The following is a 144,179-nucleotide window of genomic DNA, read 5'->3' as shown; positions in this document are numbered from 1 at the left end:
ATAGTCTAACCTCTGTAGTCTCCAGAATTTCACTCTTGCCCTGCACACTTCTCTTGTGGCAGAGAGGTGCCACAAATCTTAAATGCAAATCCAATCAGTCACTTTCTCCCTTAAGATCTTTCATTAGTTTCAATGGCTTCATTAGGATAAAAACTAAGCCTTGCCAAGGTCAACAGGACTCTGGGGGTCTGGCCCCTCCCACTCTCAGGGCTCATCTCAGGATGGAGAAGATCCTTTATCCTCTGAGGCTTACAGATGTTCATTCCTCGCTACCTGTCTGTGGTAATAAGATTCTAGCACTTGTTATGTGCCAGGCAGTGTGCTATGGAGAGAAATCTAGCAAAGAAAAAATTGTTTCCCCAGCAACTGCTCTCAAAGAGCTCACAGCTAGTGAAGCAACAGTCAAGTGAAGTGCCAGTAACAAAGCACTGTGTGTGGAAGAAGGATGCAGGAAGCATGGACTTGGGCATTGGGGAAGACCTCCTGGAGAAGGGGCACCTGATCTGACTCCTGGGGGTTTGCAGTGGCTCCACATCACTAGGATTGAGTGACCTTCTGGGATACATCAGGCAAGAGCTTGCCTCAGAGCCTGCTGTTCTTGCTGAATATAATGAAACCATACTTTTTACATGCTCCATGTTATCAAAAACTAGTCACCCTTCCCTTCTCAGCTGAAACGCTTTTTCAAGAGACCTGCCAGAACCCTCAAAATAAACCAAGTCACCCCATGTTCTCTCTCATGATGTTATCCTATTCTGCTACTGCTTTTATCATGATATATAAAGAATATGATTTTTGGGTGCCTGGGTGGCTCAGTTGGTTGAGCGTCTGACTCTTGATTTCATCTCAGGTCATGATCTTGGGTTCGTGGGTTTGAGCCCTGTGTCAGGTTCTGTGCTGGTGGTGTCTGTCTCTGTCTCCCTCTCTTTCTGCCCCTCCCCCACTCTCTCACTCTCTCTCTCTCTCTCTCTCTCTCTCAAAAATGAATAAATAAACCTTAAAAAAAAGAATGTGATTTTGAATGTCTCTCTCCCACTAGACTAACTTCACAGGGACAAGGGGCGCCTGGGTGGCTCAGTCGGTTAAGCATCCAACTTTAACTCAGGTCATGGTCTCACCATTCATGGGTTCAGGCCCCGCGTCGGGCTCTGTGCTGGCAGCTCAGAGCCTGGAGCCTGCTTTAGATTCTGTGTCTCCCTCTGTCTCTGCCCCTCCCCTGCTCACACTCAGTCTCTCTCTGTCTCTCAAAACTGAATAAACATTTAAAAAAAATTTTAATTTCACAAAGACAAGGACAATATTTGTTCCCCCTCTGTACCCATATCTTAGCACGGTGCCCAGTACATTGTAACTAGTAAATAAATATTTGTTGAATAAGTACTAAAACCCCTTGAAAAGACTTCTGTGACATCTAAATGTTTGCAAATGATTTATTTGGCTAAGAAACTATTATCTTCCTAAGAACAAATGACTAAACCTGTCTCCCTTTTTTCTTTGGATGCCAGGAAAGCCAAAGCCCCAGTGAGGCTCAAATATATCAATTCTGTGAGTACGTGAGGTTTGCATATTTGTATTTTCTCTTCCCTTAGTCTTAATTTGCTACTTTCAATTACACTTTGTCTTCTTCTGTGGTAAAGAATACTATGTGGTCCTACTATGGGATACCATTGCAAACCTCCATGGTAAAATTCAAGACATGAAGGCATGTTCAATTCTTTGAGGAAAGAAGCAAAGGTGTATATTTATCTCTTTGGTGTCTGAAGAAATTTCAGATTGGAGGCATGGAAAGGGACTGGAGCAGCTGCCATGGGAGTCAGAAGGCTTGGAGCACATGTTCATGCTATTAGCCTCAGCAATTCACTCCCCAAACCATAGACTCCCCACCTATAAATGAAAGAAACTCTTGTGTATAATGCACAACACTATTGAAACACTGTATGACAGCACTGTGTAGTCTGAAAAGCAAACACACGCATGCACACACACGCCAGAATATATGGCTGTGATCAAGGGGGGAAAGCTTTGATGAGATCACATTTGATTTCAGGACTGGCTCATGGACAAGTTTTTAAGTGAGTAAAGTTTTCCACTGTTGCGTTCCTTCTCTCCAGCATCTCTTCTCCTTTTGGGTCTTACTCATAAAGCTTCTCAGTGCTCTCTGGCTTAGAGAGCCCCACTGGGGCACATTTTCCTTCTACTTCCTATTGTTCTCCATCAAGAACTGTCAGTCCTGTGAAAGGTTTTTCTCATGTCTCCTGAGTCCTCTAGGTGATAAACTCATCTGGTAAACTAATTAAAGCTAAAGATGGCTGACGTTGTAGAAAGAAAGATAATTGAACAATTAATCTATAACATGAGTAGGGCCATGATGTGGGAGGCCAAAAGAGGCTTCCCAAAGGAAGATTTATGCTGAGTGCAAAAGGGCAGTCGAGTTATCGAAGTAGAGGAGGAGAAGGAGAAAAGGTCTGTGAGAAAGAGGAAACAGCATAGTCTGAAAAATGAAGATGGGTGTTAACTTTGGCTTATATTTCTACCTGCTAGTTCTGAACGACACTGAAGTCTGTATCTCTGATAACCTGAGATATTGCAGGATGAGGATAAGCAGGGAAATTCCTGAGGCAAGGAGCTCTCTGGCTATGCAGGGAACCTCATCTAGGAAGCATGACAAGGTGGGGGCAATGGTCCCAAGACCCGTGGCTATAGGGGGCAGGAGGAACTCACTATGACATGGAGCTCTAGGGAAAGCTCAGGACTTGTTCAGTGACGCTTTCCTGGGGGATCCAGCATTTGTCATCCCTCTACCAGAAGACTGACTGGGAAATAGCACCCCTAAAGATCACCAGCTGGATCAAGGCAATCTGGCCAGCAAAGCAGACGTTCATTTCTCCCTACAAGTCTGCGGTAATAAGATTCTAGCATTTGCTATGTGCCAAGCAGTGTGCTATGGAGAGACTCTAGCAAAGAAGAAACTGTTTCCCCAGCAACTGCTCTCAAAGAGCTCACAGCTAGTGAAGCAACAGTCAAGTGAAGTGCCAGTAACAAAGCAGTGTGTGGAAGAAGGATGCAGGAAGCATGGACTTGGGCATTGGAGAAGACCTCCTGGAGAAGGGGCACCTGATCTGACTCCTGGAGGTTTACAGTGGCTCTACATCCCCAAGGATTGGGTGACCACAAACAGCAGCTCTCCTGACTCTCCCAGAATCTCCAACAAGCTCCTCAACTGCTCTTGGAAGATATTTTGACCACATGATAAAGAAATCACTGTTATGGGCAGAATGTGTTCCCCTCAAAGGGGAACTTTGAAGGATTCATAGGTTGAAATCCTAACCTCCAATGTGATGATATCAGGAGGTGGGGATTTTGAGGGTGATTATGTCTTGAGTGTGGAGCTCTCGTGAATGAGATTAGTGCCCTTATAAAAAGAGACCCCAGATGGTTCTCTTGCCCCTTCCACCATATCAAGACACAGAGAGAAGACAGCCATCTATGAACCAGGAAATCGGCCCTCACAGATACAGAATCTGTGGCTCTCTGATATTGGACTTCCCAGGCTCCATAGCTACAAGAAATAAAAGTTTATTGTTTAAGTCATGCAGTCTATGGTCTTTTGGTCACAGCTGCCTGAACTAACTAACTGTCTATGATCCTGGGAACACCTAGGGTCGAGAGGCTTATGCAGTGCTCAACACTTGCATCAATCTTCCTGTCTCACATCCTCAAATAAAGAACAAATTATGGCCAAGAATCAAGCCATCTCCTTTTCTTTCCCTAACAACACTTGGTACATACATGCTCTATAAATATTTGTTGATCTGAAATGAATTCATTCCATTTTGGTTAATTGTTATCCTCAGCGTTTGCCAAGGAAAGTGTCATCTGCCCAGTATCTTGTAGTAGGAAGATAATCGATAAACATTGACACCAAAGAGGCGCCAGTTTAAATTCCAGCTCTGATGCTTACCCTCATGTGATTTTGAGTGAGTTACTTGACCTAAGTCGTATTTTTCTCATATTTAACATTAGGATAATATCTCCTTTGCAGTGCTGTTGGATTGAGGATTGAATGTGATAATGTACTCAGACAATACTGAGCATGGTAGGTTCTCAATATAAGTATTTCTAATAACAGCAAAAGTGGGTTGATCCTTAGTATGTACCAGGTAGTTGGCAAAAGAAATTTACATACATGATCTCATTTAATTTTCACATTGGCTCTAGAAGACTGGACCCGTTCTCACACCTATTTAATAGGAGGGAAAACTGAGTCTCAGGAACGCCAAATAATGTGCTCAGTGTCACACACTGGTCTGTGTGGCACCCACCACACTCTACGCCTGATTCTTTTCCATGTCAGAGCCTGAGCACTAACCATGACCTTCAGCTGCCTCACATATGGTGTCCATCTCTTCCCTCAGTGGGGAACATCAAGATCACACAAAGTTATATGACTTATGCAAGGTCACACCACAGATTACTGGCTGCTGTGCCATGTTGAGAAATGCATTCTGGTAAAAGGACCTTCTCACCATGGTTAGGCAATAGGATCCAACATCTCCACTCCTTTTTATAGCTGGAAATGATGTGTAATTGTGGAACCCATGGAAAGGCTCAACAATGCCCAGCACCACTAATTTTTGTTGCCAGTGGCTTAGCTTTTTCATTAAGACCCACGAAGGAGGGAGAGCAATGAAATGCCAGCACCCAGCACATAAAGCCCATCCCAGGAAGGTTCAGAGGTGACAGAAAACACATTTGGGCTCTGCAATTGGCTTGAGAATAAAGTGATGAGTGGTCTGGTTCTTGTTTCACCACATTCTGTCAAAGGACCTAATTTACAGGCCATGCCCATGAGGGTATCTGGACTCTGTCAACTGCCCCCAGGATCTATGCCTGTCTAGACCAGCTGTCAGAGTTAAAGAATCTCAAGATTAAAGTTCAGCTTAGCTGTCTAGATTGATGGGATGAAGATTGATAATACAACAGTATCATCACTAAAATTTACTGAGGCTTCCCCATGTGACAGTGCCGTGGTAAAGGACTTGGCATTCATTCTCTGTTAGTAGACACAACAGTCTCAGAAAATGAATGATCAATTTCATATATGAAAACAATAAGCCTTAATAATTTGCCCAATAATCCTAACAGTAATATGAAATTTTTCTTTCGCCACTGGTTCCAACTCTGTATCTTCTCAGCAGATAATATCCATTTATTGTGTTTTAAAATCACCCTTCGTTATTTTTATAGTCTTACCCTGGCAGGGTAGGTGTTGGGTGAAAGACACAGGCAGCCACATGTTTCATTCTTTACCATAGACTGTGTCAGGCACTTATTACACATCTTCCAAATTATTCTTCACAAAACAACATGTTATCATTTCCTTTATGGTTAAGGACAGTGACACTGAATGAGGGTAGATGATTTGCCCAAAGGACATATTGTGTAAGTATGAGCACCATAGCCCCTCTGACTCTAGCTCATGCTTTTTACACTACCCAGGAGAGCAACCTAACAAGAAGACAAGAAAAGTCAAATAATATGCTAGATGAAGGGCCTGGATGATTCACCAGTTACATGATATATCCTAGAAAAATGTGGCATTCTGTTTCCACGGAGATGTCTCCGTATCAGAAAAAGAATAACAATAGGACACAAAGAAATGGTTTAAAAGGTGTAGATATTTCTGAGTCTCTAAATTGTCTTAGATGGGAGGGAAGGCTGGGCTTGTTTGAACTGAACCTTTGATTCATTGGTTGTTTCATTCCATCATTCATAGTTATTGCACACTTGCCTAAAGATGCGAGAATCTCCAGAATGCAGTGCCTGGCCCCAAGTAGGAACTCATGCACCACCTGAGGAAAGAAAAGAGTGAGAAAAGAAGGAAAAGATGTGAGACTCTGTCCCTGTCCTCAGGAGCCCAAAGTTTAGTGTCAGTCTGGAAAGGAAACAGGCAATGCATAGTAACCAATACAATTATTAGACGCCAGTTGTGATGAAGGCTATGAAGGAAGAAGGAAAAGACGAATGTCATGCAAGGCTCCCCAGAGAAGTGATATGACTTTCAAGCAGAGATCTAGAAGACACATTTGAGTAGAACCTAAGTCAGAACTTGTAGGAACAAAGCTGTTCTAGACAGAAGTATGCCAAGGCCCAAGGTGCTGGGACCTCGTCAAGGGTTCATGCATCTCAGAGAGATGGCAATAGAGATTGTGGGTTCGTGTGTGGGGAAGCCCAGGGCAGCATTGTTGGGGCTGGAAGAAATGGGTCAGGAGATGAGCTGAAGAGACTGACAGAGTCCAGCTTTTAATGAATGTGGAAAGAGAATATGAAAACATGGGCTTTTTGGAAAAGCAGAAAGCCATGAAGATTTTCAGCAGAAGTGAAATGCCCTTACACTTGTCTGTTACACATAGAGTGGATTGGAATCGTTGAGACTGGGGTCAGAAAGATAAGGTAAAAAACACCTGCCATAATCCAAGTTAGGACTGTTGGCAACCTAAGTTAAGGCAATTTCTGTTTCAGAAGGTTCATGGTCCAAAATGGATAACTGGAGATGTTTCAGAATATTCTGAAAACATAAGCAGAAACTCTAATGCCAGAATTAGTGGTGAATCTTCCATAATTATATACCTTTGTGGACAAACCTCTAATTTTATCAAATATAATAACTACAATAACAAAAATTCCGCATACTTGCATAAATATTATAAATGACAATGTGTTCCCACTTAACCTTACACCCAGATAAGTCAGCTATTCAGTAGGTATTCAACAAATAAAGTATTTCACTGGATCCCCCAAATGGTTCTTTGAGGCAAGCCACAGAGCTATGATAAGCATATACATTTTGCAGATAGGAAAAGTGAGACTCAGAGAAGCCCATGAGTGCCTGAGGGTTCAAGGAAATTCCAGACCCAGGAGCAAAACTAAAATTCCACGTGGTCTTAGTCAGTTATTCTAGCCACCTCCACTCTGGAGCCCAAGGGCATAATTCTTGGGACAAATAGAAAGGAATCTGACTTTGTGAGCATCCTAATGACAGTTAATCTTAAAACTTATTTTTAAGACACAGTTTTAAAGGAGGATTTGAGTTCAAGGTACTCAAATACAGCTGGGAAGCAGGAGGAAAGCAAGAGAGCTTGAAACATCTAAGGAGACAAAAAGTGAAGACGATCTCTCCCCCAGGGCTCCAAATATTCAGGTCAAACTGAGTCTTAACCTGGCTTTTTGAGTGCTAAATCCGTATTTGTGCACATTTATTCCTACTGACAACAAGTAAAGGTCTGGTCATTGTCCCTGTCCTTGGCTCACTCTCCCTGGCTTCTGCAGCCCCACACATGTCATGAGTCCATCCTTACCGCTGGCACCTGCTGAGCTAGTGCTGGCTGCCAACAAGAATTTCTCAGGGGTCCGGGCCCTGGGCTTCCCTGTCCTGGAAGAGCATTAGGAAAGACACAGCCTGTCCCAACAGCATTAGGAAAGACACAGATGGTAAAATTCACTTTTCTGCCTCCAAAAAAGCCACATCCTGCCAGGATCTTCTTGACTCTGGATATAGGGCTCTTCCCTCAGTCTCCCTTTCTGGGCCAGGTGGAGATGAAGTCAGCCTTTTGGCTCCTCCCCTCCAGCTCGTCTCTGGCCATTCAGCTCAGACCACAGCTCTCCCACACAAAGTGAGGCTGATGACTAACCATTAGGAAAAGAAGTTTGGGGAGGTAGACCAGAAGGAACAGAAAGCACAGTTAGATACTGCCCTAGACCCCTATGGTAGACAGTATTATTGTTCATCCACCCTGTGCCTCTTGCTTGGAAGATTATTCACTCTCACCCTGTTAATTTTGTGAGAGTCGTGTGACTTGCTTCTGGCCAAGGAAGCATGAACAGAGGTGACCTGTGTCACTTCCAGGAGGAAGCATGTAAGAGTCCACATATGGTTACTGTGTTCTCTGTTTACTCAGTTAACACTCTAGATAGAGACTGCTCCCTCAGCTTGGGTCCCAGGCTGAGGTTAAAACGGAGCAAAGCTGCAGCTAAGCCAAAGGCCACATAGCATGATAGAGAAATAAACTCTGTGGTTGCAGAGTGGAACTTAGGGGTCATTTGTTCCCTAAGCATAATCTAAACTATCCTGAGTTTCTCTGACTTCCTTTCTGCTCTCCTCCAACCCACTAAAGTGAGGCATGTACTTCCCCTCCAGGTTCTCTGAAACAACTCATGCCATGTATATCTATATCCTAACATGTACCATAGCAATTGGGTTGTTATGTTGAGTAGCTATCCACCAGCCCCCAGGTTCTATGTTGTTTGATATATATCTACACAGTTCCTAGCATATGGGCCTCACTTACTAAATGCGTATTGAAATGAACTGAATTTATTTATTCCTGAAATTCATGTTTTGTGTTATCCCTTCTTTGAGTATAACACTATGCTCTATACTTGTATGAATGGTACCTTTATAAAGCTCCGAGGAAAGTAGGGATAATATTGCCCGACTAATTATTGGTTGACTAACTAATTGACTAATTGTTGGTTGATGAACTTACCACACATTCCTGGTGGCATTCTCCCTTTCTCATCTCCCCTAAGGAAGCTGGAAAAGCAACCAAGAGTGGTCATGGAATTTGGTTCTAGACAATTAAACATAAGTGGGTATTTGCTAGGTATTGTAGGAGAACTCTTGCTTTCTGCTAAAAGGTTTGTGTAAATAATGTCACCCATCTCCTTTCTTCTTGATTTGAAGCTGCCTGAGATGCTTGGAACTGTTACCACCAACATGAGATTGTTACACGGTGGGGAAGAAGACACTGGCTCTGACATTGTTAGGGTGAGATGTCCTGATAGGTGAAAAAAGTAAACAGAGTTGTTCTTCCCATTGTTAGTGTTTTTGTCACTGTCAACTAACCACATCCTAACTGGTAAAGGGCATATGTTGTTTATTTTTGAAACATAAACCTTTGCCACTTGCCTTCCTTGTCTAATGCTTACTGATCCTTCAAGACTCAGCTCAGTCACCATATCCCTCCTGAAGACTAGGTTGAAAATCAAAGCATAAACCCTAGATTCATTCTGCCTGGATCAGTAAAACAAGCCCATTTCTTTTTTTCTCTTTTCTTTAATTTGAGAGAAAGAGAGAGAGAGAGAGCAGGAGAGAGGGGCAGAGGGAGAGGATCTTAAGCATGTCCCACACTCAGTGTGGAGCCCCACATGGGGCTCAATTCCACAATCATGAGATCATGACCTGAGCCAAAATCAAGAGTCAGACACTTAACCAACTGAGCCACCCAGGCACCCCAAAACAAGCCCATTTCTAAGTGAATCCTTTTGCCACATTATGAAGAGCTACTTGTATTATCCTTACCACTTCTTAGTGACGAATTGTGCTCAGATCTTTTTTTTTTAGTTTATTTATTTATTTATTTTGAGAGAGACACACACAGAGAGAGAGAGAGAGAGAGAGAGAGAGAGAGAGAGAGAGAGTGCAGGCAGGTTAGAGAGAGAGGGAGAGAGAAAGAATCCCAAGCAGACTCCACACTGTCAGCACATATTCCAGTGCCAGGCTCAATCCCACGAACTGTGAGATCATGACCTGAGCTGAAACCAACAGACGGATGCTCAACCAACTGAGCCACCCAGGTTCCCCAGGTTCTGCTCAGATCTTTGATATCTGTTAGGTTTGCCCAATGAAACCATTCTCTCTGGATTGCACATTTTAAGCTTTCCCCCAACAGAACTTTAGTGTCTTTTCTGTAAACTGCAAGGGGTTTGGCTGTAACCTGGGGCCAACCTGGGAAATGCAAAAGGCCATCAGTAAGATCTTCTGCCTCTATCACATACTTCAGGTTGCTGGTTATGTTCAGACCCCAGAAGTGTCTGTGAGGATGGATCTTACCGAATTCCTGATATTTCCCCAAGAATCCTCTCTCCTCAGTTCTTTTTCTTGGCATGGGACTGGAACTAAATGTGCCCCCTTGTTTGGCTTCTGCAAAGGCTGTCAATTATACTGCCCTCTACCCAGCAGACCCTCCCCCCACTGCATCATCCCAGTAAACCAACACACATCTCATTGTGTCAAATGGTCTGGGACGGGACCTAGGCTCAAACCTTACCACAGTAGATATAGAACAAAGAAAGGAATGGCACATCGAGGAGAGGGTAGGAGTGTAAAGACATCTTCCAGATCCTTGTGCACAGAGATGATGGTATAACCCAGGGCTAATGGGCAATCTATGGACTGAGATAACCAGGGCTTAAATGTTGACTCCACCACGTAATAGCTGTGACTTTGGGGGAGTTAACCTCACTGTGCCTCAGTTTCTTATTTAAAAAGTGGGAATTACAGGGGGAGCCTGGGTGGCTTAATTGGTTAAGTATCTGACTTCGGCTTAGGTCATGATCTCATGGTTCATGAGTTTGAGCCCCTTGTCGGGCTCTGTGCTGACAGCTCAGAGCCTAGAGCCTGCTTCAGGTTCTATGTCTCCCTCTCTCTCTGGCTCTCTCTCTCTCTCTCTCTTCCCCCCACCAAAATAAATAAACATTAAAAAAAAGAATTATAAAAAGTGGGAGTTTAACAGTACCTACCTCATAGGTTGCAGTAAGAGGATCAGTTAAATCAGCACATTCAAAATGCTTAGAACATTATCTGATGCATAGTAATTGCTCAGTAAATTCTAGTTGACATTATTAAACTATAAAAATAGAGGTAAATTGGTTGGCCTCCAGCATCAAGGCTCGGACAGGTGCTGTCAGTGTCAACCTTCTGAATATGAAAAATGTATGCAAATAGACAACCAATAAAAGGAATCAAGGAAGAAGAAAGCATAATGTCAATAAAAATTAGATCAATCAAAAGACAATTTTGAAAGCCAGATTGTTAACTCATAGGAAATGATTCTGGCAGTGGATCAAGTAACTCGATTTGGATAAATAATTAGGCTGGAAACAAAAATGACTAAAAGGAAAGGGGGTGAGCTCAGTGTCGTAGTTGAGAGCACTTCCTCATTTCACAACGTGCTTTCCCTGGGATGAGCTCAGTTTGGGATTAAGAATTCGATTCCCTCCTCAGAGATGCTGAACAGCTGCAATGCATTTTCAATTCTTGTTAAGGAAGTTGGATGCAGGAAGCTGGGGCAGGAATATAAGGATGTGACACTGATAGAGGCCATATTCACCGGGGGCCATGAAAATGAGGTAGATACAGAGGCATCCATGATTTCCAGACATAATTGTAAATTAGGAAACCTTCAATGTGGTAAGATGAACTCCTCCAAATATGCATTTCCTCTGTTCCAACTTGGAAATGATTAAGGTGCATCATAGTTCTGTTGGCTAGATGCATGGGTCTCAGCCCAGGTCTGGGAGCCTTGTACCTCCAGCTAATCTGCTAAGTAGCCTTGAGTAAATGCCTTCCCCTTTCTGGGCTTTCAGTTACCCCAACTGTAAAATGGGTGAGTTGGATCATCCAAATCATCTTCCAACTTTACATGGACGTGGTATGTGGCCATAAAAAAAAGCAATAAATAACTGACTATTGTTGCAGTTCTAAGGACCCTAATACACAACACCCTATGCCTCTGTCCAAATTCGGCACCAACTGTATAATTGAAAATAGAGTCCTATTTAAAAATCAGAATCCAAATGTCAGCTTTATTAGGTAAAAGTTTGGTTGGAGAACATGGTGTGAAATCATGGGCTTTCTCACACTGCACCTGTAATTAGCATACGGGAACACCCAGTCATAGGCAACTCTGCTTAACCACATATCCTTCCCCAAGACTGTTTTCTTTAAAACCACATGGCAGAAAGCGCACCAGAACATAGCTCTTCTGCAGACAGGCAGAGCCAAAGAGAGAAAGGAGAAATCAGCTAACCTGAGGTCTTCACATTTAAGTGGGCATCACAATCATCTGATGGGCAGTGAGCTTGTTAACAGATGGCTGGCCCCACCCCCGGAGTTTCTGATTTAGGAGTAGTGGGGGGGAGTGCTGAGAATTTGTATTTGTAACATGTTTCCTAATGATATTGATGCTGCTTGTCCTGGGACCACATTGAGAACACTGAGCTAAGTATGCCCAGTAACTTCTCCCAAACTCATCAGTATGATTCTCCCTCACTGGGAGTCAGAGGGTAGGAGAGTCTCCAGGAGCTCTAGTAGCTATTTCTACACATGCAGTGAGAGATGAGTGCTCCCCAATACTAACTATTGAGTTTTTAGTGAGATTTATTCATGTAGTACTTATTGATCTACTGAAAAAAATTTTAAAAAACTATGCTATTATAATTGTGCTTTATAATAGTAACTATAAGAATTGACAATTCATTACAATACTGGTATAATTCCTAAGAATAATTATAATAACTTAAAAATAAAGTTAGATAATATAAAGTAAAAATAAAGTTAAATAATTTTCAGTGGGTTAGCTTCCAATGGAATATAATAATAAGCAGATGGACCAGGAAGAGAATTTCTACAATTCTTATTTTTGAAATTACAGCAGTGTTGAATTAGATATTGCCCTGGACCTTACACTTGTGTTATTGATTTAAGATTGCAATCTTTATTAAAGAAATATCAAGGGGTTGTTACTTTCTGGTATGGTGTGTGCAGGCAAAAGTCATTGTACTTAAAATTACAAAATCAAGATTTAGAATACCACGTTAGCTGTTTTCTTAATTGGGTGACCTTGGGTATGTCACATCCCCTTTCTGACCCTCTTCCTAGTCTGTAAAAATCACAGATGATAAGATCTGTAGACAACTGAAAGGTCTGCGCACTCTAAACTCTGTTCAGCCTTGAGTACTTTCTATTTTTATGTGCCTTCAGATGTGTAACTTCATTTGGTGCTTGTTGATTAAGAGCACTTAAAATCAAGCAACTCATCTCATTCAGTAAAGCAGGAAAAATACAGATGCTTAGAGACGTAGCATGCTAATAAAATGCTAGCTGTCAAGTTACCCTTCTTTTCAGTCTAAATTGATTTGATTAAAGAAGATAAGATTTCCTCTCACCCCTAGGTCTAGGGAAGAGCTCTTCATGCTAAATAGGCAGCTGGAAGGAGTTTAAACATTCCCCCAGCTTTGGAATTACTCTCAAAGTTGAAAAAGCTAAATTAAATCAAAATGTGTCATCATCAAACATTCAAGAGGAATAATTTTCATCATGCAATTACTTGGAGAGCATGGTTTCTCTGCCTTCTTAAAGAATGTCTACTATGAGGATTTGGAAACAGGTAAAGAGGAACCAGAAGATGAGTCTACTTTTATCTAATGAGGCTGACATTGGGTTTCTCTTGTTTAACTATGACTCTAATTTCAATACTGCCCTTGGTTCTGAATTTGGGGAGAGGGATGGAGTGTTGTTTACTGGGCCTTGTAAAACCACAGTGGTCATTTATTTGTTTTATGGCCATGTATCATGCCCATCTAAAGCTGGAAGGAAATTTGGAGTAGTTTAATTCACTCACTTTACAGGTGGGGTATCTGAAGCTGAGGAGGGGAAGGCATTGACTCACAGGTCAGTTAGCAAATTAGCTGAAGGGAGGAGCATCCTGTCCTGGAATTAAAAAAAAAAAAGGGAGGTGCATGATGGTCACTTTTAAATCTCTTAATCAGATGAGAGTGGTTTGGCTGAGGCTTAGCATTCCATGCCCACAGATAGGAGCTGGCTATTAAGTCTGGGCAGAGCATAGAGGTATAGAAGTTGTTAGAGTCAAAGCCCAGGCATGTATGACTGCGTGGTGGCAAACAGGGATGGAACTAAAGAAAGAAGAGTTGCCAAAGAGAAAATCCATGGGAAGATGAAAATTTAAGAGAAAGAGGAGAAATGGACAGTGTGATTCAAGTAGAAGAATGATGCAAATAGATGCCAAAAGGAGATATAAGCTTCAGGAAGGACCAATTAACATGATCCATTCAATGAAGAGGTCTAGGAAGATGAGAATCAGAAAGATGGGCACTAGGCTTAGTAACATGAAGACAGGATTGACCTCAGTGGGAGCAGACTCAGGGAAGCGAGGGTGGAGGGAGAAGACTGGTTAAAATGAATTGACAAGTGATTGTAGGATGAGAAGTGATAGTGGGTACAGACTCCGCAGGAATAAGTTTAACAGAGCCTGGCACAGAGTATGTGATCAGAAACATGGGAACAGAGAAGAAAGAGGATATAGGAAAAACAGGAAAAATAAAGAGGACTATATATCCCAGGATGGGAAGAAAATGCCATGCGGGGCACAGCAGAAGGACAAGGAGGCTAAGGTTTCTATGTAACTCTTTTAGGTAAATTGATAGTTATGTATTATTCAAAGACGTATCCATGAGTTAAATTACAAGCCTGAAGAGAACAAAGAGAAGGTCTCTTATCCCTCTGGACAGATTCTTTGCATCTTTGGCACATTTTCTATTCAGTCTAAATATTTATGGACACAGCTTTACTTGGACTTGTACCATCTCCTTTAAGGGATGTTAGCAACATGACAAAGAGCCAGAGAGGGAGAGAGAGAGGGAGAGAGGGAGAGAAGGAGAGAGAGAGAGAGAGAGAGAGAGAGAGAGAGAGAGAGAGAGAGAGAAGAATGTTAAATGTAGGATACATAGTGGATGGGGTGGGGTGGGTGTGGGGGCCAGGGGTTCTGAGCTCTACATTTTCCAGAGACATGTTTTGACGGAATCTGACCTATGGCAGGAACATGAAGTTATCGTCATAGGATGGGTAATCAGAATGATTCATTTGCTGTTGGCTTTACCTTTCTCTGTGTTGATGTCATGGCATTGCCAGTGATGCCTACCAAGAAGGAAAAGGTTGAAAAGCCCTTCTCCATTTGACTGCCTAATCACTTACCTGTGATATACACATCCTGTGATCTGGTCCCTTTTTGCATCTCTATCCCCATCTTCTCTAACAGTAACCTTCACTAGGTCCTCTGTCCCCACAGTGGCTTTTGCCATGACTCAAATACACCAAACTGGTTCTGACACAAGACATCTGTCCTGTTTTTTCCCTCTGCCTGGGAAGAAGTAATCAAGGATAACTAAGGTACATCTTCATTAGTTCTCTGACCAAAAGACATCTCTTGAAGGAGGCTTCCCTGGCTCCTTTTTTTTTTTTTTTTTAAATAAATCCCAACCCCATATCATTGTCTAGATCTTTGCCTTGGTATTTTTTTTCATGACTGCTACTTTGAATATTTTCTTTATTTATATGTCCCATCTCTCCCATTACATAGAAAAATATTTTGGCTTTCTTAGTGCTGTATCCCCTAGTATCTTAAAGAGTACCTGACACAGAAGAGGTACCAAAAAATATTTGGTGTATGGGTGAAATAGTTAAATTGATTTAATTCATTGATCCTCCAAGAACACTCCTCTGTTTTCCCAGGCAGGGGAAGGTGCCCCTCATCTCTGCTTCTGTAACCCCTTGATGTATATTCCATGTGATTATATAATGAATTAAAATAAATGTTCTCATGTCTGGCTCTCCCACTTGTTAGTAAGTTCCTAAAGCTGACAGCTGATTTTTTCTTTCCCTCCCCAATGTTACACAGCGTTTTGTTCACTGGACTAAAGGAGAAAGGTTTTATACACTACATGCTGATAACTACCAGCCAGAAAAGAAAAGTGGGACAGAAGATGGATTCTTCAGATTTAGCAATGACTTCTCTAGAAGAAGGGGAGATTGTGCTCTCATGAATTAAATTAAAAAAAAAAATCAACCAGCAAAATACATTAAGTATCCATTCAGATTGATGTTCCTGGTCAAAAGGGAACATTTTTTAGCTGAGGGACAGCCAACCTCTATTCTGGCTGTGGACTTTATGTGAGAATGAACAAGGATGATAACCTTCCTTTCAGGCCCATTCCCATCTTTATAGTGAAAAGATTAGACCATGGGGTGTCTAAAGGTGCTTTTTAACCTTGATGTTCCAGAATTCTACATACCTTGGACAGTGAATATTGCAATTGAGTAAGAAAAATATGTAGAATGCATAACCCTGCCCTCAAGAAAGGCAAACTTGGAAAATTTGGAGTCAAATACACTTGAGTTTGAACTCTGGCTCTGAAACTTACAAACCTTGTGAATTTAGGCAATATTAAAATCAGTCTAACCCTCCGTAAAATTAAAACAGTAATTCCTAGCCTACACTCAGTAGACTGTAGGCTTGCTTTGCACTTCTTCATATATCCCACAACTAGTCTTTTAAGTGGAGCTGACTGAAGAACCAGAAGGGTTGTTTTGTTTTTTTGTTTTTAAAAAACACCTTCCTAGCATGTTGGGTAACTCAAATGCTGCTGCAGCTTCAGCTGACCCCCTGCGTTAGAGTAGACAGCCTCCGTCACACAACTCAAGTTTTCCAAGTCCCCTTTGGGGCCTCTGAGCAGACTCCATTTGTGTACCCAGGAAGTTTCCTGAGCCATTTCTTTTGCTAGAATTCCATGGTAAACATTCTTACAGATGATTTACCATCTGTCACAACACTCTGCAGCTCCCTTTCCAAAAGTAATTCCTACAGAATGAGGTCAATCACTTACTAATGATAACTTCCTTTTTTTTTTTTCCCCCCCCTTTTTGGTCTTTCTTTTAGGATGCTGAGCAACTCCTTTGGCTACATCGATGGGTCTCTTTCAACAGCTGTGGGAGCAAAATGTTCTGGTACTGTATGACAGGAGCCTGGAGGAACTGAGGAGATGAAGCACAGGCTCTGGGTCCACTGGGAGAAATGCCAAGTGAGTAGATCCAGTAACTGTGAAGTAGAGTTAATGAGAAGTTCTTAGATATGCTGCTAGAGGATTTGGAAATGGGTAACATGTGAAGATATTTGTCTTTCCATAGACGTACTTCATTCATCAATGGTCCCATAATGTCAGGAATGATGTTACTTCTTATTATGCTTCATAAATGTTGGAGACCCTTTGAAGAATTGAGTTAAGCACACTGTGCATGGAACTCCTTACTTGGCACACTTCTAGCAGCTCCCTCTCCCAGGCATGTAGGAGGGCAGGCCAAGGGCCTTCGCGTAAACATCTCCCACTGCTCTCTTCAAGAGAAGCATGAGCGTCTCAGGGAACATCAGAATGTGTGCACAGGCATATGCTCATCCTCATGTGCTCTTGGTGCTGAGTTATGAATAAATTTAATAAATCACTTTATCTTTCATCTCATATAGTTAATGCTTATGTATGATGGGTGCAGAGGTAAGGGTTTAATAGATTGAAATGAAGATTCTTGGCCAACCTAATTTAGGAAACTTCTGTTTCTATCTCTAGCAGATAATAATTTCCCTATGACTTCTGATCAAAATGATGTTTCACAAACAGCAACAGAAGAACTCAGTTTCATTCAGTCAGTCTTCCAGTCAGTCATTCAACAGACTTTTGCAGAGCCCCAAGAGAAACATAGGCTCTGATGCTGTATTACCTGAATTTCAACCCCAGCCTCTTGAGTAAGTTACTTAATGTCTCTGAGCCTCAGTTTTGTAAATTACAAAGTGGAGATAATAACAGAACCTATCTCCTTGTCCAGAATATTGAATCAATGATGTAAAGTAGTGCTTGACATTGAATAAGATCTCAACAGGTATTAGCTATTACTTCTGAGAGTAGCAGTGGTATCCTAAGAATAGTAGTTGTAAAAACACAAAGGCAGCAGAGAACATGATGTATCGGGGGCATTAGCTTTCTCATATGGTTGGAGGAAAGTGGGTCTGCGTGAGTTTGAATGGGTTTGGATGGGTAGAAGGCAAGAGGAGATTCATAGATAAATTTCAAACGTCCCTTAAGTCTGGAGGAAAGAATACTGGAGAGGAGTAAGAGGACTAGAATTCAAGCCCAAACTCTGACAGTTACACTTCATGTGATCATGTGTAGGTCACCTCACTTTTCTTGACCTTAGTGTTCTCACATATATAATGTGGGCTGTGCACTAAATGGGGAATGAGATGAGAACAGTGGTGCCAGGAAGGAAGAGCTGTCAAAGATGGACTCACAAGGTAGGGGTGGCCAGTAGGGAATGCTCTGCAGTACTCGATTGGCTGCTATTTTAGACCATCAGCTCCCAAGAAAGGGACTCTATCTGATTTACTATTATGTCCTTCATACTCAGCACCATGTCTAACATGGAGTAAATACTTAATGAAAAATTGTCAAATGATTGCTTGAATGGACAAACAATTAATAAAGAACACAATGTTTTGGAGAAAGTCCCTTTTATTTTTATTTTTTTAGGGTTTTTATTATTTCAGACGACCATTTCATCTCCAGATACTTCAAGTGCCTCTTTGGGGCTGGCTTTGTCCAAAACAAAATCTGTAGGGCTTTTTTCTAAGGAGTTTTCCAAAGATTCTCAGTTTCATGGAGCCAGACTGGGGACATATGTTTGGCATTTTATAGATGGAAGGGGGGAAAGGCAAATTCCGGAGTAGCACCAAGCTGAGCCCAAGTGATAAGAGAAATGGCTAGAGAAGGAACATTAAAAGAAACTTTTTGAAAATACTCATGAGTGCATAAATCATCCCATAGCAATGCTGTCCTGATTAGAAACCCAAAATAGAAAAAAAAATCATTTTCTTCTGTGCTAATATTTCATTATAACTGCCAGCTCAAAACCCCTGGGAGCCTGGAGTTTGTGGATCTTTGAGTTGGGAGCTGGAAGGACTGATCTCAGAGCATTACCTTACAGAGAGTTCTCAGGAAAAAAAAAAACCCCACAGCACTGAGTGTGGGCTTCCGGAACCCTTGTGGAGACCTCTCATTCCAGCACAGGGTTTCAAGGAGGAGACGGGGCTCCCCCAGGGGGCTGGCCAACAAAAGAAACAGTTAAAGCATAAAGTCATACCAGGCATGATGCCAATCCCCAAGTAGCCCTGGGGATCACTGGCTGAGGACCAGACTGTTAGGGGTCTGCCAATTGGTCATTTATGCAGCACCCTCTGTGCCTATGACTGTACTTGGTCAACTGAGACCATAGTCCCTGCCCAATACTCAGTGGCACGGTGAGTAGAAAGAGGAGAGGCTCTGTAGATATAAAGCTGTAGATTCAAGTGTTGGTCCTACTGTTAAATATTGCTTACCCAACCTAAATCTCCAAATTCTTGTTGAAAGAAAGAAAGAAAGAAAGAAAGAAAGAAAGAAAGAAAGAAAGAAAGAAAAGGAAAGATGGAGGGAGGGAGGAAGGAAGGAAGGAGAAAGGAAAGGAAGGGGAAGGAAAGGGAAAGAGAAAGAAAAAGAAAGGAAAAGAAAAGAGAGAAATGCTGTTGTAAGAACTAAATGAAATCACATATTTAAAGCATGACTCCTTGCACACAACATAACTTTGTAGAATATTAGTGCCCTTCATTACAGTCTCTCACTGTTAACATAAGGATCTTTTAGAGTGCCCCTGTTACTCAGTGCAGAGGTCCCAAATTTGTGCAAATTCACATAAATTGGCCCTACTGTTGTCCCCAAATGAATATAAATTTAATAAGCACTTAAGGTGTTGGGGATTGCTCACTGTGGTGAGGGTAATGAGGGCTATCTGTTCTTCTTGAGCACATCATGTTCACCTGGCAATGTCTCCAATGACCGTATCCCTTATTGCTTGCAAAAGCCTATAATATTTTTCAGTTTAAACTTTCAAAAGTCAGAATCCCAGTGGCCTAGAAGATAGGTTTTGGGTCAGCCAGGACTAAATGAAAACGTCAGTTCTACCAATTACCAGTTGTGTGGTTCTGGAAGTGTTATTTAATCTCAGAGTCAAATTCCTTAGCCATAAATGAAAATATTTATACCTCATGACATTTAAATATTAAATGGAATTGCATGCACAAAATTATGCAACAAAGGAGGTACTCATTTGCTTTATTCATTCATTCACTCACTCATTCATTCAACAAAGATGTATCAAGCATTTTCAATGGGCCACATGGTACTCTGGGGACTGACGACACAATTGTGAACTAAATGATGCCTTGCCCTCCTGAGGCTTACTCTAGTAAGGGAGGCAATCAATAAAAAGATAAACAAATGATTTCTCTCAGCTGGAGCGCACTGTGGAAAGAAAGCAGAAGGGTAATAGGATGAACAGTGATAAGATGGTGATGCTAGAAATAAACACTAGATCCTTTCCCCTGTTGCTCACATAGTTCTTTTTCCTTTTGAATCCCAAAGTCTCCCATCCTCTGACCACGGGCCTCCAGGAAAGATAAACAAGAGGTTATAGTCTGTTGAATGGAGTCATCTGACATCCTTTAAATAAAGTTGTAGACACCAACAGAAGAGTCCGTGGTCAACAGGATGGACAGTTTGGGTGTTGCTTTGGAGACCCGTGGAGACTTGTAGCTATTCTGTCTCCGGGCTTGTCATGGTTGACACTACAGAGGCAATTCTTGGGGAATGACACTTCCCCCAAAGGATTCAGTCCTCAATAATGCCATTTTTGTTGCAGCAGAACATCAGTGACCTTGTTCTGAGCCGGGTCCAAGCTGAAGGGAAAGAAGGGAACGGCCAGCTGTGAAAAGATCAATTTGTTTCCAATCCACTCTTTCTTACCGTCAGAGCGGCTGGCTCCCCACATTGGCTGGGTCTGTCAGGGACAGATGCCAAGTAGGGCACAGACTTAAGAAACACCCCCTGTTCCCACTGAAGCAGGAGCATTCAGCCTTTTGAGCAGAGTCTGTGGCATTAGCCGTCACCCATCTGTATTGCTTTGGGGAGACACGGGTGGGGGCAGCCAAGAGGGAGGCTTCAAGTCTAATTCAAAACTGTAACTATTCAAATCCTGTTCTTACCTTTGAAAATACCTAGTGTTGGTTGGATGTGAGGGAGCCAGCACTCCCATATACCATAGTTTGGAGTGTAAATTGATATCACCTCTTGAGAAGAGTAATAGGAGAAACCCATGTGACAAGATCTGTGAGACTTGAAAGCTTTGTTGCAGCCAGTCCACTTCTAGGAATTTATCCTTCAAATAAATTCTCAGAAATGCACCAAGATGAAATCACAGGGATGTTTACTGCAGCATTGTTTACACTGTCAAAAGTCTGGACTCAACCGAATGTGATGTTATAGCTAAAAAGAATGAGGCACATGGAGATTTATGTGGAAAGAGGTCCAAAAGGAGTTGTAAGGCAATACGCAATTCAGTATGTATGGTAAAATCCATTTGTTATATATGAAGTTAATCCCTCCATCAGTGTATAATCCTGTTGTACCTCTGCTTATACTTCTGTCTACTCCCACCCCAGTCCTACAATTTGATAATATTCATGTGGTGAAAGGACTCATCTAGGGCACTGTGAGTGTGCGAGATGCTGGGAATGAGTGGAAACCTTCGGTAGATGTAACAGTAATAGGCCTCGCAAGCCTCTGTTAACTCCACTCCACCTCTGGGCCAGGGTGACGTAGGACCAGTTGCCAGGTGAGTAGAGTGTTGCTTTTATGGTTTTGATTTTTCCTGAGCTCCTTCTGGATGGGCAACTAAGACCACCCAGCATTTTCAGCATCCTCATAATGGCTGACCTATTTCCTTCTCTCAGCAAATAGCCATAGAGAACGAATGTGAAAGGAACCTAAAAGCTCCCTAAAAGAAAGAACAGTGCATATTTGCACAATAAGATTTTCTCCCTTCCAGCTTGAAAATGTCCACTTTCCAGTTGCAAATATGATTAAATTCACAACAAGCACCAAACGATGAAGAAAAAATAATTCTTCCCATCCTGCCACTAATTAGCTGTGGAATTTTGATCGAGTTTCCTGCCCTCACGGGGCTTCAGCTCTCCCTGTGGTCCCTGTGCTATGCCAGGCACGGCTTATACAGAGCACCTGTTCAACTTCTCTCCCGCTTCCACTGACAGGCGTGACCAATCAGTCATAGCATTCTCTCCTATAGATGATTCCTCTGAATCCTTCTTGATGTAGAACTCCAAGCAGGCACTAAGGATTAATCCAAGCCGGTATAGAAGATAACACTTCATGGGATGCCTGGGTGGCTCAGTAGGTTAAAAGTCTGACTCTTGATATCAGCTCAGCTCATGATCTCACAGTTCATCAGGCTCTGCGCTGACAGCGTGGAGCCTGCTTGGGATTCTCTCTCCCTCTCTCTCTACCCCTCCCCTGCCCTCTCTCTCTTTCAAAAATAAAAATAAATAAATAGACATTAAAAAGAAGATAATGCTTCATTGCCTTCTCCAGACTAGATGATCTCTAAACTTTATTCCAGATTTAGCATTCTGTTTCCATAATTCAAGGATTCATTTGAATCCAAGCTCATTCATGAAGCCAGCCCAGATTGCAGAAACACAAGTTAGTTTTTCCCACTTCTGAATTATAGAATAGGATCCATATAAGTCAATATGAACTTGACTTATGGCTGCTTTGCACTATTATCTTATTACTACCTGTACAATCATGCTGCCTCTCTGGGAAGTCTTAATTTAATTACAGAAATGATATAATTCACATCACAATGTTCAAACTCCAGTACACTGCACCCACAGAGGTACTCAAGGATTTTCTAAGGGCTCCAGTTGGCAGATAGATTTAAGGGAATTTTTAGGTTCTCAACTTTGATTTGTACTCTTTCTCAAGAATCTGAAGATAAGGAGTCTCTTTTCATAAATGTCATTCACTCACTTTACAAAAGGAAGCCATACCTCTCACTCATCTTGAGTTGCCTTAGGGTATAAAAATCTCTAGGAGACCAAACAAAAGTACAATTCAAAGTTCTGTTGAATGACTGATGATCTAGTAGCAAATTATTTTTCAAGTCATATGACTTCCAATGCTTTGTTCACAAAACTAAAGGGGGACCTAATTAAAATGTCAGTTGAAAAATTATTAAAAATGCTTTTTGATGATTATTCCTATGGGATTTTTGGCATACAACCTGGTAGAAGGTTATAACACTGCTATAACAAAAGTTCTTCTTTTCTCATCTATTCATTTCTGTGAATGGGTTTCTCAGTGCTTACAACCAAAAAAAAAAAAAAAAAAAAGACAAGAAAACTTGGAATGATATTCATATAATACCATCTCAGGTTAGCAATAATGAATATTCCTTAACAGATATATGATCTAATTGAAGAAAATTCATCTTATTCAGAAAGCATCTCCAATAAAACTTTGTTTCCTGTCATAAATATTTATCAAAATCTTATTTTTTAAAATTTTTTAATTAATTATATTATTGAGAGAAAGAGTGAGAGAGAGAGATGAACAGAGGAGGGGCTGAGAGAGGGAGAGAGATAATCTTAAGCAGGCACCCACCCCACTGCCAGACACAGCCTGATGTGGGGCTCGAACTCACAAACCATGAGACATGACCTGAGTCAAAATCAGGAGTCAGATGCTTAATCAACTGAGCCACTCAGGTGCTCCTATCAAAATTTCATTAAGTGTATAGTGGAGTTGTCAACTTAGTACTTCTAATAATTGTTACAATAATTCACTCCAGAAGAAATTGTCTTGTGCTAGAAACTTACACTTACCGAACATTAAAGAAATTTTAATATCAATTTATGTACATGTTTTGTTTTAGAGGAATAGGATAACATGATCAAGGGAAGACTTTTAAATATAAGATATACCACATTATGATAAACTGTGGAGGAAATTGAATGGAAATACACATTTAAGGAGAAAAGGAAACTATGTAAGTTTTCAGCTATGAAGAAAGATCTTATTCATATATTTCTTAATGGATAAATGATATCAAATCACAACAGAACTTTGGTTTTATCAAATCTATTTAGAAGAGTTTTATTTTTAAATTATATGTATTTAACATACTTGAAATTCTGTCCTTTGCAACTATTTAAACGTACCATAAAAGCATTTGTCAACTTGAAAGGTACATGGTTTTCCAAGATTATTTTAGAGGGTAAAAAGCAAATTATTGAAAACTACTGTATTTTACCACAGTAAATTCTCTTCAACAATTATATTAAGGCAGATCAAATGGTAGGTGTTCAAAAGGACACTATTTACTGATAAACTGATCTGTATAAAAGAGGTAAAGATGACACATTTTCTAAGTATAAATGTTTCCTGCCAAGTTAGGCTGAGATTGGAGTAAATCTGGGCCTCTTTGTCGACCCCAGTCTAGTGTTCCTACCCGTGAACCTATGCTACCCTTTGTAACTGGGTGCCCTATCTTGCCTTAGGAAATGGAAAGATTTTTAAACCCTGGTTTTTTGCTGAGAGGTTAAAAAAAAAATCTCTTTGATTACAGAATATAACGCTGGTGCCTTGGAATCAATGCCTTATCTGGAGAACACAAGCAAAACAATAAATATTTTAAAATCATTTTGTAGGATGCCCTTTCCTTCTTTGGTCAATTCCAGATGTTCTCCTTTCTGGGAAGATTGTTGAACTGGGGTGAAGGCAAGTTAAGGAGATGATAGGAGGGGAAAAAATGCATGTTGTCTATCTACTGTTGCTTCAGTTTTAAGCAGGTTTATTCATCCATTGAATCATTCAGTAAGCCTTACCTAGACACTCACTCTGCACCAACTTCTGGGTTAGGATCTGGAACTTCCAAGGCTAAGAAGATTCAGAAACTCTGAAGAACTCAGAGTTTACTAAAGGAAAGATAAACTCATGGAAAATAAGTAAGATACTCTGTAGTAAGCATTATATTAGAAGAACCATGAAGACTCTAGGGATCAGAGAAGGGTGGATAGAGTGATCCTACAAAAGGTGATGATATTTGATCAAGTTTCAAGTAGGTGAAAAGTTAAGGGCAGTTCCAGCAGGAGGTACAGCACATACTTTGACATGAAAAGAAAGCTTAGCCCAGCACTGGATCTCTCAATTCCATTTTCTCCCTCAAAAAAAAAAAAAAAAAAAAAAAAAAGAGAGAAGGGCTCTGAATCCATGGCCTTTAGTGCATCCAGTAAATGTTTTACCCTAATAGGAGGAGGGAATGTACCAAGAAGATAGCTACTCGTTTGTTTTATCAGTGTTTATCAGGTACTTCCACCCTTACAGATGGTTCTACACACTTTTTTTGTTTTACAGTAAATTTGTCAAGTGGGAACTATGATTCTCACCTTATAATGTATACACTGAGTCACAGGTGGGCTAAGTAACTTGCCCAAGGTGACACCACAGTAAGAATTTGACTGTTTGCAAACCCAGGCAGCCTGGGTTACATGCACTATGTTACTATTCTGGACTGTGAGAAGAAAGCATATCAAACCAGTGAGGAGAGCCCCTCTAGAGATGATTTTGGCCTACCTTTGGCTCCTTTGCAAGTGAGAGGTTTCTACAAATATGTGCTCACAGGCCATGTCTAGAGATGAATGGAACATGGGCAGTATGTCCTGCTGAGGCCAAGGTGACAAAGGAGTCTTATCATTGCTATTGCCTCTCTTCCTGAGCTGAAACTTCCAGGTTCAAATGGTCGTCATCCTCTTCTTCTCCTAGTCTCACTTCGGTAAGCAGCATCAGCATCCACTGGGCACCCCCCTTCAGGATGCTGCTTCTCTCTATTTAATTACCCACATCTGCTCAGTCACCAAACTCTGGCAAGCTTGTCTTTAATGTCACTAAAACCTGCCACTTTACTCCATCCCCACAGCTCCAACCCTGGCCCAAACCACCATCATCTCTTGCTTAAATGACTATGACAGCCCCTCAGTGGTCTCCCTGACTCCCATTTTCCTTCTTCCTAACTTCACTTCAAACTTCAACCAGGATGATATTTCTAAGGTATGAATCTATCCTTGTCACTGCCTTATTGATGTCCCAGAATGGCCTTCCATCACCTAGCTGGTGGAGAGATCGAAATCCTTCACATGGCTTTCAAGGCCTGCGTGAGAACCTGCCAACCTTGCTCTTCTCACAAGCCCACCCCCTGTGCTCCCTCTGCCACCCCACCAGCATTTCTAGAATGCAGGATGCCGTTTCTCAGCTGCACATTCTGAACGGGCAGATCCCTCTGTCTCTCTCCAACTCCCTTCCTTCTTCCCTCTCCTCTGTAACTCTAAATCATGTCTGAGACTCTGTTCCGGTGTAAACCTCTCTTGCAAGCTTCCCCCACCTCCACCCATGTAGATCTTCTGCTCACTCTGTCACGGCACTCATCACATTGGATTACAATTGTCACTTTACTTGTCTCCTCCCTGGGCTCTAAGCCTTTTCAGGGCAAGCCCTGTGGTTCATCTGAATTCCTCACTGCCCAGAGCAATGCTAAATATAGAGCAAGTGATAAATATATATGTATTAAATAAATATCCTCATATCATCTTCACCTTGTAATGGACACTATATGTTCTCAGATACTGTGTTTGCAAACCGAGTGATCAAAGAAGTTAAATGAGCTTGAACTTTGTCATTAACTCATTAGGGCCACCCCCAGCCTTCCTCTCCTGGGGATAGTAAAGATGCTTCATCATCTCCGTGAGACCATGTTCCCTTAGCAGGAGAACCAACTCATCCAGTTAATTGAAAACAGAGGCTAACAAATGCTTTCTCTACAATTTTAAAAGTCTGAGCAGACCTTCTGACTGTGGATGAGAACATAATGGATTTTTCACACCTGCTTTTCCAAAAACAGAAAAGCTCTGCAAAAGAAGAGCTCTTGTAACATTTCCTTTTTGGGGGGAAATTTTCCAATTCTGTGGGACCCAGATTACTGAGTGGAAACCACCTCCTCACTTTTGCCTCCTTTCCAACACACACACACACACACACACACACACACACACATACAGAGAGAAGCAAGTTTTTAAAGACTTCCTTTAATCAGGGATTGACCAAAGGAAAGGTTGTGTTTCATAAGCTCTTTCAAGGGAAAGGCACATTGGGGCTTGCCAAAGGTCAAGAAAGAAGTTCTGAAAAAGGGTAGGACACAGGGTGGCCCACGTGCCCTAGCTCTTTCCATGCGGTGACACGTAACTGTTTGGGAGGAGTTTTGAAAATCTGATCCTAAAATATATCAACATCAGTGAGAATTCTTTGTATCATAATGAAGCACAGAACAATACACATCTTATGGTAAGTGCCTGTGGCAGAAGCCCAGGATGTAGTGCTCGGACTCCCTGGTTATGCTACTGTTGAGCTTTGCTAGTATTTGTTTTCTAATATAACACAAACCTTGGATGGATATTGCATTACTTGGGAAGGGAAAAGAAGAATCCCAAGGATATTTGTTCCTACCACTTTCAGGAACTATCATGCCATAGTGGTGGAGCATGCAGAGTGAGATGAGACCTACGTTTGTTTTTATTTTTATTTTTATTTATTTATTTTTTGAGAGAGAGAGAGAAAGAATGTGAGCGGGGAGAGGGGCAAAAGGAGAGAGAGAGAGGGAGAGAGAGAGAGAGAGAGAGGGAGGAAGAGAATGAATGAATGAATCTTAAGCAGACTCCATGCTGAGCATGGAGCCTGATGCAGGGCTTGATCCCACAACAGTGAGATCATGACCTGAGCTGTAATCAAGAGTCAGACGCTCAACTGACTGAGTCACCCAGGCGCTCCTATTTTTAAACACTCCAGGGCTTAACATCTAGGAACCCCATGCACTCACTCTTAATATGGAACTGGTAGCATCTACCCACAGTCAATTTGAGAAGATTCCATAAAAAAAATGTGTAAAACAATTATCCCAGTGCCTGGCACACGCAGGCTCATAATAAATGTTACCTTATTCTGTAATCTCATGAGACAAACACATATGGAAACAATTATTTAAGATCCTGTTAAAGTGAGTAACCAAGGAACAGATACAAGTAAAATATAGAGACACGTTCTGAGCAGAATATCGAGGAATGACTTACAGAGCAGGTGGCATTTGAGCTGAGTGTTGGAAGATGAAATGGCATTTTAGATAAGATGAGAAAGCTGTCTTCCCAGAAGTCTGTGTAACTGAAGCACCTCATTTGAGTGAGCAAAGAAGACATTTCCTGGCTCAGCTAGTTACTATTGTGTCATTTGTTAACATTATCAAATCTTTTCCATGTGTTTCTGCTTCCTATCCAGCAATAGATTACAAACGAGAAACTGAAACTCTAGTTCCCAGCGCATCCTCATAATTTGTCTCTTTCATGAATACCGATGGCCACAGGGTGTTAAGACACTGTAGAGTGATGATATAGTGACTCAGTCTTCTTCTCTGGAGACCAGAAACAGTTATCAGTCCTCTGGGGATGAAGGAAGGGAACACATCATTTTATTAGAGAGTCCTTAGGAAAACCAAGAGTGGTACCCAAGGGGGCAGAGAATCAGTGCCCTCTCTGGCACACGTAATTCCTGTAAGAGGCTAGAATGTGTAGCAGAGGTTGTATGTGGACTACAGCTGCAAGGACACGTGACTAGAGGAAGTCCCTAGCCTAGTGACATGCATTTGGGTGTGTTGGTGGTGCCTAAGTCACTACGGACAAGCAGCAAGTTCTCACCAGGACAAGCCATGGGCAGTTCCATTGTGTTCCATGAAACTCCGTATTCCCAAGTGGACATTTTCACTTCCAGAAGGTCAGAAAAGCTTCCTCCTCAGGTGCCCACAGTACTCATCATGATCTAGTGCAGCCATATCTATCCCTTATGGGCCCTGTATTCATCCCTCCTGAACTACTTGCTGTTCCTGAATGTTCTTCCATGCCTCCTTGCCTTTGCACATGTTATGTCTTCTACCAGAACATTATTTCCAAACTGCTTTGCTCTGAAGATGTTTTAAGACTTGGCGTAGAGATAAACCAGCTAATCCTCTGTCCAGCCTAGGTTAGATGATTCTCATCTAGGTTGTTCCTACCTCTGCCACAGGACTCATTCTGCTGGATTGTAACAACCCCATTCCTCATCTTTTACACACTTGAGTATCAGCTCCTCAAGAGCAGGGACTGGATATTTAGGTCCCCACTGCCTAGCATTGTACATAGTATGCTCAAACGAATGTTTGTGGAATGAGTCAATGAATTAATTACAAAGTGTACATTCCCATGGAACAAAGATAAGAGGGCCCCGCTAATCCTTCTTCCGAAAGAGTTCTATTTTCATCCTATAAATTGGTCCAAACCCCAGGGGAGGATTGCTCACTACCTCGTCCCTATTGCCACCCAGGAGGGAGGTCCATACATAGAAAGAATTAGTAATCAACCGAAGGGTGAGATCTGAGGGGTGTGGCCAGATCTGTTACCTACCAAAATTTCTTCTATATCCTGGACCATCTCTTCGAAATTCAAGAACAAGTTCATTGATCCCCACTGTGGCAGGGACTGTCTAGCTCTTCATAAAATTTGTTTCCCTCACTTTGTCACTTAGCGGCTTTTGTCACTTAGTAGCTCTGTGCCCTTGGGTCACCCAGCTTCACTCATCCTATAACAGCTCTCAAGTGGAGATGGTAATCTACACATCACTGTTTCAGAGTTAACATGAAATAATAGTTGTTAAACACATAACCTAGTATATGGAATATTATAATCACTTAATATTAGCACCCATTTTACTCTTTCCTGTGAAATACAAACTCCTTCAAGATTTCTATAATTTATGTGTTTCTTTTTTAAAAATTACAGACAACTTAGCACCTGGTGTGATAAGCACAAGAAATACACACAGAGAAACACCCAGTCCCTGCCTTCAAAAGAGGATTCCAGCATCCTTTGCCTCTTTTCTATTTCTCACCTTTCTCCCTTTTGATAGATAGACCTGCAGACAGACCCCTCTCCTTGCTCATCTTGGGATGCCTTTGGCTTTGGAAGGTCAAAGGCCGGCCCAGAGAGCACCAGGCAACTGTGGGTCTCTCAGAGCCAAAGCTGCTGTGGATGTAATCCGATCTGACCACAGAGAATGTGACTAAGCGAAACCCCATCTGCTCTGCTGTGAGGCTTCCCATGTTCCCAGGAGGGACCAGAGCAGGATATGAGGCGGTGGTGACTGCGAGGTGAGGGGTCTGTGCGGAAATGGTGAGATCCCCCACGTGTACTGTGTCTCACCGCAGGCCTGTGTGGGTCTCCCCCCCAGCATGACATCATCCTGGAGCTCACTCAGGACTCCGGTCTCTTGCACACTGTTCCCTTCATGGAGGCAGGGATTTGGGATGAGTGTGAGTTTGTGTGTGTGTGTGTGTGTGTGTGTGCACGCGCTTGCGAGCTAGAGGGTATAAACCAGGGTTCCTCAGTCTCAGCATTCCTGATATATTTGTACTGCCTACATCTTTGGAAGTTGGGGGGACATCTCATGCATAGCAGGATGGTCAACAGCACCCCTGGCCTCTATCCACTAGCTTCCAGTAGCGCTCCCACCCAAGTTGTGACAGTCAAAAATATCTTCAGTCAGGGGCGCCTGGGTGGCTCAGTCGGTTTGGCGTCTGACTCCACCTCAGGTCATGATCTCATGGTTTGTGGGTTCGAGCCCTGTGTCAGGCTCTGTGCTGACAGCTCGGACCCTGGAGCCTGCTTCTGATTCTGTGTCTCCCTCTCTCTCTCTGCCCCTCCCCTGTTCACGCTCTGTCTCTGTCTCTCAAAAATAACTAATTGTATAAAAAAAATATCTGCAGTCATTTCCAAATGCCCCCTGGGGAGGAAAATCCCTTCCTACCCAGTTCAGAACCACTGGCACAAACCAAAGAGTGAAACAAATCAGACCCCTTTTTATTAAAGGCAGGGGAAAGAATTCAGGAGGTAACTAAACTACAGTAAGTGCCCAGCTCCTTATCTAGTTTTAGAAATGAAACAAAAGCTGCTAAGGAAGCTTTATTCGATAGTTCAGATGACATTTATTCAATAAAGAGAAAAATCTAGAAGCAATAATAACTACCGACTAACTAGCACTTTCTATGTCCTAAGCATGGTACTAAGTGCTTTATCTCACTGGCTTTTAACGACAGCCCCGAATGTCACTGTTCTTATCCCCATTTCATGAATGAAAACACTGAGGCCCAGGGAGGTGACCAGTCTTGCCCAGGAGAATGAAGCTCAAAAGTCTTAGAGCTGGGATTTGAACCCAGGTCTGCATGACTTAAAGTCCCAACTCAGAGCCATTGGGTAATTTTAGTGCATTATTTTGAAGTCTGTATGCAACATCATAAAAATTTCAAACTCTGTGATTTAAACCAGTGAGTATTTTATGAGAACTTCAACATTCAGCATCAGCCTAGACAGAAGTGGGTGGATTTGAGTGGAAGAATCAGACTTCCTATGCTCTTACTTAAACAAGACTAAACAACCCACATTTATGTATCAGCACGAGATAGCACATAATTCACCCCTAAGTCAGTGGTACCTGTTAAAGGCACATAAAGCAAATAGTATGCTGAAGAGAAAGAGTACATTTCAATGACTGTCTTTCTAATATTCTGTCCCTGGATGCGGTGGCCCGTGTACCACGAGGCTCCTCAGTGGTGATGTGGAGCTGAAAGTTTGTACTTGGCCTTGGACAGTGCTGGGATCTAATTCCAGCTCTGACAGTTACCAGCTGTGTGGATTTGGGCAAAGCACTTTACAATGGGGAGCCTGAGCTAACTCCTCAGCAAAGTAGAGATTAAAATACTCAGCTCTCGTGCCAGTTAGATGGGCACGTTTTAAATGCCCATCTAACTGGCACGAGAGCTGAGTATTTTAATCTCTACTTTTTTTGAATTTTTTTTGAATTTTTTTTTGAATTTCAGAGTTCGTTTGCCTTGGTAATTCTTCAAGGGCAGGATAGTGGTGATAAGCAGGGACTCTGGGGGCCACATGAACTGGATGGAGTCCTGGTCCTGCCATTTGTCAGCACAGCCTTAGACAAGTTATCTCACCTCTCTGAGTTCCTGAGCGGTTTCCTTAACTGTACAGTGGAAATAATGATAGTAACACCTCTCTGATAGGTTATGAGGATTAAGTGAGTTACCATCTGTAATGCACTCAAGTCCATAGTACAAAATAAATATTATAGAAATATGTTTTATTTTTTAAAATATTTTTAATGTTTATTTTTGAGAGAGTGTGAGCAGGGGAGAGGCAGATAGAGAGGGAGACACAGAATCCGAAGCAGGCTCCAGGCTCCCAGCTGTCAGCACAGAGCCCGATGCAGGTCTCAAACTCAGGGACCAGGAGATCGTGACCTGAGCCAAAGTCAGACGCCCAACCGAGTGAGCCACCCAGGTGCCCCTATAAATACGTTTTAAATGAGTAAAGTGAAAACTCACATCCCCTTTGTGTAAATTGCAAAGAAAGCCCGTGTCATTAATGAAGAAAAGTAGTTTATGTTATTTTTTTCTATAAATAGCAAGGCATTTTTAAATATCTTAGTATTTTCTGGAGAAATTAGTCTTGTGTACAGAATAATTAGATTATTTTTTAAAAATAGAAGTTTTAAAAAATACCCCTCTGGACTGAACTAAGTCCAGGAAATGAGAACTCATGTAGAGCACCTCACAGCACTGGGTTCTTGTTGTATCACACTCCATCACTGTTTTGTTTGTAATTATATATTTTTTGTGTATTTATGTGTTGAATGGCCATCTTCCCCACGAATCAGAAAGTTCAATGAGAGTGGGAACTGTGCCTTTTATTCTCTGCCTGCCTAGCACCTGACTTAGTGTGTGGCACATAACAGATACTCATTTAAAATATGCCAACTACATAGAGAACGTTAATGCACTCTTTCTCCCTGCATTTTCTTGTAAGGTAATGAATCTCCTGATACTGGGAGCATTCAAGCAATGGAAAAACTTAGGTTCTCTATACCTCTGCATCCCTATCATAGCCTCTCACGGTGACTTTCACAGCAACACTTTTTTTTTAATTTTTTTTTAACGTTTATTTATTTTTGAGACAGAGAGAGACAGAGCATGAACGGGGGAGGGGCAGAGAGAGAGGGAGACACAGAATCGGAAGCAGGCTCCAGGCTCTGAGCCATCAGCCCAGAGCCCGACGCGGGGCTCGAACTCACAGACCGCAAGATCGTGACCTGAGCTGAAGTCGGATGCTTAACTGACTGAGCCACCCAGGTGCCCCACACAGCAACACATATTACATTGTTCTGCAATTACCTGTTTCTGTGTCTGTCTTTTCCCACAGGGCTATAAACACCTGCAGTACTGGATGGGTCACCTTTTAATCCTTGTGACAAGGTCCCATTACCTGTACCCAAGGTGTGATACATGTCTGAGTCCAATAGATAAAATTTGTAAAAAGCAACATCCAACAGTCAGGAACAAAAGATAGCAGCCCTTATTTTTATTGCTACAGAAAATCGTAGGCAATCAATAATTCTGTATTCAATTGGCTGCTTTTATCAGGAAAAAATGTGAGCCAGATTTTTCACATCCAAGCTTGTGCTTCAAAGATAATTAGATTCAACCATTCATAAAACAAATATCTATAGAGTGCTTACTATGTGCCAGCCACTGTTCAAGGTGCTGGTTAAATCTTGTTGGGTCATTCGAGACCTAGAGAATGATTTTGCCATTGGGCATTTTTCTCAGCTACCCAAAGGAAACCAGATGTTCCTACTGCATTGTTAGGGTTAGAGAGAGCAAAAGGACTTAGAAGTCTTGGAGACAAACTCTCCATTCTCCAACCTCCACACCTTTGGAGAAGGGAACACTTGATACACAAAGGAAACAGTTAATTAAGCCACAGATACTTCATAGCCAGAGGGTTTAGCCTCCAAAGCAGGTGCCTGGTCATTGGGAAGTCTGGCAGACTTACAGGTCTCATCCCTCCAACCATGATACAACTCCCTGAAAAGCAACTTCCTTTGTTACTTCTCTTTGATTGTTCTCAATGGGAAAGAAGAAGGAAGTTGGTATTTTCTTTCTTTTTTTTTTAAACATTTATTTATTATTGAGAGACAGAGAGAGACAGAGCATGAGCATGGGAGGGGCAGAGAGAGGAGGAGACAGAATCCAAAGCAGGATCCAGGCTCTGAGCTGTCAGCACAGAGCCCGACGTGGGCTTGAACTCACAAACCACGAGATCATGACCTGAGCCGAAGTCGGATGCTTAACCGACTGAGCCACCCAGGCGCCTCAGAAGTTGGCATTTTCTATGGCTGGGCATAAGCTGGTAGCTTTATGTCTATAGTCCTGTAGTAGATACAATACTCTGCAATATTGGACCATAGGAAACATCTCATTTCCTTATTTCTCCTCATTTCTCTCAACTCTATCTTTCTGCTCTATGTCCTCACTCAAGTAACTGGTAAAATTAAAAATAATAATAATAATAAAATAAAAGTCACAAAGTATCTGGTACAATTTAATCTCAACTCTGGTGGGGAGTTGTTCCTGGTTTCTTCAGCAGTCCAAGGGTCTTACAAGTCCCAGAACATCTGGGAACCACTGCATGCCTCATGCGACTCTGGCCATGGCAGATTTTGTTCAAGCCTGCATTCCTAGAAGCGAGTGGCTCTGCTTGTTGCATATGCAGCTATGCATATGCATATGGGATCTCAGCAAGACCTAAGTTCACTAGTTGAACTAATATGTAAGTGCCATCTTTGTAGGTCAAATGTAGTCGAATACCAGCAGTTTCCCATAAATCATCTGTTAGATTCTGCAAACAAGATTGCAACTTGCTGAAGAGCCAAAGTACTTCCGCTTCCCTTAAAAGCATCCATTCACTACTGATTTGTGCTCATTAAACCAGGCTCCCAGAAGATCTCTCATTGGCAACACCATACTAGCTTAGACGAGCTACTGGCAAAATATACTTCAAAGTAATCACCCCTCCACTGGTCTTCTACAGTGCAGCTGTCCACTGATTCATTCTGGCTCCCACCCTCTCCTGCCCATGGGGATTATCAAGGCTTCACTATAACTTCCTTATAAAGTATGCTCAAGGAGGAAGTCTTCTATCATCTCTCTCAAACAGTGATGAGTCATGTATCTATACTTACTGTAGAGCACTCCCTGTGTACCATCCTTCTGCAAGTCAGGTCCAATCCTGGCCTGGGCAGGTGTTCCAAAGAATTTACAAAGCCTTTGAACTTCCCCTACAGAGGCCATTCTCTGAGACAGTGCCTGAAAGATTGGCTTGGCATCTCATTGTGGGACTCCTTCAGTCCCCAGATACGATAGCTCCATCTGATGAGGTCACTGAGTGAAATGGACACCTGAGGGAAGCAAAAGAGAGAGGACTTGCAGATTGTTCATGGGAGCAAGGGGGAAGAGCGGTGCCTGGCGAGTGTCCCCTTACCCTTCTCAGTCACCTTCTTCTATCTTTTCTTTCTAAGTCTACTTAGAAACTCTGCGTGAAGGATTTTCTAAGATATAAACTCTTCCAGTTTCTGTGAGTCTTACAGAAATCTAGACAAGTCGCTTCCTCCATGTGAAACATTGCTCCAGGAATAAGCAGAGTTGGATTTTAGCCTCAGCTGACCACAATTCACAATGTGTGGGCAAAGTAGGCCACTGCTCTGAGCCTCCTTTTCTTATCTCTCCCTTCAGCACAATGATCTCTTAGCTCTTTGGACTTGACAAAGTATGCTGTGGATGGGTTTTCAGAGTTATAGATGAGCAGCTACCCAGATAAGCCTGACACTTATTAGGGTCAGGCTGACTCTGGAATGATAAGGATGTAATGTTTAATTCCAGTTTTACCCCTGTCTCTGGGCTAAATCACTCAACACTGCAAAACTCCCGCATCAAGAGGCCACTTCAAAACTGTCAGCCTCATGGGGGAGGTTGAGCTCCCTCCAATTTCCATTTCTTTCCCTGTCTTCCAGACAGTGCCTAAAAAGTCATATTAAAAGAGGTGCAGTAAGAAGATATTTAGAAAATCCAGTGGGATAGAATTAGCATTTTTAAGGTTCTGCTGTGCACAGGCAGAGACATTACCCCATTGAGCCCTTGTATTAGTTACCTGTGGCTGCTGTAACAAATCAGCACCAACATAGTGGCTTAAAAGAACAAAAATTTATTCTCCTACAGTTTTGGAGAGCAGAGTCTTTATTGGGCTAAAATCAAGTCGTCCACAGGGCTGGTTCTTTGTGGAGGCTCCAAGGGAGAATCTTGTTCCTTGCTTCTTCCAACTTCTAGTAGCAGCCAGTATTCCTTGGCATGTGACCACATCACTTCAATCTCTGCTCCCTAATCACACTGCCCTCTCCTCTCCTGCTGTCAAATCTCCTTCTGCATCCCTCTTATAAGGTCACTTGTGATTGTATCCAAGATAATCTCCTTATGGCACAAACCTTAATTTAACCACATCTGTGAAGTCCCTTTTGCCATATAAGGTAACATTTATAGGTTCTGGGGAATTAGGTCATGGCTATCTTGGGGGGCCATTAATCAGCCTACCATAGTCCTCCTGTCAACTCTATGAAGTGTGTATTCTCACCCCCATTTTACAGTGACACAGATGGGGTTGACAGCAGAGAAGGAATTTGAAATGCTTCACACACGAATAAATGACAGAACTGGGATTAAACCCACATCTGTCCAGTTTCAAATTATGGGTTTCTTCTGTTATACCCCTGTGCCTCCTAAAACTGATAAAATAATACCCCATATATATGGTTTCCAAAGTGGAAACCAAGGATCCCAGTATTTCACTTGGGGAGACCTTCTGTCAAACCATGTATTGGTTATATGACTTTAAACAAGCCTCTTGACCTCTCCTAACCTCAGTTCCCCAATCTGTAATATGGGGGTAACCTAGATGTGAGAACAGAAGTAACATTAATGCTTTGTAATGTTATTAGCAAATATAAATGGGTATATTTCCCACCACCCCTGCTGTCAGAAAGCTGAGGCATAGGGAAGGAATAGAGGTAAGACTGCCCAGTCAGGACAAAGGCCAGCTCGTGGGTGCTCCCCAAGGAGAAGAGTGATTCCACACTTCTGTGATACTAGCCCACCAACCTCTAGGTCCTGCTAAGGGAACTTCCAGCTTTGAGGCAAGTGATACCATCCACCTGACTCCAAATAGGGGAGAATTGTACAGCACCACTGAGGAAACAGAATAATATGCAAAGACTCAGAAAGCAATGACAGAACAGGGGCCTTAATGCCCACTACAGAAGGGATAGGTAAATGTAGTTCCACTTTTCAAAAGAAGCTAACACTATTTCTCTCAGATAAACAATCTCTAAAACCAATATCAAATATCCCTTCAGGAAAATACCCAGTGAGCTTGTGTGTGTGTGTGTGTGTTGCATGAGCATAACAGGATGGAGGGGAAATCTATGTAGGCTGTTCGAGTAAATAGAGTAACCAGAGCACTCACTTTGGTCAACCTGGAAATCTCAAGGTGTATCTCAATCTCTGTATGTTCTTTCTGTTAAAGAACTGTTTATTTCTGTTTATTTTTGTTAAATACTGTTTATTTCAGTACCTTTCTAGAACATGGCTCTGAGGTGATGATAAAGAGAGAAACTAAAGGCCCAGAGTAGAATAAGTGACTTGTGTATAATAGCCAATGACCACCATTTGGAGATTATTTAGAGTGTAGCAAGATAAACATTTGACTAAGTGTATTTCCTTAAATCCTGAGAACAATTCTGAGAAGTATCAGTGACTATTGTACCTATTTTACAAATGAAAGATCTATAACACACAAGTTAAGTAATATGCCCAAGGTCCTACTTCTTTTCATAGCTAGTTAGTGGTTGAATTAGGATGGGAACCAAACGCATGCCAGATACTTTCACAATTCCAGCATTAGCACAGACGAGTATGCATTTTCCCCTCCACCCTGCTGCTAGATCACCCAGAGACACTTAACCACTTGCCTCATTAGATTTTTATTCACAGACGCCATCGTCACAGTGGTCCACCTGAGTCCAAGCATGCCATCTTTGCCTTTGGGTAATTGTTAACTTAAATACATAAGGAAGCACCCCCAATAATAGGAAGTTGGGGATGGAGTTTACAGGCTGAGTTTGGATCTTTTTCTTGCTGCCATTTATTATTCCTGTGTCTGGCACAATATACCTAACATCTCTGTACCTCCTAATCCTTATCTGCAAAAGGGGAATAATGGCAGTATCTACCCAATAGGTTAATTGTAAACATCACAGAACTAAATACATGCTTAACTACTTACAAAGTGCCTACATAACGGTGACTATTTATTTATTTATTTATTTATTTATTTATTTATTTATTTATTTATTTATGGCAAGCTGGGAGAATGGGAGACAGAGAGAGAGAGAATCCCAAGCAAGCTCTACACTGAGAGCAGAGCCTGATGTGGGGCCTGATCTCACAACCTCAAGATCATGACCTGAGCTGAAATCAACAGTTGTACACTTAACTGACTGAGCCACCCAGGCTCCCCTAATGGGGACTACTCAATAAATGTGAGCTACCATTTTCTATCATTGTCCACAAACAAAATCTAAGAAAAACCAAGGAGATAAAAGGAAAAGGGACAAGTTAAACTTCCTCACAAGTGTCTCACTCAGCTGTGGCAAATCAGTCAAGATATTTGATCTGCATTAACTTCAAAGCTGTGTATTCCCTCTGTGACCTGCATTAAACCCCAAGATGGTTTGACTCACTTGTATCTGTCACTGCAGCCTGAGCTCAGACCAGAAAACATACCCCAAACCACTTCCCCAGCCATCTGTAGGGAATCCACAACTCCAGACTTTCCAAAGGGCCAATGCTAATCTTTTGAATCCTCCCTCTTCCCGTTGTGCCTCCAGCTGAGAAGCTGTTTTTAGAAAGTGTTAGAAGACAAGACTGGGCCAGGTGGCTTCAACTCCTTTCTCTCCTGCTAACCCTGAAAAAATAATTTAGATAGAACCTGGGACTCATGCTTCCATAAGTACAATACAGCCATGCAAAGTGTAAGCTTTTGATGGGATTTTAGGTGGAAAAATCATTCATCATCCCCCAAATCTGCCTAAGTCATCACAGTTTCTCTTCCACTTCCTTAATCTTTAAACCAATACTAGGAGGTACTCAGGGTAGGAATTTTTATCCATCTCACTAATGAGGAATCAGAGTTTCGAAGAATGGACATGATTTCCTTGAGGTAATTCATCTTGTAAATGATCATGTTGATTAAACCCCAAACTACCAGTCTTATGCCTTTTCCATCATCTAGCCAATCAGTTAGTAAGTCATTTCATGGGAACATTAACTGACTTCCCAGTGCTTTGGGAGGGAAAGCACCATTCTTGTCCTGAAGGAGCTCTCACAGTTCCACTGGGGAGATGGATAAGTAAATCACTAATAACAATAAAGGCTCCAATCATCCAGTAAATCATTCCAAGAAAGTTGGTATGTTTTTTTGTTTGTTTATTTACCTTCAAAATCCAGCATTGATCTATGTCATTCTAAACCCCATAGTTTTCAGGAATGATATTCAAAATAATTGACAAGTGGCATGGCATAGGAACCACCCATGAATAGATGCTGGCTATAATAAGCAGAGGAAAAGGATGGTGCCTACCCTCAAAGTGTTTATGGTCTAATGGGGTAAAAGTGTTCAAAAATTAAAAATGAAAGCCTGGATGAGAATAGAAAAGATCATGTAAATGTTCTTGGATGTACAATGAAGTATATCTTGAAAAATAATATAAGAATTTGCCATGTGGACAAAGTGGGAGGAGGGTTGTTCTAGGGACAGAGAACTGAATGTACAAAATCTCAGAGCCCTCTAAGTTATTTCTTTGATTTTTTTACTTAAAAATTTTAAGTTGCTAAGATCCTTAGGGGTTGCTCATTCGGTAACCAGGGCACTGAGAGCCAAGGAAAGGAAGGGATTTCCCCAAAGTCACACAGTAAGTTGATGTGCATCAAGGACTTGAACCCACTTAAAGCCAAAGCTCCATCCGCTCTGCTATGCTGACCAGAGAATTTACCTAGTGATTGATTACGCAGCTGATTTGCCCTATTCAGTTGAGCAGGAAAGCTCTCCTCTAGGTTACAACTCATTCAATGATGACTTTCAGCTTTTTGTCCTTTGTCATCTAAGGAAAAATCAGAAGAGATAAATAGAGTACTGAACAAAGACTTGCAGACAGCAAGTTGGGGAACCTTGATGCTAAACAAATGCATGTGATTGAATGACCAGCCCATTGTGTTGGATCAGAGCTCATCTTTGCTTTGGGAGAGATTTCTGGCAATTGTAGAGTCACATGGGATTTTTGGACGGGAGTTAGCACACTAGATGAATCCCAAGAAGAGGAGGAGGTTGGGAGCAATGGAGTGGCTAAGCAGGTGGGAAGCAAGTGATCCTATAGGAAGTGGGTGCCAGACTTCTCAAGGACATGGATGCTTGACTGTCTCAGCTCTAGTCCTGGCCAACATTCAATTCACTGGCTGATCTGTCTGGAAAAACAAAACAAAACAAAAAAAAAGCATTACATTTAACAGACCTTCAAGGAAATGAGAATGATCTCACCTGAGGCAAACCTTTATGCTCCCTCCAAACCACAGCCTCCACCAGCAGCCCGTGAGGGAAGATTACACACAAGCAACAACAATGTCAGTCTTTGGCCAAGAACTCCATGCAGAGGTGTTTACAAGTATTCACTCCACTCTCTCACATGGAAAAAAGCACTTACAGTACCAAGAAGGGAAGACTATAAGAGATTTGATGCCAAGAGGTGTGGCCTCTACCAAACAGGAGGATGAATGGTTATTAATTCTATAAACATCCTCTGTTGTAATGTCTAGGGTGAAAAGCAGCCATGGTAGCCTTGGGCAAGTCATTTCTCCTCTGCGGACCCCCTTTCTTCATCTATGCAATGGATGTATTAGACACAACAATCTAGCTTTCCTCTCATGTTCTGTGAGTGAAAAAGAAAGAACTTAATGGTAAAGCACAGCATGTCAAACGTTCAATTGTTCCTCCATTATGTAATTTATTCAATAAACATTTACTGAGTTTCTGCAATACCCAAGGCTCTGTGCTAGGTGTAGAAAAATCAGGTGTGATCCCTGTCCTCTGGAAGCCTAGAGTGTAAGAGGAAAACCTAGACATACAAATACCAAGTACAAATAATGAATATCCTAACAGAGTTCCCAAATGCTATGGTGGATGGAAGCACTTCTTATGGAAGAAATCCAGGAAGTTCCATCATGAAGTTGGATCAAAACTAGATGATAAGCCTATGTGAGGAGGTGGAGGTAAGGATTCTAGGTAGAGTACAGCATTGGCCAAGGTTCAAGTATTGGAGAGCATACGCAGACCCATTTGCCTGTAATGGAGGCTGTGAAAGGTCAGGGATGGATGGAAACAATTCCTTGTCTGGGCTCCTCTTACTCAAAAGCCAAGGTGTGGCTCAAGATGCCACATAGGTTTTGGAGAAAATTCCTAAAATTTGTTTCTCTTCTAAATATGCATAAATAAAGCTAGCCATGTCTTGTCTATGTTATCAGAATATACTTCTATTATAGTAGTTTAATGCTAGTAATATTCTTGTTTGTTTGCTCCACTGGCCTATTCTTGCCTTGAGGGCCAGCCTGGTGATATTTGGCTTTGTTTTCCCTCTGATTGGCTAAGCCACCTATAGTAGACCCTGGTCAATGGCTGTGGAATAGTACGAGGGTAGGGGGGGGTCAGGTTGGGGACTTTCCCAAAAGTCATATTTATTACCTAGTTTTCTGGCATGCTCTCTTATCTCAATTAAATACACACATAATTGCAAATATATGTTGATTACATATAATATGTGAATATAACCTATATGCCATATGACATGTACTCTCTACTATTCTAATGTTTTAGCCCCTAACCTGAAACATAAACCTGGTAGAATCTGGAACACCAAGAGGCACGGAAGCATTCACTACTCGTTAAAAGACACAGCCTTGTGCTACTGCAACATACTTTGGCTAAAACACAGAATTAAAAGCTTCCAAAACAACCAACATCTGAATCAGCCAAAATGTTCAAAAGTTCACATGGGCTGTTTTATGACATGACTATTTATGGGCTTTCTTGCTGTCGGGAAAAGTCACTTAAGCAGAGAATCCTAGAATGCCAGAGCCATAAGGATCATAGGGATGACCTAACCTTGTTGCACTTTTTCCAGATGGAGAAACTGAGTCCCTCAGCAATAATAACAACAAGGAATTGTATCATTCATTATTAAAAGTAGGCAGATAAATAAAGCCTTCATTATTAGTGATCAATTAAAAAAACAACAAGGGTCTCCTATTTAGCTGTACGGAACAAAGAAATCTATTTTCCATATTTAGATGGTGACTGTTGTACAAGCAGTTTTATATAAGTCAATAGGGTATAAAACATTTAAATATCATCTACAATGTTCCTGGGCAGTGATGTGTAATAGAAAGAACTACGGAGCCCAGTGTTGTCATCAAAACGCTTCCCGGGTGTGTTGCCTAAGTAGAGTTAAGTTACTTCTCCGAACCTCTGTTTCGCCGTCTGTCAAAGGGGACGACACCAGCACCTCTTGGAATATGGTGTCTGTGAGCATGTAACGAAATAATATCCATAAAGTACTTTGCAGAGCATCTAATACAGACTTCATACAGGCGGGCCCAGCGATAGCCACAGGTTACGCAAGGCCTCGTCTCCCTCCACTATCACAAAACCACTGAGTGTTGTGACAAGCTCAAGTGTGGGTGCCGTGCCCTAGCTGCCTCCCCACTGCCTCAAATGCCTGTGTGTGCCCTGCGGATACTCCGTGCATGCTAACACCAAACGAATGGATGACTCAGAGCTTGGAAAGAATCCACAGCAGGCTGGAGAGCAAAGGCACAGTTTATGTCTCAAAGATTAAGTTGTTACCTTCCCCTCCCCCGTGTGCCGGACACCTTTCCACATTGAGAAGAAACTTCAGAGACCTTTCCCCAGGAAGTGCAACGTAGAAGACAGGCCCACTCACGGGCAGTGGGGCCGGACGGTGAAGCCTCTGAACAGCTGGGCACGGCTCCCTCCCACACAAGGGAAGCCGGGCAGATCTGCGCTCCCAGCACTGCCCCACCTGCTAAGCACTAATCCCGAGTTCTCTCTCTCAGCTGGCCCAGAGAAACCCAAACGCCCCATGCTTATGAAGGGCTTTATCTCCTCTTTCCAGGAACTGAGCTCGGCCCCTTTCCGAGGTGCCGCCCGCGGAGCAGCTGCCGCCCTGAGCCCAGGCGAGCTCTGGGTGGCGGTTTCAGCCTACCCGAGTAGCAGAGCTGGAGCCTCGGATCCTACTCCCTCTCAGTCCCTGGGCTTCTGTCTCACAATTAGAAAATCCGTTTGGGGAGCAGAGCAAAAATCACACCTAGCTAACAGCTGCTCCGGGTCGGGGGTGGGGAAGGGGAGGAGGCGAGGGAAGCTGGAATTCCTACTTTCGCCATAAATTGTATGCAAATGGGTTCTTTTCCTGGCAGGGAGCAGGGAGTGAGTGCGTCTTTCATGAGCTAACCCCGTTCCGCTGGGAGGGCTGTTCCTTTAATTCACCAACTGAAAAAGTAGGAAAGGATGTCTGGAGGCGAGGCGTCCCATTACAGAGGAAGGAGCTGCTATATAAGCCAGCCAAAGCTGGCTGCGCTGGCCACAGCCTGCCTACTGTCACACGCTCTCCCGCGCGCGCAGACACACACCGGCCTCTCCTCTGCACAAAGACTGTGCGCTGGGGGTGACAGTGGGGGCAGCGCACGTGGGAGCCCCGCTGCTCACAGCCAGGTCCTTATTCCATGGAGCTGGTTCATTTAAGGATCTAGGTCTTTCCCAACTCCGGAAAGGTAAGTGTGCTTCACCCCCATCAGCAAAGATCATTATGGTACACTGCGTTCCCGGGACCAAAGATGTTGTGGATTCATAATTATTACACTTTTGCTGTATCTTCGCTGCCGGTAAAATGGGGTGTTTGTTGTGATCCGATGCGCCTCGATTGTCTTCTACTTGTGACTTCCAGTCTTGTAGATTTTTGTTGTGTGTCGGTGGGTTTTAACTTCTAGGAACAGCCACACGTGGAAGGAACTTTTGGTAAAGTTTTTATCTCTGCGTTCTTCAGAGGAAAAGTAAGAATTTTCTGTTAGCTCCCTGCCTGGCTGATTTCACCTGTGAGTGTTTTTGTTTGAGAGTTAGAGAGGTGGAAGTTGAAGGTGGACATCGTTCATGGCCTCCCTGTGGGATGGGTTAAGGGAAGGTCGATAGAGGGTTGTAGAGAGAACATTAAGATTGTATTTCTAAACGGCGTTCACCTTACAGTTTACAAAAGGTTTTTGTCCATCCATCATTCCACAGCATCCTCCCTGTGGTTAGGCATGGAAAGGGATGAGGCCAGAGGGCAGAGGGAGGGGGCGACTCCTAGGGCCACATGAACAACTATGGACTTCAAGGTGGGAGCGGTAGACACCAGCTTTTATCCTGAAGGGCAGGGGGCCTCCCCGTCGTCGATACCTCCTGAGTCACTGATCCTTGGGCTGGGTATATGTGTGTTTCCAGGGTGCTTAGGGCCAGGAGTATCCTGAATCTTTCTAGGATCACCTCTCCCTCCTCACCTCTCCCTCCTCACCTGTCATCACAGAAAGCCCTGAGAAACACCTTGCCCCAGGGTTGGGAAGCTCTACCTGGAGGGTTGTGAGAAAAGCACAGGGGTTCCTCTCTTTCACCAGTGTAATAAGGGGATTAAGAGCTCAGGTTTTGAAGCCAGAGGTCCGTCACTTTGGTATCCCCACCACCCACCATCAAAGGTGTTACACCAATGACAATATGTAATCTCTATGAGCCTTAGTGTCCACTTATCAAAAATGGGAACAATAACTTCTGTTGTCATTATGAGGAGGAATGAGGCATAAAGCATTTGGGAAAGTGAGTGTTCAGTAACTGGAGGTTTGGATAATCATTGTCATTATCAGAAACAGCCATCACCTCGGAAGTTAAAAGAGGCATTTAGGCAATCTTGGATTGTTTTTCATGTGTTCCTCACTCCCTTACCCCCAACCCCCATTTTTTTAATCTCACAAGTCTGAGGGTGTCTCACTAGGCTGGCAGGTCGGAGACTTGGCTGTATTTTATAAGCAGGACATTGTTCTGGCGCAGGTCGGGGAAAGGGAGCAGCCCGAGGGCTGGAGGTAAATGTCGAGTTCTGACTCCAGATGCACAAGGTTTTGAGTTTGGGCGTTTGCAGATTCTAAAGCTGTCAGCTATAAAGTACGATGTTGCCCGGGGACTCTTTGGAAATGCTTTCCATCCAGAGTGAGAGCGGGACAGGGGAGCTCCACTTGAAGAATGAATGCCTCTTTTTCATGTTTTGTGGACCTTTCCCCCTTTTTTATGAAGGTTTCCCATATGTGCTTTAGAAATAAAACCTGCTGCCCACCCCAGCCAGCTTCCCGCCTTGCCCTTCAATATGGTAAGCCCAATTGAGGACTGGAGGAGGTTTGTTCAGTGCTAAAGAAGCCTGTGGAAAGTTTGCTGGCATTGTATGCATCTCAGCCCACTTCAGTTGATGTAATTGTGCTTTGACCATGTGTTTCAGGCAGGTGACGGCATCTGGGGGAAGAAAAGGGTGGCAATATGAATGTTCTCTGGTTTGCTCAGAACAGTGTGAATCAGATAAGGATTGAAAAGGGGGTATTATCAGCTTTACAATCTTTAAAGTATTTTTTTTCTATGCTTTGTTTGAAAAAAACCCAGCTTCCCTCTCTCATCTTCCACTGTACTGCCTGTATCCTCCTCCCAAAGAAGTTACTGATCTTCCAGCTTTCAGTGATGTTGTCATATAAAGAGGGTGATGATCTGTATCTCTCAGGGCTCTTGTGACATCCAAATGAAATAATAGATGGCAGACTCAGTATCTGACACATAGTAAGGGCTCAATAAATAGAGGGCTTTTGTTGTTGTTTTTTGGTTTTCTTGCTTATCAACTTATAAGGACTTATCTGAAATTAATGTCCTAAGACGGTGGTTTTCAAACTTTTATTTAGCCGTGGAAATATTCATTAAAGGACACTGATGGCAGAACTCCAATATGAGAGGTAAATGTGGGGCTGCTTTGGTTGAAGTGAGGGTGGAGGTTCCAAAACTCGCCCCTTTGTTCTCAGCCTCTGGTACGTTTCCACAGAACCTTGAATGACACAAAACACGGTATAAAATAATGGACCCAGGCAGTGTGCATTCAAGCTGCGATTCTGCACTTCAACAGGGTCGTTTGCCCCTTCGGGTCCTCACCTGTAACAGAAGCCAATGCAATTCCCCAAGTAGTACAGTAGATAAGAATATAAGAAGTTTAAAATGCTTAACAAAGGAGGATTCTTTTAATTAATCTTGAGGATAACAATAGCCAAAATGTATGGCGAGCCTACTCTATCCTTAAGATCCCTTGTGTACATCACCTCACTAAATATCCACAGTCTGTCTCTGAGGAATGGACTGTGCCTACTGGAAAAAGACATAGCTTGAAGGGGGAGTGAGCAAATAATTTTTCCAGAGTCCTAGAACACAGAGTGATGGAGCCGGTTTTCAGACCCATGGTCCCCAAATCAGAAGCACATCCCACCGTGTCCCTTCTGAATGCTGCTGCTTTCTTGCACTACCTTTAGAAGGAAAAAAAAAAAACAAAACTTCCTTTCTGACTAAATCCACCCCTCCAGCCAGACTGTGGCCACCCTTAAATACAGCAGTAGCCTGATCATATAACCAGAATGGAATTTGGAAAGGGAATTCAAGCTGACAGAATGAAAAACATGTCCCCTTTAATCCTGCCCTTTCTAATGCTCACAATGAACCAAGTACACCTAGTCCCTCCTCCCCCTGGATTTCTATGGACAGATAGCCATGTTTTCTTACAGGAAAATAATACCTAAGCTGGTGTAAAACACAAGTCCTTCCAGACTGAAGTCATTTTAGTTTGAAAAGTAGGAAGGAGATAACAAACCTTTAGTTCACTCCAAATACCCAACCCCTTTGTGATGATAAAACACACACAGTAATTAATACTGAGGGCTAACTGTGTATCACTTATGTGAGAGGAGGGTTTGTCTATGGTTTTTCATCTAATTCTCACCCTAACACTGCAAGTTGTAAATCATTTGCTCCAGTTTTATGGACAGAGGACCAAAGCCCAAAGAAGTTAAGTGGCTGACATGAGGGTTTTCCATAAGTGAGGAGCACTGTTGGCTTTGAAGCCAAACCTTCTGACTAAAACTCTACTATTCTTTCCACTATGCTGCACTGCTTCTGGTAGGCAGGGCTGACCTCACAGAACCTTGAATGATGTCTTTCAGTGATTGGCCAGATGGTAGAGAAGCCCCCAACTGGCATTGGTGTCTATTGACTTTACAGAACAGCCCTGCCTGTATCATTTTTCATGGTGCTCAGAAAAGGTCAGCTCATGGTGGTGCACTTCTCTGTCTGGAAACAGAAAAGTTCAAATTTCAGCCGAGAGAGAGACAGACAGACAGAGAGAGAGAGAGAGAGAATGAGAATGACACTAAAAGTAGCAATCTGGTTATTCCTGTTAGTTTTCATCCCAGGAAAGTAGGCATATACTTTGCTGTGCTCTGCAAGCTGGAGCTCATGGGGAGGGCAAGGCTGTACCTGTCCCTGCACCCTCTTTGAGAGTCAGGTGAACAGAGCACCTGGTATAAAAGGGCCGACTGGTGGGCCAGAGTGCAATCAGTGTGCCCAGTCTTGGGGCAGTGAATCTCAGGATGATCAGGAAATGGTTGTAGGCTCCAAGCCACAAATTTCCCTGAAGTCTCAGAGATGAGGGTTATGGTTCAATCGCTTCTCACTTTGAGAAGATCAACGGGAATTCCCATGAATCTAAACCCCGCCAGTTTGAATACCTTCAACATGTTGGGAAACGTGAGATGAAGGCTTCTTTCCAAGGGGGACAACTCCCTCAGAATCCTGCAATCTCCAGGCAATAATTCCATCCGTGCAAAAGATAGCAGTGGCCTTGCCTACCGTAAAAGGGCTGTACATACCTTAAAAGTTCTTGGTAGAGGAGAAAAGTCTGTGTACCTACCTGATTCTAACCTGGGAGACCAGACTTTTATTTCAGTAATTCCCTTATGCCTAGAATTTTTTTTTTCTGTTTCCTTTTGCCTTGTCTCATATTTCTGGCCTCTATTAAGCAGCAATCTAATTCAATACTATCATTGCATCCTTTGACCCTCCATCATGGAATAAAAGCAAAATGCCCACCCTGAAAGCAGATTGTGAGAGTAAAATCCCTCCCATATGCATTTCTAGTCTATTTGCACATGGAAGTGAAAAAAATCATGTCAAGTTGTCTCAGATTTTTGAAATTTCCAGAAATCCACAAGTTCTTAATTATACAGCCATGGTAACTCAAATAGTTTTGGTTGGCCCTCTAACACCTACCCACCCCTCAACACCCTGTGTCAAGAACCAGAGAGCTTTTTGTAAGCTCTGAAAGTAGACAGCTTTGCTTCAGAACTAACTGGTTAACTCTTACCCTGGAGGAGATGAGTTGGCTGCTACTAACTTCTGCATGAATGGGTCCAGAAAGTTCTTTTAGCAGGGGTGGAGGAGGTGATTGTAATAGCTAACATTTCCTGACAGTCATTATGCCATTTCATCATCAACCGTCCAGCAAGTGTAACTGTCCCCCATTCAAACACAGGGAACCTGAGGCTGAAAAAGTTTAAGTAGCCTCCCCAACACCACACAGATAGTAAATGTCTGAGCCAGAACTCAGACCCAGCTCCCAGTCCTGCACATGTGGCTATAACCATTAGGATACGCAAGCCATACTCAGCACCTTAATTCTATCCATCTCTTGACAACAAAGAGGGCTGGACACCACAAAGCTGAGAAAAAATCAAAAGCTCATCTTTCAGACCACCATGTTCTGTTCAGCTGGGCGGCCACTGTTACTATCTTCAACTTGCTCCTTCTGGTTTCACTTCCTGTGGAAACTGTAATCAAATAATTAGCCTATAATTCCTAATGTAATGTGTTTCCTCTACTGGGCTCTAAGCTGCCTGAGGGTGAAGCCTGACTCACTCCCCGCACCCTCTGCCAGTCTGAGACCTGAAGCATGAACACTCATAAGCAAGTGCTGCCTGATGCAACCAGGCTTGCCCTGCAGGCTGCCTGAAATACCCCTCTTCCGGGTTCCCACAGAGCTCTCTGCTTCCCCCACTGACATCTGTGTATCATGTATACTTCGATAATCACCTCCCCCCACCCCACCTGCCTGCACACCCCCAAGGTCAAGATCATCGGTGAAGCAGGAACTGTGTCTTGCTGGTGCTTGTGTTCCCCAAAGCCTAGCTACCTGCTGACAGGTACCAGGCCCTTAGTAAGTTGTTCTTGAAGAAACTCTGCTGTCCCAAAGCAAATGGAACAATAGCGCAACACTGCCTTGCTTCTGAACTGAGTTCTATGGTTTATGCTGGATAAATTTTCAAGAAAGTAGGATACACATGAATTTATAAGCGTATAAAATAACTTTTCCATGCCTCACTTTTGGATGGTCCCAGAAACTGTAAATAACCTGACAGATAGGTAAACTGAGGCCTAGAAAGGTTGTCATCAACACAGAGTAGGAAGTGGTGGCACTGTTGTTCCTTCCCATGCCAACTCCCGTGACTATGCTTCTTCCACCATGCCACTTAGCACTCAGGTGTTATTCCCATTTTTCAGATAAGAAAGAGGTTAGAGACAGCAGGCTACTTTCTAGAGGGATATTTACACTTTTATTTTTTTTATTTTTTTTTTAACGTTTATTTATTTTTGAGACAGAGAGAGACAGAGCATGAACAGGGGAGGGGCAGAGAGAGAGGGAGACACAGAATCAGAAGCAGGCTCCAGGCTCTGAGCCGTCAGCACAGAGCCTGACGCGGGGCTCGAATTCACGGACCGTGAGATCATGACCTGAGCCAAAGTCGGACGCTTAACCGACCAAGCCACCCAGGCGCCCCTATTTACACTTTTAAAGGGTAGTTCAGTAGAGAGGGCAATGCTTAACAAATAAGAGAATTACTAGTGATGGACTTCAGGCAAGGGGATGCTTTGAAGGATTAGGAAAACCCAACTTTTATCACCCAGGGCCCAGGGATGTGTTCAGGGGTAAAACCATACTTAGTAGATAGAAGAAAGATGGCAGAGACTCAATATTGAGTGCAAGTCAGTATATTTTTGTTCAGAACTCGAAGCCTACAAATGCAGCATAGGGAAGTCCTGGGTTGTAGCACTGCACTGGGGATCTCAGCGACACTGGACACTGTGCCACCCAGAGACTAGCAGGAACACTGCATCCAGTAGGCACCAAGATACGAAATAACAACAGTAACAATAATAGTAAAGCATGTGAGTGCATCCAGACAAAAAAGCCATGACTTTCCACTTAGGGAAGAAACAGTCTGGGAGAGGCAAATACCTAGGGAGCCTCAATGCAAAGGAGGGAACCCACCTGTTGGGGAGCTCAGGGAAGAGAAACTCAGCTCATGCTGGGCATAGGCAACTTTAGTTCTACCCCCAAGGGAAGTCATCTGCTCCTTGGGAAACTTATGCCCTGGGTCCTGGGATGGTCTCACAGAGGTAGCTTGTTGCAGAGATGTCACAGTAGAGTGTTTCAACTCATAGGTAGGTTGTTAAAAAATGTTTTCCTTAGAACCCACAGAATTTTGAAGTTAAAAGGGCTCATTGGCAGCCTCTAAACCAGGGGCTTGGAGACTGGATTTAAAAGACTCCTCCAAGGTGATTTGGAGGCTCCCACAGAGAGATGGAGAGGCCAAGCAGGGGCTCCATTCAATCTTATTTTAACTTAAGCCCCTCCACTTTTACCTGTTTTGTACATGGAGCTTCCTCATGAAATGTTGTTTCGTGAAGGAGTTTTGTGGCAAAATAACAATAATAACAATAATAATAATAATAATAATAATAATAATGTTTTTGTAAATTGCTGGCCTAGTTAAACTCCCCTCATTTGGAAGATGGAGAAACAGATTCAAAGGAGAGAAAAGTCCTCCTAAGATCTCACGCCAGTTGGCAACAGGCTCAGGACTCAGTCCGAGGTCTTCTGACTCTTGCTCTTGGAAGCCAGGGACAATATAAAAAATGTCAGAGTTAATATATTATTTAAAAAGGAAAAATTAGCAGAGTCTTACTCTCTGAACAGCTTTAGTGCACACGGGTTGAGGCAAGAGTCCACTGTATTTGTTATCTCTCACTGCATAACAAATTGCTGTGAAACTTGGTGGTTTAAAACAACACCCATTTGTTGTCTTATAATGCCTATAGGTCAGGAATTTGAGCATACCTTAGCAGGACGTTCTACTTTCATGGTTTCTCACAAGACTCAGTCACAGTGTTGGCCAGGATTGGGGTCTCATCTTAAGGTTCAACTGAGGAATTATTAGCTTCCAAGCTCACTTACGTGGTTGTAGGCTGCATTCAGTTTCTTGAGGTCTCTTGGCCCAAGGCCACTCTCAGTTCCCTGCCACATGGAACTCTCCAGCATGCCTATTTGTTTCATCAAAGCCAACAAGAGAGAGAGAGAGCCTGCAAGCAAACAGACATCACAATCATGTGCAGCTTAATAGTGGAACTGATATGCAACACCTTGGCCATATTTTGTTTTGGTTAGAAATAAGCCACGAGGCTGTCCCACACTGAAGGGAAGGGAATTGCACAAAGATGTGAATAGCAGAGGCAGTATCATTGGGGCCCATCTTAGAGCTTCTCTGCCCCTCCAACAGTCCAATGTTACCTATTTCTGACAACTTCTTACCAACAACAAGTTCACCCAATCCACCTGCACTTCTGTTAATGAGCAATCAGGAATTATGGCAGCCACTAGAGGGGACTGGGTCTTAATTAAGCTTTCTATCCATTTATAAGGGAGAGCCACATGTTTTACATTAGATGTCCTAGTTCACTGTGGAGCCATAATTCATCTTGAATATCCCAGGACAGGATCTTTCAAGGCAATGACTTCAAATACATTTCATTCAGTGACAAGACATTGAAACTGAAACTGAAACTCATCCATTGTCTCCCCTCCCCAATCTATTCTTCTGTTAGCAGATGTAAGGAAGACTAAAATTTGGGACTAATTCTTTCTCCCTTTCCACTTTTTCCTTACTATGCCACCATACTCCAACTCTTGTGGACTCTATTGCCTTAACAAGTAAATCAGATCATTGCCTCCCCACCCACTCCCTCATCCTCCTACTTCAGGTCGTGCATCTCACAGATAGACCACAGCAATGATTTCCCCATTGGACCCCATCCCTCCAGACTTTCCTTTCAATGTGTCCCTCAACCTGGGTTGTAGGTCAACATTCCCAGGCTTAAAGGTTTCCAAATGGTTCTCTTCTGGCCACAGGAAAAATTCAGATCTCCAACCTGGCATTCAGTTTCTTTCATGGTCTGGTTTCCGGCCTCCAAACAGACCTTTTACTTCAGCTATAATCCATGCTTTCAACACCAACTATTTCCTGCTTTTTATGCCCTGGCAAATATCACTTCCTCTTTCCTAGAATATCTTTCCCTATGTTTTTCACCTACTCCTAATCTCCTTTTAAAATTCAATTCAGGAACCACCTCCCTCCTCTGGGTCGATGAGATGTCCCTTTATTGTCATCCCCTTCCACCCCATATTTTTTTCTGTCATCACCGTTATCATGCTGGAATTGCCTGTCTGCTCATAGATCAACTCTTCCTGTCAACTCTTGAAAGGAGAATTTGTATCTGGTTCATATGAAATTGAGCACAACTGAAATAAAACTAATCTTCAACCACAGACAGGAGTCCTTGCTGTGTCCCAGATTTGGACCTCCGCTGCCTCATCTGAGTTTATTCAGAAAGCCCAGACCTTGAAGTTGTTTTCATGCCTTGCCCTCTAGGCTCTCAACTGTGCAGAGTGATGTCATAACATGTGACAGGAGGAAGCCAGCCTAGTTCTGGGACAGGAAACAGTCTCAGGACACAGACTTCAAGGAATGTCCTTGCTTTCGGAGGAGGCCTCTGGGATCAAAGCATGCCCTGCCTGGGATTTGGAAAAACCAGTACCAAGGACAGAGGAGACCTGTCTGGGGATTTGAAGCTGAGTGACAAGAGATCCAAGTATCTGGAGGTTATAACAAGGATCAGTCTACAACCGGTGGGAGTAATGAAAGGACACCAGGGAGGGATGGAGACAAAGAGCTCTGTATCTTAGGACATGAAGAAATTCATAGCCCGGTGGCCAGGGGAGGATTGGCTAATGGTTAAGAGTCTGGCATTGGCATTAGTTCTGGGTTCAAGAGCTTGATACTTTCTTGTTAACGTAATCTTGACCAAGTCTTAACTTCTCTAACCCTCATTTTCAACCATATTAAAGGCAAAATAGTAGCACCTACTTCATAAGGTTATTGTGATGGTTAAAATACATAAGTGAGCATGAATTGCTTAACACAGCACTGGCACTTGGGCATAAATGTTTTATTGTCATTGTTACCTGTTGTCACAATTGTTGCTGGTTATGAGGCTCCATTAGACAAGCAGTTCCCCAGACTGTGGCCTGCGGCACACTGTACTCATGAGATGCACCTGTAAAAGTGTTCTGTGGACAAAGGGGTTTAGAGGACACTTGGCACTGTGTCATGTTCTTGGGAATTCTTACTCAATACATGGTTCTAAGGGTGGAGATATAGTAGATAAAGGAACATTCAAGATCCTTATAAGCTCTTCATAGCGTTTCCATTATAGTGGAAGGAGGTAGATGATAACAAGGAATCAAACTTATAAGTACAATTTCAGGCAGGTATTTGCTAAGAATAATCAGAAAACACAGTAAAGGAACAGGCAATGACTGGTGGTGAGTGGGATACTCTTAAGTAGGGTGAGACATGGAGATGACATTTAAGCAGAGATCTGAATGAACTAGGGAAGTGAGCTCTGTAGATAGTGGCTAGGAGTTTAGATTTTATTCTGAGTGCGATTAGAAGAGTACATGCTCTGAGAAACCTATAGCAGTTAACCAATTCAGCTTTGTTGAACCCAATACCCCCCAAGTTACTTGACCACAAATGCCATTTTCCACAGGACATGTACCTAAAAACATCTTAGAATATAATCTGGTAAATTCTGTACTAGAGCACAAGGCTTCATAGATTTTTTTAAAGGACTATAAATTTGCTCTCACTCATCTGGACCTACAGTAAAAAGTCCAACAAACCACTTGGGCTAACACGGGCATGTCCAGAGCAAGAAAACCTAGCTCTAGAGGTAAATACTTGCAGGGTGTCACCCTAATTAGCAACTCTTTTTGGCCAAGATGATCGATGAGCACATCTAGGCTTCAGTAGACTCTGGAATCCCATCTCAGGCCAAAGGAAACTTGCCAACATCTGCCTAAAAGCTAATAAGTGTTTGCAAACAGTACACCTTGGCTTAAGCATTCTCCAAAGGGGAAGTGTACAAAACATGAGGTCTCCCAGCCAGAGGCTCTGGGAGAAAGAGGTCAGATATTTCAGTGCTTACAAAGAGACAGCCACCAGATTGCTACTAAAGATCTAGGAAATGGAAGGTGAAGGTGTCTGCTTGGGCTCTGATCTCTCTATTGAGCAATGCTAATGTAAATTTCCACCTGATATGAACGGCAGGAAGTTGCTTGGTGAATCAGCCCAGCGTAGTAGTTGAGAACAAGCATTTTAGAGTCACAAATTAGGGTCCAAATGCTGACTGTCCCTCTAAACCAGTCATTGAATCTAGCTAAGTCTTGATTCATTTAACTTCCAGATATGCATAATAATACCTGTCTCACCAGGTTGTCATGATGAATGAAAAGATATATGATAACATGTATAAAAATCATCTAGCATAAGGCATGGCACAAAACAGGTATATAGCAGGCTCTCAACAAAATGTTAGTTTCCTTCCTGTCAGGTCCAATCTGTATTTGGTTTTATAATAATAGCTATCATTTTCTAATAAACTACTATATTCCAGCAAGGGTCAGGAAACCACCAGGTGGTGGCTTATTTTTGTAAATAAAGTTTTATTGGAACACAGCTATGCTCTGGCTACTTTCTCTGCAGTAGTAGAGTCTTTGTGACATAGAACATCTAGCTGCAAAGCCTAAAATATTTGCTATCTGGTCACTTAGAAATAAATTTACTGACTCCTGCCAGTATGCTAATTTACATATATAATTTCCAACCACCAGAGCCTACCAAGGTTTATATTATTATACTTCTACGTATAAAGGGATTGAAGCAGAAACAAAAGCTCACCTAGTAAGTCCCAATCCAAAACCATAATGCTGAAGGAAGCTTCAAAGAATGACAGAAGAGTGATTCATTTGTGTGAAATATCCTCGATTTCCCCCCTGACCACCTCTGTCTTTTATCTCTCTCAGGCTAAATTTCTTGATTTTCCTGCTGAATTAAATGTTGAATTAAATGTTGCTGTCCAGAAGGGATCCCCCCCCCTCTTTTCCTTATTTGTTTATTTCTTTCAAAATGAAAGTTGTAATTCCTAAACCCTCTGGAAGACCCTCATGCCTTGACTGATTTCTTAGAAACAATAACTCTGTTTTTAGTTGTACATAGCATGAGGGCCAGTTTTCCAAAAAGGAGAGATTTGTTAAGCTCCTCTGTCTGCTACTTCTCACTTTATCTTCCTCTCACTTACTCACTTTCTCTCCAGGCCAGACTCAAAGAGAGTAGGCTGTTTCCAGGGGCTTTAAAGATTTGCCTGAGACAAAATTATTATAGAGCATTTGGCTCTGTGCCCTGCTCAAGTTCAAAACTGTACATTAAATGGCTATGTGCACTCCAGAACCCCAGACCCACCCTCCCAAAGGGCCCCATTTTAGGGATCCAACAACTCTACTTGCATCAGTGATATTGGATGTCATCTGTGATATTTATTGCATAAATATTAATTCTTTAAACTGAAAAAAAAATGAATCTTGCTTAAAAAGATAAGTTGGTGTAGCAGAAAGAGTATAGGATTTGGAATTCTACGACTGAGTTATTAATTCTGAATCAAATAATTACTGCCTGGGGAAGTTATTTCATGTTCTGAAGCCCTCAGCTTTAATAACAGTAAAATACGAACAGTGCTTCCTAACTCACAAGGTTGCCATCATAATTAACTGGCATCTGTTAAGTTCCAGGCACAGGATACATGTGAAACTATCTGTGTCACTCATGGTTTACATTGGTAGAAAGTCTCCATCCAGGAGCTTTACACTCAGAGACTGGCCATAGTTAATCATCACTCCCATCTAATGTGTAAAGAAATGGAAGGAGAGGGTCTAGATTTGTTCCAAATCTGCACTTTCCCTATTGTGTGTCATCAAACCAAATCCTGTGATGTATTTCAAACACAAAATAATCAAATAGCTTTGGAAAACACTATAAACTCTCCTCCTCTTGGAGATTTCCAATGAACACAAACACATTAAAGACTCTGGAAACCCTGAAGTAAACAAAGCTGTATAATTTGTTTGGTTTAAAATAGCATTTGGTTTAAAATAGCATTTTCCAAACATGTTTTTCCCTTGCATTAATATTTGCCAACATGTTGTAGATTCCACTTTAGAAAATGCTGCCTATAGTTATAGAGCTAATTAAATCCAAGTCAGGGGTTCGAAATATCTCTATTTCTCAGGCTCGTGTACAGCTTCCCAGACATTATCCGGAAGTCATAAAGTTCCTTCATTGTTACTGTGGACCCTGACAACTGGGTTTTTTGGAAGTTTGCCTTTTTACTTTGGTTGTGCAAACCACACTTTTACATCAATCAAGGATGACTGCAAAGGTGAGGGTTAGGAATGGGGTCTCTGACATGTGAGCCAGTCCATCTGAATTAAACCCCTGCTCCCCTCTGTCTACCTGTGTGAGCTTGAGCTGTTTCCGTTTCCTCATCCCTAAGCTGAAAAAATAAAGGTAGCTACCTCATAGGTGTTGGAGAGAATTCAACGAAATACCCACACAAGATACACATGAAGCAATTCTTGGCACAGATATCTTCAATCAATGTTAGCTGTTATTGAAGCATTTAAACAGCCTCGTTTGAGAAAAAGAAAGTGGACAATGAAAGTATGTTTCCTTGCATGATCTCACACAAATTAATTGCTGGAGCAGTGTTAGTTTTTCCTGAGAGTCCAGTTTCTTGCTTCCAATCTTAGAAGCATAGTATCAAACTTTATTGCACTTGACTCATACAGGCTTTTACAATTGTCAGAGAATCCATCTGGCTCCCTCTGACTCAGGCCTCAAACAGCATTCCATGCATTTGAATATCAGCACATTGGCTTGGAAAAGATTGCCAAAACTACCTAGTCTTGCTATGCCAAATATTTGACACACATATCAACACTCCTTCACTTTGGTACCCATGGCATTCATTGCTAAGCCATCACAGCACTTTTTCCCCTTGAGTGCAAAGGAGGCCATGGAGTCTTTCTCAACACAGTGCTGGATAGCCATGTCAGCTCACTGAGGTTGACACGTAAACTGAAACTTAACTGCTTTCCCAAACCAATTCAACCTCTCAATCAATGCTTGAACCACCTCTACAGTATTACTGTCTATTTTTTCATCTGTCCGATGTTGTGAAGCTCCCCTATTAAGAGAAGCCACAGAGGAAGAGAGAAAAAGAGAATAGATACTAACAGTTGGATAGCATTTACAATCCTATTATTCCATTCACTGTCTCCAACAACCTTGGAAAGATCCTTATTTTACAGCTCAAGAAGCCACAATTCAAAAAAGTTATGGGACTTTGTCTAACGCTTCCCAGAAGGTAAGCAGAATTTGATCTCCTGTATTTCTGCTCATCACAATGCCTCCTTAAGAATTTTCAAAGTCTTTCAAGGCTACATCTCTGGCATTGGGTAGTAACAACAGCTTCACAGAAGTCACCATGTCACAGAGCCCTTGTCAGAAGGTCTCTTATTTAACATTGAGGTATGAGCCAGTCTGTAAACCTTCCTAGATAAATCTCTGATCTCTTCACCTTGGCTCAAGAGCTCAAGAACCAACTTCTAGTACTTTTGAAAGAGTCAACTAGATTTCCTAAAATTCTGGATGAAAGCCAGAGGAGGTCATTGTTCCATTAGGAAATGAACTGAAATTTATGCTTGAAACAATTTTTCCAGAATTTTACAGGAACCTATATTGTTGCCACTTGGTCGGACCCACTTTTTATTTTCCTTTATGTCTAGGTAAGGAATAGGAGAGAGAAAGCAAGTGCTCTGCAGAATTTTTATTTCAAAAATTGAAACCAGACCACACCAGGGCAGTCTGTGGTCTGAATGTATCAATGGATCTAGTCATATTTCATCTGAGCTTTTCTTAGGTATACTAAACCACAAATATGAATCTCATTATTGTGTCTGGATGGAAATATTTTATGGATTAAGACTTGTGAGCTTAATTTGGTTGGTAATGAAACTTCTGTTTGGGGGATGGGAAGACAGAAGCCACAAAGCACCACCAGTGTTTTAGCCAAACAACTAAAGAAAGACACAGTATTGGGGGGGGGGAGGGAGTGCTGGACATAATATTGGCTACTTGACATGGGTCCGAAATGAAATCCAAATTTAAGTTCAGCAGAAATATTGCCAAATTAGCGGTAGACCACAGGTCCCTAGAACCAAAGAGTCAGGGGCTAGGGGCACACAATCTTGCTTATTTGACGAGAGAGTGGATGTGACCTGCTCAAGGTCTCACAGCAAGAGGCTGGCAGGACTGTGCTGCGGAGCTCATCTCCTAGCCCTTTAATCCACTGTACTCCCCACCACATGGTCCCAGGAGAGCCTCAAATCTCTGGGAGCTGAAAAATAAAAGAATTCAAAAGGAGAGAGTGATCTAAATTTAACCAACAATGAATACTGCAAGAAAATTGGGAGAATGGATAATAACCCAGGATGCTTCATTCACATTGAAACCAGAATTTTACACTGAGTATATCACAGGCCTGGTCGAGTTCATCTCCTGCCAAATGTCTAGTTGAGTTGACCTTGATCATAGAGAAGGTTTATCTCAAAGCAGATAGTACTGGGCTCTCAAGAACCCTTGAGGTATTGACTGGAACCTCATGGGAAGGAGCCCACAGCATCTTGGTCAATTTTGTAACTCCTGTGCTTAGTGTGGTATCTGGCACACAGTACATACTCACTGAATAACTGAGCAAATAAAAATGAACAAATCTGGGAGTGCAGCTATGATGAATTCCTTGATACATCTTGTCTTAGAAGAGATCATAGGAGAACTAATTCCGTTAGGGCTATCAGGAAAACAAAAGTATTTGTTCTTTCATTAATTCCATGAATATGTCTGCTATGTGTAAGTTCAAATCAAGAAATATATTTAGCGTTATTTTATGTAAATATAAACATATTGTGCCTTCACTATGCTGTAGACACTGAGCTTGGTGTTGGGTACTAGAAGATGAATGACTCAGATATAGTTCCTGCCTTCATGGAGCTTTAAGATTACATACAATCTAAATCCTTACAGTCTGACATAAATACAAGATAGAATTGGTTTATGTTCTAAAAGAGGAAGATACACATACATAATAAAGTCACCCAAAGTCAATTTTAGAATGACACATGATGGAAATAATATCAAATTAAGAACTCAAAGAATTCAGAAAGAAAAAAAAAACAAGAAAACTTCTAATAACAGATGATTTTTTGAGCTCTATCTTGAAGGACAAATAGATTTGTTCACTCAGAGATGGCAAAGGGGCTCTTGAGCAGCCTTCAACAGATCTGGTACCCTCTCCCATTGATAACTGAGATATGATCGTGTCTCCAAAGATTTTCTCTTTTGAGCCGGGTGTTTGAAAGTAATGGAAGCAATGCTTGGGACTGGTCTTGAGCCATAACTTTTTCCCTTGGCCCTCAGCACAAAATGCTGTATAAAATCATAGTTCAGAGCACTTACTTTGGACTCAGATGGACTTGTGTTCAAATCCTGACTCTACTTAATGAATATCTGAACTTACATAAGCCACTTAACTATTCTCTGCCTCATTTTCCTCACCTTCAAACTGAGAATAAAGATAGTGCCTCATATTATTTTTCTGAGAATTTAAAGTTGGAAATATAAAATGCTTACTGGCAAAATAAGCCATGCAGTGAATGGTAGTTGATGATATTTTTATTACTTTTGTTATCACTGTTATGATTTCAGCCTCTTCCTTATCTTCTCAATCAATATTTGGTGGTTTTAATCATTTCCTCCCCAGGAAGTCCTCTGGGAACTTCCAAGCTCAGAGTGATACTTCTTTCTTCAATTCCTTCATTCAGACCAGCACTGCCACTGAACCCTGCATTGTATTTTCTAGTTTCTGAGATTTCTGAAAACAGAGAGTAAATCCTTAGTCTGCCTCATCTCCCTAACAATCAGCACACTGTGCAGCCCATAAGCTTGAGAGTATGTGCCATGTTCCCAATCTGCAGTGACACTTAAGAATAGCACAAATATTAAATCCAGAGTACATGGATTTTAAAATCAACTGCATTTGTGAGCTTTTAGGAGGAAATTATAAGCTTTATAATTAGAACATGCTGATCTTCTTCATTGTAGTATCCTTCATGGTTAACTCAAGGCTTGGCAGATGGTAGGTATTTAACAAATATGTACTGAAAAGATGTATAGTTGGATGGATGGATGGATGGATGGATGGAAAATTGAAGAAACCTTACAGGGCCAAGAAACCTGGAAATCTCTTAACACAGGGTCTCTCCAAGATCCTATTGGTGATATTTTGCTCTGGGAACCTTTACAATGACCTCAGACTAAGAATTACTAGAAGCCTTCCATATGCATCTATTTTTTTTAATTTTTTAACATTTATTTATTATTGAGAGACAGAGAGACACAGAGTGTGAGCAGGGAAGGGGCAGAGAGAGGGGAAGACACAGAATCTGAAGTAGGCTCCAGACTCTGAGCTGTCAGCACAGAGCCTGACGTGGGGCTCGAACCCACGAACTGTGAGATCATGACCTGAGCTGAAGTCGGTTGCCCGACCAACTGAGCCACCCAGGCGCCCCCATATGCATCTATTTTTGAAGGGCTCTCAGTAGCCTGGGAAAACCAATAAACCTCAATCAAATTCATTGACCAAGAGGGAGGATCTCTGGGTTTTAATATAAACTTTACTACTAATTAACTGCTGACCTTCTCTGGTGTTTCTGTTTAGTTATTCCCTTTCACGGCATGTACTACCTCTAATTATTCGGATGTGGCAGCCTGGAGTGATGTATTCATAACATTTCTGAAGTAGGGCTCTGCAGAAATGTATAGGTGTTGATCAGCAATGCCTGCCATGTGTACTAGAAGGATGTGTCGGTGCCACAGATTTGCCACCCCAGGACTCAGTGATCCTCCCAAGTTCCTTCTAAGCCTTGCTCCACTCTGATTTTGACTCTATAATCTGATGTCTGTCTGTGTCTATGGAAAATGCTGAGAACCTGAGCCAACCATTTCCCGTCAGGAGTGATGTCTTAAAAGACTAAACCACAAGCAGCCTGTTCTGGAGAAATCCCTGGCGGAGCATCACGGACAACCATCCCAGTAGCAGCACTGCCTCTTGGCCAGAGTACTGACCTCCCAGAAAAAGAGCTCCACCCTAGGCTCACAGAATTGTTTTTCTTGCTACTGAATGGGAATAGATCAGGAGGAAAACCCGAGCTATCTCCTAGGCCTCCTCACTCCCCTGAGGATTTCAGAATATCCCTGTCACTTGACAAACTGAAGTACTAACAGTGATACAATTTCAAGGAAAAAGCAATCGTGGGCAAAAGGGGGCTCCTCCACATTCCTTTACGAATCTTTCATCCTTCAGAGACTAACCTTTCACTAACTGCCTTCTCTAAACAAAGGACACAAATCACCACACAAAACAACATACATTAGTTACTGAAATCTCTCTCCTGTTAGGCATTATCCTAAGTATTTTCATAGATTATCTCATTTAGTCCCATTGTCTCCCAGATAGAGTTGAAAGAACTTTATTGTAGGGTTGGTATTCTTGTTACCATTTTACAAACAAAAAAGTTGGGGCTCAGAGAGGCAGTGTTACATATCCAAGGTCATAGTTACTAGATGGAGCCATGTGAAGTTGCCTCTGTCCAACCATTTGTGACCTACAAAAATGCGGCAATGCCTTACGGGCCAAATTGATAGCAAGTGGCAGAACCAGGGTTCAATAGTATCTGACTGATTCTAGAACAGATATTCTCAAACATAGCACAGACCCTCCTTGGATAGTTGTCAATTTTAGTGTTTATTTTCCTCTGTAACTGTTTACATGTCTGTTTCCTTTATTGAACCATGAACTCAATGAGAGCAAGAATTACTGTCATGGGTCTCTGAAACACCTCACTCTCCTTTGGAATATCTTAGCACTCATTCAGTTCATCTCTGTTGAATGCAGGAATGAGTAAGTTTTTAAATGAATTAATTCTCAGGCCTCTAGGATGATTGCTGGCTCCAGTAGCATCCGAATTGGGCACTAGGTAAGCCACCGTGCTATCTGAGTGGATAAATGCTTTTCAGTGCTGGAATTCAAACACCTAGGGCTTGGAGGTGCTTTGGTTTGGCAGTCAGAGCTCTCTTAATTCTTTGAAGACAGGTTGTGCTGGCCTCACTCAACTGTAAGGATCAGATGTCCTCGGAAAAAATCCACACTTAAGGCTGTTTCCTGGCTCCTCTCTCTTCCTGACACATTCCAAGAAGGAATTTATGGATGTTGGGAAGGACAAGGGGTGAAGAATTTCTAGAACCTTTAAGAACGCCCATGTAAGCAGCTCCATGCTTAACTGACTGTGCACAATAAAATTCTCTTGCCTGTAAGCAAGAAGAAAAATTTGGTGCAAGCTGCCTCATATGTTGCCAAAATGATGTGGAAAGAGATTCATCTGCATTTCTAAACAGTAGGAATCCTCGTTGCCCCCAGCCTAGGTATTTCATGTACATGCCTAAGTCAACAAGATAGATATATTCTGTGAGCCACTAAAAATTAAGTCATAAGTGACGAATTCTGAAATGTGATTCTAGCCAGTTGGAAGTTTAATCTTTATCTAAAAATGAAATTGTTTATTCTCCAGCTGTGACCAGGAAAGAATTCAAAGATTGTTGATTCCTTCATCTAACAAAGGTCTTTGTCCTGTGGTGAGGTGCCTAAAAATAACTGATAGTTTATGTCATGCTGCTTCCAAAAGGTTAGCTACCAAACAGCTCTACTTGGGGATGGGGTAGGGACAGATCTGATAAACAGACAAGAGGCACTTTAAAGCATAAAATTATTGTCCAAAACGTCCTTGGGATATGGCTCCCATGATACCAACCGTGGTTTCCCCATCTATTAAATGAAGTGTTACATCAGAGTAAAGTTCTGAATAAAAATATGTAATTCCAAGCTCTGGAAAATGATCTACACTGGCAACATCTAATACCAAAGAAGTTGAAATAAGAGCTAATTTTTATATTTTAACAGTAATGAAGTCCTAATGGTTTAACACCCTCCCCCACTTAAAAGAAAAAAAAAAGGCTTCAGGACCATTATTTTTATCTTTTTAAATTTTGAGAGGGAGGAGGCATGTACCATAAATATGCCAGGTATTTGGAGACCAAGGGACTGAAGACAGAAGCCTGTGTTCTACCTAGTCCCCTTAGCAGAGGACACTGAGCTATTAGACATCTATTCTTAGAGAGATGCAACACTGCTTCCTGGGCTTAGTGCCAACTCTTCACATTGACCTTTCATGTACTCCTTACTATCATTCTACCAACTCCATGTGCTTGCTCCTTTCTGCTCCCCCTAATGTTGTTGACATGCCCAGGAGAACTAACCTTCAGTATTCCATACCCTTTACCCTACCTTTGCCTCTATCAGGGAGCCACAAAGGGAAGCATCTGTTATTACTGTCATCTTTTTTTAGTTAAATGCTTTTTTCTTTATTTATTTAAAACATTTTTAGTGTTTATTTCTTTTGGGAGAGAGCGAGCAAGCAAGTAGGGGAAGAACAGAGAGAGAGGAAGAGAGAATCCCAAGCAGGCTCTGGGACGCCAGCACAGAGCCCAACGTGGAGCTCAATCCCGCAAACATGAAATCATGACCTGGGCCAAAATCAAGAGTCAGACGCTTAACTGACTGAGCCACCCAGGCGCTCCTATTTATTTATTTTTAAAAAGAGAGAGAGAGAGAGAGAGAGACTGAGAGAGGGGCAGAGACAGAGGAAGTATCCCAAGCAGGCTCCAGGCTGTCAGTGCAGAGCCTGATGTGGGGCTCAATCCCAGAGACCTTGAGATCATACCCTGAGCCAAAATCAAGAGTCAGATGCTTAACCAACCCAGCCACCCAGGCACCTCTACTGTCAACTTCTTTATTCTCCTTATCAGCCATGCATCCCAACTTTTTTTGCCTTTTCTCTGTTCCCTTTCTAAACTTCCACAGGCTTCAGATTCTACCCACCTACTACAGTGATATCCATCCACTTTTCAAAATGCCACCCATCCTTCAGATCCATCTCAGATGGCATTTCTTTCAAACTGTTTTACTTAAGCCCCTCACAAAAGTGCAGCCTCCCTCCACTTTAAACATGAATAGAGTTAAGCCAGCCAATCTCTGTTGTTACCTATTATATTATTATAATCATGATGTATCTCTCTGATTCTCTCATCCTTTCTAGATGCAAAATTTTCTTTCTGATCCATTCTCTATTTGACCAGTGTTATTACTGCTTCTATTATTATTAGCCACTATATGTAAAGTACCTACTGTGTGCCAGACACTATGCTAGTGGCTTAACATACATCTAACTTCATCCCAAAACATGATGAAATAGATATATGTATAAGAATGTAGGGGATGAGGCAAGTGAGGCTCAGGAGAAAGTGAATGTCCACAGTAGCAGCTACTAAGTGGAAGAGCTGGATTCTAACGTAGGTCTATTTCCAAAGACCAGGCTCTTTCTCTCACACCCAGCTGCTTCATCGACGGAATAGTTTATATTACTGAAGTAAATGGACTGAGTCCCCTCAAAAACTTTGGGACAGAGTAGTGTAGGGTCAATAGAAGAAGAGCCATAAATTATCTTTGTTTGACAAGTTCTAGCATCTTCCAAGAAAAGGGTGAGGCAGAGTAGGACAAGATGTTAGGCATGGCCAAAATGGTCCCTAGAGTAGCTAGTCTTTGGTTTCACTTGAAGAGAAGAAACTCATAGAGAACTTGGGGCTCTAAGGGATGCAGAAAGAGGAAGAAGAAAAAACTTCCTATCCCAAGGTAGAATGGAGGGTGGGAGGGAAGGATGCTGACCTGAGGCAAGATGGATGTCCCTTCAGATTTGAGGAGGACAGTAGCCATTAAGACCATATGTACCTGGATATGTGTGAACATGTAAGGTCCAAAAATGTAATGGAAATTATAATCACATACATATTTGCTTGTGTTTAGAAGATGCCATCTTCTCTCACTAGTCTCCTTCCTCAGGTACTACCTGACGTACTCACCCATCTTCCTTAAACAGGACACGTATCAACATCATATAGTGCCTCTTTGACCTCTCTGAGCTTCAGTTTTCTCATTTGTACCATGGACTTACTATCACTAAGCACCCCTCTAAACCAATACTGCTCAGTAGAACTTCCCTGAAACAATGGAGGTGTTCTTTATCTGCACCGATGTTCTGGTCACTGGCCACATGCCATTGTAAAACACTTGAAATGTGAGCATTATAACTGAGGATGGAAATTTTAATTGTATTTCATTTTAATTCATTTTATTTTTAACATCCACTGGTGACTAGTGGCTACCATATTGGACACCACAGCTCTAGACCAATGAATTCAAAATTTTCTACTTCTTCTTGAACCTTCTATCTTATGGGGAAATGTTTATGGTAGTTTTTTTTCCCCTCCAGATTAATTATGTTTTGAGAAATTAACAGGAATGGAGGGGCCTAAGGGGTCTCATAAAAAAATAGTGTGCAGGAGTTCATTTGGCTCCAAAAATTGCTTTTGATAAAGACACACAGTGAAGTTTGATCTGTGTGTACTTTTCTGCCCCCGGAATATCTGCTGAGACAGAATAAAGACCTGGGCAACATGCAACGCTTGGAAATAGCCCATTTGTCCTAAATGTGTGACCATAACAATCTATGATTGAGCCAGTGCAAAAGCTGTGTCTCTTCCTGTTGCTCTCATTTGAAAATATCGATGCTAATCAGATCCTTTAATCTTAAAAGATTGATAGACCCATACGTATATTTATACCCATATGTCCCAAAGCATATTTGTCTGGGATCTCTGAGAAATCTCCACTTCCCTGCAGAATTTTTATCCCTGTTTGAAAAAACAGATTTGTATATGCCAGGGTAGGGATTTCAAGAGTTGAGAGAAAGCAAATTCTAGGCAAATTATTCATTGAAGTCCATACTTTTCACTACAGAAGCTTCGCTTTGATGAGCTCCTGCTGCTGACAAAGATTGTGCCATCCCCACTACCTGCATTATCTCATGCACTTTTCACAACAATCCTTTGAGGAACCTGTATCACATTTTAACGACGAAGTGACTCTGGCTTCAGATAGTAGATAACACTTTGCCCAAGAAAGAGAAAGGTGAACGGTGACTCAAACCCAAGACAGTTTGTCTACAAAACCTGTGTTCTTCAACACGAGTCTACATTCCAATGCCTTGGAGCATGCTATATTCTCAAAGAAGCCCTTTCTGTTGGAGAGTTCCAAGTAGAAAAATATTTCTCCTGTTGTGCTGAAATTTGCCTTCTTGTAACCAGCCCTCCTCCCCACCCCCAACATAAACACGCATTGACTCTTGTTCTGTCACTGAGGGCACAAGGGACTAGCCAGTTCCTGCTTCCCTAGGATTTATACATGGTCATCCTGTCTTTCTCAACCCTGGCTTTTTCAACTACAAGATAAACACACACAGGTCCACACTCATTCCTCCTACAAGATCCTTTCCAGACTTTCCGTTGCCTGATCACTTCCTATAAAGATAATAATCTGCTTGTGCTTTTTAAAGAGTCTCTATAGAGTGAGTCGTTCATTCTGAAAATTTAAAAGCCCTACTCTCAGAGCATGATCCTTCATACCTAACCTAAATGTCACCAACTGGAATCTAAAGTAATTATCCCTAGGTCTATCCTCAAAGGAGACATTAACCAGCCAGTTGTCTGCAGGAGAATATTTTACATTTTTAAAGGTTATTCTTTGCTCCCTATTTTCCTCTCTGGTGTAAATATTTCCAGTTCTAGAAAATTTATCTTCATAAGGTTTATCTCCTCCCCCCTCAGCAATTTCTGCAGTTCCTCTTTCATCTAGATCCAGGTGGCTGCAGAGTTTAAGACAGGATTCAATGTGGAGGTCAAGCTTAAGTTTAAGCAAAGGGAATCTAGTGCCCTGAACTCATGCTAGGTTTTGTTCCTAGGAATGCAAGAAATAGGGGCTACTTTTTAAAGTGTGCCTACTATGGGCCTGACGCCATGCCGGGTACTTTCTGTACAGATTTCTAATCCATACTTCCCTCTGGAAAGACTCCGACTCCCATTTTACCAATAAGATCATGGTTTAGGGAGGATAAATAGGTTGGCAAAGTTACAGAGCTAGTGAGCGACACTGAACCCAGGTGTGTCTAATCCCAAAGCCTGGGTGTTTTCCTCCACACTGGAGATGTAATGGGTCTTTTCTAAAGTATAAAAAAAATCCACCTGCCCTCAGACCACCATGAGCCAGTGGGAAATACACAACCCTCAAGAATCACATTTCCTTCCTCCAAACAATGTGGTGTTGGCTGTGCCAGTACACGGCTCTTACATACACGGTGAAAAATCCTCACTCAACCCATACTCTGGTCATTATTACCCTAGACTCATTGCCTCAGAGTCTCAACCCGCAATTCTAATGGCCTTTTAGATGGAAATTTAAGTCATTTAGCAACACACAAAAAAAGCATTGGATAAAAGTCCAAAAGCATTTCAAGCTTGGCCCATGGCCCTTCCTCATAAAAAAAAAAAAGAAAAAAAAAAAAAAGAAGAGGCTAAGAATTGATGGGAAGGGGGTGGAAGGAAGGACTTTGTGGAAGGCAAAGAGAGTTAAAGCGATTGCAATAGAGTGTGCAATTAATGAATATTTGTCCAGTAAACAAATAAAATGGGCTATGCTGGTTTAAAAGAAAAGAACTTGCCAAGTTTCTCTTCTTCATAATAATTTTTATTCAGTGAGCTGGCCTACACCACAGATCCACAAATTCTTATTTAGGAAACTAATTTGAATAAGAAAGCATACTCAAAAGAAGTGTTTGCTTCCTTTTTTTGTTGCTGTTGTTTTTGTTTTTTGTTTGGTTTTGCCTAACCAGGGGGTAGATGCCCTAAGTAGATGTTACATGGATAGTTGGTAAAATATCAAGCATGAATATAATTAGGCTGTGGTGGGGATGTGTGGATAGGAAGTTCTTGATTAAATGCATAGCCAATGAGGTGCCTGGGTGGCTTAGTCAGTTGGGCATCTGACGCTTGATTTCAGCTCAGGTTACGATCTCACAAAAGGTGAGATCATCCTTCCTGACAGGGCAAAGCCCACTTGGGATTCTTTCTCTTTCCCTCTCTCTCTGCCCCTCCCCTGCTCACACTCTCTCCCAAAATAAATAAATAAACTTTAAAAATAAATACATAAATAAATAAATAAATAAAGTGCATAGCCAGTGTTTTCTAGCTCCCCAGACCCCTGCTCAGTCCTACAGAATGCTTCTTAGTTCCATTTTCCCTGCCATAATCCCTCTCCAGATTTTTGCAAAGACTTTCTGTTGTCATGCAGGAGGCAATCACGTGGTATCATGTTGATGCATCCTATCACGGGGATAAGACCTTTCTGGAAAAAAAAGTTAGAAAACCTCCATAGGATAAGCATTCTAAATACTCCATCTAATTGACATAAATAGCTAACTCTGAATGAGCGAGTAAAAGAGTAGCATGGGTGATTGAAAAATGCCAATTTGTGAAATGACTGATTAAAAGCCAGATAGCCCTCAACTATTTTCTTGAACTACATTTAGGTGTATTTCCTAATTAAAGAGGAGTATGAATGACTTCATGCCCTGTATATATTGTTCCCATATGCATCCATAGCATGTTTAGGCCAATATTATAACCACCTAAGGTTTAGCCATGTCTCCCTATCCATTCAATAATTTCTCAGGGTGCCTGGATAGCTCAACTGGTTAAGCGTCCAACTCTTGGATCTCGGCTCTGGTCATGATCTCACAGTTTGTGAGTTCGAGCCTCACATCAGGCTCTGCACTGACAGCACGGAGCCTGCTTGTGATTCTCTCTCTCCCTCTCTCTCTCTCTATCTCAAAATAAATAAACTTAAAAAATTATTTAAAAAATAATTTCTCAAAGACCTTTGACAACAACCCTTTCCTCCACTATGTTGATTAGCTGTACTGGTAAATAGTCATAAGACAGATGAATAAGACAATTTAGCAAGGTAAGAACTGCCTCACAATAGCATACTCTCCTCCATACTCTGTTGGTACCTAATGCTTTTCACTCTCTAAGGCTCAGTTTAAATTCTATCCTTTCCAACTACCACTCTTTTGACAATTATTTTTATTTTTTTCAAATTTCATAAGCAGTTATACTCTATATCACAGTATCAGTAATTTGCTTTCCTTCTTGCTTTGTTCCTTAAGTACTAAATGTGTGATTCCATTTTATTTATAATCTATTGTTAAGGCCTCTAAGGGTAGGCAGTTGGTCTTATGTTTATTTCTACCTCTACAGAACTCTGATTATTGTAGAAAACTCAGTATATTAATCTGCTTGGGCTATTATAACAACATACCATAGATTGTTATTTTGGCTTAACAACAAAAATTTATTTTCTTTTTTTCTTTTTTTTAATCAATGTTTATTTATTTTTGAAGGAGAGAGAGACAGAGCATGAGCAGGGGAGGAGCAGAGAGAGAGGGAAACATAGAATTTGAAGCAGGGTCCAGGCTCTAAGCTGCCAGCACAGAGCCCGATGTGGAGCTGAAACTCACAAGCTGTGAGATCATGACTTGGGCTAAGTCGGATGCTTAACCAACGGAGCCACCCAGGCGCCCCCCAAAATTTATTTTCTTACATGTTCTAGAGAATAGATGTCCCAGTTCAAGGTGCTGGAAGATTCAGTTCTGGGGAAGCCTCTCTTCTTGGCTTGCAGATGGCTGCCTTCTCACTGTGTCCTCACATGACCTTTCCTCTGTGCACAAGCAGAGAGAAAGAGAGAGAGGGAGACAAGAGGGAGAGATCTGTCATCTGGTGTCTCTTCCTTTTCTTATAAGGACAAGAGCACCAGCAGAGTAGGAACCCTCCCTGATGACCTCATTTAAACTTAATTACCTCGCTAAAGCCCCATCACCAAATATAGTCTTATGGGTGGTTAGGGCTTCAATATATGAATTTGAGGGGAGACGAGGACAAGATTTAGTCTATAACACTCAGTAAGACTAGTACAAGTACTTGTAGACTGGATAAAACATCAGAGGCTGGTGGGCATTCTTTCTGAGCCATCTCTTGCCCTTGATCATGGTTTGAACAACTGGTTTAGAAACATTGTGTCAGATTCTTCGCACAAAAAAACTGACTTTTTAAGTCTTTAGAAATAAATCAAGGAAAAGAGAAACAGAGGCTCAAAAGAGGTAGAGTATACTATTCCTACAGCCGCATAACTAGTAAGAAGCTAGGCTGTAATTGAAACTCACCTTGCCTTCTGGCATTCATCGTTTGAACTTCTGCCTCCCAGAGCAGAGAGAACCAGTGGATGCTGCTCAATGCAGATTGGAGGATCAATAATAAGAGACAGGAATTACTGGACATCTACTGGGATGATGACCTTCATATCAATACAAGGACTCAGTGGGCTTCTCTCGTAAATATTGAAGGGATCCGTAAATCCATGAAATATTTCTACTTAGTATTTTTACTGATATCATTACTTTAACCCTCACTTTAGCCATTCACTGTATAGAAAGTAACATAGGACAAAGAAAAGTTACATGACTTACCCAGAGGCACAGAGCTAGAGCTGAGATCAAAACCCAGGTCTGGTCTATAATATTCCAAATTTTTGTCCTACTGTCTATTCTCAGCTGTCTCCCTATATTTCCAGAAGCTGAAAAGTGAGTGAATCATGCCTTCAAGATTGTAATATTCTTTTATTTTTTATAAAAAAAATTTAACGTCTGTTTTTGAGAGAGAGAGAGAGAGAGAGTGCAAGCAGGGAGGGGCAGAGAGAGAGAGGGAGACACAGAATCCGTCTCAGGCCCAGAGCTGTCAGCACAGAGCCCCATGTGGGGCTTGAACTCACAAACCATGAGATCATGACCTGAGCCAAAGTTGGATGTTTAAGTGACTGAGCCATCCAGGCGCCCCTGCAATATTCTGTTAGAGACCAGTTTGTATCAGCACTACGGTGAATACTGAAAGAATATCAGGAGAACTTCAAACACAGGAGACAGAAAATCAAAATTCACTTGGAATGATGATATTCAATAGATTCAATCAGTAATAGAACTAACACACTTGTTGTTTTCCCTTATTGTAGAAGAGAATTCCTTCAAGAAGATCAGGAACAAACTGATCTGGATTCTACTCTGTGCTTCCACATCCCCACTTCTGCCTGAGAGTGAGACACCCTAAGATCCAAGAACATAGAAACACCCAGCCAAACCCACCTCCACCATGGGGGCCATGGTGATGTTGGCGGGCATCTTCTTAGCTTTGCTTACCCTCACTACTGAAGGTGGGGTCCTCAAGAAGGTCATCCGGCACAAGCGACAGAGTGGGGTGAATGTCACTCTGCCCGAGGAACACCAGCCAGTGGTGTTTAACCATGTCTACAACATCAAGCTGCCAGTAGGTTCCCAGTGCTCAGTGGATCTGGAATCCGCTAGTGGGGAGAAAGACCTGGCCCCACCACCATCAGAGCCCAGTGAAAGCTTCCAGGAGCACACAGTAGACGGGGAAAATCAGATCGTCTTCACACACCGCATCAATATCCCCCGGCGGGCCTGTGGCTGTGCCGCGGCTCCTGATGTCAAGGAGCTTCTGAGCAGACTGGAGGAGCTGGAGAATATGGTGTCTTCCCTGCGGGAGCAGTGCACCACAGGAGCAGGCTGCTGTCTCCAGCCTGCTGAAGGTACGCCCAGCGCCTCACTGTCCAGATGGGAGAAATGATGGGCGTGGCCAGATCCATCAGTTGTTTCCAAAGGGGTTCCCTGTGGGAACTAGCCTCACAAAGTGTTCATTGAAAAGAGATTTTATGGTCAAATAAATGTGGAGAATGTAACCATCTCTGTTCTGCTCTTGGAGAGTCTTGATGACAAATGTTTCTCAGAGGAGTTTCTAGGCTTCTGAGAAGTCTTGCTTGGAAAAATCTTGTTCCATTTTAATGGCTAGTCTCTAACACTTATTTGACCACAGGATCTACACACTCTCTACCTCAAAACCTATGAGCATATTTATGAAGTTTCTGGCCCAAGATCACTCCCTGAAAGGTGCTGATATGGCCCCATCACCTCCTTGTACAGGCTTGGAAACTAAGGTCCAGAAGGAGGATGGGATTCTTCAAGGTCCTGCCACCAGTGGCTGAGGTAGGACTTGAGCCACGATATCCCACACCCTGGTGTTTTTACAAAGACACAGTTCTGTTTATGGTGGTACTAAATCTGGGAATTGGAAAATAATCTTCCAGTATAATGGCAACTCCAATGACGATCACAATATGCATTGAGCCCCTTTATGTATCAGGCACTGTAACTCATTATCTCATTGAACCCTCCCAACAACCCTCTGGAGTATGGTTTAATACTCCCATTCTACAGATCTGACAACTGAGATTCAAAAAGGGCACCAAGAGTAATAAGAGAGAGGAGCTCTGAGTGTGCCTGTGGTCTCCAGAACTCACACTCCCCCCATGATACTCTGTCTCCAGGGCATCCTCTTTGTCGGGAATTTTGCCACTTCCAAATTGTGTGCATCTCTACTCCCTAGAGCTGACAGAGCACAGAGCACCGGGACTTTAAGTAGCTTCAAATCAGAGATGAACCTCTTTATTACTGCCACTCAGAAAAAATTACCAGAAAGCACTTTGATAAGGTATTTCAAGAGTAGTCCTAATTGAGGTGCCTGGGTGGCTCAATCAGTTAAGTGTCTGACTCTTGATTTTGGCTCGGGTCATGATCTCACAGTTCATGGGTTTGAGCCCCGTGTTGGGCTCTGCGCTGACAACGTGAATCCTGCTTGGGATTTTCTTTCTCTCTGCCCCTCTACCTCTTTCTCTCTCTCTCTCTCTCTCTCTCACTCACTCAAATTAAGTAAATAAAACTATTTATTTATTTATTTATTTATTTATTTATTTATTTATTTATTTATTTTACAATGCATATGTATTTATTAAAATTTGGAAGGAAAGTAATATAAGGATTAAATGGTACTTTGTTATTTTAATTTCTATTTATTTGACAATTAGCAACCTTAGACATATTTCAATATGTATGTTTAACAGTTATATTTTTTTAATGAATAAAACATTTTTTTAAAAAGAGTAGGCCTAATCACCGTAAATGGAGAGTACTATAGGGCAGGCTCTAGGTTTCCAAGGCAAAAAAAAAAAAAAGTTTTCTTTATACACAAATTACTTTATATTCAATATCTATCGATTCCCTGGAAAATGCAAATGGGAGTTACACAACAGGGTTAATGCTAAAGACTGGGTTGAAATAATTATTCAGTGTGGTGCTGTCCAGTAGAAATATAACATGAGCCAGATATGTATTCTTAAATCTTCAGTAGTCACACTAATGATATGAAAAAGGAACAGGTAAAAATAATTTCAATCAACTGTTTTATTTAACTCAGTGTAGCCAAATTATCCACTTTTCAGCCTGGAATCAATACAAAATTATTAATACAAAAAAAGGATATTTTATATTCCCTTCATTAAGCTTAGTCTTTGCAATCCTATATGTATTTAACTTCCTTAGCAACTCTCAATTCAGACTAGCCACAATGCAATTAATACCCACATGTGTCTAGTGGCTACCATACATGAAAACATATATTTAATTCTTACCTTTCCAACCATTTTATTAATTGCCTTGCTCCCTGCTGTAGACGGTAACCCACATACCAACTTGAGTCAACCCCAAAATCTCTGCAGGAGAAAATCACAATGAGAACAAGAGTAGGTTCATAATGTCCTCACTTAACCCTGATAAACCCAAGGGAAGTCGGCTCTTGGTACCACTTGACCGATGAAGAAACTGATCTTCAGAGCATCTAAGTGTCTTTCCAAATTCGGCACAGCTATTGAGCCAGAATCAGAATTCAGAGTTCAGTTCAACAAATATTTCTTGCGTGAAACAATTGTTCTCTTATGTGCTTGACCTTGGCTAGGTGCGGGAAAAATAACACGGCCCAGCATAACCTGTTCCACAAGGCAGTGGTTTGTAATCACTGGGGTCCTGGGAATACGTAAAAATTCGATAAAAACTATAGATCCTCCCCCAGGGAGGTGGGGGGAACACACACACACACACAAACACACACACACACACACACACACAGATACACACATTAACACACAATCTTGCACATGAATGTACAATTTCAGAAAGTACAGGTTACGAATTCGTGCCTACTCTAATTAGATGCCAGTCCCCTCTGATTTCACACACTAAGCAACTAGTTTTTAAGCCAGTTGGAGCCAGAGGGTGCCACCCTCTTCTGGCTGAATTTGAAGCTGGGTTTGACAGGTGGTGACCTGGAAACCAGCTGCTTACAATCAGCGGCCTGCCTCTTCTCTCTTGTAGGCCGCCTGGACACCAGGCCCTTCTGCAGTGGCCACGGGAACTTCAGCACGGAAGGATGCGGCTGTGTTTGTGAACCCGGCTGGAAAGGCCCCAACTGCTCTGAGCCTGAGTGCCCAGGCAACTGTCACCTGCGGGGCCAGTGCCTTGACGGGCAGTGTGTCTGCGATGAGGGCTTCACTGGGGAGGACTGCAGCCAGCTGGCCTGTCCCAGTGACTGCAACGACCAGGGCAAGTGCGTGAGTGGGGTCTGCGTGTGTTTCGAAGGCTACACGGGGGCCGACTGCAGCCAGGAGGTGTGCCCAGTGCCGTGCAGCGAGGAGCACGGCAGGTGCGTGGACGGCCAGTGCGTGTGCCGGGACGGCTTTGCGGGCCACGACTGCAACGAGCCCCTGTGCCTCAACAACTGCTATGACCGTGGCAGGTGCGTGGAAAACGAGTGTGTCTGTGACGAGGGCTTCACGGGTGAGGACTGCAGCGAGCTCATCTGCCCCAACGACTGCTTCGACCGGGGCCGCTGTGTCAACGGGACCTGCTACTGCGAGCAGGGCTTCGCGGGCGAGGACTGCGGCCAGCTCAGCTGCCCGAACGCCTGCTCAGGCCGGGGCCGGTGCGAGCAGGGCCAGTGCGTGTGCGAGCCGGGCTTCGCCGGGGCCGACTGCAGCGAGAAGAGGTGTCCCGCCGACTGTCACAACCGCGGCCGCTGCGTCGACGGGAGGTGTGAGTGTGACGACGGTTTCACAGGTGCGGACTGCAGCGAGCTCAGGTGTCCCAATGGCTGTAGCGGCCACGGCCGCTGCGTCAACGGGCAGTGCGTGTGTGACGAGGGCCACACAGGGGAGGACTGCGGCCAGCTGCGGTGCCCCAACGACTGTCACAGCCGGGGCCGCTGCGTGCAGGGCAAGTGCGTGTGCGAGCAGGGCTTCCAGGGCTATGACTGCAGTGAGATGAGCTGCCCCAACGACTGCCACCGGCACGGCCGCTGCGTGAACGGCATGTGCGTCTGTGATGACGGCTACACGGGCGAAGACTGCCGCGACCTGCGGTGCCCCGGGGACTGCAGCAACCGGGGCCACTGTGTGGACGGGCGGTGCGAGTGCGAGCATGGCTTCACGGGCCCCGACTGCGCGGAGCTCGCATGCCCAGGCGACTGCCACGGCCAAGGCCGCTGCGTGAACGGGCAGTGCATTTGCCGTGAAGGCTTCATGGGCACAGCCTGCAAGGAGCGGAGGTGTCCCGGAGACTGTCACGGCCGGGGCCGCTGCGAGGACGGTCAGTGCGTCTGCCAGGAGGGCTTCGAGGGCCCGGACTGTGGGCGTCGTTCCTGCCCCAACGACTGCAGTGGCTGGGGGCAGTGCGTGGAGGGCCACTGCATCTGCAGCGAGGGCCATGCCGGGGAGGACTGCTCGGAGGGTGAGTCCGTACTGAACCAGCGCAGCCTTGGCTGTGAGGGAGCCTGTGGTGGGTGCGCTTTGGAGAGCCACCTGTGTGCACGCGCACACACGCGCACACACGCACACCTTTACAGAGGCCCTGGTTATTCACCTGTCACGGGGCTATCTATTTGAAGGCTCAGAAGCTCAGGGAGGTCATAGAATTGTCCCAAGGACACCTAGCTCATACACGGTAGAGCTGTTTGGTTTACCTGACTCGTCTACCCCAAGTTTAACGCCCAGTGCCCATGGTGAGGTAGACAAAATGATTTTAACAGCCTCTTTGCTAAATATGAGCCTTCTCTCTTACTCCCCACTGACACCGAACCAGAAATAAACTAAAGCCCTCTATTTGGATGGAAGCAAAGACTCAGCTCAATTGAATGGACAGTGAGATTACATTAAACAAACTGTTTTAACTGCACACTCAGCTAGAGAGTGAGTGCTAATCACTTATGAGGCAGGCCCATCTCTTAAATCATTTTTTTTTTCATAATAGTCTTTAATCCCAAGGATTATGAGCTCCTTAAAGGAACACTATCCTGACAGCACAAGGCACAGTATACAGTAAGTGCTCAATAAACAGTGAGTGAAAATACAACCAAGAATGATAATGCTCATGTTCAGTGAGGGGGGGGGGTCTTTGTACCCCTCTCACGCACCCATACCGTACGTGTTGTAATAGAGAATTTCTGCTCTGATTAAAGGTATTATTGATAGGAATAAATAAATGTGTTTAATGTGCCCAAGGCAGGGAAGCCTGGTTGAAAAGAACAGCAGGCTGGCAAGGAGGAGGTGTAAGCCTCAAATGTTATGAGATACACAAAGCTGGGCCAGTTCTTCTGCCTCACTCACATCTAGAAAATGAAAGAATTGGACCAAATGAGTCCCAGATAGCCTTCCAGCACTAACAGCGTGTGACCTCAAGTTCAGAACCGGGAGCTAAGCTCAGGCTGCACGTTCCCAGGCAGATGGCCTGAATCTGAACTAATATCCAGAGAACAGAGAATTCAGAGGGGCCGGGTCCCAAAGAAACCAGAAGGCCATGTTGCAGGCCCAGAACTTTAGCCTGAAGGCCACCAAAGGTTTTAAGGTTGGATCACAGCAGGGGGTCCTTGATGACCTTTTTCATTTTAGAAAACGGAAGCTGGATTTTAGGCCTCTGTGACTGGCCATGGAAGGGACAAGTCAAGGGAAACAAACCTAGAGAGAATTCACAGGGCACCTTACTGACAAAACCCGACCCAAGCTGTCCTTTCTTATTCCTGCCAGTGTCCCCTCCCAAAGACCTCGTTGTGACAGAAGTGACAGAAGAGACCGTGAACCTGGCTTGGGACAATGAGATGCGGGTCACCGAGTACCTCGTCGTGTACACACCCACCCACGAGGATGGCCTGGAAATGCAGTTCCGCGTGCCCGGGGACCAGACATCCGCCACCATCCGGGAGTTGGAGCCTGGTGTGGAGTACTTTATCCGCGTGTTCGCCATCCTGGAAAACAAGAAGAGCATTCCCGTCAGTGCCAGGGTGGCCACTTGTGAGTGAGCAGAACCCACCCCCAACCCCCTGACAGCCTCTACCGCCCTCTGTTTGCCCAGTGCATAACCACCACCCCCATGAGTCCCTGCTCCGCCTTTGCCCCCATAGCTGTATAGCTGTCCTGTCACAATTACACCAATTAAGACCTTGGGATCCAGCTAAACCCATTGAATCTTTTTTTTTAAAGAAACCCCTCATATACTAATTCACTTGACTCATAATAACTCTATAAGATAGGGGCAAGTATTAACCCATTTTACAAATGAGGAGACTGAGACTGAATGGTTAAGCATCTCATCCCAAATCATAAATGGTGAGGATTTAAACCCTGGAAGTCTGGTTGCAGGCTGATACTCTTAACCATTCTGTTCTACTACAGCCTTTCTATGGAGCTCACCGTCCCTATATGTTTTTACAAAGTGGAAACTTTACAGAGTTCAAGTTATTCCTTTAAGAATCCAATATCAGTATAATTACCTTCATACCTTAAAAGCAAGTTGTGTCTAGAAATTGATCTTTTTCTTTGCTTAGCAATAATAACATTGGCTGCCACGTATTAAATGTGGGCCATGTGCCAGGAGGCATGCCCAGCAGTCTACGTGATGCAGTATATCACTCAGTCCTCACTTAGTTCCCCAAAAGAAACAGGCATACTTACCTCCCCCTCCTGAGTGGAGAAGCTAAGGCTCTTGGTACAACTTGCTTACGCACACAAAGCTGGTAATGGTGGAGCTTAGATTTGAGTCCATTCTGTCTGATTCCAAACCCTTCTACATAACAGGTTTAACCATACAAAATTGCCAGTGTTTAATCATATGGTGGGTCCCGATGTTAATTTTCACACTGCCTCATCAGTAGACAGTATCCCTGAAGCAGTCAGAAATACACTCCAGCCCTAACGGAGTGAGGCATCCACCAGTGGGGTTTAGGGGAATCACCGCTCTGTCACTCTCCACACACACATGCAGAATCCTTCTCTCTGGTCTTCCTGACAGACTTGCCTGCACCTGAAGGCCTCAAGTTCAAGTCCATCAAGGAGACATCTGTGGAGGTGGAGTGGGATCCTCTGGACATCGCTTTTGAGACGTGGGAGATCATCTTCCGGAATATGGTAAGGCACCCAGAGGAGTGGGCATATGTGACCTCAGGGATCTGAAAGATGGTCCAAGGGCTCTACACACTTTTATATCAACTTTATTTCCTTAGCTGCTGGTGGGGGTCAGGGCTGTGCTTAGCCCCTGCATGTTTGCATATATATTTTCAGTTATTTTAAGAAGTCAGTAAACATAGCTCTTAGGGCTGTGAGCTCAGGTAGATGCTAAGCCATCTTTAGGTTCCCTTTGTGCCTCATGGTCTGGCAAATCTCTACTCGGAGGCAAAGAAGAGAAGAAATGACCTCTGTCTCCAAATGTCCCCAGGCATATCTGAGATTGAGTATCCCTTCTCTCTGGGCCTAAAAGCACGTATGAGGCAGGAAAGTGGGTTCCTGAGTCCAAGCCCAGGCTCTGCTACTAACTAACTGCATGACTATGGGACAGCCACCCAACTTCTGTGATGCTGGCTTCCCGGTCTATCAAAGGAAGGATTGAGTTTGTGGCTCTAGAACTGCTTTGGCTCTCACACTCTGTCACTTGACTTGAGTGTCAGAGGAGTGAGCAGATTGGTTTACAAGAGGGAGAAGCAAACTTGAGAAATGTCCTTATCATGTCTGTGTCCTCAGCACCTGCCAAGGTGATCTGATGCCTAGTGAGTGCTTAGTGAAGGAAGGGATTCAGAGGAGTAAATCACATGAAAGAAGAGGCTGGCACCTTCTTTAGTTCTTTTTTTTTTTTAATGTGTATTTATTTTTGAAAGAGAGAAACAGAGTGCAAGCAGGGGAGAGGCAGAGATAGAGGGAGTCACAGAATCCAAAGCAGTCTCCAGGCTCTGAGCTCTGAGCTGAGCTGTCAGCCCAGAGCCCAACACGGGGCTTGAACACATGAACTGTGAGATCATGACCTGAGCCGAAGTCAGCTGCTTAACCGACTGAGCCACCCAGGCATCCCCTTCCTTTAGTTCTTACCAAGGTGTTCCTATCTTTCAGAATAAAGAAGATGAGGGAGAGATCACCAAAAGCCTGAGGAGACCAGAGACCACATACAGGCAAACTGGCCTAGCTCCTGGGCAAGAGTATGAGATCTCTCTGCACATCGTGAAAAATAATACCCGGGGCCCAGGCCTGAAGAGGGTGACCACTACCCGTGAGTATCACCTTTAATAGCACTGACACCGTGGCAAAGCTGATTGTACCCCATAGCACCTCTGGTTGATAACATTTCCCCTTCCACAACATCTGCATGAGCTAGATTTTGCTCTATAAAAAACAAACCCCAAACTTAGTGGTTTAAAACAATGGTTCTGCACGGGGATGATTTGGGGTTGGTCTCAGCTGAGCAATTCTGTCCTTGAGCGGGCTCGCTTACACATCTGTGCGGGCTGGAGGCTGCTTGGCCTTCGGTGGTCTTAACCAGGATGGTGCCTTTCTGCTTCACCTGGTGTCTCAGCCTCAGTCTGCCAGCCTGGGCCTGCTCCCCCGGCAGCTGGACTGGCTGAAAAGTGGCACCATATCACTCTGTCACGGCAAATCTCAAGGCCAGTCCAGATTTCAGGGGTGAGGAAATAGATGTGTTTCTTGATGAGAGGAGGCTCACAGTGACATTTCAAAGGGGGCACAGGTACAAGATAGGTAAGACCATACCACATCACCTAATCTATATACCAGTCTTGTGAGACAGGTAGGGCAAATATTATTGTTATTAGTAGAAACTGAGGCTTAGGGAATCTAAATCAATTTAACAAACACCACATGGTTAACAATATCAGGGGCAGAGCTGTAAGCAGGGTCTAGTTTTGTAACTTCAATCCCCTTACCACTAGCACTGACTAGCCTCTGGTTTATGTAGAATGCTGACCCCTTGTCTCCAATAGGAACATAAATTAAATGTCACTCAGTAATAAACATGTCAGAGCTTCTTGGGGATAGAATAGAATTTGGCACTAGTAGATCCTTTGGTGAGGGGAAAATCAATCTGAATTTGGAGCTGTTTTACCGAGAAGCAAATTTGTTAAACATCAATAAATAAACAAATAAAATGATGTTGCATTGCCAGTTGAGAAAATCTTTTTATCGTCAAGATACCATATGTGCCAACTGTTTCAGGAATTGATTCTTTTTGGCAAGAGATTGTTGGAAAAGTTAAATCTGTTGACTAATGACAAGAAAGAACATCTTGCATTTAAATATTTGCACATTCTGCCTAGCTCTGAGCCAACTCCTAGACTGTCTCCTCTGTAAGCAAGTGTTTTCCATCATGCTGACACCATCCCTCTGTGGTAGGTAGAAAGCAGGTATCAACAGGAAAAAAATCATTAGATCACCACCAAGGCATAGAAGAAATCAAGCAAATGCTTACTTGCTTTTGTAGGGAAACTACAAAAAAATTTTTCTTTTGTCTGTCCCTTTCTTTTCAATTTAATTCTGGGGATCGGCTGCTTTATTCTTCTAAGCAGGGCAAACATCCCAATGCCTGAAGTTCCTTAATCACATAAATATCAACACTGAGAGGCAGACGTGTATGTGTTCATTTTGCTAATACCCGAACTTTATCCAGGCTTAAAGGGCCTTAAAGTTTGGGTGACAAAGCATTTTTGGCTCCTTCCCTCTGGTATCTGTATAAGGCTGTATGACAACCATTTCTGGCATCTGGATGCTTTTGAGAGGCGTTCACATTTAAAGGAGAAAGAGCACGGGCTTTGGACCCACACACACCCGAGTGTGAATTCCAGCTCCACAGCTTACTGTCACCTTGTGCAAGTCTGCTTCTTTAATGACTCTACCATTGGGAAAATGGGTTTACAGTGTCCTTACGGGGTTGTCATGAGAGTGAGGACATACATGATAGGCACTGTGCTTGGCATTGTAGTAAGAGCTAGTGTCCTCTGTTCAAGGGTCCCAGATTTGGGGGGTGATCAGTGAGCTTGACTTGATCCAGCCTTCTTATGAAAGGGCTGCTAAGGACCATAGCAGGTGTGGTGTGGGTGCTTGCTGGCACCTGTAAGCACACGGGACAGGCAGCTTCACGGTGGAATTGCAGCTTCATTTTCATTGTGCGTTCTATGGGTTCATCGTCTGTAAGCTGAGACTGATGGATCAACACTTTGAATTCAAACAATGGACCACGTAGGTTTCTCACAATCAGCTATGACTTATTCCTCCTTCTCATTCCTATATAAAACTAAAGTTCCTTTCATTTGATATTGTTTCCTCAACCAATGCTGAAAACACAAACTTAGCTATTTTTAAATTGAAGAAATAAACACTAACTAAATGCCCTAATATCTTAATTTTAGGCATTTACCGAATGGTTGGTCTGTCTTAACGTGTGCATTAAAATTGTTTATATCGTGAGAAAAAAAAAAAAAAAGAATGAAGACATAAATGACAAAGTCTGCTGCTATGCTGGGTACTAAAAGGGTTCAAGGACCCACTCTCTAAATGAATGAATTTAGGCCCTATCTAAATTGAATAACACAGTTTGAATAAACCGTAGAGAAATGTGGTACACAACAGTGAAAAAAATGCATTAAGGCACTCGTATTTTTAATCGTGGCAAGAGCACTTAGAATGCGGTCTACCTTCTCCATGAGTTGTGAAGTGTACAATGCTGTGTTGTCACCTGTAGGCACTGTGTTGTCCAGCACATCTCTAGGACTTATCCATCTTATGTAACTAAAACTTTATACATGTTGGGAAGGGTAAATGTGTTTACCTGATTACAACAGGGTCAAACAGGGCCCTCGTTAGGAAGGGACATATCACTGAGGTTTTGAAGGCTGAATGGGAGATTTTTTTGGAGGGGGAAGGGCAATCTCAGGAAGAAGATACAAAGGAAAAGCAAGGGCAGAGGCCAGGAGGTAAGAAATAGCATGTCACGCCTGCTGTCACCACACAACAACACAACACACACAGCACAACACGATAACACCAGAGTGGGTGGGGTGGGAGGAGAGCTGAGACAAAGGCACAAAGATGGCGAGGCTTGGGATGGCTGTGACTTTCTGTGTGGAGTGTTTCATCACAACTGACTCTCCATACCTGGCCAAGCTAGGGGTGGCCTCACTTTTTGGCTCCATAATTCTAATGGAGAAGTCATCAACCATCCAGGCAGTTTTGCCTAATTAAAAAGCCAGAGAAACTAAATCAGTGTTTGTCTGTTTGTTTGTTTTCTAATGAAATAGGCCCTATGCATGTTTCTTCAACTTAAGAGAACCGTACTGATAATAACAACAGGGCTACGACCATTTATCATGTAACTGCCATGCTCCAGGCTCTGTGCTAGATGCTTTGTGAGCATTATCTCCTTTAATGTGCAAAAAAAAAAAACCCAATAAATCCTTCAAGGTAGTGGCATCATCCCTATTTATAGCATGTCAAATAAGAAATTGAGACTAGAAAGACAAAAAAGGTCAGATGGTCAGTATACACCTACCTATTCAGGAGTGGATCTGGATGGCTGCAAGCCCCTCTCTGCTCAGCCCCTAGCCCTGGCCCCAGTCTCTGAAACCACTCCGTTGTCTGCCTGTAACAGGCTTGGATGCCCCCGGCCAGATAGAGGTGAAAGATGTCACAGACACCACTGCTCTGATCACTTGGTTCAAGCCCTTGGCCGAAATTGACGGCATCGAGCTCTCCTACGGAATCAAAGACGTGCCCGGCGACCGCACCACCATTGATCTCACACATGATGAGAACCAGTATTCCATCGGGAACCTGAAGCCGGACACCGAGTATGAGGTGTCCCTCATCTCCCGCAGGGGCGACATGTCCAGCAACCCTGCCAAAGAGACCTTCACAACAGGTAACGGGCCCTCGCCTGTAAACGGCCAGGAAGGGATTGTGACTCCTCTCTCACTCCATGCTAGGGTGCCTTCCAGGCTCCTTTTACAGTAAGACAATGGAAAGGGAAACTTCATTCCTTTAAGTGTTTATTCTAAAATATTGTAGAGAGTAATATATATTTTTTAATGTTTTTTTTTGAGAGAGCGAGAGAGACAGAACACAAGTGGGGGAAGGGCAGAGAGAGAGGGAGACACAGAATCTAAAGCAGGCTCCAGGCTCTGAGCTGTCAGCACAGAGCCCAACATGGGACTTGAACTCACAGACTGCGAGATCATGACCTGAGCTGAAGTCAGACACTTAACTGACTGAGCCACCCAGGTGCCCCTAGAGAGTAGTATTTCAAAGAAAAAAAAAAAACTATACCCAAATAACCTTCCAAAAATAAAAATAAAAAGCATACATAGGGGTGCCTGGGTGGCTCAGTCAGTTAAGCGTCCAACTTCGGCTCAGGTCATGATCTCACGGCCCGTGAGTTCGAGCCCCGCGTCGGACTCTGTGCTGACAGCTCAGAGCCTGGAGCCTGCTTCAGATTCTGTGTCTCCCTCTCTCTCTGACCCTCCCCCATTCATGCTCTGTCTCTCTCTGTCTCAAAAATAAATAAACATTAAAAATAAAATTTAAAAAATAAAAATAAAAAATAAATTAAAAAAATAAAATAAAATAAAAAGAAAAGCATACATAGAAGGTGCTGCTGGTCTGACAGTCTCAGACAAAAGCTGATTAAAATAAAATTGAAATAAATATTTTCATAATAAAGTACAGTTTATGGAAATCATGAATGGCAAAGAGGCCTGTAACCTCTTAGCCTGTGGCAGCCTTTTAAAAGTTCCAAGATGTCAATCAATCACTGATTCAATAAATATTTTCTTCGGAGCTCAGTGAGCTCCATGTGATTTATTAGAAATGCAGCGATGGGCACAACAGACCAGTTCTTACTTATACTCACAGGCCTTATTTGTAAGTTTCTGTTTATATATATATTTTTAAGCACAAAATCTGGGGAGTGCGTGCATGACTAGAGTATCACACACATCAGTAAAGGGGAGAGGTGCCCTATATGCAGTATTTGTTTCCATCTGTGCATCAGCAGTACAGGTGGGTGTGGGGGAGATACTGTCGTTTTTCTCCAAGGGTAGGTGCCTTTCATGTTTCAGCTTGAACTGTCAGACTCCCACTCTCCTGGTGCCTGGTGTTTGTGATATAAATGTCCCTTCCTCTTCCACACAGGCCTGGATGCTCCCAGGAATCTCCGTCGCGTCTCCCAGACGGACAACAGCATCACCCTGGAGTGGAGGAATGGCAAGGCAGCCATTGACAGTTACAGAATTAAGTATGCGCCCATCTCCGGAGGTGACCATGCTGAGGTGGAAGTGCCAAGGAGCCAGCAAACCACAACCAAAACCACTCTCACAGGTGAGCTGCGCACCCCAGACCCAGCGGGCCCCATTTTGCAGCCCTCCACAAGGAGAAAACGCTGCGGTTCCCAGCTACCTCTCTCACTCGGAATTCAGTGACTCAGTCTGTAGAACATACCAGACACTGAGAAATCACGGCCTCCAGCGACAGGCAGCTCAGGGCCATTCTTCTGATCCTCTGAAAGTCTTTCCAGTTTGGGGCTGAATAATATCGACCTGCACATTCTTTCTCACTTAGGTCTGAGGCCGGGAACTGAATATGGGATCGGAGTGTCTGCCGTGAAGGCCGACAAGGAGAGCGATCCGGCCACCATCAATGCGGCCACAGGTGAGATGCCCCTGGATCCTGGATCCCCACCACCACTGGGCTCCTGCATACAGACACGCTAGGGCCCAGGCGACAGAAAACCTACTTTGAAAGAAACAGTAGACACACAGAGGAGAAAGAGGCCCCTAGGATCATCCAGCCCAGATGTCTAATTCCAAAGTAACATAAGCACGCCACATCTCAATGATACTGAGGGGAACAAGAATTTTTTTAGGAGAAATTGGAACCAGAGTTTATAAGAAACCTGCAAACTTTTTTAAGTTGGTAATCATTTCCATTTTTTTGGTAAACCATGAACCAATCCAAACATATCTGGGGGGTTTTCTCTTAGGAAACACCTGACTTTTATTATGTACCCTCGTCCCACAGATGAGAAGTGGCAGGAACACGGTTTCAGACAGACTTTGCTCTTATCCATTCCATCCTGAAGCTCCAGCCTCTGGATGAGGGTGGTAAGGAGCAGTGTGATGTGAAGCCATTGGTTCTTTCCTCAAGTTTCTTTCTTTTTTTTCCTGGAAAATTTATTTTAAAAAAAAAAAAGCAAGAAAGGAAAGGAAACTCTTCCCTCTACTTCTCCATCAGCCTCCTCCTTACTTCCCCCAGGCACCATGAAGAAAAAGGGTCTGGTGTACAGAGAGAACATAGATCGTGCCTCGTGGAGCTTCCTCTTTATGCAGGAGCCAATGCTAAGCACTTGCACACATACTCTTTTTTATCTTTTCATTTCGAGCTAATTGCCAATTCACATGGTATTGCGAGAAATATCACAGAGACATCCCCAATGGATAAAGCTGCATAATCCTAGAATAGTATCACAACCAGGAAACTGACATCGATGCAAGCTATCAACTTTATGCACACTTCACTAGTTTTACATGCACTCACTTTTGTATGTGTGTGTAGTTAGTTGTACATAATTTTATCATCAGCAGCTTTTTTAATCCACCGGTGTCTTTAAGACACAGAATAGTCCATCAGTAGGATCGCTTTTGTCCCCTCTTTTGTAGCCACAGGCACCTCCCTCTCTCTCCCTCTCCCTAACCCTTGGCAAATCCCTGTTCTTTCCTTCATCCCTGTAATGTTATTTCAAGAATGCTACATATAAAGATTCACCCAGTATGCAGCCTCCAGAGATTGGCTTTTTCCCTCAGCGTCATTCTCTCAAGGTCCATTCAAGTTATTTAAAAGTTCTTTTTAGATGCTTTTAATGGAGTAGTACTTCATGGTATGGATGTACCACCATATTCTTCTTAATCTTCCAAAATGCCAAGGCAACGTTCAGCGGCAGTTGACAAAAGTGAAAACCCAGGCTCAGAGGGGAAAGTCGCCCACAGCCAGCCAGCCCCTGTATGCAGAGCTGGGATTGGAGCCCAGAGCTGCCCTCCAGCCCCAGAAGCAGCCCAGCCTCCCAGCCTGAGGAATGTTCATCTCTCTCTGCTTTCCTCCCAGACATGGATGCACCCAAGGACCTCCGGGTTTCTGAAACCACGGAGACCAACCTGACCCTGCTCTGGAGGAAGCCTTCGGCCAAGTTTGACCACTACCGCCTCAACTACAGCCTTCCCTCAGGGCAGCCGGTGGAGGTGCAGCTTCCGAGAGATGCCACCTCCCACGTGCTGAGAGGCCTGGAACCCGGGCAGGAATATACCATCCTCCTCACAGCCGAGAAGGGCAGGCACAAGAGCAAGCCGGCGCGAGTGAAGGCGTCCACAGGTGAGGTCGGCCTCTGAGCTCCCTCCACACCCTCTGTTGATTCCGAGGTTTGCAGGCCCCTAAGTCGGCCTGTCTCCATAAGGGAAAGCAAGTGAGAAAACGCGCCACTGTCTCTCCTCGTGCCTCCTCGACATAAGTAACACTGTGAAGGAGCCACTTCCCCACCTTTCCCCTGTCAGCTGATTCGGCAAAGTCTTCCTGCTGGGAAATCACTTAGTGCTTGCTAAATATTTCTTCCTGGGAGAACTTAAAGCATCAGGGTTGGTGTTTGTCTTTGGTTCTTTTTTTTAAATTAATTTGGTGCATTTTACAGACTCTTTCAAATTGTTTCTGGGGTTTTTTCTGTCCCCCCTCTCTTTAGCCTAACGATAACTTACTTTGCACTTCATTATTTTTTCAAGACAGCCATGACGTTGGTAATAATTCTTCGATTATTTCTCACTAAATGTTTTTTAAATGTATTTATTATTATTATTGTTTTTAGTAATCTCTACACCCAATGTGGGGCTTGAACTCACGACCCTGAGATCAAGAGTTGCAGGCTCCACTGACTGAGCCAGCCTGGCACCCCTCCCACTAATGTTTTTATTCCAGGTCTTTTGCTTCCCTCTAAGGTTACCTGAAAATTTGCATGTGGTCCTTTGAGCAGCCTTTCACAGCGCCCTTCCCATTTTCTCTTTTTCCCTAGTCGTCAAGAGGCCAACTTGGTTTGCTAAATCCTGATCTCCAGTGTCCCTTCCACCCCAGTTATCCTGTTCTTTGTACCTGCTGCCACCCTCCTCAGTGGCTAAGTTGAAAAAACGATCAGAAAAACCATCCATTCTTCCTACATGAAAAATATGTGCATATAATTTTGGCCTCAAACTTTTCAAAGAGGTATAGGCAGAAATGTTAATTCTTTAAGGCTTGAAAGTAATATTCTTTAGTCTTGATTTAATTAGTATTTATCTAGAACCCACTGAATACACAGTATTGTGCTGATATTTGAGGGACAAGTGGGTCACATACTTAGCATTGTTATTTTCACTTATGGGCTCCTGCTCCCTGTCTGTGAGGGAGACTAACTAGAATGTTAGATGGATGGAAGGCAGTCAAGGAAAGGGGGTGAATGGGAGAATCAGGGGCAGCCAGAGAAAGTTTTAGGGAAGAGATATTACTCCAACTCAATCTTGAAAATCAGAAAAGGGGTTGTAATGATGGGCAAATTTGGATATGCCTTGAAGAGTCTTTGTCATTTGTGAATGAACACCTTCACCTACATGTAACAGAGAACTCAAATAGCAGTCACTTAAGCAAAACAGAAGTTGGTATCTTCTCTTAGAAGATAAATCTGAGCCTAGGTGGTTCAGGTATGGCATAGCAGGTCCAAGTTAGCAGGGACTTGGGTTTTTCTCTGTTTCTGTTCCACCATTCTTAGTCCTTGGCTCTAGCAGTACAGCCTTCACATCCGTGTTCTGGGCAGCATGGAGGAGGAAGAACGAAAAACAAAAGGGAGTAGTACCTCCTAGATGAGTCTCTCTGGAAACCTCACCGTTGATTTCTCATAGTTCATAGGCTGCTCCTAGCTATAAGCAAGTCTAGGAAAGGTAGTCTTCTGTCTCAGCATGTCACTGCCCACATAAAACGGTTGGAGAGAGAAAGGCTATTTGGTAGAAAAAGATCAGCCTCCTCAGAGAGTCTAAAGTGAGCTCAGGTGGTCAATTCTATGGACTCTGTGCATGTACTGCTTCCCACCCAGCTATGTGATGATCCTTAAGGATGCTCTGGAGGGACAATTTAATCCTAGAGAAGGGAAGAGCAAAATAGAATCCAAAAGAAATAATTCTATGGTAGAGATTTGAATGTTTCAGATTGTAAACATGAACTTGTCATGAGGTGTCAAGAGACAGCAAAACAAGAGAGAATCAGAAAAACAAGAGAGAAAGCATTTCTTTCTCTTTTTTCTTCTTCCTCTCTTTCTCCTCTTTTCTTCTTTTTCTCCTCCTCCTCCTCCTCCTCCTCCTCCTCCTCCTCCTCCTCCTCCTTCTCCTCTCTCTCTGTCTCTTTCTCTCTCCTGTCTCTCTTTTTGCCTTTCCTTGGGTTTGACAAATGCTATATCAAAGAGTTTCCTATCTCCCCTCAATCATTTTACCCCCTGGCTGGAGCTAGGTTATCTCCTGTCTCCAGGGGGGAAGCCCCAGGCCTCAGCCGCTCAAGAAGATGAAAGCTTTTAAGTGAACCACAGGCTTGAATTACTTTGTCTCTGACTAAGAGCCCAGTTTTGGCATCCCAAAGGCTCAGTGGTTTCATTTCCGCAGCCATGCATTCTTAATACAGTTTCCAAAAAATCATGTTGTCTATTTAAAGATGTCCTTCATTTCAGTAAAATGGGCAAAGTTCCTTTTATTGGCTCTTCCTCCACAATCTCCATAATATTTTTCCCTATGGCTTTCTCCATAGAACAATTTAATTTTCTTAAAAGTTAGGTGGGCGTTTCTTTCCTCTCCTGAATTCTATGTTTTCAAGTCTCCTACATTTCCTCGCTCAATAATGTACTGCTACTGAGCTCCATGAGTTAAGTTCTGAGGCTACTGGATCAGTTAGGACATATGTGTGCTTCCAAGGAACTTGCTGATAAACAGATTGACAGACAACAACACAACACTCCACTTTCTAGAGTTGGGGGTACAGAGGGTGCAGCAGAAGCACACAGTGACTCCTGGGCATCATGAAAGGCTTAAAATGGGGGGAAGCTCTTGCACAGACCCATAAAGACCAACAGGTCTTGGTTGTGGAGTATGTGTAAGTACAAGGCACTTGGCCTTGTCCATATGGAAGAACATACATATGGAAAGAAAAAAGAAACAGATACAGTGGGCGCTCTTGGGCAAGTGTTCCCTGTGGCTGTGAGTCCCAAAATGTCAAAGGACTTCAGGTTCAAACCTCAGAAGAAAGGAACTCCCAGTTCTGCATCACAGACTTCTGAAGAGCAGCAGTCTGAAGTGCTATTCATTATCTGTGGGTTTTATGGAGATGTGGAATTGGCTGCCCCTAAAGCATTTTTCCCCCAGAGAATTCCGGAGCTCTAGCTGTGGAATTGATGCAGCACCAAATTAAAAGTATGCATAAGCTAACTGCCCATCACACCTGAAATACAATCCAAGGACCCTACCACAGCCCACATGGCCCTACGGAATTTGGCCCTTCCAATCTCTCTGACCCTCCCACCACTTGTCCCCTTATGCATTCCACCGTGGTCACCCTGGCCTTCTCGCTGTTCCTTGAGTATACTAAGTCTGCTCCTACCTTAGGGCATTTGTACATGCTATACCGGCTGCCTAAATGCCACTCCTCTCCCAGTTATTCATCGACATCTCCCTCATTTTATTCAACTCAAGTGTCATCTCAGTAGACTTCTCTGGCCACCAGTGTGAAATCATGTTCCCATCCTGATTTAGCCCTTCATGCTGCTCCAGAGTTCCTCATGACACTGACCTGGCCTGATACTATTCAATAATTCATTTATTTGCCTATGACCTGCCTCCTACTACCAACCAGAATGTAAAGACTCTGTTTCCTTTTATCCAGTGCTGCATTCCCATTGCCTTAGGCACAGCCAAGCACACTGTGTGTGCTTCATGAGCATTCGGGGACCCCAGCTACTCCAGAGGGGTAGTGTTTCCATTGAACTTCTTAGTCTTTTCCTTCCACGTTTGCATTAACAGCCCAAATGCTATACCTTTAGGATTAAGGGAAGGGAAGCTATTCTGTTGTCTTCAATTAAGCTTACTCTGGATACAAAAGGAGGGAAAGAAAGGAGGGAGAAAGGGAAGGGAGGGAGGGGGAGAAAGAGAAAGAAAGAAAAAAACAGGGAGGAAGGAAGGATGGAAGGAAGGAAGAGAGAGAGAGAGGGAGAGAGAGGGAGAGAGGAAGGAAGGGAGGGAGGAGGAGAAAGATACTATCCCTGTTAGTGTTGAAGAAAATTAGTGTGTTCAAGGCCTCTCCCCCATGCCTAACCCCACCTTTATGTTCTGATAAACTCAGAATATACTCTGCTTAATCTCAGAATAAGAGTCCTGCTTAAAGTGGAGGCCATGAATTTGCCATAAGCAGTAAAGGACAAAGCAGACAGAATATGTAAAACACAAGGCCAATAAAGCATCTTTCCATACCAGCGTAAGACTCAACAATGATACTCCAGTAATTCTCCAGGGTTTGGGAAGCAGAAAGGTGGAATTTTGCTTATAGTCACAGCTGCAAGTAACAGAGAACATTCTGCTGCGATGCCATTTTTATTTTTTCATGGAGCAAACCAAATTTATTCAAATATTTAACCATCCAACAAATATTTATTACTTGACTGCTATGGGCCAGGCAATGCTAGTATATAGAACAGGAAGACACAACCCCTCTCCTCAAGAAACGATGCATGTTGCAATGAGAAAGAGAGAACCCAAACCCAAATTATAAGAATATAGCTAGTCTGTTTGAGAGGGAAGTGTGGGAAGCTATGGGAGCAGAAACAACTACCCATTCCAGACCCAAGCAAAGGGGAGGAAGGGTATCAGAGAAGGCTCTTCGGAAGATGTGATACTTGGCTGAGTCCTCAAAAAGGAAAAGGAGAAGGAAGTGCAGAAGGGGGTAATGACATTTCCAGCAGGAGGAACAGCATGTGAGAAAGTCAAAGGCATGAGCAACTTCACATTAGTGCAACATAAGCTATCCAGTCCTGCTGTATGATGGAGGGGAGAACAGCTAGGTATGGGGTTGGAGACATCATCAGAGACTGTCTACAAGGGGCAGTGAATATTGTGTTGAGGGGCTCTGGCTTCATTCTTGACAGTGATAAAGAGTCACTGAAAAGTTTTCAGGCAGGCAAGGCTTTTAATTTTAATTATCTTGACTTTTCAAGATGAGATCAAAGCAATTAAATCTACCCTTTGGGGTCCTTGGGCTTGAATTTGGCCATCCCCCCGCTGTGGGAGAATCACGGTCTCCCATTAATGAACACTAAAAGTGAATTCCTAATCAGCCAGCACTTGGTAATTACTGTCTTCAAGATGGTGGAAGATTTAAAGTTGGCACATCTAAAGGTTTAAAGTTAGCACAGCCAGAAATTCCTTCAGGCCAGCTGGTCAACCCACCATGAGCATAGAATTGGGATTTCGAAATTCTGATTTCCCAGGCCCACTGACATTGTTCAGAGGGTAGATGCCAGTGCACAGCTGTAAGAAGAAGACAACAGCCTTTTCATAAAGAAATGCCAAGAAATCCAGCGTGCAACTCCACAGCGGAAACACCGGGCTTCTGGGGCAGTGAGCCCACCAGTGTGTCGTTTGTTGCTGAAATGTAGAGTCTGCATTTATGTGAAGCCTTTTGGTCCCCACCTCAACTATTGCCTGCTGTATTTTTATTCGTGTTCTTCCCTCCAATTTCATAATTATTATCTCTCTCCCTTTAATTTCTCAGTCAAGTTTATTCAGCGAAAGTTACAGCTTTTACTTATCTGACTAGCATTGATTTAATGAGAGATTGCGGGCGCACGGATATCACCCATTATGGAAACACTCACAGAGAGCTCACTAAAGATAAACTGATACTCTTTCTTGATTTGCTTAGCCAAAAAAAAAAAAAAAAAAAAGTGGAAGAATAGTCAAACATTTTGGTGGAAGTATTATCCGCGTGATTATTACTATTTACTGAGCAACATGACATTATGTGAAAATTACTCTGTCAACTGTATGAAAAGATGAAGCAGGATGCGAGGGGCATTGTATAATAGTATCAGTGGCATATAAAAAAGCCGATCCAAAGAAGATGGTTCCCCTCAGGAAAAGACACTCCCCACTGTGGACCCCCTCCTGTGCTCTCTTCATCCGTCTTTACTGCAAAAGCTTTCGCAGACAAACCATCATCACCTCCTGCCTGCCTCAGTTAGGGAACTCCCCTCACCTGCCCCCCACCCCCCACAACCTGATTCCTAACAGTGTCTTCATGGGAAAAAAAAAAAGTTTTATGTCAGAATTAGAGAGACAACTTAAAAAGCAGTTACCTGAGAAGGAAAGACAGTGATTTAATTCACATAAAGGGGAAAATCGTCAATGTCAGCGAAGTTCCTGACAAGCAGTTTTGACAGAAGGAGGAGAAAAAAGAAGGAACTAGGGTAAGAGGGGACATTTATGGGCTATAGGATTGATTTCTTTAACCTTAATGTGTTGCTTAGATTGTTTTTTATGCATGAAGACTGCTAGAATATTTGGAAAGGATGCACTTCTGATTTTAGCTGTGCTTAAATCCCAAGGCCATGGAGACGACTGTTTTATCTCTGTAGCATTGCTCCTGGCCTCCCAAGGGCCAGTGGGTTTAAGGATGAGTGACTCTCCCTTTCTTTCTCCAAAACCAGACAGATCACTTTGAGTTATAGGTCCTCTCTTTCTCATCAAGATCACATTTTTGTGGTTAAGAACTGCTACGAGGTTCTGGGTGAGCTTCAGGGCATGAATTTGGGTTAAATGAGGAGCCTGTATGATGTAGTTCAACATCAGGTATGGTGCACATTTCCTGTAAGGCCCAGATAGTAAATATTTTAGACTTTTCAGGCCATAAGGTTTCTGTCACAACTATTCAAGAGTGCCTTTGTAGCACAAAGCAGCCATCAACAATACATGAATGAACAAGCATGGCTGTGTTCCAACAAAACTTTATTTATGACACCAAAATTTGAATTTCATTCGTATTTCCATAGGTCATGAAATATTCTTTTTGGGTTTTTCCCCAATCATTAAAAAATATAAAAACCATTGTTAGCAGTTCATTACCAAAATAGACAGCAGGCAAGATCTGACCCTCAGATCATAGTTTACAGACCCCTGTTCTGTATCAAACAAGATTTGAAGGAGGATAAGCTTTGTCAATATAAAACATTAGGAAGAACCTTTCCCCAGGACTTGGAAAAGTCTGAATTAAATAGATTCTTGAAAAGAAATCCCTCAGAAAGGATATCTTCAATTTTTTTTTTTTAATTTTACTGTTTATTTTATTTTTGAGAGAGAGAGACAGAGCACAGGCAGGGGAGGGGCAGAGAGAGAGGGAGACACAGAATCCGAAGCAGGCCCCAGGCTGCGAGCTGTCAGCACAGAGCCTGACGCAGGGCTCAAACCCACAGACAATGAGATCATGACCTCAGCCGAAGTCGGACACTTAACCGAGCCACCTAGGCGCCCCTTCAATCAGATTTCAAGCTGGGATTTTCAGGTTAGAAGTGTGCTTTAATGGACATAAGGTGCATTTGAAACTAGCAGCCAATGTGAGGCATAAACACAGAAACAATTTGTTCTTTTAAATGAGCTCAAGGCAGTTCTTGCTCGGTTGTTTACAAGATCCATTTCCAGAGGAAATCCTTTCTTCCTAGGTTATGCAAAGCCCATTTAAGCTCAGCCCTGGGCAAATTATCACCTTGAAGGCATATTCAGACAGGTGCATTGTTATTGTACTTTTTGTGTTCAGGAGATGAATGAAGATAATATCACCTTTGATTTTAATTGAGCTTTAATAAGCTCTGTTCCTCCCAGGCCTTAGTCTTTCCATCCAGTAAGGGACGATTTTGCAAAGACTCCTCGCCTTCCTCAGTATGCCTTCCTTGAATTGTGGTTAATTTATCTCTGATCTTTCGGAAGTAGTTTATGTGAACTGATTTGAGCCTCAGAAACGGTCAAAAATTCCAACATAGAGACTGTAAAACAGACCTTCCGGAGGAGATTGAGGAAGCATGAGAAGGAAGGGAATCTAAGAGGAGCCCATTTTCTCAAAATACAGAAGGCTGAGCAGCTCAGACCAAGAATCCTGAGAATAGCAGAAGGCTGTTCCTTATGATCTCATCCTTAGAATGAGAGACACTTTCCAAAATGGAAACTGAAGCCTAGAGCACTCCTAATGTGGATATGTAGAGTTTTCTATATTCACAGGACACTGGTCAGGAGGAATATACCATTTCCACAAGACACACCCAAATATGCCACAAGGCAAAATAAGTATTACGTTGATTTTTCTGGTGATGTTTTGATGGCAACAGCAGCACTCGGGGATGCAGAAACGCGGGACTCGGCCCTGCCCCGGCTCCTACCGCAGGACTTTCAGCATTGGCAATGGGTTTGCCATTTCTGGGTTCCCAGAAGGAGAGGGATTTGAGGAATGGTTTAACTGACCCATCTCTGTCATTATTCAGACCATGCACCTGAACTGGAAAACCTCACGGTGACCAAGGTTGGCTGGGATGGCCTCAGACTCAACTGGACCACAGCTGACCTGGCCTATGAGCACTTTGTCATTCAGGTGCAGGAGGGCAACAGGACGGAGGCAGCTCAGAACCTCACGGTGCCCGGCAGCCTGCGGGCTGTGGACGTCCCGGGCCTCAAGGCCAACACCCCTTATAGAGTCACCATCTATGGGGTGATCCGGGGCTATAGAACACCAGTGCTCTCTGCTGAGACCTCCACAGGTACCTCTTATCCTTCTGTCTCTAGCTTCTGTTTTTCCTAACAGGAAACTACCCACAGAAAATCAGACACAACAGATAACCAGACACAGTTCACTTTAAAAAGATTCTTTTTAAGTTTATCTATTTTAAAAAAGAGTGCAAGTGGGGGAGGAGCAGAGAGAGAGAGAGAGAGAGAGAGAGAGAGAAAGAGAGAGAGAATCCCAAGCAGGCTGTGCAGTGTCAGCGCAGAGCCTGATGCGGGGCTTGAACTCACAAACTGTACGGTCATGACCTGAGCCAAAATCGAGTTGGACACTTAACCGACTGAACCACCCAGGCGCCCCAGACACAACTTGCTTTTGAATGGACTCATTCTGCCCCAAGTTATGGCACCATGGTGTCTAATGGAAGGAAGCCATCAGGCTACATAACTCCAGGGGTACGTTTGACACCACAACCCACGTGAACAACACCCTTTGGAGTTGTGCACAGCCCTGCCTGGGGACCATACACACAGCCCCAAAGGCAAGGATCTTTATCTTCACAAACAGGCTCCCTCTTGGCAAGGGATGTTAAGACGTTATACTTAAAAGGAAAAAAAAATCACAAAATTAATCTCCTTGTCCACTGAAGGTTAGGACAGTTCTTTAGTAAAGTAAGATGACAAATATTTTTCTATACCTCATGCTCTTTGTTCTATTCCTCAAATTCAGGAGGAATAGCTGCATGCTGCATGTTTATTAAAGACAGTCATATATTTTTAAGTAATATAAAGCCTATTCTTGTGTTCAAGACTCCTGGATCTTGCTGTGTGATTTGATCATTAAACTAGTTCTTTGTCCTTCTCCAGGGGAAACTCCCCATTTGGGAGAGATCATGGTGTCCGAGGTGGGCTGGGATGCCCTCAAACTCAGCTGGACTGCTCCGGAAGGAGCCTATGAACAGTTTTTCATTCAGGTGCAGGAGACTGATACAGTAGAGGCAGCCCGGAACTTCACAGTCCCCGGAGGACTGAGGTCCGTGGACCTGCCTGGGCTCAAAGCAGCCACTCATTATAACATCACCATCCGTGGGGTCACGCAGGAATTCAGCACGACTCCTCTCTCTGTTGAAGTCTTGACAGGTATTCTAGACTGGTTCATTAATTTACTTCCTCCCCTTGTCTCTGCTCAGGAGGGATCAAAGCTCTTCCTGCTGTAAGCTGGGCTCAGCCCCTGCCACATTGGGGAACACCGGTGAATCATCCCCGCTCCCATCCGAATGTCATATCCCTTATTTGGCCAAGTCCGAGTGTAGCATGTTAACCAATCCCATGGAAAATTCCACCTAGTCTTCCCTTACAAAAGTGAGAGGTGACTTTTCTTTCAAAGCAAGTTTTCAGTCATAACAGCTAAGAAGTTGGAAAGCACAGTTTGCAAGTGGGAAAAAAAAATTGGTCTGAGCTCATTTTAAGAACACACTAAAAGATTCCCCCAAAGCCCCATTTATATGTTAAGAATGGAAGTTATGAACAATTCCTAGAACTATCTTTCATTCCCGGAGACTGAACAGAAAACCCCTGGCTTTAGTGCCAACAGAGTGTGCTCTACACCTGCTGTAAATCATGCATCTGTAATCAACACTAACCAGACAACTCATCCCAACCTCGGCCAAAATGTCATCTCACCTGAATCCTAGCACGCAATTACCTTTTTTAGTAACTCAGCAACTCTTTGTCCTTATGCAGAGGAGCTTCCAGATCTGGGAAACCTCACAGTGACCGAGGTTCGCTGGGATGGCCTCAGCCTGGACTGGACGGCCCCCGAGGGGCTCTATGAGCAGTTTGTCATTGCAGTCCGGGAGGCTGACCAGGCCGAGGAAGCTCACAGTCTCACGGTTCCTGGCAGCCTACGCTCCGTGGAAGTCCCAGGCCTCCGGGCCAGTACCCCTTACACGGTCACCCTGCGTGGCAAGGTCAGGGGCCGCAGCACTCGACCTGTTGTTGTGGAGGCCATCACAGGTATAGGACCCTCCTCCCATACCAGGGACATGATTGAGCCAACCTCTCTTTGGAAGAGAAAGAACATTCCCCACGTGTCAGAGTGTGGTTTCAGTGTTCCGACAGGCAGCGCGAAGGGAGGCTCTAACTCAGGAAGGGCTGGGTTGGAATTGCACCTTGCTGGATTTTCTTGGGTCTAGCATTTTACATTTCTGAGCCTTCTTTTCTCACCTTCAAATCAAAGATAATACTCTACCTCAGAACATGGTCCTGAGCAGTAGATGAAATAATGACCAAAAATGCTTAGCAAAGCTCCATTCCTGTAGTAAATATTGAATGGCACATAGCTAAATATATAAGATAACCATGTATCTACTAAAAATAGCATAAACAGTAGGGCCATGGTGGCACAAGAATAGGGTCAGAACTTTCTAGAGAAATCTTACCATTAGAGGCCTCAGAGGCCCTAACGTTGTCCAACTTGTAGTCACATCTCTATGGAATAACCTTTGAAATGATCTTCTGCTGAAATTGTTCAAGTCTGTCTCTCCTTAAGAGACACTCAGGGAAGGCATATTTCCAAGAAAAAAACAGCCACATTTGACTTCAATGTTTTTCATTCAGTTTAGGGAGGAAAAACAATTTATCTCAATTTGTCCCCTGGAAATATGCTGTTCCATCTGTCATTGGAAACTCTGTGCTGTTCATGAGTTTTTAGAAACCGCTTTAAAGGGGGCAAATGGGCCAAATTTTTGGTAATCGGGTTCTTATGCTGGGCCCTAAGTCCATGCCCTTCTCTATCTATCTATCCTGTGTTTTCATAATACTATCCAAATAACCTAGTTCAAAAAAATTGTTCTCCTTGCTCACATACACCGAGTAAAGTTGGTGCTTGTGAGAAACAACACACAATTCCAAAAATGAGAAAGGTGATGTTACGATCCAGCTGTGCTGGCCGAGTCAGTGTTGTCCTGTGCTGCCTGGAATGTCTTCAAACCCAGTGAGCCAGAGGGGCTATTGAGGCACCTGTGATCCGGATGCAGGATGCTAACAGTCTGTATCTAACAACAGAATTCCTTTTGCACGTGAAACCTTACCAGGAACCCCACTACGTGCCAGATAAGTGAACAGCTCTTCTTGATGAGCTAGGAGGGCAGGGAGGACTGCCTTCACTGATACCCCCACAAGAGCACCAAGGCTACATGGTCATTTGAATACAGCCCCTCAAAAAGGCTGAGTTTGCTCAGACTCACAGGCACCGAGAACAAGTGCCTCGGGTGCACCTTTCTTGGCTGGAATCTTTACAGATATTTTCTTTTCTAACTTCAAGTGCATGGCCACGGCAGCCTTTAAAAAGTCTGAGCGGTTGCATATAATCCTGAGAGGTATCCCACCAAGCAGTGGGTTTTCCCGTATTCAGAATCCAGACTTTCTAAAATCGGCAATAAGAAACACGTTAAATCTCCTTGCTACATGGTGGGAAGATCAATAGTGGGCCCTGCTCTGCACCATTGACTGAGCAAAATTTACCACTTTTAATTAAAAGTGGGCACTCATTTCGCACAAATGGCTTTGCTTCATGATGCAGCCACTCTTTGTTCTGGCACAAACTACTAGCAGAAGGTAAGAGGGAAAGAACCAAGCCAAGAATCTAGTGCAGAACATTTGATCCCTAAAGGCCGAGTAGAGTCCAGAGAAAAAACATCACACATGTCCACACTGAGACAACATACACTTTATAAAGCCTGCCTGATAGCAGGTGGCCAGCAATAAGACAACCTCTTCAACGCGAAGTCCTGAAATGAGGCCGATAATTCTCTCCAGTATGGTTGCGAAGTTCCAAGGGGAAACATCTAAACGGTGATGTATTTGTTGGGCAGCCACTTACTGGGCACTCACGATGGCTGAGGCATGATACTCAGGGGTTTATAAATGGTATTTAGCCATCACACAGTCCAGTGATATGTCAGCCCCCTTTATAGGTGAGCAGAGTAAGACTCAGAGATGAGCTGGGTGATGGGCCCAAGATGACCTGGCTAATAAAGATCATTGTGGGAATTCCAACAATGGAAGGCCCAGCGGCCTCCAAAGCCTCCACTTTTAACATCCCTACCCCCCTTACCCTGACCCACAATCCCACTTTTCCAACTGCCCTTTCATTTCTGGCCATGCATGTGCAGAGACCCCCCGTGGGTTGTGCAGTGGTCCAGACAGTATTGCCATCTCAAGGATGAACAGCGCAGATCTTCCCCTTTCTGACTGGTTTCAACTCCTGAAGAAGGGCTGTGGCCAGATTACCACAATTCAAGTCAGAAGTAAATGCCCAGAGACCAAGAATGACCACACTTGCACACAAAAATTCTCTCGCCTCTTTCTCTCTTCCCTAGAGCTGGGCTGTGGGATGTTTGGTTTCCTCCTTTTTTTGGTTTGCAGAACTGACAAATAACGTCTCTGTCCTTCTTCAGAGGAGCTCCCCCAGCTGGCGGACATAGCCGTGACCGAGGCTGGCTGGGATGGCCTCAGACTCAACTGGACCACAACTGATCAGGCCTATGAGCACTTTGTCATTCAGGTGCAGGAGGCCAACTGGGTGGAGACAGCTCAGAACCTCACGGTGCCCGGCAGCCTGCGGGCTGTGGACGTCCCGGGCCTCAAGGCCAACACCCCTTATAGAGTCACCATCTATGGGGTGATCCGGGGCTATAGAACACCAGTGCTCTCTGCTGAGACCTCCACAGGTACCTTCCTCCCCACTGTTGATGCCCCTCCCCAAGCCACCCTGCTTTCTCTCCATGAAACTTTGCGGAAAGTCAGCTTCTCTCCATGTCTGAGTCCTTCCCTTATGCCCCTTAGTGGCTGGTCATGCATGTCCAGAGACCACACCATAAGCTGTGCCTTGGTCTGCATGCCTCTGCCATTTTGAGGATGAATGATAAAGATGTTGCCTTTTCTGACCTCCAGCCTCCAGCCTCTCCCAGACTTCCTACCACTAACTCTCTTTTGAATGATGGCTTTCGGTTTCAAGAGACAGCCTGATGGTTTTAATTCTCTTTTCCAGTGCTAGGATATAACTAAAAGCCGTCCCTTACCATGTGTGAGTTCTGGTAGAGCATAGATTATTTACTTTAGAGGGTCTTTTTGCTAGTTGGAAAAGGCGCTTTTCTATCCCAAATCCCTCAAGGGTACGGGCACTGTGGTTCTTGCATTTAAAAGAAATGTTTTAATTTAAATGTTTCTTTAAAATACACAGAGTATAATAAGAGAACTGAATTACCCTCCTCCGGGCAGTTCTCTCAGATACTGAGTCATTGTTAGAACACCAAATTAGCAAATAGCTAGACCAAAAAGAAAAAAAAAAAAATCACACAATTATGACTGGAGACAGTACCAAAGAAAAAGCCATTCATTCAGAGAAGTACACACAGCAGCATTTGAAGCAAGGAATGTCCCAGGCTATGAATGTCAAAGATCCGATGCCCCTTTTGCTCTTTTAAATAAGAGTTGCTCCCTGGAGTGTTGGCCTTTGCATATGGCGCACTCCCAGCGCTGACCCAGGAGGGCGTGCTGTGCCTTACTAGTCACTCCGCTCCAGTGACAAGGCAGTCAGTGTTTCCCCAGGGGCCTGCCTCAGCAAGCAGCCTTCCCCAGCACCGTTCTCCATTGCGCATCTTCCTATATGCCTCCATTGGTTGGAAGCTCAGTAGAGGTTGTCTTGCTTGGGTTTGCGTATGCCTGCCCCATTTTCAGGTAATTATGGCAACCAAACCTTCATGCAAACCTGTACAACCTCACTGATTCCAGCAAAAGCATAGACCTGCATTTTAGCCTCAATCATTTCAATAACCCTCACTGAGATCAACAGAATACAGACAGCCACTGTATGAGTGGTGACCTTGAAATGCCTAGAAATTGCAACTGGCAACCATATCGGACATTCATAAATCATCCCTTCCCAGAAGGCAAGAGAAATCACCTGCCGCTTCTGATCTTTCCTGCAGACCTTGTGGTTGGGTGCCCTTCATATTTTTATGTGTTTTTTTTTTCCTTCTTAATGATAGCGACATTCCTGTTTCTGATGAAATGGTATGAGAGGAGGAAGGTCCATGACCCCATCTGATCTGTGTATCACTAAATGTGATGGGATGGGAAGGCCTTCCCCTTCCCTGCTGGAGAGGCACTACTTGCTCCTCACACCTTGCTGCTGCTTGCCTTCTGCATATTTTATTCCAATTGCACGGAAAAGCACTGGTAGGACCATCTCCAAGACAAAATGTTATTTCTTGGCCGAACAGGGGTTGCCTGACTGCCTTGCCTCGGCTCAGCTCTCTTGGTTGGCAATGTAAGTAGCAGCTTTCTTGGCTCCCGTAGAGGCAGTTAAGAGAGGACGAGCTATTCTAACAGAATATGAAAGCAGCTGGCCCTTGTCAGAAGTATGATGAAAATACCAAGAATCACACTGACAAGTTGCCAGTTCCCTTTAAGTCACAAAATCAGAAGCCTCAGGGTACCACCTTTGGGAGGGTGATGGCATCAGAATTATTTAGCCTTTATTTAAATAGATGGGAGCTCCCTCAAAGCAAAGGATGCCTGCAGGAGGGAGCCAAGTAACTGTGGTCTCCTGAGTGCAATTCTGGCAACTAAAGACTGCCAGCACTCATATCTCTTGACCGATGGCCAGCATCCCTGCGGCGGGGCTCCCAGAAGCATCTGAGCTTAGGCACCACGGTTCCAGCTGACATCATTCAGATGTCCTCTCACACACGGGATCTCAGCCAGCTTGATCATGTATGGCTGCTCCAGAGCAGGGGAATCCAATTTGCCAGACCTTCCTCTTTTCTTCTTTTAACAAATCCCCTTTTTCTCTCCCGCTGGCACTGACTGGTAACACTGCTTGGTTTCCCCCTAACCCTGAACTAGCAGGTCTTTCTACCCAGCCACGTTTCTCTTAACAACCTCAGTCTTAAAACACAGGCCAAATAATCAACCCAAATTCATTTATTTTTTCTTCTTCCCTACCCTTCCTTTTTCAGCTGCAGAACCTGAAATTGGAAACCTAACTGTTTCTGACATAACTCCTGAGAGCTTCAATCTCTCCTGGACAGCCACCGATGGGGCCTTCGAGACCTTTACCATTGAAATTGTTGATTCCAATAGGTTTTTGGAGACGATGGAATATAATATCTCTGGTGCTGAACGAACTGCCCACATCTCAGGGCTACACCCTAATAATCATTTTATTGTCTACCTCTCGGGACTTGCTCCCAGCATCCGGACCCAAACCATCAGTGCCACGGCCACCACAGGTACATCTGCCTTCTCCCATTCTGACCGCCTCTCTCTAGAGTCTTTTTTGCAGGGTGAAGCTGCTCATTCACTCCTTCTTTGCAGGGTGAAGCCACAGTGCATTAACTGCTCCACAATGCTAGGCTAGAACACTACTTAACATAACTCTCTCCAACAGCAGCCCAAATGGTGGATTTCTGTTAAGCCCTTTGCCTGATCTATTACTGACCAGGACGTTTACAGCATAAAATGTAGTCTGGCCCAGATTGCCATATGGAATCTGGAGAAAAGAATTCTACCCTTCTATACCTAAGAAGCAAGAGTTGTCCTTGATTTGGAAAGATGTCTGCATCAAAAAAGTCTTAAAAATTATATTTTGTGTTATCCTAATATCTTTGGCCTCCTAATACCCAAATATCCCAATGATCTAATGAAATCGTGTTGGTACTGTTATTTTTTTTCAACTTGGAAAATGATAAAAAAAAAAAAAAAAAGCAGATTACTAATCAGATGGATGCACAAGGAAGTCATGCCATCCAGACCATCCCAAATCCAATGCAATCTCTAGGAGAAAATACATGAACAGGCTGTCTTGCTCCTAGAAGAGTAAATGGTTGATTGCAAAAATAGAAGTCGTCATGTTTATACAAGGAACTTGGCCAGCCAGAGTATAAGCTGCTCTCACTTAAATTTGTAGTGTCTGTGGTACACATCCTATGTGAGGCCCTCTCTGGCACGCAGCAAAAGAGAATTCTCTATCTGAATTTGAAAGGAGAAGCTTAGCCATTCAAAATAGCATTCTTAGCACATTTTGGATAATGAATCCAAGAAAAAGGTTGACATTGTAGCATCAAAATCATCTAACACTTAAGTCACCCATGGCTGAGGGAAGGTCTGTCCTCATTCTGCGTGGGACTACAGATTGTCAGCAGGGTGGTCTGTCATCTTCGCCATATTAAAGTACACAAAAACCTGGAGGAGAAAATTATTCAGCCCCTTATATTTGTTTCTCATGGCTCAAACTGGGTTTCAACAAGGACAAGTCTTTTACCAAAGGGTGAAGTCTAAAACTTTATGGATTTAGTCTTATGTGTTTTAGTTTTTGACTCTATTGTAATAGTGTTTTCAATTGACACGCTTTCATATTTTTTTCTGCTTGCTTTAGTGGCCGAAGCTCTCCTTAGCCACCTCACTATCTCAAATGTGACCTGGGCCAGTATGGCCCTCTCGTGGAAAGCCCAAGAGGCTGCCTTTGATAGCTTTCTTATCGAAGTTAGGAATTCTGACCACGGCCAGGAGACGGTAGTGCGTTCTGTACCTGCGGCGTCTCGCAGCTCAGTCATCACCAACCTCACGGCTTCTTCTAATTACACTGCACACCTTCATGGGCTGATGGGCGGGCACCGCGCTCACACTCTAATGGCCCAAGCAACCACAGGTATTTCCCACGATGGCTTCTTCACTCTCCATTGAAATTCCTCTGGGGAGCAGTCCCCCAAAAAGCCCTCGCTACACATTTTTCATCCTCCTGGTTCCTCTAGATCTTTCCCAAATTTGACAGGGCCACCTAAATCAGAGCTTTAAAACTTAAAAAGAAAAACAATCACCCAGAAGTCAACCTCTTTTTTTCTAAATGTGCACTCACATCTGGAGTTGCTCTGTTTGTTTATATAGAGTTAACCTGACTTGCTTTGGTTGAATTTCTACATCATCCTTCTCATCTGATCTTGAATAATCATTTCCAGTTCTACCCATTATCATCTGCCTGTGGTCTAATCAGAGTTTGCCTATGACATTGCCAAAGAGGTGTGTGCATGCCAGTTTGGGTTCCCTGGTCAGAGTGATATTCATCCTTTTTCTCTCTTCCAAGATTCTAAAACACAGTGCCAGAAGCATGCGAAGAAAAGACCCTAACACACACTTCCAGAGCCAGAGGACCCAGTGGTCTCATCTTGTTCTTGAGACTTTTATTTGCTTGCATTCCCTACAAATAGACTGTTCTCTTTTGACATTTACCCCACCAAGCATGCTTTGTCATCTTCTGATACCTGTCACAAAATGTCCACCTTCTTTCATCTGTCATCTTGTCCAAATCTTGGTGCATGTGGTGAACATTCGGAGTATTACATTTTTGAAAATATCTATGTTTCCTGGAAGCATATGGCATGTCCAAGAATTATTTCGAAGGGTTAGAAGTGGTGAGAGAAAGATATCCCAGCTTGCATGGAACACTGGCCATACCTTCTCTCTCACTCACTCTTCGAGGTTTTTCTTACACCTCACTCCTGAGCTTGGTTGCACCCTTTGGGAGACAGCTGGAGGCCAAGCTGGCCATGAGAAGCTAAGTCTTACTCTGCATGGTGAATGTGTTCACATTGCCAGTCTCTTTTTGGTGGCATGAGAAGAATCCTAACATGCATCCTTAATTTGAGAAATTGCTGCCACAGCAAAACACAGGGAAAGAGCAAACAGAGGCCCACTTGGAGGGTTCTACCTTTAGTGCGGTTGAGGTAATTTATGCCAATGTTATGGCTAAAAATTATAGCGTCATTATCTTCTCAAACTAATTGCTAAGTTGGAGATTCCATGCCGTTACTTATGGCTATCTTCTGCTTTGGGGCCAGATTCTTTTTGCCCTTAGGGACTTTGTGGCATCAAATTATGCTGTGCAACTGTCCAGTTTAAGTTTATCCAGATGAGTCCCTTCTTTCCTCCTATTACTGGAGCTGCAGCAAAACAACTCCCAAGTCCTTGGAAGAAATAGTCTGCTTCTTCCCAACCTTCAGTGCCAACCCTGGTACCTCAACCCTCCAGGACTGTTGCCTCTTTCTAAAATAAAGTTTCAGTTGAACTTACTTTAAAGTTAGTATTCTTGATAAATGTGCATTGAGGAGGCCAGATCATATACGTCCTAGTAGAAACTAGCAGTACAGGCCCCCTACGTTACAAAATGAGTTGCCTTGATCACTGATCTCCTAGTCTTTAAGGGACAAGAGAATATCGACCTCCAGGGGAACCACTTATCTTTCCAAATTATCCAGTAAGTGAATTTTCTAGTTAGAAAATGTAACACCTAACTTTAAATTTTCTTTTAACTTTTGCATACACCAAGAATTTTTTAATGAAAGCCATTTTTACCTTTACGGTATTCAGGGTAAAATGCAGATTTTCTTATGGTGTATAGGAAACCTTTGGATTTCTAAAAACTATGGAGAATTTCTCTTGTATGGATATTAGCCTTTAATTTGTACAATCGAAATAGATCAAAAGAAAACTAAATAAGGAAACTTCAAAGTAGCATTTCCTAAGACATGCTCTGTGAACCACAAGCTACTTGAGATGTTCAAAGAATATCCTTTGAAAGAGTATCCACTGATCAATGAGTTTATGAAATTCTGGGCTGCACAAAATTAAGTAGGTTTCTTTACAGAACCAGCATTTCAGAGGCTATAAAATACTCTCAAGCTTTGGGAGTGAGATAGAATACCCATACATACTTTACTAAAAGCTACTTTTCTTAGGACATCTTACAGAGCTAGTGTCCCACTGCAAACCTTTAGAAATGCACCCTAAATATTTTCTGTTGCTCCTATCTGCCATTCTAATGCCTGTTCACCTTTCTTCCTATGGCCAGCAAGTAGTCGTGTCTATACTTACAAAGAATGCACATCCATACCTGCAGAGAAAGTATATTCTCTAGCATTAGTCAATGCAGGTGTAGCCACAGCCTAATATACTACCTTTCTGCAAATATTTGGAGGGATTGGCACTTTTATGTCGTATGGCTATATTCTGGAAAAATCAACTGCTTCCTCTAACAATGCATCTCCTTTCTCTTCTGCCCATGTTCCTCTCCCTTCAGAGCCAGAGCCACAGCCACAGTTGGGCATTCTAATCCTTAGCAATATTACTCCTGACAGCTTCAATGTGTCCTGGAGCATTCGAGCCAGGTTTTTTGCAAAGATTGTTGTCAATGTTAGCGATTCTCACTCGCTGTATGAGCCCCAGCAATTCACGGTCTCAGGAGACACACAGCATGCTCACATCACGGGCTTGCTGGAGAACACTGGCTATGACATTAGTGTGGCAGGGACCACCTGGGCTGGGGACCCCACGAGACCCCTCACTGCTTTTGTCATGACAGGTACTCATTCAAAGGTTCTCACTTGTCCATTTAGAATTTTGAGATGGGGGACAGCAGAGTGGAAAGGTGATAGGCATTCTAAAGGGAACGTCAACCCCCAGTAGAGTCTTCACTCCAGATGTAAACATCTAAGTGAAGAGAGATCAGATCCTCTGGTATTTCGCAAAGAGGGATATTTTGCAGCTTTTCGTGGGACATGGAGACCATGTACTCAACAGCTGCATAAAGCTTCCAAGGATTTTCCTGTCTAGCTTTATAGGCTGATACATATTTTAACAATTCTGGCTGAAAAGTGAGTTCTAAGTTACCCACAGCCTGGAGCAGGAATTTTTGCCATAAATCATGCTAAGTAAGGCAGTTTATAAACCACTTGCCCCAGAAATATAATAATATCTCTTTTTCTTTAAATAAAAAAAAAAAAAAAAACACTTTGTCTTAAGTCAGCATCCACAGCAAATTACCGAAGGTTTGACCTAGGGTAGCAGATAAATCCAAACTTAATTGAAGCTTACCCATTTATTGAACTTGACCTCCAACCTCTCTTTGAATTACTGAAGAATTACATAAAGAAATGGCTTTCCGTTTTCTTTCCTGAGATCATCCCAAATCAATGGCAAAGGCTACATACCTCAGAAAATATTTAGAAGTCTCTTGCCTTCCACTACTGATAATTTTCAGGAGACTGACTTTGCCTGCTGATTCACATTAAACCAGGCCTCTCCCAGCATCTAAATCGCTACCGATAAAATATGTTAATGAGGTCAATTAAATATTTAATTGGAAGCAGCCATGATGACCTAGAAGTGTGTGGGTTTTGATATCAGACCTGAGTGGTTTCTGAACTTCCCCCACATATTCTTAGCTGCATAACCTTGGCTGGTTCTTAACTGTTCTGAATTCCAGTTTCCTTATATTTGACAAAGGGACTCCCACAGCCATTTCTGTCAGCTTTGTCTCAGGATCTAAATGGATATGATAAAGTTTAATGGCTTGGCATCCAGTAGGCATCTTACGATGCTGGGTTCTTTCTGCTGTTTCCTAGGAAGTAGCATTCTTAAAAATAAGCAACAATTCTAGATAGAAACTCAGCAGCTATTGTTATGAAATCATGATTTTCTTACTATTTTCAAGAGAACGCTGGACGTGTTTTAATGTAAGATCAAAAAGTGGTTTTGTTTTCTGTCCCGTTGCCTACTGTGAATTCAGTCATTCAAAAAAGTCTTCAAATGCAGAACATGGTCATTTCTTAGTGGGGCAGGGGAGAGAGTGGTGGGGGCTCCCAGTCTCTTGCCTCCCGATGCACAGGAGGGCAGGAATGGCCAGCCACAGACCCCATCAGGCCATCTCTTGTAGCCTCCCGCAGGACCTCCCGCAGAACGGAGAGAAGAAAGGCAGTCTGGGAGGGCTGGTCTTGGGAATCCTAGATCTGGTTACAGCATTGTCTCAGCTAATCCTTGAAGTGAAAAGACCCTGAGTTTTAAAAGAAGCATATTTTTAAAAAGAAAAAAAAAAAGCTGAACATGAATGACTATAAATAACAAGACTTTCTTTGATTGACTAATTAGCCTGAATGCCCTTCTTTTCACGAGAATCCGCTGCTTTGATGGTGTGGAGGTACACAGAGGCTAGCTATCCAAAGAGGCGCCACTTACCTAAATAAACTCAGCAAAAGAACTTGAGACCATTGTCTTGCAGACAAAGAAGTCTGTTTGCACAGGATAAGTGATTTCATCTTCGCCTTAAATAGAATTATGATCTTTGGAAGATCCTTACCTGGAAAAAAAAAAAGCCTCAAAACAAATACCAAATATGCTAAATCAGTACAGGAAGTCCAGCCCACAACAAAATTTAAATCTTTGCTTTGGGGATGAGGATATTCATTTACTTGTTCATTCAATCACCAATGACTTCTTTGTAAAACATTTTTCTTTACATTGCATGGATTAGACTCTGGGCATTAGTGTAAGGTCATTTATCTCTTTGAAAGTTTCCATTTAGAAGCAGCAGAAAAGAAGGCTGTAAATGAGGTGTAGCTAAAGCAGCCTTGGTCATGGAGTTCCCAGCCCCATGTCCCCTCCAATAAAAAATACATTCACTATTACTGTGTTTCGTTTTGCTAGAGCGGGGGGCTCTGAACCTTCTCCACCAATCCTACTTAAGCCTCCAGACTTGCCAGCCCTGATGGGGTTGACTAATTAGACACTGGCTTAGAGTGTGGAAAGAGCATTGAGCTTGGAATCAGATGGCCTGGGTGGGAGCCCAGCTTAGCCACCCAGTAGATTTGGAATCCTGTATATAAGTCATTGATCTCTGTTTCCTTAGACATCACGGGGGAGAGGGGGAAGGTAGCAGTAGCTATTTCACAGTGTCATTATGAGGATTAAATAGGAGAATAAACATGAAGCCTTGTCAATTGGTACTTAGAACTTAGCACTTAGAAACTTAGCTGATATAACCTCACTATTTTGGGAATCCCAGTGTGTGAAAAGACCCCTTGATGCCTAAGAAATAAGGGTGCCTGGGACACAGATGTTTGGTGAATGAATGAACAGATGACACCAGAACTTATTAAAGATCCCGACATGTCCTTACCTCCTACTTTATCCAGGAAAACAAACAGCAAAAGAATCAGTGAATCATAGTATTGCTTACTGGACCATAACCCTAATTTGTTAATTCTGCCACATGAAAAAAATCTTACCCCCTCCCCCTATTTCAGCTAATGAAGATGTATGTCACTAAGGGGCCTCATTAACTTGATTCAAAATGTGAACTAGAAGTGAAATGGAAACATATGAAGTGTACCCAAAAGGAAGTATATCAGTATATTGGGTGGGGGGTGGGGGGAAGAGCTGATTTCCTTCAAGACCAGAAGACAGTTGGAAATAGAGAAAGAGGTACAAACCCAACACAAGATATCCAATTATACAGGGAGCAATTCATGGCCTTTGGAATGAGATCCACCTAAAAACCTTGCTCTATCACATACTAGCTCTGTGACTTTGGCCAAGCCAATCAACCTCTTTGAAACTCAGGCTTTTTTTTGCCTGTATAATGGGAATATTATCTATCTCATAGGCCTGTTGAGAGATTTACACAAGATAACATCATCTGGCAGCCAATAAGCTCTTACTAAATATTCGTTTTCTGAGAAATTAACACATTTAGTGTTTGATTGGGTATATCTCAGTATCCGTGGACAGTTGTGCTATCCCTGCAGGGTCAGTGCTGCTAACCTGAGTTATTTTCACTCCTCCCTTCTTTCAGAGGCCCTGCCCCTTCTGGAAAACCTAACCATTTCCGACATTAATCCCTACGGGTTCACAGTTTCCTGGATGGCATCGGAGAATGCCTTTGACAGCTTCCTAGTAGCGGTGGTGGATTCTGGGAAGCTGCTGGACCCCCAGGAATTCACACTTTCAGGAACCCAGAGGAAGTTGGAGCTCAGAGGCCTCATAACTGGAATTGGTTATGAGGTCATGGTCTCTGGCTTCACCCAAGGGCACCAAACCACGCCCTTGAGGGCTGAGATTGTTACAGGTATTTGGATTCAAGTGAGCCATTTTCTCCTCTCCTTGGTTCCCTTCCATGTAATCCATCTACCATATTACCATGGTTTTAACATTCTTGTCCATTTTCTCTGCTGAATCCATAGATGTGGCCTGTTCTTTTGTGTTTCCCCCCACCACACTCTCCCTTGTCTTATGTCTCTACTGAACACTCCTCTTCTCCCTCTCCAGAAATGAGAAGGTCAAAATGTTTGCCACTTGGCATCCCAAGTCCTTTTAGACCATGTCTTGTCTGTAGTTCTTGTGTGCTTATTCCACATCATCCTCTCCTGTGTACATCCTGGCTGGTCCCCAGCTATGTTTCAGCCTTCTCAAAAGAAATATACCAATGAGTATATTTCAAAGATATACTTATTTACAGCATTTTGTCATCTTAAAATGTCAACTGTGATCTTGATAAATCTACAAGGTGGGCTTGTTATTGAAAACTCAACTGCAGACCTATTATATTGGTAAACACTAATGTCATAGAGATTCTTTGACACAGACTAAATCCATAATTTTCTCAAGACTAATAATTCCTAGAGACACATACATTAACAACATTAACAGTAAAAACTCTGTGTTTCCCAAAGTCTTTCTAGATTTTACTAGTTCCATAGAATATTCAAAGGTCCTACTTGGTGAAGAAGTTCCATGATCAAATAAGTTTTGGAACTACTGAGTTAAACATAGTTTAACAGGATCCTTGACAACAAGGCTTCACAGAAGATCTCAATGTGCCTGTGTCTCTCCAAAAGGGACTTATCCAGGCAGTATTTGACACTGGGTGCCTTTTAAAGAAGAAGAACAAACAGGAATAGTTTGCTCTGAGTACACTTTGGGAAACTAGGCTCTAAATTTACCTTGACATTGAGTTTTGTCTGGTTAAGGCAATCCAAGATAATACCTTGGGTCCAAAGTATGGAGCACAAGAGGTTTCAAGCCTCAGTTTTACCTTCTGAACATTTATCTAATAGTCAAAAAGGCAAGCAAAAAAGTCGAGAGTAGGAGCCTTCTTTAGTACAACAGTACTAACAAGAAAAAAGCAAAAAGACCATAACAAAACATTTTAAAGGCCATTTTGCTCAGGATCAAGGGAAATATAATCAGCAGTATCATCATAGGCAACTCTACAGATCATTAATACTGGTTTATTTATCTTTTTAAAAGATAAGAAAAAGGTCTTACAGAGGATGGGCACTCAGCCATTGGGAGATCAGAGCACAAATGTAAACAAGTTATTGGCTTTGAACTTGTTTAATAATGCATGGGAGGGGCCAAAGCTGAGTCCAGATGTGGATTTATAGAATTGCTTTTAGACAAAACTCACATATGCAAGCAGCCACTTGGCTTGTAGTGAATGTGTGAATTCCATCTTTCCCTTCCCCTAGATCTACTTGTTTGTGTTGGATAATTTTATTTTTGGTATTCAGGACACTTCTATCTCTGAGAGCCGCAGGGCCACTGAATATTGATACGCCCACTGGAAAAGAAGATTGCACTGGCTGGTAAATGATGTTCTCTCTCCTCCTCCCACCATTTTCTCCCATCTAGAAGCCGAGCCAGAAGTTGACCACCTTCTGGTTTCAGATGCCACCCCAGACGGTTTCCGTCTGTCCTGGACAGCTGATGAAGGGGTCTTCGACAGTTTTGTTCTCAAAATCAGAGATACCAAAAAGCAGTCTGAGCCAATGGAAATAACCCTACTTGCCCCCGAACGAACCAGGGACATAACTGGCCTCAGAGAGGCCACTGAGTACGAAATTGAACTCTATGGAATAAGCAGTGGAAGGCGATCCCAACCAGTCAGTGCTATAGCAACAACAGGTACAGTACATAAACAGGATATAACCAAGAAAAGTCATGACTTGGGGATTTTCTTTCACAGGGCTGGGAAATTACAAGATCTTTGAATGCAGCCAAGGTCTTTCAATTATAGACAGTGTGAGTGTGGACAGTTTGGCTAAGCCTTAATTCAAGAAGAGTATGATGCCATTTATTGAATGGGGCTGGGAGGATTGAATGAGATAATCCATGGAAAGCCCATAGCAGAGGATTTGGTACATAGCAAAAACTCAGTAAATTAAAGCTATTTGGATTTTCATTGTTTTCATTAATACATCATCATCATTACAATTATTGCATTTTTTATATTCCAAAGACCCTTCTTTAAGACAATTATCCCATCTTTTTTTTTTTTTTTTTTTTTTTTTTTTATGCAGAGGTATAATTCCTTGTTCTTTGGTCAAATGTTTGACCTTAGAGCAGGCAGGGGATAATGGAGAAGTGGTACCTCCACCTATAAAGATGAATATTTATCAGTTGCTGTGTGTGAATAATCAGTACCGTGATCAGGAAGGATCAAAGGAGGGAGCTGGCAAGGTCAACAAGCTGCTCTTCATGAAGCTCACTGATTTTATGTGATATTCATAACAACTTTAAAAGGCATTAGAGGGCGAAATGCAGACCCTTTTCCATGTGAGTTGTTTCAAGGAGAAAAAAGTTGATTGGTAACAGTCTCTTTAGAGGGAAAGATCTATGAAAGGTAGGGTGAATTCCTTCCTGAAATTGAGGGAGAAGGAGAGACATAGCACTCCCTAGAGAGAGACTGCTTCAAAGAGGGATCAGAAGAAAGAATCACAAAAGCACAAGGAGGGGTAAAAGGGACCAGAGGAATGGTATATCCCAGCCTCTTCTGTTTGTGCATGAAGAATCTGTGGCCCAGAAAGCCGATGTGATTTGCCTAATGTCACAAGGCCAGGTTTGGGGTAGAACCCAAACACCATCTTATTTTAATTACTACTAAATAAATGTAAGCAGGCTGGATGACAGCTAACTGACAAGGGTACATACTTGCTGTCTCTGACAGGCATTGAGTGCAACATTAGCCAAAACCTTCTCTTGGTCCAGAGATGGGTATTTTATTACATCAAGTTTCAGGACCTACTGAGCTAGGAGACGCCACCTACAGAAACCATAATCAGTATTTGTAGGCGTGGAGGAAATGCTGAAATGCAGACAGCAGTTCAGTCCGAGGAAAAATCCTGTTTCTTATTAACTTGCACACCCTATCCCTGGGATGCGGGTCCTTGTCTCCTCCCTCACTGTGGCTGCCCATAAAACAACTTGAGATCAGAGACGGAGCCTGATTTTTGACCTTGGTTTATAAACACTGCCTTTCAAAGTTTACTTCTGATCACTGATTTTGTTTTGCTGATCTTTTTTTCTAGAGGCCCTACAGTGCTAAAGCAAAAAAAAAAAAAAAAAAAAAAAAAAGAGAGAGAGAGAGAGAGAATGAATAATCAAATCAAGAGCTTTTTCTTTTTCTTCTTCTTTTTTTAAGAACAAAAGAAAAGAAAGGCAGACCCCATGCTTTGGAAAGCCATTCTTTGATTTCTTTCTTTGGGGTTTTGTATTTCACAGCCAAAGCGTGTGTGTGTGTGTGTGTGTGTGTGTGTGTGTGTGTGTGCGTGTGTGTGCCCGAATCCCCTCTGTACTTGGAGAGGACAGGGGAGGTGACTCCATTAGACAACACACATCTGATTCCACCATCACCTCATCAGCTTTAGAAAGTTTCCCTTCCATTTTTCTATCCTTCCTCCTCTTTCCTCTCCTGCACAGTAGTAAACCCTTCTCTGAGATATTCTGTTCCTCCTTATCCTCATAAAAGCTGCTGCAGGTTCTCCTCTGGCTTCCTGAGCACAAGCTGCTAGCAGCAAGTGCCCAGCGGCAGGGAAGGCTGTTGGGGGCAGTGTACCAAGTGGTGTGGCCTGGAGCCTCTGGGCAGACTCCCTGGAGTCTCATCCTTTCTCTCTACCAGCTGCGTGGTCGTGGGCAAGTCCTTTCTTCTCTGAACCTCAGTCCCCTCATCTGGCAAGTAGACTTGAACTCAGAATTCAGCTATGAGGTTTAAATAAGCCCATGACTGTTGAGTATTTTGTTGCCTTGCCCATTGTAGCAATATTAGCTATTCTTATGTTTGGGTGATTTCAAATAAATGTTATTTTTTCATGGATCACTTGGTTCAAAATTCAAAAATTAAAAAAAAAGAATATCTAGCAAAGTCCCTATTCAGCTATGTCCCTGCTACCCAGTTGTTCTATGTAGAGGCAGCCAATTTTACCACTTTCTTGTCTATGCAGATAGACAAAATTGACACAAATCTAAGCTCTCTTTTTTAAATTTTGTTGGGGCAACACTCTTGCACACTGTAGTGTATGTGTGTTTCTGGCTTATTAGATCTGAGAGACAATCCCATGAGCCTCATTTACTTACTTAATTATTCCCCTCCTGGTGGATACTTAGGTCATAAGTTTTTGTTCCGTCTGGTGATCCGTGTATTTGCAATGGCTCCTCTTCCCCTCCGTTGTTTGAGCCACATCTTCACGGCAGTGGTGGCCTTCTTTGGAAAGCCCCGAGTTACCAGAAACATCTTTTGCCATTGGGGATTTAGACACCGGTGTGTGTGCCCAAATAGAGGGTCCCAGAATAGACAGAAAATAGTTAAAAATCCAACAACAGAGTATGATGGCTTTATTCTTCTTCTCTGGAGTTTCTAGTGCTCAGTGAGGAGCCTGAAATGCTTCCTTAGCCTGTCCCCATCACTGCCTCCAGACACACACACATCCCTGGTACTCCCTTCCTCCCTGGAGGCCAATGGGGGAGTCAGTGTCCCTTCTCCCAACTCCCAGAATGTGCCGCCCATTCCCCCCTAACATTCCTTTCCCAGCAAGTCCTCTGCTCAATTCCAGTTCAGATGCACTTGAAACCACACACCGGAGTTGCAACAGCATTGTGCCCCCGGGGCCTGACTCAGCAGGTCTGCAGAGACGCTTGCTTGGCAATCCTTCCTTCTATATGAACCAGGCTCTTTATGCTCGGTGCCTCTGGCTCTGACTCCCATGAAGCATAAAGATAGTAACCACCAATTATAAAGCGTGAGCTCCATGCCACATGAAGCCGGGCAACGGACACACTTTCGTCTCACTGAATCACCATGACCCAGCCAGGCCGGGGAGTGCCACAGTCAGTTCCACTTCACAGAAGGGAAACTGAGACCTTAGGGGGTAAGGTGTTTTTAGCAGGTAAGGCCAGAATGGAATTCAAACCCAGGTCAGTCTAACTCGAAAATCCTTGCTCTTAAACCATACTGGCTACAGTAGCTGTCCCCTTAGCTTAATATAGGACCTCGGACATATGAAGTGTACAAAAAAAAAGTATGTTGAAGGGAGAATAAATTTTTAAAGCTGATTATCAAGGGCCAGGTGATTAAAGCAATGGACATTTGCTCCAGATTTGGGGAGGCAAATTTTTATGCAAATTACGGATAAAAGCCCTCATCAACCTCCTTGTGAGTTTTTTTTTTTTTAACAATTCCAGATGTTTCCATAATGGAGTTTTTATTGAAAATCGTGCATCCACTTGGGAAGAGAGACAGAGGCATTGCCTTGCTTAGGTCTTCCCAGCTTTTAAGTAGTATGATTTAGTTGCTGTGTGAAGCTCTGTCTTTAGGTTCCCGTTGACCATCTCCTCTGCTGTGGTCCTGGAGACTTAGGGCATTATTTATGACAGAAGGAGATATACTAAAATAACAAATAGTCTTCCACACCTAGGAAGGCCTATTGTCCAAAACTATCACCCCAATGAACCTAGAATTCCATCGCTACTGTCCCATTCCTTCATGTTATTATACATGGCTGTTTTCCTGCCACTCTAATCAGGCACATCCCTCAGGCGGGCACGATGTATGAGGCTGCTAATTCTTATGGTTTCTACAGCATGGCAGATAATATTGCCATTTTGTAGATGAGAAAACCTAGGATCTAGAGAAACAAAAGCCGTGGCCACAAAGATACATCTAAAATGTGCTAGGACTTGCACCAGTGAGGTTTGCAGTCAGAGTGAAAGGCGGTGTGGACCCCGGCGAGCTGCAGGAGAGCCACAGTGCCTTCATCTGCACACCTCACTGGGGTTTGTTGGTTTGTCTTCAGCCGGCCTCATCTAGATCTTTCTTGGAAGTTACTTCAAAATCCAGGGTAGCCCATGGGAAAAATAGTTACATGGGAACGAAAGAGAGAGCAATCATGTTTACTGAATTCTTACTTCATGCCAGATTCTGTTAGGGGTTTTACGTCCATCAGCTCTGCTAATCCTAAAAATATTCCTGTAGGTGGGCATCATTTTTTCCACTGGACAGATGGAGCAACCGGGGCCCACAGAAGTGAAGGGACCTGCCCCCAGGTTGCCCAGGCCCTCCATGGTGTTTGGACAGTCAAGATCTTCGGGGCTCCAGAGCCCTTGTGGTTTCCAGAGCTTTCCAAGGAGAGGGCAAAACCCCAGTCAACCCCTTCAGAGTCTGGAGGTGCTACCAGGTCACAGGAGAAAGCCAAAAGAGGAGGGAAAAAGAAATGGAGAGGGAAGAAAAACATCTCCCCACAGTGAGCTGTGGGTTTTAAAACTTAATGATCAACGTGGGTTGGAGAAGGGAAAGATGAGAAACAAGTTCCCTGGAGGCCTGAAAATTGTTTCCTGAACTCTCTGCTTAAACATGGTCAGCTGAAGAGGGCAAGGAGCTAAGCCAAGAAATACAGAACAAAGCCAATGGAAACTGGGTTTGGGGGGAGGTATGGCTGTAGCAGAAACATGGCTTTCCCCCCAGGTGGGCCCAGTGTGTGTGAGGTGTTTGTTTGGTCTCCTGGTTCTGGACCTCCATCCAGTTCTAGGAATGGGTTTGTCGAGGTCAGTTTCCATGTGAACATTATTTCCAGGATCCCCAGGATTCCAGCCGGCTCTGCTGCCCAGTCCTGGGACCCAGAAAGGTCACACCACAACAATGTGCATTGGAGAACCAAGCTTCAGTTTGCTCCTCTGTAAAATGGCTACAACCACACCTTCTCAGGGGTTTCTAAATGAGGGTTAATTCCAATCAATTGCAAAGAACCATACCATTGTCAAGTCTTAGTATCATTTAATAAAAAGGAGCTACAATGCAAAGTTTGAAAAAAAAATGCTAAAAATGAAAAATGATAGGATGGCATATTCCAAGCTGAGAAACCAGCCAGCCTCACTTCCTTAGATGTCAGCTGTGGTGTTAACATTGTACTGAAATGAAACCGAATGGCTGCTTTACAGCCCTGGGCTGTAGAATTGTAGAAACAATTGTTTCTATCGAGTCACAACTTGACCCTAGACCACCACATTCTCTATCCTAAAGGCATGGCTCAGCCACAAACTCTAGGGGCTGTGTTTTCCTGGATAAGGAATCCAGGAAGAATCATTGATGAGCAATATAGTTGACTGTTTCTGGGTTTCTCCTGTGCTTTTTCCTTGACAGCCATGGGCTCTCCTAAGGAAATCAGTTTCTCAGACATCACTGAAAACTCAGCCACTGTCAGCTGGATGGCGCCCTCTGCCCAGGTGGAGAGCTTCCGGATCACCTATGTCCCTGTTGGAGGAGGTAGGGCACTCGAAAAGGGGAGGGGAGGAGTGGCCTGGAGGGTGTGAGTGGGATAGTGAAGAAGCCCTGATACTTGCCATCCTCCCCAAATATGACCAAAGAAAATTATTTCCTTCTATTTGAGACCACCTCTGTAGATTTCATTTGTAAAGTGCTCTAAGATCCTTGGAAGAATTACCTTGTGTAGGGTCATTTTATGAAGACCCTCTCCAGCCTTGAAGTTCTCAACTTCTGTGAGAAATGGACCCTGGGGCACCTGGGTGGCTCAGTTGGTTAAGTGTCCAACTTCAGCTTAGGTCATGATCTCACGGTTTGTGAATTTGAGCCCTGCCTCAGGCTCTATGCTGACAGCGTGGAGCCTGGAACCTGCTTTGGATTCTGTGTCCCTCTCTCTGTCTGTCCCTCCCCCACTTGTGCTCAGTTTCTCTCTGTCTCTCTCAAAAACAAATAAACATTAAAAAATAAAAGAAAAAAAGAAATGGACCCCAATGTTGTTTTCTCATAATGGTAGAGACTCTAAATACACTGGCCTTTTTCTCTTTGAGCACACTGATCTGAAAAGTTGATCTTGAGCTGGATGTATGTGAAGTTTTACCCTTTGATTTCCAATTCGGCCTGTCTCGGTACAGATGGGGAGTTGTGACTTAGTAGAGCTGAGAGTTCTAGTCCAGCGCACAGGGGCCACAACAAAGACCATGCTTGGCTGGGGGCGGCGGGGGCGGGGATACACAGTCAAATCTGCCTAAAGACATTCTGGAAAGCAGAAGGATATACAGAAAGGGTGGTTGATACCTCTTCAAAGGGATGATGTAGCAGCCCAGTGGAAGTTTGGCCAGCTGATACGCAAGCTCCTCACCAGCCCTGAAATTCTAAGAAGTATAAATTCAGGCCTTTTAAATAAATATAAGTACGGACTTGACTATGACCATCTTCTTTTCTTAAAGAGTGGGATCTCTGCTAGTAAGGGAGTCTGTATATTCCAAAGCTAAGACAATGGGTTAAATATACCAGATATACGTTAAGAGTGAGCTTTTCATAGTCTTTGTGGGAAAAATAAATAAATAAAATGTGCATGACATGCCAACTCTCTACTGAACGGAAACTTGCCATTTTTAGCACGTTGTGATTTCATGTTTTTTCCGCTCCTGGCTTGCTTTTTGGCATCTGCATGGATGGAAAAAAAGCATTATACAAAAAGTAAGGCCTCTTCTCTTACGCCAGAGGGTAGGAGCAAATGAGAGGAAGTCAAGAAAATGGTACTGGATAAAGGCATAGTTTCATTTCCAAATTGGATACACCATTCTTGGGGCGATGGTATGTTTCAGGGAGGTTCACCATTCCCGATCTTGCTTTTGCCGGGTTCCAGGGACACCCTCAGTGGTAACTGTGGATGGAACCAAGACTCAGACCAGACTGGCGAAGCTCTTGCCTGGAGCAGAATACCTCGTCAGCGTCATCGCCATGAAGGGCTTTGAGGAAAGTGAGCCCGTCTCAGGATCGTTCAGCACAGGTGTTTTTCTCACCTTCCGTATTATTGCTCATGACTCAGCAGCTGGAAAATTTTCCTTTATTTGGGAAACCCTAGTGGAAAATGGACTGAATTTGGAGCACAAGAGACCTCATTTCTGGCCCATCCCCAGCCTTTTATGGGCAGGGTAAACTTGCCTTCATCCTTACCCTCCCTGGGCCTCCATTTCTTGGTTTAGTGTGGAAGAAAGAGTACAAGTTTGGGAGTCACACTGACCTGGATTGAAATCCCAAGTCTACCACTTCTAGATACATGAGCTATCAGTTAATATCTCCAGGATCTGGTTTCCTTCTCTGTAAGATGGGTATAATTCTGCTTCCCTTGCAGGGTGCTGTAAGGATCACATGAAATGATATCTGTAAAGCTTCCGTAAATGTAAATGACTGTGCACATTAATCCACGTCCTTCCCTCCCTGCCTATTGAGGCAGTCCTTCCAAACAGGTGCTTCACACTGACATGTAATGGGGACAGCCATAAAGTACTCTTGATTGGGCAGTCACTGTATTCCAGGCACTGTTACTAAACCCTTTGCCGTTAAATCATGAAAATGGCTGTTATCATTCCCATTTTGCAGAGGACACAACTAAGATCCAGGGAAATTAAATACCTTGGCCAAGGCCACAGAACTAGTGATTGCTGAAGCAAATTTGAACTTGGGTCAGCCTCACTCCAAGCCCTGTGCTCTTCTAAATAGAGGATTATTGTCCTATTATAACCTGATTTGTACAGCATGCTGTAAGGAGGGGGAAATAATGAATTGCACTGAAGGAGAATGAAGTGGAAAATTTCTTTTCAGGCAGCCATGTCTCTGAACAATTTATCCTTTGATAGACGAGCAATTATCCAGTCTAATCCATTAAGGGATCCAAAGAATGGGCCTCATAGGAAATTTTAAAAATATCCTAATAGTCTAAAAAAGTTGATAATATGCAATTAAAACATCCCATCTGAACCCAGAGTCCTGTCCGCCCTGCCACACAGGCCCTATTTCCCCCATAGAAATCTTTCATTCATGACTCTCCACGGCAACAGATTGCAAAAGCTGGATGCACTTCCTCCTGAGGCCCATTGTCCTCGGCATTTAAAGGAGATCCTGTACAGGCAGGCTGAAACAGGAAGGAACTCAGAGCAGACCGTGTGGGCTTCCAAAATTATTCTGCCTCCTCCTGCTTCTCAGGCGGGTCATCACATCTCTTGGAGCTCAGGAGCCTCATCTTTGAAGTAAACTAATGACTACTGCCCTCCACCCTTCCAGGGCCATTGTCCTAGAATAACTGAGTAATAAATGCAGATGCTAGGGGGCAACAGTCGTATTTAGGTTAGTTTCTGAGAAAGGGATATTGGGTAGTATGGGCTCAGTTGGTTAAGCGTCCAACACTTGATTTTGGCTCAGGTCATGATCTCATGGGGCATGAGATGCAATCCCGTGTCAGGCTATGCACTGGGTGTGGAGCCTACTTAAGGTTCTCTCTCCCTCTCCCTCTGCCCCTTTTCCCCACTCAAAAAAGAAAAGTAACAATAGCAGCTGCAGTGAGCTAGCGCTATCCCAGACATTTCACACACATCATCTAATTCATCCTTAGAGCAGCCGCCCTCTGATACCTGAAGAAAGTGAGGTTTGGAGAAGGGCACACAGACACTAGGCAGAGAAGCTGTGGTAGAACCCAGGGTCGCAGCCTCTGGGGCCTGGCTCCATGTTGCCTGTGAGCCACCTAACTGGAGCTATCCTTTAAGGCCCAGAAGAGCCTCTGGCCGCCTATGCCCCCTGTTTTTGTAACAAGTGATATGAACTATAGTGATAACCCTCATCATGTGCCCAGCCCTTTACAGTTTATATAGCTCCTTTTCACCTCCGATATCATGTGAGCATCAAAATAACACTGAGGATGAAGCCAGACAGAAGCAGTATTCCCATTTTACAAGTAGGGAAACAGAGACCCAAGATTACCTAACCAGCAAGGGAAGGAATCATGACTCCAACCAAGGTGGTCCTGGCTCCAGACTCAGGACTCGGAACTGTCCACACAACAAACACTGTGTCCCAACCCCAACACCAGGAGTCTAGGACCAGGGAGACTGCAGAGCAGCTGTGTCTGATGTCCTACCCCATGACTGCCTATCTCTCCAACATATAGTCACCTCTCTTTGCAGCCCTGGATGGCCCATCTGGCCTGGTGACAGCCAACATCACTGACTCAGAAGCCTTGGCCATGTGGCAACCAGCCATTGCCCCTGTGGACAGTTATGTCATCTCCTACACAGGGGAGAGAGGTAAGGTCATGTCTGAGACCCTCCCCACCAGGAAGAGTGTCTGTCCTGTTCTACCTCTTCCCCATCACCTTTGGTCCAGGATGGCAAAACTACACGGGTAAGCTGGAAGGCCAGAGACGTCCTTGTGTCTGTCAACCTCGGAATAGACTCATGGGCCGAAGGCTGGGGCTGGATGGGTGGGTGTGGAGGGCCCGGCCAGGGTGGGGGCAAAGGAGGCCTTACCCATCCTCATGTGCTTGCTGACGAGTAGAGAGCATCACTGTTGTGGTTACACCAAGGAAGGCCAGGAGGTAATTTCAAGGAAAACAAAGAGCACATCTCCAGCCTGCATGTGTCTCCCCAGCCTGTCCCTCCTCCCCTGCTAGTGTCCCTGCCTGTCACTGTGAGACTTCCTCTCTAAGCAGCAGTTGTCATCTCTTACAAAGAATGAGTTCAAAATCTTGAGTCTTAAACAGGCCATTTCAGGGGCACCTGGGTGGCTCAGTCAGTTAAGCATCTGACTTTGGCTCAGGTCATGATCTCACAGCTCGTGGGTTTGAGCCCCCTGTCGGGCTCTGTGCTGACAGCTCAGAGCCTGGAGCCTGCTTTGGATTCTGTGTCTCCTTCTGTCTCTGTGCCCCGCCCCTGCTCATGCTCTGTCTCTCTCTCTCAAAATTAAATGAAAAATTTTAAAAAATTTAAAATAAACAGGCCATTTCAGGAGGTGCTGGGGAACCTGGGATTCTTAGAGGCCACAGAGGGAGCCAGTTGTAACAGGCGTGATTGAGAAATCAGAAGTGATTTCTCCTTGTCTTTGCAGATATCTGTGCTAATTCATTTACTCAGTTATAAGACTAAACACTTGTTCAGGGCACCAGCATGCCATGACCACCAAAACATAAGATCAAATACAAATAAGAGAGAGGAGAAAGAGATTTCTTTTCGGTGAATGAATTCATGTTTTTGTAATGAGCTACCCTAGAAAAAAATTTTCCTATCTTAATCTCAAAGCATATGGAAGTTTTCATATTTTATGGTTCAGTATTGTTTTACTTGCAGTGACAATGTGAAAGGCACCATAACCCGTGTCTGGGGCCTCTGAAAATTTTAATTCTCCCTTGGACACTAGCTAAGAGAGTTCTTTGTAAGCATAGAGCAAGTTGGGGGTTGAGGGAAGAGAGATTCTTGGGTTTATTCTTTTTACACTTCTTTTTCTTCACTCATTCATTCATTCATTCATCTCTTCAATTCTTAAATATTCCTTAAGAGCAAACTCCTCCGAGTCAGGGAATCTGGGGTTATCACACCTATATATAGTAAATTAGACTATAGTTCACAGCGATTATGGAACGAGTCGAGGCAGGTCTAGAAAAGGGGGTTTCAGGGATGACAGACAGGATGACCAGTTCATCCCAGTTTACCCAGGGCTTTCCCAGTTTCAGCACTAAAAGCCCCACACCCTGAGAAACCTCTCAGTCCGGGGCATGCCAAGGTGGTCAGTCACATGTGACTCAGAAATAAACACACATGCCTGGCACCATAGTTCAGTATCTGTCACTGGACTTGACCCAAAGAGGTCTGGGAAGCAGTAACCAGGCTCTGGCATGTCTGCAGTTGCCCAATTTGTGTGGCTCCCCAGCCTCATGATTTGACATCTGTCAAATTATAAAAGGACATGACAGTAAGCCAAAAGGAGGTGAGAGCAAGCAATGGGACACATTAAATCTGGGCAGCCCTAGGCTTGGGGACATTAGCTACAACTCTCCTCTAGCTGGTTCCCACACCTCAGCTGCAAAGCTGCCCCAGCCAGCACCATGTGGAAAGCCCTGACCCCCCCGTCCCCTTTCTTTCTCGTGGTGCCCAGAAAAATCCAGTCCCCGTGTGATAAATCCTTTCTTTGTATATGAGGTGAGCACTCCTCATATACAGAGCGAGGAGGGTGTGTCATTTCAGAAATCAAAACCTGCCTTTCTGCAGGGTCACTGAAAATTGTTGCTAGAAGTAGATGTGTGTGCCATGTGCCAAGTGTGCTGACGGCTCACACAGGGAGAGGTAACTGCCTCGGTGTGTGTATTTTATGTCTAGTGCCAGAAATTACACGCACGGTATCCGGGAACACAGTGGAGTATGCTCTGACCGACCTCGAGCCTGCCACGGAATATGTGCTGAGAATCTTTGCAGAGAAAGGGCCTCAGAAGAGTTCAGTCATCACTACCAAGTTCACAACAGGTACAAAGACGCTGGGAGCGGGAAGACGCCCACCCACAGCCTTCATCTTCAGTGCTCATGCTCTCTAACCCTTCTTTCTTAAGTCAGATCCTTGCAATGTGATGATGTCAGCATCAGCTAAACTCACCAGTGCCCACTCAGTCAGGACCTTAAGAAACACACCATTTCCTTTTGAACTGAAATGACCTGTTCTCCCCATGGACTAGGAAATGGTTTTAAAAGGAAGGCTTTTTAAGTGGAAAACCAGGCCCCACTGGCCCCAAACCCACTGTTTAATGATCCATGTTCTAGGCAGGGAAATATTTTTAAGAGAAAGATGTTTCAGGCACGTTTTCCTAGACGTCCATTGGGTTTTTATACATTGAGATCTTCTTACAAACTGTGGCAAGTAGGGAAATAGAGGAAGCATCCTCTCAGTAGAGGTGAATGCCAATATCAGCATTCATCTGTCCTATTACTGAAGAGCAAGAGAGGTTGGTAATTACGTTCACAGCTGTGTCTTTCTCCCTAAATCCACCCAAGGCCAATCAAGAGTGTGTAGAGCTCAGGAAAATCTGGCCCTTAGGATGAGATGAACCACAGAGAATTATGTCTTTAGAGATCACATGACTCAACCTCCTCATTTACTGATGGGGAAGGTTCTGCCCAAGGTCATACAGGTCAACGGTAGGGCAAGGACTTGAACCCAGGCTTCCTGATAACCCAGCCAGGGATTTCTGTCCTATAGTTGCTGACGTATTTGATAATAAATGACTTATCTTCTGCAGACCTTGATTCTCCAAGAGACTTGACTGCTACTGACGTTCAGTCGGAAACTGCTCTCCTCACCTGGAGACCCCCCAGGGCATCTGTCACCGGTTACCTATTGGTGTATGAATCTGTGGATGGTACAGTCAAGGTAGCTTGAAGTATATAAACTCTCTACTGCTGTTTGAAACATGTACATGATCCTCAAAAGAGAAAAGAATTACCCTAGGGTTGTTTCTCCCCAATACAGCTAGGGAGCTGAGAAGAAAAAAAAAAACAAATTAATAGGGACTGGATGTCATGCCAGACCTTCTGAATCATATTCTCCAGCCTCCCTGTCTCATTTTAACCAGACTCCAGTTTTGATAGCCCGCCAAGATCAAAAACCACTGCTCACAAGACTTGAGGACATTTTAGGAGCTGGGTTCATGGTGCTTTAATGTTTTATTAAGCAAAAGCCAAAGGCTTCTTCGGAATATTTGCCATATATACAATGTCACAGATGGTATCATTCCATTAGATATTGAAACATACATCACCATGTTCTTATGCCATCAACCATTAATACTGTTTACAGCAGTTATTTATATTCTCTCCTCTTTTTCCCGTACTTTCCAATTTGAAATAACTTTAGCTGTTCCTTTCACATAAGTGAACTTTATCTCTAAACTTTATTTTCTAAACTTGTTACTGAATTTTTAATTTTGGTCATCACATTTTACATTTCCAAGATCTTTTACTTATTCCCTGTTCATTCATCTTCTTCTAGCATATTGTTTATATTCCATGCATCATTTTCTTGTTATCTCTAAGAATATATGTTACTGGTATTTTATTCTACAACCTGAATAGTGTCTCTTCCAAGTTTTTTCTTTCTTTCTTTCGGTTCCACTGCTGTTGTTCGGTTGGGTCTTCTTTCATGTTGGAGACTCCCACCCAATGCCCGATGGCCCTTTTGTCCTTGAGCCAAGAATGAAACAGTTTATTGGGAGTCCCAAATGCATACACAGGTCTCGTCAACTATGGGGCTCAACATAGAGTGAGTAAGCAAGTACCCAGTCATTTTGTTGGGGGACTCACAAATAGTGGTACTATAAGCCTGTGCTCTTGAGCTAATCCATCTCTCTAGAGGTTCCTCCAACCCTTTCAAACCAAGCTGCTAGGAGCATAGGTGGAAGAAGAGCCTGGGCTCCTATGTGAACAAACCTTCATTTCTGTTTCCACTGTAGCACCACTGAGCCTGGTGGATTTCAATCCAGAATCTTCTCTCTGGCTCAGTCTCTCCAGAGAGTAACCTCAGCCTTTCATCTAGACTGGGAAGGACAGTCCTCTAGACTGTTGAAGAGAGCTTGGAGAGCTTGGAGTCCTCTAGACTGTTGGAAAGCTTGGCATCTATTCCTTATTTAAGCTTTTAAACACACCTTTGTTCAGCCATGCCCCACACTAGTCTTCAAAGGCATCTTTGCTTTTGTACACATTCCATTCCTGAACTTGCTGGACTCTGTGGTGTTCATCAACCCGCTTCTGACTGGCCCCACCCCCTTAGTCAGTTATGCCCCAGCTTTCTCAGCTCTGCCCCCTCACTTGTCACTCCATGGCACCCCTTCCCATCTGTCACGATCCTGTTGACATTGCAAGCCTGTATCTGTCCCGTCTATCATCCACCTCATCCTTGTGGGCTTATACTTTATATCCCTTTACCCTCATTGTAGTGGGTTTCAGAAGAAGATAGAACTAAACTGGCATATCCAATCTCCCATGTTTAACTAGAAGTGAACACACATTTCTAGTCTCTACCATGGCCCTTCTTTGAGTTGAAATAACAACAAACTAACTCCCTGTGTTCATAGAGGAGGCAGTCCTTTACATAAGCACCTTGTGTCAGCGTTCACATAATGTGAAATGAATGCATCGGACTCACCAATCTTGAAAGTCCCTTCCCAGTCAGGCCTTCTAGGACTTTGTTTACCTGAAGTCCTGAGCCTCATTTCGATCAACCCTGACTGCATAGAAAGCCACTTTTCACAGCAGCCGGGAGAGCTGAGGGGTAATTGTATCGCCAGAGTAATTCAATGAACCCAGCTTTGCACCCGATCCTTCCCCGGGGACCACACAAAGGTCACTAGTGTCCACTTACTGACTTACTTTGCTGCATGTCCAATCCCTGAGTTTGTATGTTTCACCCAAGAAAATCAACCTGGTAAAGGAGGAAAGAGTCCTGGGCAGGATGTTGGCAGACAGAATGCAAGACCGTCTTCTGCCACCAATAAACCGTGGGGTGAGAGCAAGTCTTGCAGCTCCTTTGAAATTCAGCCCCCACCCTCCATCTGGAAGAATCAGGATAACCTCACCTTCCCGGTGCGACGGTGCGAGAGAACCTTCCAGGCACCTCCACACTGCCTCATTATTGCCTACACCTTGTTGGCTGTGTTTGCAGCTTGTAGACAGCACTGACGAGTTTGGTTTGCCAGAAGCGTAGGTTGAATTTCAATTCCAGACACCAAAGTCATCTGCTAAAAGGTGAATTCTCAGGCATTGGAAGCTAGAAGGAGGATTTGAAAAGGAAGATCTCTTGAAAGCTGAAATCAATGTCCTCTGGACAGCAGCCCAGTGAGCAAAATCACAACCTACAGGGGTAGTTAGGAGACGTCTGACAGCAGAGGCACATGTACACCTCTCCTGAACAGTTCTGTCCTGGGAAAGAGACATGCCAGCTCAGCTCAGACTTTCATTGTGCCGTGCCTACTGAACTACTGCAGTCACCCCCCGACTCAAGAGATCCCCAGACTGACTGCATGAGAATCATCTGAGGAGCTTCTTAAATATGCACCCGGCAGAGCCCCACTTCTGGCTCTTATGACGTAGTCAGTCTGGGATGGAGCCCAGGTGTTATATTATTTTAAAGTTTCCCAGAGGAGGATGAAAAAGTGCCATATTAGGGGCCACTGGTATAACTGGTCTCTAAACCTTTTGCCCTCTGCGTGATTTACCTTGCTACCAAATTAAGCTGGGTTCACATCATTCATTTGTTCAAAAGCCCTTTTGGGAATCTGCAGCTTATCCTGACAAACTTCAATTTCCACAGCTTGGCATTTAAGGCCCTTTGGCATCTGGTCTTTTCCCACTTCTTCCACCACTCCACCACCCAAAATCAAGTGTGTTTGAGATAAATCATTACCTTCTCATATTATTTTCATTTGCTCACCCCCTCTGGCTTCAGCACCTTTTCTTGTGCCTCAGTCTCCCCATTTCTGATGTCCCAGAAGTAAGCATGGAGCCTGACACAGAGTGAGACTCAGTGGATTCTTCTGAATGAAGAAATGAATGGATGGGTGAATGAATGAATGTATCATCTGTACACTGATGATGTATGTGGACAAAAACTATTATATTCTCTCTTCTGCCCTTAGGAAGTCATTGTGGGTCCAGAAACCACCTCCTATAGCCTGGCAGAGCTGAGCCCATCCACCCACTACACAGCCAAGATCCAGGCATTGAATGGGCCCCTGAGGAGCAAGCTGGTCCAGACCATCTTTACCACAAGTAAGAGTCTCAGAGTATATCTGAGTCTTGAGGTCAAACTTTGTGAGATAGACCAACCCTCCTCTTCTCCTCTGATTCTGAGAAAATTTTTCCATTAAACCCCTTAAAAGGATCAATGCCTTGCTACTACCTGAAAGTCTGATGGATGTGGGTACAGGAAGTTAAGGACCTCATTATGAAAAGGAAGGAGGGCCAGTAGGGAGACATCTATATTCAATCCCTATCTCCACCACTTGCTCGTGTGTGATTTAGGAAAGTTGCTGTCATTTTATAAGCCTCAGTTTCTTCATCTATACAATGGGATCAATAAGCATCCCTTCCCCATAAGGACCTTGATCTCCTAGCCCAGGGTGTGGTCCATGGTCTAAGCTCATTGTAAGCTGTGTCCCTTTTTCTCTCCTTCAGCATGTCAGCATTTACAAAGCCTGTCCACATTCAAAATCAAAAGCAGTCCTCCCACCAAGACGGTAGGATTATCATGCCCAGTTTTCTGTTGGGGTAGCAGAGGCTCCCAGACACAAAATGACCTGCTCAAGACTATAGCATGACTTAGAGTCTGATCTGGGCTCAGATGTTCCAGGCCCAGAGAACCACCCCTACACAGCAGACACTGGCTATCTTCCGCAGACAGAGAACATGCAAGGCATTTCATTGGTGAATTAAGAGGAAGCATGCCTTCCTGAGGGAGAGGGGAGTCAGCCTTTGGAAAGGCCTGGATGTAGGGTACACAGAGTGCATTCCGGTGCTGCCTCTGGCCCTTCACACTCCCCACAAGTCAATCTGCACACGTCTACTGAGGGAGGTGCAAAATTGAAAGTTATCTCTTTGCCAGATCTCATGCCGGGTACTGGGAGCACAGAAATTTGAATGTGCTTTAGAGATGCTCCCAGACCAGAGCCGGGAAAGAAACAAGGAAACAGCTAATGATACAACCTCCAGTGAAGGTGCAGTACAGGGAGGAGGTCAGATCAGAAAAAAAGAACTGCTGTGACCGTCAGTTCTCCATCCCACCTGCTAAGCACACCTCCAAAATTGTCCATGTCTATCAAGTTTTATTCTTTTTGCATCACATCACTTGGAAATTCCCCAGACATTCTTGTTTGGTCCCTCTAAGACTCCCGGGCTCAGGGCAGTTAAACGACTTCTCCAGTGTCCCAAGACAAGAAAGTGTAAGTTCAGGACTAGAATCCTTGTTTTTGGCTTCCAAATCCTCTGAAGAGATTGGGATGCATCATTATTAGATGCCCAATAGAGTGTCCTGATCCACAGTGAGCCACCTGTGGGTGCCTAAGACCCAGCCATCTGGCCAGGACCTGGGTCTTCATCAGGTGTTGCCTGGCTGCTCGAGGTAGATCAAGGTCAGCCCGATACACACTCCTCACAGGGGCTCAGTTCTCCTCCCACTGATATCATTGGTGGTTTCCATGAATATAAGAGACTGAGATGGGTCCCTTATATCCGTAATCTCTAAAGCCTCATTGCACCCCCACCAAATGGGTTTTATCCTTATCTTGAACATGAGAGAACAGAGCCGCAGAGAGGTTAAGTTGCTTACTCATAGACATCTAGCTAATACACAGTAGAGGTGCAGTTTGAAATCCCCTAACCCAATCCTCCTTCTCTAAGAGGGCCACTCTTCCTATTTATCCTGCAGCTGGACTCCTGTACCCATTCCCCAGGGACTGCTCCCAAGCAATGCTGAATGGAGACACGACCTCTGGCCTCTACACCATTTATCTGAATGGTGATAAGGCCCAGGCTCTGGAAGTCTTCTGTGACATGACCTCTGATGGGGGTGGATGGATTGTGAGTATCACCAAAACAGGCTCCAGAGTCCTCCTCACGGAGCTTGGGGGCAGAGGGCTCAGCAGGGGTGGGAGGGGGGAGGGGGGAGGTCCTCCCCATGCACTCAGACACCAACTGTGCATGAGGTTTTGCAAGACAGTGCCTGTCACACAGAGACACTCAGGAACTATCTCTTAAACAAAGGAATGGGAAAGAAACTGAGGATTAAAAAAAAAAAAAACGAGAAAATAATTTTCTTGTAATTTATCTCATCTGATCCTCAAACAGCTCTGTGATGCATAAGAATGACAGTGGTCATGGAGCCTATCATGTGGATTAATTAGCATTTGCTAACCACCAGGCACTGTGCTAAGAGTTTCACATGAATTATTTGCAATCCCATTACTGTTCGAGCTGGGTAGTATTTTTTTTAATTCATAAACTTTGTTTTTCAGAGCAGTTTTAGGTTCACAGCCAAAGTGAGCATAGAGTGAAGAGAGTGCCCATATACCCCTGTCCCCACGTGCATGGCCTCCCCCACCAGCAACATCCTACACCAGAGGGTGCATTTAGAACCTCTGCCTTGACACATCGTTATCACCCAAAGCTAGGTGGTATTTTTAATCCCTGTTTTTCAGGTGGAGGTGGCCTGCCCAGTTACACAGCAAATTAGTTTCAAACAGAGCTGGGGATGGATGCTTTTCCCAGTCTGATGTTCTTCCTCTCAGAAAGATTCCTTCCCTTTCTTTCAATAGCTAAAGCGCACCCTGATTCCTTGGTTATGTTATAGGTGTTCCTGAGACGCAAGAATGGACGTGAGGATTTCTATCGCAACTGGAAAGCCTATGCTGCTGGGTTTGGGGACCGCAGAGAAGAATTCTGGCTTGGTAATGCAGCACTGCATGTTGGTGTCCCAACTGCCCATTTCTGCCCTCCTTGTCATTTGTCCTAACAGCAACCCATGGGAGAGAAGGAAACTAGGAGGAAACAGTGGCTGTGGTAGTAGACGCAGAATTGCAAATCTTAAATGGAAAAGACGTTAAATTCTCTAGGTCATTAAAAATAAAAATCTGGTTGAGGCACCTGGGCGGATCAGTCAGGTGAGCGGCTGACTCTTGATTTTGGCTCAGGTCATGATCTCAGGATCGGTCATAAGATCAAGCCCTTCATCAGGCTCAGCTCGGAATGTGGAGCCTGCATGGGATTTTCTCTCTCTCCCTTTCTCTCCGCCCCTCCCCGACTCGTGCTGTCTCACACACACTCTCTCTCTCTCTCTCAAAATAAATAAACTTAAACAAAATAAAACTCTGGTCTAACCTTGAGCCTCGTGGCACTCATGCAAGGTTCAAAATCCCCACTTTGTGCATGGGAGAGAGAGATGAAGCTGTGTGCCTGCGGGAATCTAGCCAATAAGCAGTCGAGCGGCCTCTTGAAATTCCCCCAGACCAACACCACAATGCCATCATCCATCCACACGTCCATCCATCCATCCGTCCATCCATCCGCACATGCAGCTCACACTTGCACATAATCTCCCCGTAGAGGACACTGTTCTGCACTCTGGTGCCCAGGGCCCCAGCATGTCTCTCCGGCTGGCAACCATTGCCTCTCTCTTGCAAGAAGCTTGGGAGTTGAAAAGGTGCTTTCTCCACCTTATCTCCTTTGATCCTTTTTTAAAATGTTTATTTATTTATTTTGAGAGAGGGAGAAGGGGAGAAGGGGCAGAGAGAGAGGGAGAGATAGAATCCCAAGCAGGCTTCGCGCTGTCCGCTCAGAGCGGGATGCAGGACTTGATCTCACAAACCATGAGCCGAGATCAAGAGTCCTACTCTTCATCCACGGAGCCACCCAGGCACCTCCACTCTGATCTTCACAATGCCCTAGGAAGTTGGCAGGGCAAAGATGTCAACCCAATTTTACCCAAGGCTCAGAAACATCCTGTATTTTGCCTGGTGTTGTGCCAGTGAGGAGTGGACCGAACCACAAACCCGGGTTTATGTGACACCAGCCTCTTTCGAGAGCCTAACTTGCTGCTCCTATGGGGTGGATGGAGTAGAAACAATGGCCTCAGTCACTCGTGCTGCCTCTGTAACCCTTGCCTGTCCTCCACAGGGCTGGACAATCTACACAAAATCACAGCCCAAGGGCAGTACGAGCTCCGGGTGGACCTGCGCGACCACGGGAAGACCGCCTACGCCGTCTACGACAGGTTCAGCGTGGGAGATGCCAAGACTCGCTACAAACTGAAAGTGGAGGGGTACAGCGGGACCGCGGGTAGGTATGGGGCAGCCACACTTCCGGTCTCTGGAACCATAAAAAGCCTTCCTTGTGTTTTTAGCTAATTTCCTCATCACTCCTTGCTTCATTAATCCATCCACTTATCAGATCAACAAAATACCTGAATCCTTATTAGGTACTAATCCAGAATGGCAGCTGAACAGAGCTGGCTAGATATTTTAGTCACCAGAACAGAGTAGGTTGGGAATCAGAAAATATGTCTTTTTCATACCCATTTCTAGATAGCAGTTTTAGGTGGACAGAAAAAACAGTCTCCCGGAGGCCTAAATACTCATCTAATCCAGTGCATCTAAATTTATTGTGCACATATGACCCCAGGGGATCCTGTTAATGTGCAGGGGCTGACATCCCCAAGATTCTGCATTTCATACAGATCCCTGGTGATGCCACTGTTTGGGGATGCTGCTGGTCTGCGGACCACACTCTGAGTAGCAGACAATCCTCTCCATCACTAACTGCTTGAATCTTTTCTAAGACATCCTTGCCACGTGGTCATCCAGCCTCAGCCTGCACACCTTCATGACCAGAAGCTCACTGCCTTTTTTTTTTTTAATGTTTATTTATTTTGACAGAGAGAAAGACAGAGAATGCAAGTAGGGGAGGGGCAGAGAGAGAGGGAGAGAGAATTCCAAGCAGGCTCTGCACTGTCAGCACAGAGCCCGACATGGCACTTGATCCTACGAACCTCGAAATCATGACCTGAGCCGAAATCAAGAGTTTGTTACCCAACCAACTGAGCTACCCAGGCGCCCCAGCTCACTGCCTTTCAAGTGGCCCTTTCATTCCCTTTCTGATACAAAACCTAGCTCAGATCTTGAAGATTTCATGGACTTGAAATGGCCTTGGTGTGGTTTTTCTGGCTCTATGGTAGAGGAGAAATTAAAGAAGCAACACGCATCCAGGCCACTAGGTAGCATCTTCTACAGATATTCCACATGCATCACCCCTTCTCAGTTCTCACAGAAACTCCTCCAGGAAGATGTTGCTGTTACACAGATGAAGAAACTGAGGCCCAGAAAAGTTGGGCGATTTGACCTGGGGTGAAGCAGCTTGTAGAAGGTGGACCCAGGGGGGCAGGCTTGGCTGCGGACGAGTGTGCTTGGTAACGAGGAGGGATGGGGTCTGCTGGCAAGACCCCCCGGTAGCACCCTTACCTGCTTTGGGATGGCATCCAGTTACATCTATGAAAACACAAAAGACAGAGCTATGCTATGTTTCCAACCTCTCTGAGCCCCGCGGGGAAACATCCATAATGGGAAGTGTCTCCAGGTAAAGATTTGCTGAGAGCCAGGTTGGATCTAAGGAGAGAGCAAACTCTTCTGAGATCAGTCTGGTGGTAGTGAAGGGAGAGAGGCCCACGGGCCAAAATTGTTTTCCTTCCTGCGTCCCTTAAAGAATCCTGGCCTTTTATTACCTGGCAATAAATGTCTCTCTGAGTGAAGTGGCTTCAGGCAAGAAGGATATTGTCACTGGGCAAAGCAAAGCCACTAAGCAGCAGGAATGCGACCTCCACCCATCTCTCCCTGCATTTCCAGAACCCCTTCACTAAGGTGACCCTGGTAAAGCCACCTCCTCTCGTGGCAGCCGGCCCTCCACAGGAGGTCGTCTTGTTTCTACCATACCCACCTGTTCCTGGTAGCTTCCTCATTAAAAAGGCCTCCGAGACCCTTTGTACTTTGCTTCAAGATATCAGGGTAAAATGTTTCACTGTCTTGATATGTTTGTGCTCTGTGTTGGCCAGAGCTGGGAGTGCAGGGACACAGAAAGAAATGGCACTTAAATGTCCCTAAAATGCAATATATTAAATGACAAACTGGATCCCTAGATAGTGCTACGTACAAATGGGCATCTTGTCTAAGGATCAGGGAACACTGGCCCCATAAATAGTGAAAAATAACTGTACGATACACACACTATTTGGTGGCCTCTAATATGTAAAGGGTTTGATTACCAGGGTGGCAATAAATACTTGTATTTGCTGGGGGGAGTGCACCATTATTAAACATGGGTTTCTCACCTTACTCTCTGAGCTCCGTTATATAAAGGAATACAAAACAGTGACAGAAGTCGCAACAGTCACAGCCATTATACATACTACTCTACCCATTCAGCATATACCTTCATATCCATTGTCCAAACAGCACCCTGAGGTGGATAGAATCAATGTGCTAGCTCCATTTTATAGAAGAGAACACTGAGGCTTAGTAAGAGGCTTGATGTGTGCATGATCACACTAGGGAAGGAAAGGGACAGGACTTGACGCTGGACCCTCCAAAGCCACCCACAACCTTCTTTCTACCACCTTATGCTGCTTCTAGGAGAAGCGAGCCCTCAGAGTGAGCCCTCATGTCCCCTCCAGCCCCGTGTTTGACCCTAATCCCAGGTCCAGTGTTTTAAGGCCAGGCCACCCCAGGCCCTTTGAGTGGCCACCCTGGTTCTGCCCTTCAGAGCCCACAGGGACACTCCAGCTGGGATTCCTCAGATCCATTGTTTTCTCTCTGCAGGTGACTCCATGGCTTACCACAACGGCAGATCCTTCTCCACCTACGATAAGGACACGGACTCAGCCATTACCAACTGTGCCCTGTCCTACAAGGGGGCTTTCTGGTACAAGAACTGTCACCGTGTCAACCTGATGGGGAGATACGGGGACAACAACCACAGTCAGGTGAGTAAACCGCGAATGCCTGGGGCAGGGCTTGGGAAGCCGGTTGGGGGTGACAGGCAGGCACCCCAGCCCCTCAGTTCTGGCTGAGACTGGGAGGGGGCAGCAACCTCCGGGAAATGGTGGCACCTCTGTCCCCAGCAGGGAGAAACCTCGGGGACACTGCGGGTCAGGTGAAATCCTAGAAGCAGTCCACATTAACCCATGAAGATCCTAGGACAACCACCAGTCATGTGGATTCCAAACACAGAACGTTCTCCTCGGACAAAACCTTGGTCTGTGGCCCAGAAGGAAAGCAGATAAAATGCAGGCTGTCTAGGTGAAGCAGGGGTGAAAGCAGGGTGCTCTTTCCACCTTCTCATGTTGCCTCAAGGATGCTTCCATAGGAGCCTTTTTCCAGTACCTTTATTTCTTTGTCCCCTACCACCAGGACAATACAAAATCCTTCTGGGGGGAAAAACAACCCAAAAGCTGCCTGCCCAAAAGGAAACCTTTCTTTCCCATCTACTGTTGGAAGAAGAACGAGCTGATAGAAAAGGGCCACGAAGGAGTTACGCGAGTCCTGCCCCAGCTCTGGCAGCTGTGTGGACTCTGTGATGTCACTCTCCCTCTCTGGCTTCAGTCTCCAGGATAGAATGAGGAAGGCTCATTTCCAGCTCTGCGCCTCTGTCAGAGGGAAGCAGGAGGGCAGAGGAAGGGCAGCGCAAAGCCCAAGCTATCAGGCGGCAGTGCTTTACCATGACTGGGTAGTCACAGACACATTCGCCCATGGGGAGAGCCAGCCTTTCCCAAATGTCACCTCCCTGTCAGATTCAGACACTGCCTGATATCAGTGAATGCCAAACACTTAGAATCACGTAGTGTCTCAATTTTTTTTTTTTTTTGCTTCATTGTACCAGCCATGAACTTTTCCATGTCCCCTCACAGCCCTATGTAGCTTAAAGAGAAGAGGGGTCATCTGTTCAGTTTCTAAAATTCCACATATGAGTGAAATCAGATGATATCTGTCTTTCCCTGAGTGACCTAAGGGAAGGAAAAATAAGATAAACACAGAGAGGGTGGCAAACCATAAGAGACTCTTAAATACGGAGAACAAACTTGAGGGTTGATGGGGTGGAGGGGGTGTTAAATGGGGGATGGGCATTAAGGAGGGCACCCTTCGGATGAGCACTGGGTGTCACACGTAAGAGATGAATCACTGGGTTTTACTCCTGAAGCCAAGACTACTCTGTGTGTTAACTAACTTGAGAATAAAAAAACAAAAGTAAATTTAAAAAAATTTTTTTTTAAAAAAAGAGAGAGAAGATTGAGTCAGAGAATGCGGTGGTGGCCTCACAGGAGCACTCCCGGAAGCAGACATCCCTCCCCTAGTGGGAAGAGGGCAGACTCTACCATCTGTAGACTGTATGGAAGAGTCAAACATGGAATTAGGAGGCCCAGACACAAATATAATCTTTTCTTGAGAAAGAAAAATCTTTGGCCAAATTTCCAAGGATATTTCTCCCTATTGGAGATTAGGGAGGTAATATTTACTTCGCACCTGCAATGTGCCCGGTACTATAATCACTCCTTTACAAGTTCATTTAATTTTCATAGCACCCTTTCAAGGTTGGCACTATCAGACCCTAAGAGGAAAAAAAAAAGATAGTGAAACTGAGTCCCAGAAAGTTTTGATGATTTGTTTAAGACCACTTATGCCTCAAATAAGAGCACTGAGCTTGAACTCTGTATGTAAGTAAGAGCGTTGAGGTTGAACTCTCTATGGCAGGTTGTACAATTTGTGTTCCACCTGTGCTCTTTCTGCCATTCCATACAAACCCTTATTAAAATACTCCGTGAGAATCCCGTGAATTAGAGACTCCCCTGCATATAGCTACTCAATTCTCTAACTTCCAATCACGACCTGAATTCCTTCAGCATCTATTCCTACCCATGGGAAGTCTCATCAGCCACCATTTTGTTTCACAATGGCAGCTCAAAGCTCAATGCCAATGCTGGTGACTTCTGACTAAATTTTAAAAACTGAGTCGGATTCAGCCAACTCCTTTGAAGTTTTCACTACACAGACCAATAGACAGATAGGCAAGGGACAGCTATGAACTACCACATGGTCAGGTTGAAACAGAACTCCTTTTGTTCTGTCAACTAAGCAGCAATGATCAATGAACACCTTGCCTATTGGAAACCCATCTGGAGGTCTCCTCTCTTTTACAGGGTGTTAACTGGTTCCACTGGAAGGGCCACGAATATTCAATCCAGTTTGCTGAGATGAAGTTGAGACCCAGCAATTTCCGAAACCTTGAAGGCAGGCGCAAACGGGCGTAAGTTCCAGGGACAACTGGGTGAGAGAGGAGTAGGGCCCAGAGAAAGAAGCAAATTTTACCAAAGTATCAACACAACCAGTCCAACCATCAAGCCACACCCGGGTATTTGTCAGGAGTTAAAGTTGACCATGGATCATCGGGGCCAATGGCGGAAGCACCCGCCTCACCTACCCTGCGAGTATTTCCTTCGCACCAAAGACAATGATCTCCACAGGTTTCTGTTTTGTTGTTTGAATCAGCAAAAAATTTTCCAGTGACAGCATCACAGTGGTTGTCCTTCTCTTGGGTGGCTCTGGGAATGGGAGAGGGGTAGGGTGTACAGTGGTAGTCGGTGTTAGAACCAGCTGTATTTTACACAAAGCTGTATAATTAATTATCATTATTTTTGTCCGCAACGATTCAGTGTGTGTCATTGGAGGCCGTCCCCAATTTTTTTTTACATTTCATACAGCAAAAACCAGAAAAGCAATACTGTTTCGATTTTAAGGATATGATTAATATGATTAATATAATAATGATGATGATGAAAACTAAGGATTTTTAAAGAGATCTTCCTTTCCAAAACACATCTGGACAGTACCTGATTGTATTTTTTTTTTTTAATAAAAGCACAAGTACTTTTAAATTTGGCTGTTGTTTTGCCCTTCGTTGTTGAGCCTGAATTCCACCAAAGCCATATTTGAACAGACAGAGGAAAGGTGAAGAGGGATGGTGGTCAAGTCAGAGAGGAAGAAGGAAAGGTGGGAGGCTACAGGCTGGGGGAGAGGAAAGCACCTTTTTGAACAAAGTTGAGCAAGGTTGGGAAAAGGTTACCACTTAAGATTCAGTCTCTTACTCAACATTTTCAAGACTAATGGTTTGTGCTCTCACAGAGGCTCTCTTACACCCACCTTCTAAGGTAGCCTGCTAAAAATTCCATGATATAGATGAGGTGACAACTGTTATCTAGCAAGGATCAAGATGCCCAAAGGCAGACAGCCTGCATTCACACCTTGGCTGCACCATCCCCTAGTTCCCTTACCTCTTTGTGTCTCAGTTTCTTAATGAGTAAAGTACGGTTGCTCACACTTCTCCATAGCATTTCTACGAAAAAATAAATGATATCATCCAGATGAGGCCCCTACCATGGTGCCTGGTGTATATTAAATGCCACTAAGTGTTAGCTGTCTCTGCTATCACTTTTTTATGAGAGGGTGCACAGAAGTGTAACGACTTGCCCATGGCTACCTACCCACTTAATCCTAGAACTAGGATTTCAACTCAGGTCTCAAAGTTCTTGCCCTCAGGACCCCGGTGAACATCCCTCCTTCCCTGAGGAAATGCGTGCTATGGGTACACATTACAGAATGATTGAGGGTGGGGAAGTTCAGGTGGATCCTTCCTACAACCCTGAGGTCTTAGAACTAGAAAGAATGTCTTTTAGGAATACCTCCTTCTCCCCCAGTCAGAGTCCGGTGTCCCCCAGCCTCAGCCTGAATGCATCTCGTGGTGGAGGGAACTCACTGCCCAGCACAGCAGATCTGTTTGTACTTGGCAAATATCACAGAACCACACATTACACATTTGTCTTTTAAAACATGGTGAGTTGGGGGGGGGGGTGGGGAGCAACTCCCAGTTGATTCTCTCAGAGATTTTCAGTAAATGGACTTATTTAATGAAAACCTTTGGGCTGATAGGCCTCATTCAAATGGAATGTGATGGCTCAGATGCGAGGATGAGAAGAATTCATGGCTCAGGCCAGATCCTTTGCTGCTGAGTTTATCTTGCTTTAATAAATGCCATCGTGTTATATACACAACTGGAAGTTCCCGATCATAAGACTTGTTGCCTGCAATTCTGCCATAGCAACGCTTGCCTTGCTGTGTAAACCCCAACAAACGGGCTCCCTATAACAATCAAGCCTTAAGAGGGAGGCTTAACCCTCTGTTGACTGCTCCCTTGGGAGGCTCTGAGCCCCAGTCCTAGCCCCTCCCCCAAATACAGATGTAACTAAGCTGATAAGGTACTTCCCAGAAGCCACACCAGAATCAAATTCCGGTTGGTGAAGAATCCCCATCACATGGGAGTCCTTGACCTTGGCCCTGGGAAGGTGGTAGATACCCCCATATGGGGATGGGTAGGCTGAAGGTCCGGAGCCAAGACAATGCTGCATAGTCGGTTTCAGACTGCCCACATACTAGTCAAAGCATGAGCTCACCATGCCTCAACCACGTCCTTCAGTTGGTGACTCTGGCTTTGTTCAAACCACCTCCTCCATCTCAAAAGGTCTCCTGAAATTCTAGTCCACCCTCAAAGTCCAAGCCCACTTCTGTCTCCCCACCGAGAATGAATTTCCAAGGAGTCTGGTCTTCCCTTTGCCCTTCCTCCGTCTGCTCCCCTCCCTTTTCCCAGCTTATACCCTTCGAAGCCATCCCGCATGAATGATATCTCAGGTTTCTGGTGAGATCAAAATGGGAAGTGTTGGGACACTGAAGGCAGGAGACTGGGCAGTTAGGGGTCAGGGTACTTCTTTTCCAGCCCCATCTCTATAGCATCACAGGGGGGGTGACTCTTTGCATCCTAACAGAGGCACAATGCCAGTCCATCGCCCATCTCCACTCAGCATCCCAGGTTTTGGATAACTGCTCCCCCCACATGCCCCTTCGGGCCTAAGGATGGTCTCTGCACCTCAGCTTCTCTAGACCTGGGAACTGTGTTAGCCCTAATGGCTCTCCTCCACATTGCCCACACCTTTAGAGACAGTCCCTCAACTTCTGCCTCTCCCAGGGACCCTGACAGACATGGCCACACTCCGGGATCCTGGGCACCACTGTTACAGCTGCCTGCTTGCCTTACACCATTATTTATTTCTACTTGTGCCTCCCACCATGGAAGCCACAGAAGAAGATACTCTTCCCTCCTCCCTGTGGGAGCCAGGACACATAACATGAGCTTTGCCCATTGGATATCTGCAGAGGGACTTCTAACCTTGAACAAGGAATTAAAAGCAAAGAGCCTATGAGGCTGGCTTCTCCAATGCTACCACAGAGTCCGTCCACAAATCACCATTCTTTTAATATTCATTTAAATAGTACTGAATTCATTGAATATTCATTTAATAGTCAGTACTGAATACAGCCTATACGAGCAGCACTAAGTGAAGAAAATAACCACGGGCCCTGGCCTTGTGCGGCTTCCATGCCAGGGGGAGGCTGGCAACAGCCACATCAGACAAGTGAATGTATAATTGCAAACTGAGTGAATCTATAATTGCATGTTTTAGAAGTAAATCTGAGACACTATGAGAACATCTACGAGGACCTGAGCGGGAAGGCTTCCCAGAAGAAGGGCTTCTGAATCGTCACCTAAACAATAAATAGGACTTAACCAGTGAAGAAGGCAGGGGAGGCAGAGGACAGAGTACCCCTAGAGGCCCTGAGGCAGCCAGGCCATGCAGAAAAAAGACAGAGGCAGCTGCAAGAATCTGGTCCCGCAGGTTCTTTTGGTCCAGAATAAGGATTTTGATCTTTTTCCTAAATGCAATAGGAAGCTGCTAAGGAATTTTTAGCAGGGGATGATTATGATCGTATCTTTTCTTTAAACCATCCTTTTGTTGCAGTTTCAACTTGGGCAGAGAGGTGGGAGATGGGAGGTGCTGCAGGGGCTGCGTAGTGGTGCCGTGGGGACGGGGCATATGGTCTGAGAGACATTTAGAAGGTAAAACCCACAGGGACGTGGGGGCCCAGAGAGCTACTCCACATCCACACCCAGTTCCTGAACAGCTTTCAGTTCCTGCAGGTCTCTTCCAGATGTGGCTCCATTGTCTCATTAGGGGTGTGCAGAGCTGAAGTCGAGGTCTAACCTCAGGAACCAGGAGGGCTGTAGGGTCCCAGAGCGCTAGGCATCTCTCCTCCAACGTTGGATGGGGGGCGGGGGTGGGGGAATCAGGGAGGGTCCCTGGGGGTTACTGTGGTTAGAATGAGGAAGGATTGATGCCAAGGGGACTCTGTGGCTGAATTGCAAAGGGTGAAGGTGATGGCTGGGCCTTGCCCTGGGGGCTTTGTGTCCTGTGAGTGCAACTGAGAGTTGCTGACGGTGTTTAGGGCAGGAGTGACAAAATCAGGGTCGCTCTTTAGAAGTCCCACTCCCTTACTAGAAAGGCATTTGCTCAGGCTATGTCCTCTGGCCTCAGTGGGGTGTTAGAAGAACTCACAGGTGTCCCCTGCCAGGATTTGGGCGGATGCTCTATGCCAGTGGCCAGCAGAGGGCTCACTCCCCCACCCACCTCCCTCCAGGACCAGCCACACAAATGAATTTAAAGTTCACAAAGGAAGCAGGAAAAGGCTCTCCTCTTGAAAATCACTCCAGTCTCGCCAAGACTGGAAAATAGATCTCAATGTGTTACGGAAAGAAACACACACACACACACACACACACACAGTCAAAATGAGTAGTTCCCGTGTTAGCCCAATGCTTGCAACTACGGGTGAAGCTGTTTCAGAGCCATGAGATGACTTCTCCAAGGTTCAGAGTGCCAGAGCAAGGACTGAATCCTAGGTCTTCTGACCCCTTAGGCCTTGAAGAGCATCTATTGGCATACTGATTCCTTTATCCATTCTTCCATTCGGTACACAAGGAACACCTGCCATGAGCCAGTTCCCTCATAACACTTTACAGTTTACAAAGCCAACGTGATCGTAGCTTCTCTAAAATAATCGTCTTTGCAGTCAGAGCTGAGCTGGCATCCGTTTTCCAATTACTGAATGATCTTGGCCCAGTCGCTTAATTTTTCCGAGTGGCCCTAAAAATAGGAGTGAAGAAGACATACCCTGGAGAAAGTGTGATGATTTAAAAGAGAGAAATGGACAGCACCTGGCCTGGAGAAAATGCCAATACACATTTCTCTCTGAAGTTGATAGTTGTCTGAAGCTGAGGAGCGGGATACAATACTCAAGTCAGCCAGCAGATGGCAGGCTCCCCCGGCTTTCTGAGGGCACTAAGGGAGGCACTCCCCCCAACCCCCCCACAGGTGTTCACGTGGCTGCAGTGATGCCATCTGGGCTCCCAGGCTCATAGCAACCTCCAGGAAAACCCCTTCTCTGCCTTCACTCCAATCCCCTGCTCCATGAGAGGTTCAAACCCTGCCGAGGGGGCAGCAGGGTCATGGGGGGCTGCCTCTGCTGTTCTGGTCTCCCCTTTGGCTGCACAAGCCTTATGTCAACAACCACAAGCCTTCTTGCAAATGTACACCGGGGTGGGGGGTACATTCCTGGGGGTCAGGGAGGGAGGGCTTCTGGCCCACGTGTCCAGTCCCCACTTGGATTCTGTAAAGACCACCACTCTTCTCTGGCATGTGTAATGGCTCCATTGCAGTGACGTGTCATCACTGACTTACTCCCCCCCAGCCCCCATTACTGCTCCCTTATTGTTGGTAGTGAAGGGTGAGCTCACACATCTTCTGCTGCCCTATGGTGGCTCCTCTGGCTTGTCCGTGGCCCCTCAGCCACGTGTCTTCTCCTTCCCTATCGCTTAACTGTCCAGCACAGAGTGAGGCCCTTCTGGAAATGGGAACACGTTGCTATTGTTTTACACTCTCTTCTCCTCAAAAGGCTGGTTTAGCTGGCGATCCCTCTGGATTACCCCGAGCAGCTTGGGCAACCCCGGAAACGCCGTCAAGGGCCCTGTGTCCCCAGTGCTTGGCTCCTTGTGTCAGTCTACACCCCAAAGAGGTGTAGAGTGATCCTCTTAAAATGCTGAGTCAAACCATCTCATTCCACTGCCCCAAACCCTCCAAGCTTGCCTTCTGGCTTACAGCAAAGCTCGAGCCGTTACAGTCCTTGAAGCCCTGAGTGATCTGTCCCTTGACACTTCTCAGAACTCGATGCCTGTCTCATGGAGATTTCGGTGCACTGGCCTCTCTGCTGCTCTTCAAACCCAGCACTGTCCCACTTCTGAGCCTTCCCCTGGAATGCTATTCCCAGCACCACACACATGCACACACACGGCTCGCTTTCTCACTTCCTTCGGGCAACCTCCCAAAGCCGTCTGCTCAATGAGACTTTCCCTCACCACCCTGTGTAAACACACGCACGTGCACTCCGCACGTGCGAATCCACGCACACGTACACAAGGCCGCCCGGCCCCGGCACTCTTTATTTTTCTCCGTAGCATGTCTCCACCTGACATGCTGCTGCTGCCTTGTTTATGTGTATGATTTCGAGAAATTAAGCTCCGTGACAACAGGGACTTTATATGTATTTGCTCCCCTGTTGTATCTCCTGCACCTCAAATAGAGCCCATTCTAGGGTCTCCCAGTCCTTATGTGTTCACTGAACATGTGACCAGATCTATTTTCTATTTCAGTAAGCGTCAACTCTGTTCCCAGATCGTCATGTTAAGCAGAAACAAACTCAGAGAAGTGATTTTCCCAAAGCTGTCATGCAACCAGAATGGATTCCTATTCAGTTCCTGCTTGCCCATATCATTGCCACAATAGGTCAGAACCTGACGGTGTGGTTTAAAGAAGCAGCAGAGGAATTGCTCTATCGAGAGCCCCAGGCAGCAACCTCTCCTCGGCAGGGGAAGGCCGTGGCTGAGATTGTCTCACAGCCAAGGAGGGAGAAATCCAGCAGGACATTTAGAGAGAAAAGCACCATAAATATCAGTCAATTCAGAGACAGAGCATGGCGTGTGTCCAACCAAAGTCACTTGTCCAGGGGCTTTCCACACATGTGGTCCCTCAGAGAGAAGCCTCCCAATTTTGGACCGAGGCCCTCCCACTGCACCACACCACAACTGAGAACCATCGTTTTTCAGGGCTGGATGGGAAGTGAGCAAAATTAGTGACCTCTCAGGCCTTTTATTTACATATATTAACTTTAAAAGGGAAGTGAGAAGGAGAGAAAGAGAAACAGACACAGAGAGTGAGACAGAGGCAGAGGTACAGAGAGAAGGAGAGACAGAGAGAGACAGAGAGGCAGAGACAGAG

The 144,179-nt window shown here is 43.9% G+C and overlaps 1 protein-coding gene across 3 annotated transcripts; it reads left to right on the top strand.

Moving 5' to 3' along the window:
* Nucleotides 1–43,365: 43,365 nt before the first annotated feature.
* TNC (tenascin C) lies at nt 43,366–137,791 on the top strand. 3 transcript variants are annotated; one of them, XM_042965181.1, is made up of 27 exons: nt 43,366–43,549; nt 71,346–71,939; nt 74,614–76,023; nt 77,316–77,579; nt 78,577–78,692; nt 79,665–79,821; nt 83,209–83,478; nt 84,747–84,932; nt 85,173–85,262; nt 86,712–86,975; nt 95,179–95,451; nt 96,281–96,553; nt 97,157–97,429; nt 99,874–100,146; nt 102,439–102,711; nt 111,941–112,213; nt 117,720–117,842; nt 119,209–119,352; nt 121,523–121,642; nt 123,707–123,850; nt 124,618–124,748; nt 128,008–128,140; nt 129,795–129,946; nt 130,716–130,812; nt 132,038–132,199; nt 134,728–134,891; nt 137,103–137,791. In XM_042965181.1, exons 2-27 carry the CDS (start codon nt 71,483–71,485, stop codon nt 137,211–137,213), a joined length of 6,333 nt encoding a protein of 2,110 aa, XP_042821115.1. In that variant the 5' UTR covers nt 43,366–43,549; nt 71,346–71,482; the 3' UTR covers nt 137,214–137,791. The 3 variants fall into 3 exon arrangements, with proteins under 3 accessions (XP_042821115.1, XP_042821116.1, XP_042821117.1); XM_042965183.1 differs by lacking the exon at nt 43,366–43,549 and adding an exon at nt 110,103–110,375 and having other exon boundaries at nt 71,462–71,939; XM_042965182.1 differs by lacking the exon at nt 119,209–119,352.
* Nucleotides 137,792–144,179: the final 6,388 nt, after the last annotated feature.

Source organism: Panthera tigris, chromosome D4 (assembly GCF_018350195.1).
Source record: "Panthera tigris isolate Pti1 chromosome D4, P.tigris_Pti1_mat1.1, whole genome shotgun sequence".
Taxonomy (NCBI): Eukaryota; Metazoa; Chordata; class Mammalia; order Carnivora; family Felidae; genus Panthera; species Panthera tigris.
The sequence above is the reverse complement of the archived record's forward strand: the minus strand, read 5'-3'. Positions and strand labels throughout refer to the sequence as shown.

What these genes read in the sequence shown, in the direction of transcription:
- TNC (XM_042965183.1), top strand. Translation starts at nt 71,483, where the DNA reads ATGGGGGCCATGGTGATGTTGGCGGGCATCTTCTTAGCTTTGCTTACC. An exon ending in CAAAGAGACCTTCACAACAG is followed by an intron (nt 83,479 to 84,746) that starts GTAACGGGCCCT and finishes TCTTCCACACAG; the next exon opens with GCCTGGATGCTCCCAGGAAT. An exon ending in CACTACCAAGTTCACAACAG is followed by an intron (nt 123,851 to 124,617) that starts GTACAAAGACGC and finishes TATCTTCTGCAG; the next exon opens with ACCTTGATTCTCCAAGAGAC.